Genomic DNA, 126469 nt, shown 5'->3' with positions numbered 1-126469 from the left:
GAGGCAGGGAAATCCAAAGCCAAAAATCTGGAGTGCCGCTATCAAAGAAGAGTGTCCATCTTCAAAATTAAACATTGAGGTAAATAAAACTATCTTAATATAGTAAGCAATGCGATCAAAATAAAAGCTTGTCTGTTGCTTAATGTGTAGGGTGGAGTATTTTCATTGGTGACATCGGGTGACAGCTATATAATGATATACTTTCCTTGGTTCCACCAGATTCACTGTGGAGTTTCCATGTAAAAAGTGAGTCTATAAGTACTGCTTTGTGCTGTCCTGTAATATTTTAGGTTGTATATCAGGAAAAACTTCCTTACAGAAAGGGTTGTTAAGCACTGGAATAGGCTCCCCAGGGAGGTGGTTGAGTCACCATCCCTGGATGTGTTTAAAAACCGTTTGGATGTGGTGCTCAGGGACATGATGTAGTTGTTAGAGTTAGGGTAGTATGGTTAAGTTGTGGCTGGACTTGATGATCTTGAAGGTCTTTTCCAACCTGAGCAATTCTATGATTCTAGTCATGTTTTCATGAGTGCTCGATCTCATTTGTTCATTCTGAAAGGAGCAGCTAGTTATTTTCTTTGTAATTGCTACCTCTGCAAATTCAGCCTTGACTGAGGATCAAGCTGACTTCTTCAACACTTCACTGAGAAAGAGGAAGTTGACATCCTGACCTTGCAATTTTTAACATATGTTTAATTTAACATACATGGGAAGTTCCACCTAGGTTACAACAATGACAACACTTATTTAAAATAACATTTGAATATTACCATCTTTCCTTTTCTATATGCATCCTTTATATTCTGGTGCAGTTTTAGGGATCATCATTCACACGTTGCTGTTGTGCTTGGGTGAGCACAAACCACTTTAAACTCCCCCAAAAGATTTTTGTGTAAAATACATACCCGGATAGAGACATTTCTTTCTTGTATGTCACAGACATTTGCATGCGAGGCCTATGTTTTCCATGTTTCTGTTCTCATTGTGGATGGGGTTTTCTTTGTTGTTGTTGTTTTTGTCCCGCGCTGATTTTATTAAGAAAAAGTGTTTTGTTTTATTTATTTATTTATTTATTTATTCCTATCCTTTGATGGCCTCTCTGGACTAGTTAAGAAGGAAAACATTAGTCTTATTATTTTTTTTTTCAGCTTGGTGGCTGCCCTGTTGTTTTTTTGTTTTGTTTTGTTTTGTTTCTGGGAAACAAAGCCTTTTGAGAGATACAAAAGTGTAAGTTTTGTGAAATTACTTGTTGGAATAGTTAATTACAAAAACATTGGTGAGGGGGTTTAATGAAGCCATACCTTTCTCATCAATATTCATTTCCTCACAGTCCAAGGATGGAACATCCAGAATTCCTTTCCATACCAGTAAGATTATTCAGAACTCATTAATGTTTCAGAGCGGTAACTGAGAGGAGCGATGCTTAATAGCTGATGAATTTTGCTGCTTCATTCCAATGCATGGCTGGCATTGGAACCTCCTTCAAGCAAAAAGCGTAGCCCTGTCTGCGGGGTGGAATTTTACTGCACAACAGCCAGACACAGAAGTGACCTTGTGCTCCCCACTCAGTTGATGATTGGGGCAGAGGGATGTCACAGAAGCGATGATTGTGCTCATTGAAAAGGGGGTCAGAAGGTTGCCACCTCTCCTTTCAAGCAGCATCTGGTAGAAAATTTTCTGCCTAATATTGTCAATCATTCCCTTGTTCTTGAAGGTGCCTGACTGTCCTCCCAGCTGGAGTGAGAACTTCAGTGATCACTATAAAGCAAAACAAATGCAAAGTTTAGAAAGGGGGTGTGGAGAAGGCAGGTTCCCAAAGAAAGAAGTTGGCAGGGTCTCAAATGCCTGGGATTATGAGAGAAGTGGAATGCACGTGATTAGTGCACGTGCTGGTCTGAATACTAAGGCTCAAACAAATAGATTTGTTGCACAGTAAAAAATGAGAAGTAAGTGACTACTTGAGCAGGTTGTGTTTTGAAAAATGTGATTTAAGTGAGCAGAAAATTGAGGGCTTCTTAGCACCAATTGGTGCTAGGCTTTTTTAAAGGCAAGGGAGTGAAGCATAGCATTGGTCTGGGGAGGAGGTGGGAGCAGAGGGGATCTTGCCCCTAGTGATAAGAAAAAGCTGGCATTCACAGACAAAACTATTCAGAGAGCAAAGAAAATAAACCAAGAAATGCATTCGTTCTTTACGGTTTGGGGGGAGGAGGAGTGGCAGAAAAAGAAGAAATCAGAATGCCAAGGTGAGGATTACAGGCGGTCCAGCAAAATACACTGTGGAATGTCTGCACACTGCTGCTGTCAGCCCTGCTCAAGCACACCCTTACCAGTGCCTGTGTGCAGCGAGTAGTGCTTGGTACTGCTGACAGCTTGCATTGCTGCCTGATGGCCCTGATGGAAACGAGTCTGGGACCAGCAGATGAGGTGGTCACAGAACAGTGCCTTCCTGAAGCCTTGAGGAAGAACTTGTGGTTTTCCAAGCAGAATAGACTCCCCAGCTTTGTGTCAGGCAAGCTTTGCTTGCAGTCACGATCAGGGTAAAAAGTAGCAAAAGCTGAATAAAGCAAAATATCAAATATTTTAGTAAATAATTACATAAGAAGAATACATAGGTAAAAGGTGGTCCCTATAAAATGTGTGTTAAAAGTATATATAATAAGAAAACTCCACCGGACTTTGATCAGTACAGACTACTTGTGTTGGTGCAAAGGAAAATCAGAATTTTCCTGTGACTAGTGCACAGGGCTGCCCATTGGATTTACTGGAAGAAATTAAATGACTATTATTCAATACAGCCTGAAAGCTGACGCTTGTAATTGACTTCTGCAGATAATTCTAGAATAACTTCTGGAGGGAGAGTACCTGTTGATGGAATTGTTTTTCATGGCTTTCTGTGGTGAGACACTCACTACTTCCTTTGGAAATGTGAACTGATTGCTAAGATTTTAGGCACAGAAGCATCTGAAACATTTCTTCTGTTTTGGAAAGCTGTATACATGAAGGGAGTGTCAATGTGCACATTGACTTTTAATAAGCTTGGAAATCATTGACATGTAAACAGTTACTGCTACAGCCAGAGCCTGTAGTTCTGTTAGAGGCATATTATGCTGTAGTCCAGTCAGCAGATTACTGTTTAGTTAAGTGTTGCCATATTATCCTGTGTAGCACAAGGATTTTACTAGGTGGCAGGATGTGGCTATGGGCCAGAATTGTTCAGCAGTTCATCTCAAGAGTGCTAAGACTGAAGTCTGAAGGGAAAAAAAACGTAATGGGCAATAGCGGATTATGGTTTGTGTTTGCCTCTTTGCTGTCTGTGAACGTAGCGGGGTAAAGATACCGCAGAGTCCCGTATCTAGGGCTCCCTAACTGTCCTTTGAAAAACTTTCTTCAGAAGTTAACTCCTGGGAAGTGCTGAAAGGGCAATTCAGGTTCAGGTTCAGTTCTATTCATGCTGCAAGTCAGACAGACTGGAAGAAATTGAACATTTCAGTCATTTCTATCCTTTGTATCAAGCACTATGAGAGAAGTTATTCTTACTACCGCTCCAACCTGGCATGCCTGGGAAGTGCTAGAAGTCTTTTAACCGATCTGTTACAGAGTTGTCAACACTGGCTTCTTGTCTCATGTGCTAACCCAGCAGGAGTAAAAAGCATTAGGAGCTCAGCTGACTGATCAAAAGTCAGTGTTCTTTGAGCTCCTTCTTGGGATTGCCCTGCCTGTCTGTCCAGTGAACTCTGGACTTCCTTTTCCCTCCTGACCCCTAAAGTATTTTGCCTCCTCTTCCCCCACAGGGATTTGGTGACACTCCTCTCCTTTACCCTGCCCAGTGTTTCCAGAGTTTGTTTGCACTCCTGCTGTGCCTTGAGAGAGCTGCAGGACCATTGCCTGTGGAATCCTGGGAGGAAGAGGTGGTGTGCTGGAGGATGGAGCAACCTCTGCACAAGGAGAAAAACCACCTCCGGCAGGCAGGCAGGCAGGCAGGCAGGCAGGCCTGGTCTTTCCTGAGTGTCCCTAAGGATTTTTCTTTTCTCCCTTCTGCCACTATGCTCCCAGAACAGAACCTGGGTAGTAACTGTAGAAACAACTGTTGCAGAACAGACAACTGAAAGGCTGATTGTTGGTTAACAATCCTTTGTGCTCATCCACTAAAACATCTCAGCGAGAGGCATCAGGTCAGCTGTGCCTTGGAGGTAAGCTGACCAGAGGTCTGAGTGCAGGGTGCACATACAGGCTGACCTGTGAGGTTTCACTGGAGTTAACAGAGATGTTTGTGCAAGCCTAGCTACATAACCACCGCTTTTTACTTGAGATTCTATGGGCTCTGTGCTATTACTTGGGGTGTTCCTGCTGGCACGTGTCATCCGATTTTGTGATAATGCATTTGGTTTATCTATCATCTCTTATTTTTATTCTGCTTTTGCTACAATTAAAAGATACAAACCTTGGAAAAACTCAGTGAAGTCTTTCAGGATCCACCCTAGTACTTGCCAGGTAGGAACAAAACCTTCAGTAACACAGTTACAGTTTAGATAACTGAACATAGGCCATTGCAGAAGATCACAATTAGATCGTGGTGCTATTCAAATGATTTGAGGATCTTTGAAATACTTTGAATACTGTGAGGTAATGGAATGATTCTGTCTCTAGAGACCTATGCCTTTGAAGTACAAGCATGAAGGCACTGAGAGTGCCATTTAAAATCGTGGTAGAATCTACGATTTTAAGGCAAACCTTAAGTGTAACTTTCATCATATCCTCAACATAGAAATAAAGCTCTAAAGTGTTGGCCCTGTTTTTTTTTTTTTCTCCACAATTCTGTCCTTCCATCATTATCCTCATAAAACCAGGACGGACCCTCTCAACAGGTGCCACGTCTGCTGTGACAGCTGCAGCCACACGTGAAGCTTCGGGAGGATGGATTGGGCTGCACACCACAGCTGTGTGCCGTTCTGCAGCAAGGTGGGCTGAGCCGGCACAGTGCAGCCAATAAAGTTGGAAAGCCCAGAAGTGCCACTTTGCGATGTGTGGGGAAATGCTATGGGAAAACCAGGTACAGTAAGATTTGCTAGTGAATCTGTTACAGATCTCGTCCAGAAATACGTGGTCTCTGGAAACCTAGGAAAGAGGCTGTTTTGTGAAGCCAGGTGGAGAAAACTGAAACATCTTCCTTTGTTAGATAGGAAAAGCATCTTCATTATTTCTGTAAGAATTGTAACTGTATTATCTATAATTTCCTGCCTGGAAACCACTGTGTGTTGTATTCCAAAGTGAATAAAAATCATTGTGTTAATTTGTCACTGTCAAAAGTAGTCGTGGAGGTTGGGTTCCATGCTGGTACGTTATTTGTGCATGTGGCACGTGAATGTTTCTATACAGCAAAATGCATGTGGGGACGGGTACTAAACACAGCAAATGGAATTACTGTAATTTGCTTGTAAATGGGAGAGAATATACATATGTAGATACAGGTGGCTCAGAAATAGCAACTAAATAAAGACTCAAAACTTAGTCCAAGAGGAAATGGTGAGGAAAAGGACGAAAGAATTCTAATTATAATTTAATAGGATACGTCAGTAAGTGGTAGAGAAGCCTATAGGAAATGTCAGTAGTTACTGCAATGTCACGAAACTCTCCGTTTTGAAACCTTTCTTTTTAAAGTGTCTTTCGTGTCCCAAGGTTCAGTTCCTGCATTTCAGACGCGCTCGGTGAGAGAGGTGCGCTCCCGTCACCACCGCCCAGGCCTGAGCCGCCGCAGCCCCGTCCCACACACCGAGGGCGGCCGCTCCCCCCGGCTGCGGGCAGTTCTGGGGCCGGGCCGGGCCGGGCCGCAGCAGGTGGGCGGCGGGCGGCTGCGGCGCCACGCACGGGAACCCGCTCGCGGCTCCGGGCAGCGCGGCCCCGCGGACGGCGGGAATCCAGTCCGGGTTTTGGTGCCGGGGACCGGCGGCGGCGAGGAAGGGCCGGCGGGAGCGGAGCCCGCACCGCGCCCGACAGCCGGGCCGGCCGGGCAGGGCAGGGCAGGGCAGGGCGGCGGGCGGGAGCAGGTGGGCGAGCTGCGGGGCGGCCGCGCCGGCTCCGGGCCCGCCTCGCCGCGCCCCGGGCCCCCATGGCCGCGGCGCGCCCGCCGCACACACCCACCGCCGCCCCCCGGTGAGCGCCGCCGCCGCCGCCGCCGCCCCTTCGGCTCTGCGCTGCCGCTGCGCGCCCGCGGCGGGGCCGCCGCCCGCAGCCTCCGCTGAGCGGGCCGGGCCGGGCGGGGCACGATGCAGGCGCGGCGTCTGGCCAAGCGCTCCAGCATGGGCAGCCGGCGGCTGAGCGCGGGGCCGGCGGCCGCGCAGGCGGACGGGGCTCGGCCCCCCAAGCCCGAGAGCGCCTGGAGGCCGCCCCGGCGGGAGGGCTCGGCCGCCGCGGTGGAGGAGGAGGACGAAGACGAGGACGTGGTGGTGGAGGTGGAGGAAGAAGAGGAGGAGGAGGAAGGCGGCTTGGGGAGCCTCCCACCGGCGCTGAGCGCCCACGGCAAGGGCCCCCTCCGGGCGAGCCTCAAGGTGCGTCCGGGAGGGCCGGGCCGAGCCGGAGTGCGCGCTCCCCGCTGCCGGCGGGCGGGAGGGCGGTGGGAGGCGGTGGCGGCCGCGGGGCGGGCAGGGCCCGTGCCCCAGGGCGGGATGCGGCGGGAGCGGCCCCTCCGCCCGCGCCCGGCGCTCAACAAGTCCCGCACAAAGCGGCGGCGGTGCGCGGGTTCCCGGAGCGGGGCCGGAAGGGCGACGGGGTGCGGGCGTCCCTGGGAGGGAACGCGGCGGGAAGGCGGCGGCGGCTGAGCCCGGCCGTGTGCCGTGCTGCTCCCGGCAGAGGGCTGCCGCCGCATGTGCGGGCTGCCCCGTGTGCGGCGCTGGGGATCGGGGCCGGCTGGGACTTCGGGAGGGGGGTAACGAAAAGTTGGGCGGGTCGGAGGGCAGCGCAGGCCCTGTTCGCAGCCGGTCCGGGTGTACGCGGTCTGGCTGTACGGGGAGCGCCCTGCTGAACACCCGCACGCTGGGATCCTGCGGGCTTGGGCTCCGGTATTTTGTTAGGAGTGCTTTGCTGTGGGGGGTTTTCTCTTGGGATAACGCAGGTAGGACAGTTAGGTTCGCGTGCCGGTCTGTAGAGGGTTCACGTGGTAGGCATGCAGGGAGGATCACAAATAATTGTGCTTGAGAGTTGAAGCTGTGTCCATCCGGATTTTTGGTTGTTTTTCAAATTCTCTATAGTGAGTCTTACTTACCAGGAGGGGAGGAGCGACCGTGTGGCTGTGCCGTATTACTCTTTGGTCTCCCCTATATCCCCAAAAGAAGCACACCTAAGGAGAGAAGCAGCGGCTACCACACGGTCCTAGCAGGATTGATACAGCCAGGCACAGTGGCTGCCCGGGTTCCATGAGCCAGTGCCACACAGTGATGGGTGTGATCCCGGCCCCTGGGCTGCTCAGTGCTGCAGAGCCCTCAGCGCTTTGCTTGGTAGCCGAGCATGACGGCTCGCAAGCGGCGTGCTGCTGCTTCCCAGGGCTCTTGGCTGCCATGGCACTGAGTGCTGGAGAGGGTTTTGGGAGGGCAGCTCCGGCTAGCTGCATGCATCATTGCCTTTGCCAGTCCACAGCACACTGTTAGTGTCTGTCTGTCAGTATACATTAAGGCAGCTGATATTTGTCTCGCTTACTTCAGTCTGTGTGTTCATACAAGAGCATTACACCTGTGTGTATTTACCTCCCTGGAAAGTTAATCCGCTTCATAGATGAGATCGCTGCTGTTGGTATACACAACAAACTCTGAGGTCCTTGTCAGTGCTGTGTGGCTCCCTAAGTAGGTATGCACCCACTTAGGGCTTTGGAAGAGTATTTCTTGCTCTCTTGACCCACTTCATTTCTTCTTTCAGCACTTGCACTTCTAAAGTACTATAAACTAAGAAAAATACAGTAACAGATAAAGAAATTAAGTTGTCTTTATTACCGTGCATTTCTTTAGGGGTTGTTAGGAGTGCATAAAACTCAGGGTCTTTCAAGTAAGTTTGGAGTGATAGATTAAAAGTGGAAGAAGCAGACCAGAAGTGAATGCAGGGAACTGATCATGGGACTGTGAGAGGGTAATGGTCTGGCACGGAACACCCACAGTCAGAGTTGGGTCCGTGGCAAATGGAGAGCTGGCATAGGGTGAGGGGTATCTGCCTCCTGAGTTGGCCTTTGAAGGTCAGCTTCTAAAGACTGATCTTGGATTTCTACAGTCCTGGAAAGAGATGATAAATGAGAGAGAAGGAATGAGGGGAGGGGAGAGATTGCTTCTTTGTGTCAATGTAGCCACATGGTTACTCAAGGGGAAGAGGCTGGGCACTGGAGAAGGCTCCTTTTTTCTACTCTCCTTTTTCCCTGCTGTTCCAGCCTGAGCTGTGAGAGGTGTGAGCATGCTTTACCAGGCCAGCGGTGGCTGGTAGGAGCCAAGATTGCTGATCCTGCCAGAACCAATTCATTCACGTGGGTCAGAAAACAAGCAAGACCAAGGTGCTGTTTGGACCAGCTCATCTTGTATGTGAAACTCTATGTAACCTGCATTTCGTGCCTTGGCTGCATCTAAATCCCCAGCCTTTTGAGATTAGATGAGAAAGAAAAGTCCAACTTTGGAAGAAGTTAGTTGCCTCTTATTTATGTGCTTTATTTCATTGAATTATCTCTCACCTTCTTTTCTCTACCATCTTTCTAAAGCCAGGTGTGAATTCATTGTCATCCTTTAAATCAAACGTCCATGTTTACTCTTCAAACGGATTATAGGCTCACCTCAGGCAGAACAAACCTACTTGTTGCTTGATTAGTCAAGTGCTATTTAATTTAGCTTTCCTGTGTGCATGCCAAAGTATTTGAACTGGCAATTTACAAAAAGCAATTTGTCATTAAATAGCGACTTCACTTTGTGGTGGAGAGGTCTCAAAAGCACTTTAGGAGCTTGCATGCTAACCTAAGAATGAACATTTTCTCTGGGACTAGTATTGGTAGTAACAGTTACTTCTGTAGAAATATCTGTGTAATACAGAACTCACATCCTGGCCTGGGAGCAGGCTCCTGCTATGCTGGGCTACTCAGGGCAAGCATAGTGCTGCTCTGCTTGCTGCTGTAGGGTTGAAGAGAGAAAAAAATGGGTACTGATAGGCTGTGGAGGACAAGCAAATTAAGACAATACAGATTTATTAACACCAGCAGCTCCATTGTGTTTTTCTAAGTATAGACCTTGACTGAAAGCCTGGCTGGTGACTGGGTGGAAACTGCCCAGGTAGACTTGGCTTTTTCCTCTTTATTACATATAGAAAAGCTTGTGTGTAGTATGGATTAGTGGAGGCAGGGATGAGAGTGGTGCAATTGTAAGGTGGTATTCTTTTTCCTCAATCTCCCATAATGAAGAATGAATGGGAGCAATTTGCTGGGAATTTTTGGTGCAGTTTATTTTTTTGTTGTTTCTTGGACACTGACCAAGGGTAATCACTTTGCCCTTAAAAGGAATTGTGTGAGCAAACTGTAGCTATGTGTGATGAATGAGGTGTGCTAGAGCCACTGGCAGCTCTAATCCATGTTTGTGGGACCGTTCTCAGCCCCCAGTGAGGTTGGTTGGAGTGATCACGAGTTGCTGTCAGGGACACAGCATTTACTGCTGGTAGATGTGTGCTGCTTGCTCTTTGTGTCTGCACACTCAGTACTGAAAAAGTGCTTTTCGTGATGTGATCCTCAGTATGTGAAATGCATCCCATGAGAAGTATGGCTGCATAGGCTTATGCCCTACCAGAGGGCCCTGGATGGACTGGATCAGTGGGCCAGGATAAACTGTATGAGTTTCAGTAGGGCCTAAAAGGTGGCCAAAAAGGCCAAGGTGGCCAAGAAGGCCAATGGCATCCTGGCTTGTATCAGGAATGGTGTGGTGAGCAGGACTAGGGAAGTAATCCTGCGCCTGTACTCACCACTAGTGAGGCCTTACCTATAGTACTGTGTTCAGTTTTGGGCACCTCAGTACAGAAAGGACATTGAGGTGCTGGAGCAGGTCCAAAGAAGGGCAACAAAGCTTCTGAAGGGCTTGGAGAATATGCCCTATGAGGAGAGACTGAAGGAACTGGGGCTGTTTAGTCTGGGAAGAAGGAAACTGATGGGAGACCTTATTGCTCTCTTTCAATATCTGAAAGGTGCTTACAGCGAGAGCAGGGTTGGTCTCTTCTCACTGGTGGCAGGACGAGGGGAAATGGCCTGAAGTTGCTCCAGGGTAAGTTTAGGTTGGATATCAGGAAACACTTCTTTACAGAAGGGGTTGTTAAGCACTGGAATAGACTCCCCTGGGAGGGGATTGAGTCACCATCCCTGGATGTGTTTAAAAACCGTTTGGATGTGGTGTTCAGGGACATGATTTAGCGGAGGGTTGTTGTTAGGGTAGTATGGTTAGGTTGCGGTTGGACTTGAACTTGAAGGTCTTTTCCAACCTGAGCAATTCTCTGATTCTACCAGTTTCTGCACTGCTCAGCCCTTTTTAAGCATTGTTGTGGGTCGAGCAAGGATGGCGTTTGTTACTTTTTTTCCGCAGTAAGAAAGTGCCCATTAGCTTTCTCTTCATTAACCTTGAGTATTCATAATACTTTCAAGTGATTTATTGAATGACTTAACTAAAAATAGCAAGCAGCTTGACTGTTCCTTGAGGTCACCCAGAAGGATACTGAGGACTAAGAGAGAAACTGTTATTAGTGTTTGTATTTATTTGTAAAGACTAAACAGGAAATACAAAGTGAATAAAAGGAGTGTGAATAAAGAGTGTGTTGCATTCTGTGGTACTCAGCTTAGAGTTCCTGGTCTGGTGGTGACATCTAACTGCAGCGCGTTGCAGAGCAGAGCATATAAGCATTGAGCGATGCAAGTGCTGATGAACAATCTGCAATTTGATCACTTTCACCTTTTGGGCACCTTGCCAGACTTTCTAGTCTGAAGTGATGGCTGTGGTGACGTTTTCCTCATTGTATGAGAAAGTACATGTGTGGGTGGTATTTGTTGTTTGACAACAAAACTAACGAAGACAGGAAACTGAACAACTTCTGTTGCTCGAACTTGGGATAAAAATACACATCTTTTCATTGCTGTTTTTGCCAAAGATCAGAGTCAAACTTCCCTAAAATCCTGACTCCGATGAAGCTGATGGAAAAATCCTGCTAGTTTAAATAGACTTGGAATTAGAGCCCAATTACATAAGCATGGGTGTGCATCCATTAGTCTCTCAAAACCTCTCTCCATCAGTCCTACTGATCTTTAAGTACAGCTTCAATCTACCAGAGGCACTTACCATCACCGGACACAGAATCGGAGCAGGTAAAACGCCTCAGTGATTGGATACCGAAGTGTGAAATTACACAGCTCATCGTTTTACCATCTTGAATGTATTTTTTAACAGAATGGATAAAAGCTTACTTGTACTTTAGATAGGCAATGCAATTATGACAAGCAGTCATGAGATGGGCTGGTTACTTAGGAAATTTTCTGCTTCAGCAGATCAAGTGGTAAACGCCTGCATCATACTGACAGAGAGAACGTTGTATGGAAACCTTCAGTGAACTGGGCTTTTTGAATTTTGTAAACATTTGAGCCAACTTGATCCTTTATTCATACATGCCTACACCTTTGAAATGGCCAGAACAGTCTTTGAATTGAAAATGTTTTTGAAACCGTATTTTATAACAAGTCTCTTCTTTACGTAATTGTGTCTAATGTAAGTGCTGCCTAAGGAAAAAAACAGAACCAACTTTTTTACAGCCCACTGTGGTGCAGTTGTTGCTCTGAGTATCCAGATGAACAGTGGTGCCTCACTAGCACATGGTTCATCTGCACAGGGCTCATCTGGCACAGAGCTGGATGGGAAAAGTTGGACAGTTAATAATGGTGAAACTGAGGCTGCTAGGGATTTGCTTCTGGATGTGTGGCCAGGTGTTGTAGACATCTGTCCTTCTTTCCTCAGGGCATGAGAGAAGTAGATTCTTCTGCCCATTTTCTTCTCACTGCTTCCTTTGGGATGGGGTTCTGGGCTTTACCAACAGTTTGCCATGTCAAGCTGACCTGCTTCATCAATATGAAAAAGGGTAAAGCATCTCTATCCCTTCTGGCCTTCCTTCTTCCAGCTCCCAATGATGCACTGGTCTCCACAGACTCATTTTAGAACTTGTTGCATGCTGCAGTGGGCTGCCTGAGCTTGCCTAAACAGCTGGCAGTCATAGCGTAAGGGAAGAGGTGATTACGTTCCAGCTAGTGCATGAAGGAGGAAAAAGAAAGGGAGGGAAGGAAGCAAGCCTTCCTCCTTTTGGGAACAGCATCTCTTTGGCTTGTTGATCTTTGCACAGAACTTCGGGATTCATTCTTCATGTTCTTAGTGAAGGCTCTTCTCCTATGAGGCATGTTCAGTTCATCCAGTTTGCCAGAGGATTTGTGTCTAGAGACACTGAGGAAGCAAAGGTCACTGCATGTTTTTGCTTGTGTTGTTCCTTTGCCTGCAGGGGTACTGAGATGAAACTCTGATACCACTTTGCTGTGCAGTCAGACCCAAAAATAAGCTTCTCTGCTGGCACCCCTCCTACTCTGAACAGGAAAACTGTTAATGTTTTTGTCTGGAGCCAAACATAGCTTTGGGAGAACATCTGAACTGGTGGCACACTCCTTATGTGCTCATCTCCTCTGGAGGGCCGTGCTCTCCACGTCCTGACTTGAAACAAGTTAGAGAAAACAAGAATGTGTGTATAATGTAAATGTGTCCTCCAGGCTGTAAGCTCTGGGGATCAGCTCTGACCCTTGAAGCTTTTATCCTCAGTGCCTGATTTCATTCAGAAATTGGATACATCTGTGAACAACCATTGTCTGATTTCACCAAAACATCATCATTCAAAAAAAAAAAAAAAAAAAAAAGGTAAAGGTCCTTATTTTCCACTGTGATGCTTAGGCAAATGGATTAAATTTTTGCACCCTTTTAAGAGATCTCTAATCTCAAGTCTCTTATTTCTGCTGGCTGCTTCCAAACTCAGGCAGTTGCTTCTGGCCTTAGAAACCTCACACCTCTCTGTATCTGATCTGCAAGAGGTCTTGAAAGTGAAGCTGATCTCTTTTTTCATTAGAGACACTGCTATACATCTTGGTCCACACAAAGAGCTTTCAGATGCAGACAGATCAGATGAGTGTTCTTACTTAGGAGCCACTGAGGCGGCATTTCCAACATCTTACTGTTGCATGTGGAAAGTTCTCTGCTGCCTCTCAGATGCCTGGATTTTGGGAGTTCTACTTCCTTAACCCTGAATGAGATTACAGGAGAACTGATAGTGTTTCTCCATCCTGCTTGCAACCACTGCCATTCTTACTGATATCAAACCAGGAGAAAATGGAAAGGAACAGAGCTTCCTGTACATTTTCAGTAGTGTTCTTCAAGTTATTGAAATCAAGGAGATAAAACATTAACATAGATTACTAATATGTCTTTCACTTGTACATAAAATTTGTTGAGTGAAGAGCAGGTGGATATTTCTGTCCGTAACAGAGTCCATACACAAGGCTGTATTAAAGTACTTAAACCTAGAGCTGTGGTGTGCAGCTTCTTAATGTAGACAGAATCAAAATGAGGGTCAGCAAAGATAGCAGATACTTTTTCATTAGTTTCTGTTACCTTCTTTACATCTCCTACAACAGAAAGAAATGGTCATTTCAGGGAAGATAGATGTTCACAGGAAGACTGTAGAAGATACCCTGATGTGAGATTTCAAAGCTTCAGCCACTGCAGTACGAACACCTGATGTGATGGCACTCAGTAATTGCAGCTTGTGACTACAGTTAGCAGTGTAACAGAAATAAGAGCCAAAATTGCCTGTAGTTTAATGAATTTACCTGCTGCCTTCTGTTATCACACTTGTTTTTAACTGTTTTTTCAGGCTTTCCCAGAGCTGGGCAGACAGACCCGGGTGTGCCCTGCTCTTCTCCTTTTCTGCTCAGCAGCCCTCCCCTGTCCTCTTCCTGAAGCTCGTAGTGTCTCACAGGGTCCTCCGACTCGTAGGGCCAGGCACGTATACCACCTCGAGAAACGTGATAATTGTCTTAGTTAATTTTAAACTCTCCGTTTGGGAAACCAATAATTGGAAAAGCAATTATGGCTTCCCATTTTGGGCCAACCTGCTCCTTCTTAATTCGTGTCTGGTGGAAACCTGTGCGGTCAATGGTGGGCGTGTTTTGCAAAGCGTAACGTAAAGTAGCAGGATTGCTGAATGAGAAGTGAACCTGTTTTGCAAATACAGTCCTCTGCTTTCCTTCTACTTAAGGCTTTCCCTTTGTTCCTATGATCAAGGAGGAAAAGGCTCCAATATCTCTGAATAATTTTTGTTTAAAACTGAATGTGGTGTATGGGAAGGGCCATGGTTGTTTTACGTAGTATCTCCTATAATCTTACTGACTTCATCTCTCCAAGTTAAATAACACACTTCCTGTGTCAGTTATTGCAGGATTTCAGATGTCACAAATTGATGCCTGTTCTGTATGGTGAACAGGTGCCTGGGTGAGTGGCAGATTTTAAATGTGGTATGTGCTTGTAAGTGTGTACAAGTACATGTCTAAGCCCACGTGCAAGTGAAAATTTCTGGCATTCATCTGGATGTGTGCTGATGGACGAACATCTCAGATTGGGTTCTACACTTCTTGCACATAATTTAGATTTAGCTAAATAATGTGTGTGTGTCTGCAGTAACAGTGAAGTGATGGAAACTTCTTGGTGACTCCAGTTCTTGCTGCCTAGCACCATACTGTGCATCTGTACAGCAAATATTCAGATTCGTTTTTTAATATTTAGAAAATAAGTACTCTGGACACTTTCTATATTCAGACAAATGATGAAGATATGGGCTTTGTCCTAGCTAGGTTGAAAACAAATACTACAGTCACACTGATATATTGGAGAGAACAGGTACAGTGACCTTAAGATGCTACATCTTAAATGTTAGAGAGCAGTGGTTTATAAATGCTTGGAGTGATTAGATTAACACGGTTTATGTATAATGAGCAACCTCTGGTGAAGCAAGTAATTAAATGCAAAGTGTGCTCCAAAATGTAATGATACATTGAAATTCAGGGCAGATTATTTCCAAGCATCATTACAAGAATGTCTTATCTCTTTGTATTCCTGTATGAATAGAGGTTTCTGGCTAAATGAAAATTCAGTCCGTGCAACGTGTTCTTTCCTTCTGGTGAGAACGCAATCTCAGAATGGCAAAAATGAGATCCTTTTTACATAAAGGATGCTGCTAAAATACCTCAAATTGCAAATACTGTATGAAGTAGTAAGAATAAACGAAAACCTTTGTCCTCACAGGGATTCAATTTAAATATTTTTTACTTGTATGATGTTATCTCAGTAATAAGTTCAGTGTTTCTCATTGCTGCTATTCTGTTTGCTGTCAACTCTGCTCCTGATTTCTTTCTTGTTCAGAAAAATGGATAGGCTTATTGTTGTCCCTAGAACATAGCCTGCTGCTCAGGCTGTGCTTGAAAATAGTCTTGCAGGTATTGATCTCTTATTTTGGATGAATGTGTATCATGTCAAACGTATTCATTTCATTGTTACTAATAGGCATGCATTAACACCTTCCATGAATAATGCTAGGCTGAAATATATTGATTCCTCCTTTTTCTCCTCTGTTGAGCTGCATATTTGTTCAGTTGTGAGTCAAAAATGGTAGAGCCTTGTTTTTAAAAAATCCTGTGACTTTTGTTTTCTCACCAGATGGCAGCTTTAGTAGCGGTCCATAACACATAGCATGCTTGCGTCTATTTCAGAATGTGGGAGAGGTGGCCACAAAGCCAGAATGGAAAAATAGCTTGTGAAATGCAACAGAGCTATGTGGCAGGTTGGTGGGCACTAAACCAACTTGTGGCTATCAGTGCTTTTCCTAGGAATCAGGAGAGGGCTTTCTGGTAGAATGACACCAACTGGTCTCATAGGCAATGAGATGGCATTCCAAAATCCCCATCTTGAACTGTGCCTTCTTTAGAAGCTATACAGTCTTACTATTGTATGTAAACCAAGGATCTCAACATTAACTTGAAATCGTTTATGTGTTGACAATACAAATTTATCCAGAATTGGAGCAGTGAGCATTGATGTGTGGGTGTGTGTTGATTTGGTTGGTGGCTTTTTTTAAAAGAACTTCTCACCCATCTTTTTGGAAAGCAGCCAGGGTGGCTTGTGAGGGATCTTTGTTTTGGAATGAAGTGGCACTGGGGCCAAGTCTGATTATGGTGGCCTGTAGTTCTGCAAGTATGACTTTATGAGTTGAGGGAGAAAAGGAAGTTTGTATGAAAATGATAATGGTGTCAAGAATATTAAGTTATAGTGTTGCTGATTTTGTTTATTTGAGCAGCTATTTTCCCAAAGCACATTTCCACTAGCATTTTTTTTTATCCAGAGGTTTGAATGAAGTCAGTTTTTGTACACTCTTCATCCTCATAAAGTACTTTTAAATGTCTTTTTAGAGGCACTTTTATTTTGTTGTAATGTGAACTACTTCAGCTGTACGGAAAAAAGTAAACAAACACAAAATGGCACAAATTGGCAATAATGCATGGCTATTTTATTTACCCCAGCCCTAGGATACAAACTATGTACAGAGGGATCTTGCTCAGGCGTCTTGGTCCTTGCAGAGTCCCAGAAGACCCAAGAGGACAAGTTGGAGTTAGCAGTTGTCTCCCAGAAGAGGAAAATGACAGAAGGTCAGGCAAATGCAGTCACCTTCCAGTGGCACAGATCAGTGCAGCTTCACTGTGGGTTGAATGCTGTGCCATTGGAATGAGCAATGCTGCGTGCTGGGCAGCTATTTTCTTTTTGTTCCATCTCACTCAGTGATGCCCACCTCCTTGTTGGTAAATTAGCCCCTGAGTTGTCTGTAGAATTGGTAGCAAAGTGTGCCTTACGTGACGTAGCTATTCTGATTGTTTTTCTGTTGCTGTCAGCCTGTGCAGACCCTTGAAAGGGTTTTAAAAATAAGATCCGTGCTCCTGGTATGCCCACCTAAATCAACAGGTACTGCACAAGAAAACAGGACCTGAAAGGACATATGTGAGGGTCAGTTTTAACCTTTACAGGGGCATTTCTGTACATTTGAGTCACGTGCAGGTAAACTGTGATATTCTTGGGATACTAATACTTGTCAGCTTATAGAAATCACAGACATCAAGGCCAGTCTGAATGGGGGCTTTAAGCAACCTGGTCAGAGGGAGGTGTCCCTGCCTATAGCAGGGAGTTGGAACTAGGTGATCTTAAAGGTCCCTTCCAACCCAGACCGTTCTATGATTCTATGGTCTTAATGCCTTTTAAATATTAGTGACTTATTTGAAAATAACTATCTTCAGTTTTTGATCAACAATACACCAGAAGCAAAGGAAGGTGCTAAAAAGCCCGGTGAGATTGTACTCAAGATATGAATTTATAGTCTGTCAAATTTAAGGCTTTCAGTTTGATTCTAAGTATACCTCTTCTTATTCCAGTGCTTGCTGATCCCTTGGTTAGGTGGTCCAATACTCGAGCTGTTTGATCAACACATTTATTGCTATTCAGGGCAAAATCCAAGAAATTGGAAGAGACTGAAGTTTGGCTGCAATGTGATCATCGTATCAGGGATATGCCTTTGGGCAGATTAATAATGGTCTGCAGATATGTTAAGGTATAAACTATCGAAAAAATTGTAGTCCGCACATCCTCTATAGTGAATAAAGAAAAATATATCTAAAACTTCTCAAAAACAGCATTGATATGGAGTGTGCTTGAATTTGGGCAGGACTTACATTGCAATGCATCAACTTGATCAGGGCACATGAAATTCAGGACTGGCAACACGGTGGTGGCAAGGTACTACCAAACGTAGGTTTCCATAGGCAGGCCAAGATGACTTTTGGAAAGAAAAAATGTAATGTGCTGATGGAGACACTAAAAATATTAACAGTGTGGTGACCATTTCAGCATAGGAAGTTTTGCACGAATGTGCATAAGAACTTCTTCACGGTGAGGGTGACGGAGCACTGGAACAGGCTGCCCAGGGAGGTTGTGGAGTCTCCTTCTCTGGAGATATTCAAGTCTCGCCTGGACGCCTACCTGTGCGACCTGGTGTAGGGAACCTGCTTTGGCAGGGGGGTTGGTCTCCATGATCTCTAGAGGTCCCTTCCAACCCCTACAATTCTGTGATTCTGTGATTCTGTGTCCATTTAAATGTAAGATTAAATTACTTGAGTTAAAAAATAATTTAGAACAAATTTAAGCTTAAAATAAGAACTTCAACCAAAATATGTGTCATGGTCTTGGCAACTTCAAAGCAGAAAGTAAAGCTTCTTCTGCTTTTGGTTTAGGAAAGCTTCTGGCTAGAAACCAAAGCAGAGAGAAAAGTTCCTTTCAGTTTTCATAAGAAGATTACCAAACTCTCTGGCCGAAGCAGCACCCGCCTCTGGTTTGCCTGAGTGTAGCTAGAGTACAGCACCATTGCACTGACCTTGGAGAGGGGGAATACTTCAGACTAATCAAGGGCAGAGGCTTTGTAACCCTATCCTTGTCTCTGAAGAAATTCCTGGAAATATTCCTGCTGTTAGATGTTGAAAACTTGAAGGAGTGTGAGTGGGAGGGCCAGCACTTCTTGAAAAGGAAAAGAAAGAGTAAAATTGGGTTAGGGCCCAAGTGGGTGCAAGTACCAGATCTGAGCTCCAGGAAGGTAACATTCAGCTGTCATTTCCAAGTGTATCAAAAGTCTCACATGCCCACAGTGATAGGAGGGAAATTGTCAAAGGGAGGTGACGGTAACTGCAGATAGAAACAACGACAGGTTAAAATTTGCAGATCTTTTATAACTTGTATTTCTGTAACTGAACTTCCAAGCAATGTCAGTTGCCTGAGGGCAGGTTGCAAAGCACTTGGCTCAAAGCAAGTTGAAGGTTACTGATGGCTTGAAGGGAAAAATATGCAAAGAGTTGCATAGAAAAGCAGTGACTGTAACATAAAGTGGCTTGAACGTGTGATAAATAATGGAAAAAATTATGGAGGCTTTTATCAGCCGTTGATACTGGAGGCAGTAAGGTGGCAAGTATTGAGGTATGTTGGAAAGTATCGAGTATGTAAGAAAAAACAAACCATTAGCTAGCACCATAATCATGTAGTTTAACTACTTCCCAGCTAATGAGAGAGAAATGCTAAGTATCAGAAGTCTTATCTGTGAGACTGCCTGCTTGTACTAGACATTCCACTAAGTTTTTGCTGCAATGTTTACAGAACTGCCAAAAGCCTTGAAATAGTCAAAAGGCTGTGGTGGATTCATGGGGAAAAAAAAATGTTTCTGGTAAGATAGAGCAGCTAACTTATCTAGAAAAATACATTAGAAATTGGTAATACTATCTCGCAGCTATGAATGATCATGAAGCAGAACATGAAAAGTGAGTAGCCCCAATGGTTTATCAATGGGTTTACCAAACAGTGAGACACTTGATCAGTCAAATTACTGTGGCACATGATGCTCTCACATTAACTTGCTCATATATATTGCTGGATTGCCACAAAAAGGTCATATACTCTTCCACAAAAGGCAGATGTTTCAGGTGGAACTGGCTCTGTAGACATGGATGAATTAAAGGAAAAAAAAGCTGTCTGCAGAGCAGGGGAGAGTTACCAGACAGTAGCCCCTGAATTAAAGTCCAGACTTTCTGTTATCATCACCTGTTTTTAAAGGAGAGAAGATACTTTATCTGAAATCAGGGGAAGTTTAGAAAGATGCTTTTTTTTTTTTTTCCAATTATCTGTTGAAAACAGAAAGAATAAGCACTAGATGTGGTCTTCTGCCATTTCTGGCTATTTAACCAATGGACCTGATCTGTCCATTTGTTAGTGGACCTTCTGCAACCTTCTGAATATTTAAATCTGTGGTCATTTTTCACTTTCACACACTTGGATGGATCTGGCTATTAATTATGACATATTGAAATATGAAAACCCAAACGTTACTTGACTGTATCTGAGCTGAATATGAATATTATATCATATCATAGAATGGCCTGGATTGAAAAGGACAATAATGATCATCTAGTTTCAACCCTCCTTCTGTGTGCATAACAGTTTGGTATATATCACAGTAAAAATGATTCTGTTCTTAATGTTTTTGATTTTATTTGTCTAACTATTAATTTAGTCGTCTGCAACCTTTTGTGATCAGTAGGACTGTAAATTTACTGATGTGTGACAGTGTATTTGTTGAAAATGAATAAAATGTCATAGTCCCACTGAGAACAAATTATTTTCTTCTTTGGTAAAATTATGAATATATTGGATAGAAAAACAAACAACAAAAACTGAAAACAAAGCAAAATCATCCTGATGAATAAAGCGAATAGAGAAACTGAATGCCTTCTTTGCTTCAGACTTCAATACCAAGGCCAGCCCAAAGGAATCCCTGACCCAGGAGAGCAGAGAGAAAGTCTGGAGAAAAGAAGGCTTTCCCTTGTTTGAGGGGGACAGGGTTAGATTGGTTTTGGCAAATGTGGCACCCACAAGTCAATGGACCCTTCTGGGATACACCCACAAGTGCTGAGGGAGCTGCTGAACATCGCTGCTTGGCCATTCTTGATAATCTTTGAAAAGTCATGGCGATGAGGAGAGATGACTGAGGAAGTAAGCAAATGTCACCTCAGTCTTCAAAAAGGGCAAGGAGGGCCTGGAAAACTGCAGGCCATTCAGCCTCATCTCCATCCCTTAAAAAGTAGTGGAGCAACTTATCCTGGAGGCCATCTCTAAGCATGTGGAAGACAAGAAGGTTGCTAGAAGTAGTCAGCATGGATTCACCAAAGGGAAATCATGCTTAACCAACTGGATTAGCTTCTATGATGGGACAACTGGCTGAATGGATGAGGAGAGAGCAGTGAATGTTGTCTGCCAGGACTTCAACAAGACTTTTGACACTGTCTCCCACGATATCCTCAAACTCACTAAGTGGGAGCTGGTAAATGGACTGTGAAGTGGATTGAGAACTGACAATGCCATGTCAGTTAAAGGTTTGTGATAAGGACACAGTCTGTTTGGAGGTGTGTAGCTAGCAGTGTCAGTACTGAGTCCAGTATTGTTTAACTTGTTTATCTCTGACTTGGACGAAGGGATACAGGGCCTTCTCAGCAAATTGGCTTATGATATAAAACCGGGAGGGGTAGCTGATATCCTGGAGTGCTCCACTGCCATTTGGGAGGGTCCTGTCAGGCTGGAGAGATGGGCAGAGAAGAACATCTTGAAATTCAACGAAGGTCCTGCACCTGTGGAAGAATAATCTTATGCAATGGTACAAACTGGGGGCTGACCTATGGGAAAGTAGCTTAGCAGAGAAGGACCAGGGGATCCTGGCGAAGAACAAGTTGAACGTGAGCCAGCATTATGCACTATTGGCCAAGAAGGCCAATGGTGTCCTGGGTTGCCTTAGGAAAAGCACTGCTAGCAGATAGAGGGAGGTGATTCTTCCCTTCTGGTCAGCCCTGGTGAGGCATCACCTGGAGTAATGTCCAGTTTGGGGCTTTTTAATGCAGAAGAGACCTGGAGCTCCTAGAGTGTGTCCAGTGAAGGGCTACTAAAATACTGAAGGGACATCTCACATGAGGAGAGGCTGAAGGAGCTGGACCTGTTCAGCCTGGAAGAGAGAAGACACGGGGGATCTCCTCAGTGTATATAAGTATCTGAAAGGAGGTGTCAGGATAGGACCATACTCTTCTCTATGGTGCCCAAGTGATATAGGACAAGAGGCAATGGGCACAAACTGAAACACAGGAAGTTCCATCTGAATTCAAGTAAATCCTTCATTTCTTTTGAGGGTGACAGAGCACTGCAATAGATTGACCAGATGAATTGAGGAGTCTCCTCCCCTGGAGATATTCAAAAGCTGCCTGGACACAGTCCTGGGTAATATGCTCTAGTGCCTTGCTTGAGCCAGGAGATTGATCCAAGTGACCTCCAGAGCTCTCTTCCAACTTCAGCCATTCTGTGGTTCAGACTGAATTGGAGAGTAGAGAAGGGGGGAGTCTGCCTTTGCCAAGGAATATGATAAAACAGTGGAATTCAAATTTTTATGCACACCTTCATTTGGCTTTGCATAATCTCTGGATATTGGCTGGATATTGGAACCTGGGCAATCTCAGACATTTTTTTGTCTTCAGTACATCACTTATTTCAGGTCTATATCCATGAAAACAGAAGGTCAGAAAAGACGTTTCTGTAAATCTTAAGTTTTCAAAAAATACTCATTAGTCATAATTAGATTTGTATTGTTTATATGTCTTCTTTTAATTCTGTGATCACATGCTGATTGTTTTGTCTTCCAGGCAAATTTTCTTGGTTATGTGTCATCTGTTTGTGTGTGAAGAAGTGTAAAATGACTAATTCTTTGTACTATTTACATTCATAAAATAACAATTTCAGCTTTGTTCTTGAAGCAAGTGCCAAAAGTCCTTCCATGGAAACACGAGAATGAGAGACATTAACTCACTGGTCCCAAATATGACATATACTTAGCATAACAAAACAAAATTACCTTGGCAAGACTCTTCCTTGTGAACTGTAAATAGGTTGCACCTTTTTATACCTGCCAAGATCTGAAAGCTATAATAGATTTGTGGGGAGGAGATACATATATATTTGTATACATATGTATTAATTACTTACACATTTATAAATTTTTTGAACAATGAAAAGGAGTGAGGTGGTAGAGTTTACATAGGAAAGGATTCCTGCTTATCTGTGCTGTTGGTATCTGATGGTAATGCATCCTGGATTTCTCCACTGTAATATCAGTAGTAATAGTAACAGGTGTCTAAAAATCCACTTTGCAATTCTTGAAGACTTCTAGACACCACACACGTGCTGTGGAAGCACATCTATTCCAGCCAGGTTGTTCTGTCTTCTGGTGGCCATTTGGCTTCAGTGGAGGGAACTGCCACCCAGGTCCAGCCTTGGAACTTCTGGCAAGTTAGTGGTTGAAGCTCCTGATGTTAAAAGCACATAAATGGCTGTCAGAAGCTCCTTTATTTCTTGGTTGCCTTTTAGAAAACCATCTGTGTAAATTCTGACATTTAACGGGATTTTAGGATGAGAACAGTTGGAATTTCTTTTGAATAGTTACACAGCACAAATGTGTGTGCATTAAATATAAGTTGTGCGTACTGTGGCTTACGGAATTTCAATTCCAATACCTTTTTTATTTAACATTAAGGCTTACTGGGTTGCTTTATCAAATGGCCAACAATTGCTTATTTTCCTGGTCTGTCTTTAACACTATGGGGAAATTAATTAGCAGTTCGAGAATTTATGAAGTGCAAAGAAATAGTATTCTCTGATTCAAAGAGCTAAGTAGAAGAAAATTTCCATGGATATGGGGTCACCACCACCACCACCACTTTTTAGAAGAATAAGAGAAAAATTTAATAATTGCTCTTAATTTTGCAGGCACCCAGCATCAAGCGTGAAATGACCTTCCCTGCATTTCAACAGGAGGATGTAAAAACTGACATCAGTCAAAAACTGCCAGACCAACAGTTTCTCCTGTTCACCACAAAGGAGGAAGATCTAAAAACAGCAGAGACCAAAAAAACAAGCAGAGTTCATGAGTATGAAAAGGAAAACACTCGTTCTGTTTGTCTTCTGGAACAGAAGCGCAAGGTTGTCTCTTCAAATATTGATGTGCCTCCAGCAAGGTAAGACAAGTTAGTTTTGGTTTGGTTTTGTTGTTGATTGTTGGGGTTTTTTATGCTTTTCATGTGTGCCTTTTTTTTTTTTCTTCCTGGTGGGATATTGAAGGCAACTTTGCCAAGTGTACTGTGAACTGTTAAAACTGGTACTCGTGTTTAAGCAGCCCAAAGTTGATGTCGACTCTTCTACTTGAGAGATCTGCTAGAAAGTAGCAAACAGTAGCAGGAGCTGAGGCTGCCAGAAATGTAGGACTTGCAATGGTTTTGCTATTATCATGTGCTGCAACTGAGATATGCCCAGAAGAGGATGTACCTTAACAGGGGGAGATTGTTGACCCATCTTTAGCTTTGCCTGATAAATAATCTTCTAAATGTGACATAGGATCATACCTACAGCTACCTATTACTCACAGGAATGTACAGTGACTTATTCTAGAAATTGAAGTTGTAGTATCATATTTTCCACCCTTTGCTTACGTGGGGCAAAAGCTGAGTCATTATGTGGTCTATGAAATGAATTAACAGAAAAAAAGTGGTGAGGAAAAGCCAGTGCAGGAAAATAAAATTTGTATGAAATGGGAATTTAGGGATTTTGTTGTTGCTTTTTTAATTCTTATTCCTTGGATTTCTTCTGGATACACATAAATTTTTGTGACACTTCTAATTATAAAATACTTACAGGGAAATATTTTGAGAAAAAAAATATTTGTTCTTTTATGTTTGTTATGCATTATCTATATAGCAGCAAGAAATTCCAGATTTATTTATATATTTTTATTTTTTTCTGACATTTAGGTGGAATAATAGTAAGAGAAAAAGAAACCAAGAATTTTGTACTGGATAACGATTAAAGAGAAGGGGATAGAAAAACAACATCTAAAACTTTGAACTTTTTGGGAAGGAATTCTTTACTTGGAGACAGAAAAGGAATGACTCCTCTAGGCAAGGACTAGTGTAAAAGAAAAATATCCAGTAACGCTAAACAGATTCTCTTGAAACAATGGTGAAAAACTGATACCAAGTTGGGTGCTCTGTCTTGCAAGATAACAAGTGCATGGGAGAGTTTTTCCTGTTTGTGATTATATGTTGACACCGGTTTATCTGCAAATATATATATTTTTTAATGTTCCTGGTAAATACACTTGCGTATGATATACAGTGAAGTTCCTAGCATGTTTATTTTCTAGAATGTCACTTATGAAGTAGTCAAACTGTACATTTTGCTGTTTTTTTGACTGCTTTCTAAAAACGAACGTAAAGCTGCATGTTTTGTCATGTCATCCAGAAGAGAATCATTTTTCTCTTCTGGCTCTCATGGATGACAATTGTGAAAACCACAAAGTTCACAAGCATTTTGACAGAACTGTCAAAGGCACATACTAGGCATTTACATGGCATTTACTAGGCACATACCTAGTAAACAGCTGTGCATTAAATAGGATGCTTACTTATTTTTTCCCCTCATAATCAGCCCTGTAATAATGACTGAGTGCTCAGAACAAATGTAATGATCAGAAGATCCACGTTGAAAGGCACCATAGGAAGTGACCTAGTGCAGTGTCCTGCTCAAAGCATATGTTAGCACATCCATTTTAAAATTTGCGAAATAAAGGTTCAGGCTTTAGGAGATTTTTATTTGACTTGATTGAGATAATCCATCTCAAAGAGTCAAGCTCCTCTTTGCTGTAACTTCGAGATCATCTTTCTTCTGAGGGATGAACATTTTTTCCCCAACAATATGGCAAAGAGAATGAATAAGCATCTTTAATACCCCTTTAAAACTAATTATGACACTAGTTGTGAGCACAGGATACTAAGATGGTAAGAAGCATATTTGTTTGCAAAAGTGTTTTGTAAAATTGTTCATTGTTGCTATATTTTGTTGTATGTAAGATCTTATGTACTGAAGAGAATTTTTTGCATGTTTTCAGATGTGCAAGTGAAGCTGCTGTATTAGGAGACTTAAGGAAGAAAGCAGGCAACAAATCTAGAATCTAAATTCAGTAGTGTGATAAGTATCATGGTCACTACTGCTACACGTTTGATTTTCCATTGGAATGGGAGATGGCTTTTTGTCCTGTTTGTCAACAACACACAAGAAGTGTGCAAAAACCTTTGCTTGGAGAGCTTATTAAATACTTGTTGTTGTAATGAGGGGAATGCCCAATCTTCGGTAGGGCCTGTTGAATCTGTAGAAGTCATGTTCTCTGGGGTACAAAGGAATGTAAGGCCAGGCATTTGACATTCTCCTGCCTCTTTACAATAATACGATGTTTACAAAAGTGTGGGAGAAGTCAGGAGGTGAATATGATCTTCAGTTTCACGTGGCTATATACACCATCTTGAGAACAAACTTAGGTAGTGTTTTGAAGTGCTATGAAAATGCAGTTTGCTCTGTATTCTGTTTTAAAACTTGATGGAGCTGAGGAGATTATCAGCTTTGCTGATAATGGCGAATTGAAGAGGAAGGTTGAACTTTACTAAACCCTGAACAATATCAAAGTGGTTTAGAGACAAGTTTATCCTACTGCAAAATCTTCATTAGCAGGAACGTATGAGTATCTTCATAAGAGCTATGGAACAGTGTCTGCAAGAGAGTTGGTAACATGGAAAGTTATCCTTCACTTTGACCACTTCATGAAACAAAGTCCATCCTATCTCATCTGTTTTTAAGGATACCAGAGAATGTGAATGAAAATCTTTGTGAGGCTCTGTATCCAAATATTCAACAACTCACAAAATATTGGTGTGATAAATGCTGCTTCTCAGACTTGGCTGCAGTAGTGCTGCAGTGCTCTGATTATTGCTCACAGACTACAAACTTAAAAGCATGTGAAAATATTTTATCGTGGTCTCTGGCATTTCAGGTGCTTCATATTAAGGTGTGCTGAAATTACTGTAGATGGAAATACAGAGGGGAGACAGTTGGGTTGCTGTGTATGGAAAATGGGAATCTAGTGAAGAATGTGGACAGTAGAATTTTGTTTTTTGAGGAGGGGTAGATCCATATTTAACAGCCCAGCAGTAGTGCAGTTTTCTGGAGGATGGAAGGTGTGGGTTCAGGCTCTTCTGTTGTGTTTGGAGCAGTGCCATGGACTCATCCAGGGAGGTGTCCTGAACATCGCATTCCTGGCATACTCAAGGTGCTGCATAGGGCAGATCTTTAAAGTAATAGTATCAGGCTAAATGTACCAATATTTTATTACATACTGGAGAATTTTGATACTGAAATGCTCATTAGCTTTTAAAGTTGATTGTTTACATTTTCTGTTTCTTCTTGCATTATACCTGCAGACCTTTCTGTCTCTTTCTTCTGCTCTATTGGAAGTTTCTGCTAGATTAAAGTAGGAGATCAGGGCTTTTTTTCTTTTAAAGCTAATTTTTAAAATTTTGGAATACAGAAATGAGATATGAATTTAAAAGCATGAAGTCTTTCCCTTTCCAGATCTCTTCATTCTGTCATTGTACACACAAATACTACACAAGGTGTATAGCACTCCAAATTTTCAAACTCAGATGAGTCCAGTAAAACCGTTAGCTTAGCAAATTAGCTGTTTAATATAAAGCAAGGGATTCAAATTTTCTTATCACTTTTCAAAGTTTTAAGTTATCATCAGTTTTGGTGCTTAGAGTACAGGTCTTGGGGAAAGCGGTCTGACAACTCCACTACAAACTGCAGTTATCTCTGAGAATTGAGATTTTATCTACAGAACAGAGGAAAATACATTTCTGTTGACCTGCAGTTCAACTACAAGCGATCAAACGTAGAACAGATCCCTGGGATCTGAGTAGTGAAAGGTCATTTTGTAATAAGAGTGGTGCCACACAGAGAATAATAGCGTTGCATTGTAGGCAGAAGGAAGCCCAGCTCTGCTGGTGTTCTGAGCAGCTACATCTGCAGAGGTCAGCTGCGATCAAAGATGATGTCCCCAGCAGGCAGCAGTGTAGAAGTTAGCAGAGCCTTTTCACTCATTTGTATTTTCATCAGTTATGCACCAAGATCCACTCTTAATCCCAAAGCAAGTCAGCGAGAAAGAGGAGAAGCAGCCTGGATCGGTGGCAGCAGAGCTGGGAGGAGTGGGGGCCTGGACAGTGATTGCAACACAGCTCTGGTACAGACTGCTTGTGCTGTGGGGACTGACTAGAAGGTGAGCAGCAGACAGCAAGGGATAAAAATTTCCTACTTTCAAGTGAAACATAAGGGTAAACATGTGGAAGTGGTGGTGGGATTAAAACTCCATTTAAACAGATGTGATTTGACCAGCTGCATCTGGAAGCCCTTCAAACTTCTCTGCATTTCTTGCAAAGGTAACGTCAAAGCCTTTGACACTGTCTCCAACGGTATTCTCCTGCAGAAGCTGGCAGCACTTGGCTTGGACAGGTACACTCTTGGCTCTTGGGTAAGGAACTGGCTGGAAGGCCGGGCCCAGAGAGTGGTGATGAATGGAGTTAAATCCAGCTGGCGACCTGTCACAAATGGTGTTCCCCAGGGGTCGGTGCTGGGGCCTGTCCTCTTCAATATCTTTATTGATGACCTGGATGAGGGCATCGAGTGCACCCTCAGTAAGTTTGCAGATGACACCAAGTTGGCTGGAAGTGTCAATCTGCTGAGGGGTAGCGAGGCCCTACAGAGGGATCTGGACAGGCTGGATAGCTGGGCTGAAAGCAGTGGGATGAGGTTCAACAAGGCCAAATGCCGGGTCCTGCACTTTGGCCACAACAACCCCAGGCAACGCTACAGGCGTGGGGGGGAGTGGCTGGAAGATTGCGTAGAGGAAATGGACGTGGGGGGAATGATTGATGCTCGGCTGAACATGAGGCAGCAGTGTGCCCAGGTGGCCAAGAAGGCCAGTGGCATCCTGGTTTGTATCTGAAATAGTGTTGCCAGCAGGAGCAGGGAAGTGATTGTCCCCTGTACTCAGCTCTGATGAGGCCGCATCTGGAGTACTGTGTCCAGTTTTGGGCCCATCACTGCAATAAAGACCTTTAAGCCCTGGAGCGGGTTCAAAGAAGGGCAACAAAGCTGGTGGGGGGTCTGGAGCACAGGCCTTATGAGGAGCGGCTGAGGGAGCTGGGATTGTTCAGTCCGGAGAAGAGGAGGCTCGGGGGAGACCTTATTGCTCACTATAACTGCCTGTAGTAAGCTGGAGGTCAGCCTCTTCTCTTGTGTAACCAATGATAGGACTAAAGAGAATGGCTTCAAGCTGCGCCAGGGGAGATTCGGGCTGGACATTAGGAAATACTACTTCTCTGAAAGAGTAAGGCACTGGAATGGGCTGCCCAGGGAGGTGGTGGAGTACTGACCCTGGAGGTGTTCAAGGAACGTTTGGATGTTGTGTTGAGGGACATGGTTCAGTGAGAACTATTGGTGATGGTTGGACTGGATGATCTTGTAGGTCTTTTCCAACCGTGGTGATTCTGTGATTCTATCTTTTCTGGTATGACGGAAGGGAGCAACTTGAAATGTCCAAAAGGGGTAGAGAATCAAGGAAGGAAATGAACAGGCATCACTCCTACCCTTCTGGAGGGTGGTAGTGTTTTAATAATTTTGTTAACTTCTTACTAAATGAACTCAAAATATTGTATATGTATTATCCACTTGCCACATGCTTCACCCGATCCCTCCAGTACTGTATCTCCTCTGAAAAAAAAAAAAAAGGAAGAAATCCAAATTTTCCAACTGCTGAATTTTCTCTACGTTGTTTGTGCTCTTAAATGAAAAGCCAGAGCTAAACCTCAGTTGCTTAAGTACTTACGATAGTGAGAAAATAGCTATTGTGCAATAAAAACCTCTAGTTCTTTGGCCTTGTTCAATGTTAAGCCATTTACAGTGACAGTCACATATGTTGGATCTTCCTGTCTTGTGTTTCTTTTTTTTTTTTTTTTTTAAGAAAGAGTTGCACTGTTGTTACAAAATAAATTTTTATTCACGTAACTATACATTATCCGCTAATTAGTTCATAATTTATTGGAAAAATATATGATAGAATTGAAATAAAGTAAATGAAATGTCTTTAGGAAATTCTTTCCCTCATTGCCATTTTACGCACTTCTAATAGAGGCACTGAAAACTACAGCAAAATAAATGGTAGCCATGTTTTCTGGCCATCATTGTAAGGAAACAGCTTAGGCAGTGCTGTGTTTTTGTCCTGGAATGATTTTCTTGCCTGGTATCTCCAGGAACGTAGCTCTGGGCAACCTTCTGGTCAGGGGGTTTGCTGCTGATCCCTGCGGCTTGCTGGGCATGGCTGGTGATGCAGCATGCATTTCAGTGGGAACATTTGCGTGTTTTCCTAGCCAAACCTCTCCAGGAGCCTGACTCAGAGATCAAAAGCAGTATATCTGCATAACTCTGATATCCTCAGGAGGAGGACTTTGTGATGTACTTGCAGGAAGAAGAACCCAATGATCACATTGTGCTGTTTTGTTTGCCCAGAGATGTTTATTCAGATGCAGTCTTCTCGCTCTGTTTTAGAAAAGCCCAGCTTCACTAAGGAAGAGCTCCTTTTTTATTTGCTACGTAATGTTGGCAGAACAGATCAATCAGGCAGTTTCAGAGGGAGTCAACTATTTGTTGGCTGATGGTGCTTTTCAGGCAAATAGAAGAAAACAGAAGGCCAAGAAACCAGGCTGTGCTGCAAATTTATTGCAAGCTTCTGCAAACTTCCTTCCAGCTCAAAATCACTTCATTTAGACATTTTTCAATTTTTTTCCAACTACCCTTTGGACTGAATGTTCTCATCTCTTTAAGTTTCTATTTTCTGTGCATTCATCATAGTTGGAAACTTTGAAACCCATTGTTTTTCATGCAATGAAAATTACACCCGGAGTAATTCCCATGTTTCAGAGCTTCTGTAATAATGTTGGTAGTTGGCAATACCATGTGTTTAAAATCAGCTTCTCCAAATATCCGCACCAGCTAATTATTGAAGTATTAAATTGTTGCTTTGTTTTGCTAGGCTTCTTTAGTTAAATTTGTGTGCAGCTTCATTGGATTTCACCCAAGCAGTCATTAGAGCTTGATTATGTTTAATATTGATGGTGTACTGCTTGTCATGGTCTGCTGCAAAAAAGACATGCCTTCTAGGATCCCATTGTTAAGGGGGAAAAGAGGTTTAGACAAAAAGCAGTCATGTTCTTCATGTGTTTCTTGATCCTGCTTTCTAGTACTAGATCTTCTTTACCTTACAGAAGGAATGCATGTGTATATTAAACTCTAAGGGCCTTTGAAAATGCACATGTAAGCAGTGTAGCAGAAGTTGAATTGAAAAATGTAGATTAAATTGCAAGTAAAAACTCTGCAGGTGCTTACTACAGTTACAACAGAGCCAAACCGTAACTCCCAAAGTCACCTTACTCATTTAAGTGAGATCTTCCAGATCCCTTGCCTCGGTGTTCATTGCCATGATAGATGAACCAGCTGCTTGTGGTGCTAAAACAGAGAAGGGGAAAATGTCCATAGATGCATTTGTGACTGCATTTGTGCTGTGAAAATCTGACCTATCATGTGATGAGGTGTGTCGGGTCTCAGTGATGCTGAGGAGCAGAGGACATGATCAGGGGGACTATCCCATTCAAAGGGTGGCTGAACCTGGGATGGCTGAGCTTGTTACCAGTACTACTGACACACTCACGTGTCAAAATTCGTAAGTCCTCACTGCCATATGTCAGGGAAGATAGTTTGCTGAAAAAATTACTTACATGTATTATCCATCACTGAAGAAGAGTTTTCTTTGTGTGCATAATGTATCTCTACTTTCTCTTCCATTGGGTATTTTTGTCAGTCCTGTTTTGTTGTGTTGTACTGCATGTATATCCATCCAACAGCTTCAAGATCTCCTATACATGGCTTTATGACTATAATGATTTCAGCTGGTTATGTGACTCATGCAATTGACCTTCATGACCAATGTTAGATATATACTAGCTAGCCTTTCTAGCAGAATTTATTCTTGCTAAAGTGTGAGTTTTGGATGAGACTAAATTATCTGAGATTTGTTTTTTTCAGTAATGTCTAAATCACAGTGAATATTAATCTCGTGAATAAATCAGACTGCTTTTTCTGTTCTTTACTAACAATCTTCTGCACTGGGTAGTGAATTTTACACATCTTGGTATAATGCCAGGTATGTACGTTTGTGGTATCTCAGCCTGTTTTACTGTACTTGATCCTGTGAGAGCAGAATGGTATTTGCTACTGATTGCACAAGCAAGAAAGTGAAGGAAAGCTACTTCTCAGAATTCCTTTCTGCTTGGTGGGTTTTTCTGTAGCAACAAGTCATCCCATAGATTTCTTCGTTGTTGCTCTGTCTCTGTCTCTAAAATGTAAGTGGAGCACCTTTTCTTCTGAAGGATACAACAGTATTCTCATTAGGAGAGGAATTTAGCCATTTGGGATTTTGGTCAGTGTTATTGTCCCTTTTCTTTTATTGTAGTAAAAACTAAACACAGATTGAATTGTTTGTGCAGTTAATGATGGTCATGTTAAGCTTTTCCCACTGCCTGTTACTGGGGCTGGTATTATTTTAGGTGATCACTGTTTTCAAAAGGAGGCCTAAAGGAAGATTTTGCTTGTGTCCTGATACATATATGCACACACATATATGTGTATGTATATGCACGTAAATAAGTTTTCAGTTTCTCTAGAAAATTCTATTTTCAAAGAAATGAATATTTGTCTCCATCCATAGAAATGTCTTTTAAACCTAATTTCACTGGTAGTCAAGACAAAGGGCTGAATTATTTCATGTGTGACCAAAGTTGCCAATGGACAGTGATCTCATTATCAAGCAGATTTCAATGAATTCTTCTAATGTGACACATAGGAAAAATGTGTCCTTAATCTACAACGAGCACTGGGCACTGGTTCTTGAGGAGCTGCATTCAGCAGTCATTGCTGCTCTATCTGCTAGCTACCACTGTGAATGGACATCTTGTTCTCAGCTCTTCAGTTCCCTGAAAAAATGGAGTGTAATTTCAAAACACTCTTAAACAGCAGGCAATATTCAGTAAGGGTAATTTCTCTGTGGTTTGTGTTAGCTGTGGAGCAAAAAAAAATTCCTGTTGAAATGCCATCTGTGCTGAGAAAAAGAAAAAAGTCAATGGATATGTGGTTTTTAACTTGTATATCTGTGAACGTGCAAGAATGGGTTCCCGTGTATGTGGTTGTGTAGAACCATTTTGTAGCTGCAATTTTATTTAAAAGCTATAAAGTTAAAATATTCTGGTTTACATATGATCTTCAGTACTGTATCATTCAGGTCAGGAAGGACATGGAGTTGCCTTTCTGAGAGAAGTTCTAACACTGATAATTATTTTTCAAATATTTTTATAAATTTCTGTTTAACTCCTCTAGCATCATCTCCATGATAACATTAATTTTATACATTAAAAAAATTAGGTAAAAAGTGTGACTTTTCTATATTTATAGTAATGTGCTTTCACTATGTACAAGGGCTTTTTGGTACTTTATTCATATTCCTGTGATTATTACTCTATTGTAAAGCTTATTTAACCCTACTGATTTTATTCTATACATAAAGTATATCTTTGGTTTGCATAGATGAAAGGCTATTTTTAAGGTGATTTTTATTAATTTCAGTAACAAATATTTTTCTGATCCTTTTTATATAGAGATTTTATATGCATTTGGTGCTTGTTTTACCTGCTACTACTAGACTTCTTGTGATAACAGGAGTGTGAAAGGATGGAGCACTTAACCTAAGTACTGATATTTCAACATGATTAGGATATGTATGTATGTATATATGTATATCCCCATTGGGGACATACATATCAGTTGGGGCTCTTAAGCCTGGAGAAGAGAGAAGGCTCCCAGGCACCTTACAGATTTTCCAGTACCTGAAGGGAGCCTACAGGAAAGCTGGGGAGGGACTTTTTATAAGGCGTGTAGCAACAGGATGAAGGGAAATGGTTTTAAAGTGGAGGAGGGTGGATTTAGACTAGATATTAGAATAAATTATTTACTGTCAGGGTGGTGAGACCCTGGAACAGGTTGCCCGGTGAGGATGGATGCTTCCTCCATGGAAGCATTCAAGGCCAGGCTGGATGGGGCTTTAAGCAACCTGGTCTGGAGGGAGGTGTCCCTGCCTATAGCAGCGGGTTGGAACTAAGTGATCTTAAAGGTCCCTTCCAACCCAAACCATTCTATAATTCTATGATTTTATTTGAAACAGAACCACATCTTTCTGTGGTTTCAGCAGTCTGCTGAATATAAGCTGAATACATCCAACTCATCCCTTTTACTCCTTGATAGTTTTGGAAAAATGTGAGAACAGAAGTGTTGTTAGATACACAAGATTCTGCATGAAGTAGTTATTATTTTGGTTAGTTGCTAGTCTTTCCAAGCAGTGTATTCTTTGCCTAGTGGTTGACCATGCACTGCACAGAAAATACATTGCAGGCATTCTGCACCATAGTGTTGCTTCCATATGGAAAGCACAGTGAATGCATGTGTCTTCTAAGCTTGCAAGTCAGTGTCTTCAGTGTATTTTTAGCACATACTAGATGACCATTCTACAGCTTTCCTGTGACAGTAAAAAGTAGTTGCTTTTCCTCAAGTGCTGTGATTTTGCATATGCCTTTATTTTAAGTTCTGTTGTAGAAACTCTTGCTGTTGATGCGATGCTAAGTCTGCCACATCTACCAAGATGTTTTAGACCTCTGAACAGGTGTTCAGTGAACAACACGGGTACTATCTTTGGTAAGACAGGAGGAAGCTTTGAGTGAGACACGAACTTATGTTTTGACTGATCCCGGTGAAAAGTACTTCCTGTAGTCCTTTGCTGTTCCACCATGCAGTGAAAGTGGGTGAAATGAGTTGAGACATCTTGCTCAAAACATTCCAAAGCAAATGTATGTTTACACTTTCCAAAGAACTGATGTTTAGAAAAATAACTCATTTTGGGATAAAACATTCACTGTTGGTGCCTGTGTCTGAAATTGTTTGTTTGATAACCACATCTTCAGAACAGCTCCCTAGGGAGCTGAAGTAAGAAGTATAGAATAACATTGCCAGAAAACAGTAGCAGCGTTTCTTTTTTTATTCATATATCATCATATGCTGGATGTCTGGCAGTTGCACTTGCTTCTACCAAGGAGCGTATCAGACATTCAGTTGTAGTTGGGCTCCTGACCTTTGTTATCCACCAACAGCAGAGGTAGCGTCATTGTGGTTAGCTGAGCTGTTTCCAATGTGATTTTATCTGGAACATTCAGAAAGAGCTATTTCCTTGAGCACTGGTAAACATCCAGCTGGTGGTGGTGGCCTGCTCGTAGTTCAAACCTCTGTCTCTTACCACACACCTCCTCTTCAGGGGCATTGGACTCGCTGTGTTTCTGCAGTGCTTTAGTGGGCCCAAGCAGCTGTCATTTACTGTTTGTAGTGAAATAAAACCTGTGTTCAGGCGATGCTTTCCCATTAAAAAGAAAACACCTTGAATGCTTTGTAGACATAATTTTGTATACAAAGGACATTCTTGTTGCCTGCTCAAAAATTTAAGCTCCTTGCTTTGTCTGCCTGTTTTTTCCTCTTAATTTCATAGAATCATAAAATCAGAGTATCCTCAGTTGAAGGGACCAGCGAGAGTTACTGAATCCAGCTCTGGGCTCTATACAGGACTACTCAAAATCCAAACCCCATGTCTGAGAGCACTGTCCAAACGCTCCCTGAACTCCGGCACTCAGGCCGAGCCCATTGCCCTGGGCAGCCCGTTCCATGCCCACCGCCCTCCGGTGCAGAACCTGTCCCTGACCCCCACCCACCCCTCCCCTGACGCAGCTCCGTGCCGTTCCCTCGGGCCCTGTCGCTGTCACACAGAGCAGAGCTCAGTGCTGCCCTCCGCTCCCTGTGAGGAGCTGCAGCCGCCATCAGGCCTCCCCTCGGCTCCTCTGCTCTGCGCTGAGCACACAGAGGGACCTCAGCTGCTCCTCATACACCTTTCCCTCTTGACTCATCACCATCTTTTTAGCCCTCCTTTGGACAGTCTCTAATACTTTTATATCCTTATATTGTGGTACCCAAACCAGTGCAGAGTAGTTTTGTTGTCTGGTGCTTTCAATAATAGCAACAACAGTAAAAATCTAACCAATCCAACCCTTTAAGACATGGTGTAAAAGGCTTGTGGTTACACTTATTTGTGTTTTGTGGTATGTGTTTTGTGCTGTTAACAGAAATTGTAAGTATAACAGAGGAAGATATATTACTATCTCTTGCCAGTCCCTGGTGCAAATATATGCAGTATTTTTTTTCATTTTATTGTGTTTTAATCTCAGTAAGAAGATTGGAGAGAAAATCGATGTTGTATATTTAATTCTGGTCTTACAAAAATAAACCAGTTATGTACTATACTTTTATCATTAACATTAAAGCAGTACAGAAACAAGCTTTCAATTATGTTTCAAATTAAGACATAATGTGTGGCATTAATAAACATGGCTTGTATTGATCTTACAGATAGATTTGAATTACATTATGCAGCAAATGTTGTTAGTAATCTGCGTTGGGTTTTTTTCCTTTTCCTTGTTTCATTTTTTTGGCAACCTGTTGTGCAGACATCCAAACTGTTCTCAGTATTAATTAAGTTAACTTGTCACTGTTATGGCAGAGGATCTGGAGAGGCAGCTTATGTACATTGCAGAGCTGCACTGACAAGCCAGTCAGTGCTTTGAAACATTCTGAAGAGGCAACGGTTGTCCTGTGTGGCACTGCCCTGCACTGCTGGGGCTTCTTGCTGTGTAAGAGGGAGTTGTGGTCATTTCTGGTCTCAGTATGTGTATGGCATTCCCCTGGGGTGGAAGAGGCTGCTCAGGTACAGCTGGGGAGGTACTGACTCTACTGGCTCCACTGATGTGATTTATTAGCATCCTTTGGTGCCACATGTGCCTTTTGAACCGCTGTTGGCTTTAGCGGTACTTGTATCTTCTGGTCCTAGGAGTATGCTTTTTTAATATATTTGATATCAAGTAAACAGGAAATACAGAGAACAAAATCTTTAGTCAGACATCAGAACTGAAACCAATTCTTTTTTCAGTCCATCCTTACGTCAAGTTGCAAATATTGAGCTATTATGTTTCTGCTTCTTAAATTAAAGCTTGTCCAAGCTAAATCTGTCTCTTGATATCATGCTGACTTACTAAGCGTCTGGCCTAGAACTGCCCTCCTACTTTCAAAACCTCGTGTTGACTCACTGCCTTACAGCTTCCCACGTACCCATCTATCGCTACATGCTATGTTCCTCCCACTTGTTCTCCCCTTCCTGCTCCTGTTGTGGTTTTGCCTCTGCTCCAACCATCCTGTAAAAAACAAGTGAAGCTCCAAACCTCACTCTCTTTCAAATTCTTTACATATTTAACAGTTGCGCTTCTAAAACCTTCCTTTCAGCTCCAGTGAGGAATACATTTTTCTTCCTCTCTGTCCCTAACATTATTGAAAAGATGCAGTTCCAAATATTCTGAAATTACTCTCTGTATGCTTTTATGATATGTTACATAAGCAGTGCTTAGGATAAATTATATTGTGCTGAAGTGAGAAGAATTGCATTGTTAAAAGCTCCTAGTCTTATGTGATGCACTGAGTATACGTGTGTGCATGGAAAGTATCCAGATAACCTTTCTTGCCCTAATGCACTGGAAAGGAAGGCTGCAAATAACTGAGTTCGTGGAGGGAAAGGGAGGGAAAGAAGTAGCTGGGAGAAAAAGCAAGCCTGGCTAACTAAATATCTGAAACTAGTAATTATTTTTCACTGCTATTTCTTTAAAATTGCCAATATTTGTTATATAAACTGATTATATCCAATCTTTGTTTTTGGAGGGAAAATTCACTTTTTTTAGGTAGTGAGCAACAGGACTAGTGAACTAGGTTTTCTTAGTTCTGTAACAGCATTTCATCATGTTGATGAAAATATGATGTTTTCATCAATGTACATGTATCAATGATCCACGTACATGCTACATATGTTTTTGTGAAACACTTACTCACCAACAGGGTAGTTAAAACTTGGTGAGTAATGCTTGTGGTGAGACCCAGAACAAAGTAAGCACTGAGAGACAGATTGTTACTGAGTTCTTTAAGTACTGCAGCATAAATAAAATACTTGTCTTCGAAGAAGTCTGTGTTTCTAGTTCAAACTAGTTAAATAAAGAGGAAAAGGTAAAGGAAAAAAAGAAGCTAACCACAAGCCAAAAGGCAAATGAGGGGTAGAAAACAAAAAGCTTGGGGAGCAACCATTAATAATAGCTGGCAAATTACCTCTGTTCCGAAGCCAGTTTTGTCAATATGTATTGCTAATTTTAACAGTTTTTTCCTGTTTTTACTATACCTGAGCCCAAAACATGCATGGTTATCTCTAGAACCATTATGGGAGTTCAAGTGCAGGAGTTCAGAGACCCTGTTATGCTGGTCAAATATAATAGAATAAGTGGATACCTGATATGGAAATTGTATTTCAGAGAAGAGTTAGAAGAATTGGGAGGCAGAATGTGTCTTGATGGGAAAACAGGATGTACTGTCTTTACCTTATAGCCTTGCCTTGTTTACAGAATTGCTGTAGTTTTAATTTAAAAATATTTGAACAGATTTTAACAATGTTAAACTCATACCATGTTCTGTTTAAAAAATATGTTCAATACTTTTCCAAACTCTATCTTTCGGGAGATGCATGACTGCATGTTTTCTTTCTGGTATGTTGCCAGATTTCCAGTATTATCATCTATGCCAAATAATTGCTCACTTATTATAGAAGAAGCTTAAATATTGTCCCAGAGATATGCTTAGGAGATACCAGTATGATAGATATTGACATACTCTGATGTATAGCTCTGGAACAACAAAATCAAAGCAGGAAATTCCTCCACAGGTCATGTATGTCTTCCCTGGCCCGCTAAGAAGAATTAATAAAGCTGAAAATAAATAGTGATGCCAGGAGTACGCCTTCTGACGTGGAGATCCCATCTCATGGAGACATGAATTCTGGCTTTTTGTCTGGGGTGGGTGGAGGTCCCCCAAGGAGCTGGCTGATGGGGTTCAGTGAGGAAAGGCCAAACTCCAGTTAGCAGATATTTGTGGTGGCACAGCCTGTGAGAATGTCACAAGCAGAAACTTGGGATGCCTGTGGCTTTGGTGCTATGTGTGGGGAATTTGAGGATCATGCCCTTTAAGCATCAAAAGAAATTGTGGCTTTATTTATTTGCTTTCCCTGTCTCCGCTCTTCAGTTTCAACATAGAAGGTAAAATAGTCCTGCCTGGTGAAGAAGATCACACAAACTCCATGGCTGGTCATGTTGAGTAACTCCATGTTATAAGAGTATCTGATAAATAGGTGACACTGCCGGCATTGCCAAATGGGAATAGAAGTAATAGGTTCTGAAAACTGAATCCAGCATTTGTTTTCTGGGAAAGAGAGCGTAATATTTTCCACATTAGCACATTGTATGGGCTCAGGGTTGGACCTAACCCAATCTGTTGTAGTTCATGTGTGGCTGGGAGCCCAGAAATGCCAGCTCTGTTCACGAAGGATGGCACTAAAGCTAGTTTAGATAGAGAAGGCACACCCGTTGTTCATTTGTAAAAGCCAAAGTCTCATCGGCACTGCCAGCTCCACAATTTAAACTGAGCTGTCTCTTTTTTATAATGTGTTTATGTTGAGTGGTTGTGTTGTGTTGAGTTTAGAGGGAGGCAAGCCTGTTTTAGTTTTCACTTTGCTAATTTCTGTCTGTAACCAGAGATTGCTATCAGTGCTTAATGCGCTTCAGCTGCTTCTCCTGCCTCTGCCTCCTTCCCTGCGTGCTCCCCAAACACACGCGGTCTCTGCGTGGCATGGTACTGTCAGAGCCCAGCAGGCACACTGAGGGTGCTCACTGCTCTGAACACTGTGTTACAGAAGGTAGAAGGGAGATGCACAGCTTCATGCTCAAAAGGAAGAGGAAGTGTGGGGCTGTTGGCAGCTGTCCAGCCAGCTTTGAAACCTTGGTGGCTGTTCGCTGTTGCACTGTGGGGAGGTTTCGACAAACTCCAGTGGTGATGAACCATTAATTTTTTATAAGTAAATGACACGTATACATATATGTATGTGTAAAGAATGTGAATTTGAAATGACTGAGGTTTGCATGCGTCTCAGAGGTTGTTTCTCTTCCCTTGTCCCAAATATACTTTGTTTCCTTTGGGAACAATGTTCAGGTTAATTCTCTGTAAAAATGGGACAGTGTTTCCTTCTGAGTATTTTGAGTATGTTGTTTAGCTGAAACTTCTGTCATCCAGAAGCTAGACACTTAAAGAATGGCCATTTTGCTGACTGTATATGATAAGAAATGTTTCCTGCATGCTTTCCCTTGTCCATGTGTATGTGCTGTTATGAACTTAGGCGCTGCAGTGCTTGTGGTTTTGTGCTTGGTGATTTAAAAGAGGACGTACCTTTTGCTTTACAACTGAACTTCTTTAGGCATTCCCAGGAAAAGAACAGGAAAAAAAAAAGTATTACTCAGGTATTGATAGCTTCAAAAGTTCTCATGTCCACTTCACTGTGTCCAAGATAGCAACTCTCCTTTTAATATAAAACAGTAATGCGTAATGCAGTGTTTTTATTCAGTGCTGCATAGGTACTAACACATTTTAAAATACGAGACAATAGTAAGCAAACTTGCTTTAAAGATGTGTAGAAAGTGGCTGCCCAGGGGGGTTGTGGAGTCTCCTTCTCTGGAGATATCAAGTCTCGCCTGGACGCCTACCTGTGCGACCTGGTGTAGGGAACCTGCTTTGGCAGGGGGGTTGGTCTCGATGATCTCTAGAGGTCCCTTCCAACCCCTACAATTCTGTGATTCTGTGTGATTCCGTGATATAACAGGAGGAAGTAGCTGCACAGTGCGGCAGGGACTCTCTGAGAATTAGAAGTAGACTTTATAGCCCTCTGTCCCAGCAGCCAGTCTCATTTATTTTATGCCCCTTTTATGCTTTCTTGTCTGTCAAAATCCCTCTTCAAAATTGATGTGAAAAATAGGGAAAAACCTCCAAAAAAAAACCAAAACAAAATATCTCCTATTCCATTTTGAAACATATTCCTTTCTTTTCAAAAATCTGTTTCATTGCTGCCTTGTATTTCTAATGGATAAAATAAGTTCTTGGCTTCTCTTACATGTTAAAATGTTTTTCATGTGCTCATACTTGGATTCTAATGATAGTAGAAGTAGGTGTTTTTAAAATGTCTTTTTTTTTCTGTTGTTCCCCAACAGTAGGTGGTTAAGTTAACTATCCAGGCTGTGTCTTTTAAAGGTTCTGAGCCCAGAGTTGCACTTGCTTGGGGCATTTCAAAACGAGGCCCATGCATAACATGAGCCTGACAAGCTGGGAATTGCCCACTTTCTGGAGTAAGTGAGGGCAAGTGAGCTGGCTAGATAGACACAAGGATGATGTTAGCATTGGAAGTGAATTGTGACAGTCAGTCCTGGTACAAATAACAGCTTTAGGTTATTGCTGTTTTCTGATCAGTCCTTGTGAAAATAATGATGCAGTGCTAAAAATGTTAAATTTTAATTGTAGTCTGAGGTTGAAAAACTGAGATTTGTATTTATATTTTTTCCCGTCTTGTTTAAGGGAGATTTTGCAGTCAGGTTGATCTTCAAAGAAACCGCTGTGTTTCACTGCAGTAAAGATATAATAGAAAAAAAATAAATATCAGTCATTCTTTGTTGTAGCTTACTTACAGAGAGCTCAGTGTCTCTGATACCAACCCTTACTTTATTTACCCAAGTATAACCTCACTTTCCCAGTATACAGAAGCAAACAAATGAAGGACTAATGGTTGGCAACCCTGTCCATGGCAGGTGGGTTGAAACTTGATGGTCTTTAAATCCAGATTGTTTTATGATTCTGTGATGTTCAGATAAGAAAGAACGTGTTCCAGAGCCTGTTGCTCCCTGTGGTGCAGACCATGGGGATATATACCAGGCAAGTCCTGCAGCAAGCCCTCTGTGAGCAGAGGTGCTCAGAGCACCCACACCACATCAGGCACTCGTCAGCCACAGCCTAATCTTTGTTTAGTGTGACTCTACAAGCTAGGCATCCCACTCATGGAAATGCTTTAAGGACTCAAACCTTGATTAAGTGACCACATACTTCAGCGAAGGAAAATTTTGCATTTAATAACTGATGCAGTGATCTGAGACACTGCATTTGTGACATTCTAGGCTGTTGTTTATATCTAGTAGCTAGAATTAATTGAAGTTCTGATTAAAGGAGCTCCCCAAAAGCAGTACTGCCTTATTTTATTGAAATAGGAAGAGCTGTATTTAACCAAAGTCAACCCCTCTTTCACAGCAGTCATTAGGGACAGGAGGAGCTCAGAAGAGCAGAGTTAGCATCTCTTCATTATGCTGGTGCATAATGCTGTAGAATAAGCATTTTTAGAGCAGTCTGTAACTTGGCTTTACATTAAGACCTTTTTTTTTTTTTTTTTTTTTTTTTAAATAATGACAAGAGCTTTGGTGAATTGGTATTTTTCCCTATTTTCCCTGTTTAACCAGACCAGTGCAAGTCTTGTATTGGCTTAATTTCTCGTTTTCTGCTAGCAAAATTTTATAATGCTTCACTAGCAAATAAAATAGAAAGTGCATGAGCAGAGAAACTAAGTAGTGGGCGTGGAAGCATAATTTTGTGTTCTTGTGTAACTTCTGAAGTCCCGGGTTAGCCTGAGGGCCCTTCTTTTCCACCCACCAGCACTTGGGATCTCTGCTGGCATTTCCATGTCTGTTCTCTCCCTGCTCTGCTAACTGCTGATTTTGCTCTTTGGGTGGCTGTTGCCTTCCCATCTCACCGCTGGAATTTTCCCTTTCACTGGATAGCCTTGCTTCTCCTTGAAACCCTTTGCTCCTTTCCTCTCTTGCTTTACTGCAGCACTCTCTCATTTTCCAGTTTTCAGTTCTGTCTAAAGAATTTTGGAAAGTCTAGAACATTACTTCTGACTATCTTAGCTCTCTAATTTATTGTGTATTCTCCACATACTTTCCTTGTGCCAAGCTCTTAGACTGTTTGGTATAGTTAACACAACCTGCTTTGTTTCACAGGTCTTCCGATCTTCCTCAAAGCTTCTGCCCAGTGTTAACACCACGTGTAGACAAGTTCTGTCCACTTTTCAGACATGGTCCTTCTTTTGCAACTGGTGCAGAAATGCTGCTTCTTCCCATTGTGTATTAAGGTCCCTATGTTGTGAGGTTGTTGGCTCTACTCCTGTGTTCTGTAGATAAGAGATGTAAATTAATACATACCATTAAGAAAAAGCCACTCAATCTTGCATGCAATTATAGTGTTTCTATGAGTTTTTCTAAACCAACCTTTAAAAAGTTGTAAAGAATTTAAGCTTACTTTCTGCATAAATTGTAGTAATATCATTACAGTAATGTCTTCCTTATATTCCATGCAGAATTAATTATTAAAAAAAACAAAACTATTAACAATAAATAATCAAAGTGAGCCTATCACTTTGCCTGGGAATCATTTTATGCATTTTTTTGAGAATGCAGAAATACAAGTCCCCTATGTAAGTGTTTTCATGCTGTAACTCTTCATTTACATATTTTCTGCTCAGAGAGGCTGACTGAGCACTGAAGGCTGAAACTGTATGCCATTAGTCACTGAATTGTGTTAAATCTTTTGCTGAAGCTGTATGCATATGGAAAGAAAGGTGGGGGAAAAGCTTAGCTAATAAGTTATTTTTCTAAACTACAAATCTAAAATTACTTTTTTAAGTGGATGTATTACAGAGGCATTTTGTTAGCATCTTGTGTGTCAAAGTAATAGCACAGGGAGATAGAGCAGTCTTTGCTTCGTCTGAGCTTTCTCTTTCTGCTTAGCCTTTTTCCAGATTAATCTGAAGCATCCAGTTTTGAGGAGAGAGGTTCTGGTGTGGTGGCACGATGAGAAGAATAAGGAATAAGGGCCAAGTGTGTGTTCTGTGCTGTGGTAGAGTGAAGCTACAGAATTGGGATTTGGGGGCTGATTGCCAAAGAGTGATATTAAAATGGGAGATTTCAAAACAGTTCTTTACAGTACGAACTCTATTTACATGATCCAAAATCTGCACTTGGAGCAGAAGAGATGTTTTGGCTTGTTTTCCTCTACTGCTTGTTTTCTGACATCTCAAGCGTAGCATCGTGCAAATGTTTACATAGTAGGAGACAGGATTCCTTGGAGGGGAAGGAGATTCAGGAGGGAGCTGATGTGTCTGCACACCCACTGCTTCACTGCCTTTCATTTTCTCTGATACCACCATCTCTGCCCCAGGCTACCAGCCGGTGATCAGTCAGGTGGAGCAGGAGCTGTGTGAAGGAGAGGTGTGTCTCTCACCAGAGTGCTTGCATTTTTCAATGGACTGAGAGGGAGTGAGAGAGGGCTGAAGTACTACTTCCGAATTACAATTCTCTTCAGTCTGCTGGGCTCCAAACAGAATGTTTCCTTGCCTCCTATCTGCTTTCCTGCTGTCAGTCCCAGGGTAAGGCGTCTCCTCAGGGAATGAGGTGCACCAGATTCTGCTTCACTTGTCTCCAGCCCCAAAGTCTGACTTTTTCCTCCAGCTTCTGCAGGAGTCTGGAGCTCTTTGCCACCTCCTTGTACCATCTGCAAACCTTCTTTCTCCTGCCAGGGTTTCTGCGTGTTCCTCAGAACCCCTCAGACATGCAGAACTGGCTGTCTGCACAGCAGGGCCTGATGTTGCAGGCCACCTGTGCCACCGTGTGGCATTGCACCTTGGCTGGAGTGTGTGATGCTTAGATCCTGAATGGATCTTCATGTCCATGTACTTAATGTGCCACTGCTGTCAAATTTACTGTGTCTTGTCTGTATTTGCTCTCATTTAGTGTTTTTTCTGTTCACCTAAAGAGCTATATAATCTCTCTCTCAGAGCCCTGTTTGAATTCGCCTGTCTGACATGAGCAGGAGCCCACTGTATGCTTCTTTCCTACACACTATCAGCAGTCCACATGAATCCCAGAAAATGAACTATGGCAAATCCGTAAGTCTCTGGGGGCTGGTTTCTGTCACTCTTGGCAGTGGACAGAAACCTGTTCCCTTGACTTTGGCCAGACTGCAAGGCAAGAGGTGATACCACACGTTCCAGCTACATTTCTTAGCTTTGGGTATGTTATGTCAGGTTGTTTTTACAAAGCTTTTTAAAATCCCTTTGTGTCACGTCCTGTTGGTTTCACAGTAAGAGCAGCTGGCCTTTGTAAGCAGGCAGGAAAGAATATGTCTCAAAAACGTAGAAATGGCAGAAAGTATAATTTTGCTGTCTGTTTTATCCAGAATAAATGGTGAGAAAGTTTAAAACTTCTCTTAGAATTTATCTCTTTTGTGAAACACCCATTCTCATATGGAGGCTTGTAAGATATGCCCTTATTACACAATACATGTCTATCTGTGTGTGTGTAAATATATATATATATACACACATAGAGACATATAGTGCTTATATATAGATAGATCTACTGCAGCTTTTACTCAGTAGAGACTTATTTGCAAGACCAGTAAGAGACAGGAGCCTGAGGGCTGGCTCCAGTTCTGTTCTGTGCAGCAGTACTGCCCACAGTGGACAGTACTTTCTACTGCCATCAGAAATGTTATAAACTTCTGCAGCAAATTAACTGTATGTCATTGAAGAGCATGAAATAGACCTAAATAGGTTTGTTAATAAAAATGCTTGCTTTGTTGCTGAAATGACTAAAGCTTGTTAGGGCCCTTACCTGGCTCTTTCTGTTCATGGATAACTAACAAGGCACCTTGAGTTTCTGCAGATTTGTATCAGAATTGTTCACTGAGCTCTTCATTCACATACATTACTTCCATCTGTGGTCTTCTTAATAATTAGTTTGTCTGTTGAGTTATCCCATATTGATACTTTCTGACAGCATCTGGTGGCTAACTGAAACTTAGGGAAATGACAAATTTCAGCAATGCGGCTGAATGAACATCTTTTTCAAGCAAGTCTGTGCTAAGCACTTGTGAGCCCTGGTTCTGAGAGTGTATTCCTGAGGAAAAGGTCATGAAGACAAATGCTGGATGAATATGAAGAAAAAGCGTTGAGCAGTCCTTTGAAAAATGCTTGTGGATTTTATTCAAAGGCACGTATCTTAATACTGTATTTTTCAGTATTTTTTGAACTAGTGATCCAAATGCAGTTTCATTCTGTCCTAGATAGAAACATATGGTGGTGTCTGCCAGGGATCTGTGCTGGGTCCGGTCTTGTTTAACATCTTCATCAATGACCTTGATGAGGAGATAGTGGCCACCCTCAGCAAGTTTTCTGATGATACGAAGTTGGGAGGATTGGCTGACACGCCTGAAGGCTGTGCTGCCATTCAGCGAGACCTGGACAGGCTGGAGAGCTGGGCAGTAAGAAACCGGATGAGGTTCAACAAAAGCAAGTGTAGGGTCTTACACCTAGGGAGGAATAATTGTATGCACCAATACAGGCTGGGGGATGAGCTGCTGGAGAGGAGCTCTGCAGAGAGGGACCTGGGCGTCCTGGTGGACGACAGGTTGGCCATGAGCCAGCAGTGTGCCCTCGTGGCCAAAAAAGGCCAATGGCATTCTGGGGTGCATTAAAAAGAGCGTGTCCAGCAGGTCGAGGGAGGTGATCCTCCCCCTCTACTCTGCCCTGGTAAGATCTCATCTGGAGTACTGTGTCCAGTTCTGGGCTCCCCAGTACAAAAAAGACAAGGATCTCTTGGAAAGAGTCCAGCGGAGGGCCACAAAGATGGTGAAGGGCCTGGAGCATCTCCCCTATGAAGAAAGGCTAAGTGAACTGGGTCTGTTTAGCCTTGAGAAAAGACGACTGAGAGGGGACCTGATCCAGGTTTATAAATATCTGAGGTGTGGCGGCCATAGTGGTGAGGCCAGTCTCTTTTCAGTGGTACATGGAGACAGGACGAGGGGAAACGGACATAAGCTGCAGCATAGGAAGTTTTGCACGAATGTGCGTAAGAACTTCTTCACGGTGAGGGTGACGGAGCACTGGAACAGGCTGCCCAGGGAGGTTGTGGAGTCTCCTTCTCTGGAGATATTCAAGTCTCGCCTGGACGCCTACCTGTGCGACCTGGTGTAGGGAACCTGCTTTGGCAGGGGGGTTGGTCTTGATGATCTCTAGAGGTCCCTTCCAACCCCTACAATTCTGTGTGATTCTGTGATATATTCTGTTGTGTCTGTGCTGGAGCTGTGACAACCTAACAGGACAAACACTGGATTTAGTGGCAGGTCCTTCCACTTCTTTCTTCTACCTAAAATAAGCTGTATATAATGATTTTCATTGGCAAAAGCTATGTGAAAAAGCAGCAGAAAACCTGTGTAGGGAGGAGGAAAGTGAGTGAGTGTGAGCACGTATGTGCGCACGCGGCTTTGCAAGCATGATGTCATCCTAATTTGCACTGCTAGGGGATGAGCTCATCGGGGAGGGGTCTTGCAGATTTACAGCTGTGCCAATTCATCTCTGTTTGGATTAATGTTCTCCAAGCTCCCTCCTTGAACTAAACAACAGGCATTGCGTTATGAATTATTTAAAGACCTATGAGAGCTTCTACTAAATAAAATGGAGTGGCGGTGAAAAACAAAAGAGTGAACTCTGTGATTTGCTTTCACTATGTTGTTAGAAAATGGCAAGACTGCCATTCCCAAGTGGATATGAGAATTGTAGTATACCCATTCCATATTTTTTTTCTTTCTCCAGTCCTGTTCCGTAGCATTTTTGAGCTACTAGTTTTCAGCAGCAGTTTGAGTTGTGTTTTTGTGGATGGTGGATGATGTTGACCCAGTAAACATAGAGAGATACCTTTTGCTTGTCTAGGTGCTACATAGCATTGGTAAGGCTGTATTATTCCACTGTATGCTAGAAAAGCACCATACTCTCCTATTTTTATAAGCCATGTTTAGGCTCTTTTGTTTTTCTTTTCAATTATCCATCAGAAAATATCTGAGAATGGTATAGCTTTGTTTTGCATTGTTTTTGGAATTTGACTGTGTTAAATGTTAGTTAGGATTTTCCATATACAAATTTAAAAAGGAATTTCTAAGTTGTGCCTCCGATTTGAAGGAAGAACCAGACTGGCCTCATGTGCAGGACTCACACCATTTTGCAGGCGGGTCAGAGCAGCTGCTCAAGTCAGGTAAGTGACCTCTGAGCTGCTGCTGCCACCATCCTTTGCTCCTGCTTAGCTGCAGTGTAGGGGAGTGGGCACAGTGGTACATTTACCTTCGGTGAAATCATCAGGAATGCCTGAGTGACTTTTTTTTTTTTTGAAGATTAAGATACTAGATTGAGATCTGCAATACAAATAGGGTAACAAAGCTGTGCCAGGCATCCATATAGTACTCTGGGACCTTGCTAAGAAGCAGAATGCAGTATAAATGTTATTCTGGCTTTTCAGAGGCACCTCTTGTGTTGTTCTCCAGGCCGTCACTGATGGAGATGAGGGGCTTTGTTTAAAAAGCCACAATGGCTGTTATCTGTAAAAGCTTCATGGCTTTGCTTGTTCCTGTTGTAAGACACTTTATCTACTTCCTTTTGATGAGCACATCAGCAAGTAATACAAACAAAGGGAAATTAAAAAAATTAAATAGAGATTGAGTTCCAGTTTCAGTGCCTGGTTACTCCTGTATTAGCTCCTCCTTTCCGATTTGAACACCTGGACAGGGTTTTTCGGTCAACAGCAGGTACCTGTATAAAGGTGGTTGATGAAATGCAGGGGACTTCTTGTTCTGAAGAACTTCGTGCACATCTGGGCACTGAAGTTAAAATTTAAGTTTTTGGTATGGAAACTTGGAGGGAGATTTAGTGCTCCTTTCATGCTAGTTCTGATAAGGATACAAACATAGGTTTCAGAACTGCAACCAGAAAACATCTTCAGTTACAGTGGCTAAGAAGCATATGGAATCTGCAAACAGAGTGTGATTGCAAATGCTTGCGGGAAAGTGAGGATATTCAGTGCTCTCAACTGCATCCTTTTTGTTCCCAGGAAACTGAATTAATTTAGCTGGAGGCAACATGTTAATATATCTAAAAAAAACAAATACAGGCATGAGTGTTGAGAATTTGTTTCCAAAGGCTTCTGAATATTGTTACTTTCTATTATTTGCTTTGTTTTTTTGAGATGGATCTCACTACAAGTGTGGTGAAGATGAGGCTGAACAGAGGGGACAAAGGCTGGGGCTGCAGGCATGAGGTGCAGCAGGTGCACGTGGATAAAGAACTGTCCATCCCGTATCTCTCCGATCTGTTTATGCTTTCACTGGGTACCTGGGGAGATTATGAGGGGAAGAAGCTTAGTTCCTGAATCCCAGATCAGCTTAAGTGTGAGTTTAGTACAGTACGTGAATAACAGGGCTTGCTCCCCTACTGCTGGCAATGCAGGCGCTGTAGCATGGATTTCTGGGCACAAAAAGTACAACTTTTTACTCTACAGGAGTATCCTACCTCTTGGGATCCTTGCTACTTGTTTTGGAGCTTACTTGGTTACAGCTAACTCTATATACTTTCATTGTGTTGTGCTGTATTTTCATTTGTGCTCCTGGTGAGTTAGTGAGTATTTCAGGAGCTTATATTTTGAAACCTGTTTGAGAAGTGTCCCATTGTATGCATTTTTATGCAGCCATTTTCAGCCCACAGACTCCAGAATGAGTTTAAAGGAAATGGGAACATTTTTCCTGGTTTGGAAATGTAGGACAATTTATCCAATTAGCTATTGTTTAATCCTGCACTCCATGTCCCCAGATAAATAAATAGATAAATGTATCAAAGTACCACACTTCCTTCAATAGGACTGAATCCACAATACATGTGCTTTCTAATCCTCTCATAAGTGCCAAATAGGCATTTTCTGGGTGGATCTAAGTTCTGTTCTAGAGGGGGGAAAAAAAAAAAAAAGTTTTGGTAAGATTGTAGGCAGGAATTTAATTTTGCAGGACAAAATCTTTCATATAGCAGAATAAAAAGTAAAATACCCGAAAAAAATACATTGTTTTCATTAACCCATTATTTGATTTTTCCAGTCTGAGGACTTCTCAAAGCATATCACAAGGTATAGTAGTGGTTGCCCTGCCTTTTGGTTGTACCCACAAGGCTGGGACTTAGCTAGTCGTGCACCCAACTACTGATTTTCTCACTTCTGGCTTAAAAAATACACAGGGAAAAAGGTCACTCTGGCTAAAGGAGCAAAGTATTTGGTGAAACTTCTTGTTGAGTCCTTTGTGTTCTCAGCTGGGAATTTCTCCAGTGGAAATTTAATGGAAATTAAAGCAAGTAGCAACTCACCGGAGCTGTCAGCTGATTTCTGAGTACAGCGGGTATTTATTTTCTCTTTTCACCAATAGTTATATTCTTGTCACCGCTATAAGTGAATTTTTAAAAGTGTTACATAATGAATTGCTATGGCACATTAGCAAGCTGTGTTCAGCTTCTTAAAGTTATCTTGTCAAATTACATCTTAACAAAGAGATAGAGGAGACAATACAACTTCATAAAATATTTCTGGAGTGTAATAGAGAGGAAAAAAACCCAACATTTTGTCATGTGGACTTCTTATTTAGTAATGCAAAGGATTGCGAGCTACTAAAAATTTCAGCTGGTGAATTGTCCCAACAATATAACATGGAAAAATACAAACTATAAGTATGATGAAATCCTTCAATTTGTACATACCACTTCGCTCTGTGCTATAGACCATAGCTTGAAGATGCACAGTTTCCATCTAATAAAAAAGCAGTGAAAATTACAACCTCCACAGGGCTGGGCTTGCCAGTTACTTAAGCATAATGAGTATTGTATTTCATTTGATTAATTTATGTAACTTCACAAATGAAATAGAAAATGGATACTCAATTTAATGGTTAATTTAGGACTACAGTTAAAGTTTGTGATTAAAAAAACAAAAAGCTCAAAGTGTTCATTTTTTACAGACTTCTGTTCACAGAAGTTGAAGTCCATCTACCTGGATGTGCAAAGCATCTGATGCTGTCTTGCATGACCTTCTGGTCGGTAAATTAGAGAAGAGTGGACTTGATGGATTAACCACTCACTTGATAAGGAACTGGCTGGATGGTTGCACTCAGAGAGTTGTGTTCAGTGGCTCGATGTCCGAATGGAGACCAGTGACAAGTGGTGTTCCTCAGGGATCGGTGTGGGGAGCAGTGTTATTTAACATCTTTGTAGGCAATATAGGCAGTGGGACACAAAGATGATCAGAGGGCTGGAGCACTTCCCTATGAGGAAAGGCTGAGAGAGCTCGGGCTCTTAAGCCTGGAGAAGTGAAGGCTCCATGGGGACTTTATAGCACTCTTTCAGTACCTGAAAGGGGCCTCCAGGAAAGCTGGGGAGGGACTTTTTATAAGAGAATATAGAGACAGCTCCAGGGGAACACATGACCTCAAACTGGCAAAGGGTAGATTTAGACTAGGTATAGGTATTAGGAAGAAATTCTTTACTGTGAAGATGATGAAACTCTGGAACATTCTGTGAATGCCCTCTCCCTGGAGGTGTTCAAGGCCAGGCTGGATGGGCTTTGAGCAAGCTGGTCTAGTGGGAGGTGTCCCTGCCTATAGCAGGGGGTTGGAACTAGGTGATCTTAAAGGTCCCTTCCAAGTCAAACCATTCTATAATTCTGTGAAGCTGAAGTGAGGCTCAAAATGTACTTCAGTTAGGAAAAGATAAATATGGACACATTTTGTCCCTGCAATTCAGTTTTGGTAACAGACTTCCACTTATGGATATTGTTAGATAAAATCTCTTTCATAGTTGTCTCTCTTGCAATTTTTGAAGGAAATGCTCCATTTTACAATTTACTTCTTCATAACTCCCAAACCTACCCATAGCTGCTGAGAAACATTGGCTATTACCTTTTGCAGAATTTTCTGTGGTGTTGGAGAACATGTTATGTATGCTGTTGAAAGTATTCCATGGTGTATCTGGTAGCATACTGAGCACAGCCCTCGCACACTGGGTGATGCTCTCAGCTGTAAGCTACTTGGGAAAGTTGTTGGGAAGGAAACTTTTAAAACATTGCGTGCTTCTCCAACCCTGGTGAATCCTCTGTGATTTATATTTTTGAAACAATGTTAGTTGAAGAAAAAAAAAATCAATAGAAAAAGCAGCTGCTTATTCTTGAGGAATAAAAATGAGATAAATATCTGTTTTTGCTTACTTTCTGGTTACTGCATTTTCTGTGTACAAAATCTCGTCTGTTCCACCACGGCAGTAATAGTTCCGTAAGATTGTGCCAGACATACTGGCTTCCTTGTATGGCTCAGATGCCCTCAAGGCTATAATGTGAAATCAGTTTTACTTCTGTGCATCTCTGATTCAGGAGCCATGTGAGAGGCTGCTGATTGCATTGTGTGATTGCAACAACTGTTTTCTGTGTTTGTTTGTTTATTGGTTATTTTTCCTACCATACTTGCAGCCTGAGTGTTTTCTGAAAAATTCATCCTTCCAAGTTGTTATGTTGCACGCCCCGAATTACTGCCTTTTTCTGGTTGTTTTTTGAGAAATGTGACTGTTTTTTAAACATGCAACAACAAAATTTTGTTTTGCTTTAGATTTTCACGAAATGTTTTGTAAAGACGCTGGTTTTGGCAAGTCTTCCACCACGAGTGACTCAAGGACTCCTATGTGCTCCTCTGAGGCTGGGTACCAGCTGAGCATCTTCTGCTGAAGCTGGCAGCGCATGGCCCGGCCCACCATACGTTGCATAGTGCTGCAGTTGTCTTCTCTCGTATTGACAGACAAACATTTAAATGTGTCTCAAATCTGTTGCTTGGGAGTGAAGTATACTGGAGGAGGTGTGAATCACAGAAGTTGGCAAAAGTTTTTTCTCATTTTTTGGATATGTTTTATTGTGTGTTTGTAGCTAGCACTATCCATTTGCAACCCAGTGTTGTTGGAACAGGCTGCCCAGAGAGGTTGTGGATACCCCATCTCCAGAAACATTCAGGGCCAGGTTGGATGGGATCTTGAGCAGCTTGAGCTAGTGGTTGGCAACCCTACCCGTGACAGGGGCATTGAAGCTAGATTATGTTTAGGGTCTCCTACAACCTAAGCCATTCAATGACTCTGTGATTCAAATTGTCTTCCTTTGGCTAAGGGATGTGTGTTGTTGAGATGTGTGTCATATAGATGTGATTAAACCGTGGACAAGCCTTGGCAGCTTATCCACAGGCAGCTCCATCACCAGACTCAGATACAGCGAGCAACCCAGCACCCTCCAGCAGCACCCATCCCAGCGATGGGCAGCCAGCGTGAAGGACCAGCGAACCTGGGACAGAAGAGCTTTCTTGTCCTCCACGCACAGGACCCTCAGAGTTACCTTAGGATTAGGGAAAGCCTTCAGATGCCAGGCCGTGCGATCAGTGCTCACACTGGGGACGTGCAGTTTCCAGCAGGTGGGCACCTTGTGTTATGGTGGTGCAGCCCCTGCCATGGTTTGTGGCTGTGACGGAGCACCCCTTGGCCTGTTATGCAGTGGGGAGAGCAGGCATATGACAAGAGTTGCTACTGGACGCCGCCCTTGGTTTATTTTCAGTTCTTCAAAATGTTACCCTTGCCACAAAGCAAGGGAAAAGAAAAATCAGCCCCAAAGCATGTGTTATTATTTTAATGGTTTGGCTTGTGAAATGTTTGTGGAGGTTGGGACATGCATGCTTGCTTCAAAGTGATTTATTGTGCTCTACGTGTTGCAGTTTGTAGCTGCAGCTGAATACTTTTTGTGAGCAAATCCTGTTTGTGGATTGTATAGAGACACAAATGAGTGACTTTCAGGCATTGTAAATTAATGATTCTCTATGATATTCCTTTAAGTTGAAGGACAAATACACGTTTGATTCATATTTAATATGAAATTAATGGATCAGAAATTCACCCATAAGGTTCCATGCAGGAGGCTGGCAGGCTGGGTATGGAAAAAACAGCAGTAGTTGTGAATGGCAGAATGATGTTTTTCTGATTCCCTGTGCACGTGCACTTCTCTCTCGCCTCCCAATTTACTCTAATGAAACATGCATTTTCAAAGCTCCAGTAGGACCTCCACCCAGTGGCAGATACTGCAGGCTCTGCTCTGGGTTGCTTCACTGTTAGCAGATCCCCCAAAGCACAGAAGGCCACTTTCTAAGCCACTTCTCATGAATGTTGTTTTAACCTCTTTTATTTGTCTGTATTATGAGTCCCAAAGTTCTTGAAGTCCCAAGTCTGAGGCTGTGTTTTCCTTTCTTACTTACTGAGTGATGCCTGAAGCACCCCGATTTTTTTCAGTTTCTTTGTCTGCTCTCTGTGGTCAGTGCTATTCAGATCATGCAAACTGGGAAGTGAGGTGTGGTCTACTCGTGAAGCTCCCAAGCCACAGTGACTGAGGCTATATAAGAGCAGCATCTTTTCCTGTAGAAAGAATTTGGGATAATTTACAAAATACTGGACAGCATCAGCACTGGGGTGGAAGAGTGCCGTGCTGTGTGGTCACAGTTTCCATCTGCAAGCTGTTCTCATCCTACCCTCGTGTCAGTCTTCTGCTCCCATAGTTGGCTCCCAGGGCTTGTTCCCACCAGAATGAGGACCCAGCTCCCAAGTTCCTGAGCCAACAGCTTTGGCACGAGCTGGAGGAAGAATTTCACAAGCCAGAGATGGCACAGCCTAAAGAGATCAACCTGCGCTTCCTCATTCACAGCAAGCTGTAAAGAATGATGCTGGCCTAGATTTGCTCATCTGCTCAGATCTGCTGTGTGAACAGCAAAGACCTGTTGTGTATGTGATGGAGAACAAGCCCACTGCACGAGGAGCTCTGTACTGGCACACCACTTCTTCCACGCCACCAGAGTCAGGCAGCTGAAGGAGAAGGGGCTTCTTGAGTGGGAATCAAGACAGATGCTGTTCTCAGGAAGAGTTCCCCTACATCCACCTCTTCTTTAACGGAAAGTTTTCTAAGGGCTCTGCACTTCAGTTAAGGCAAGGAGAAGAAGGGGGCTTCTCTTCCCTTGTGAGGGAAAAGAAGCAAGGTTCTCAGAGTATGAGAAGACGTTGTGGAGAGAGGGACAAAACACAGCTTAGTTGTATTGAAAAGCCAATGGGTGAGGGTAGAAAGCAGGCTGTGGTCAGGCTGTGCTGGTAGTCCTGCTGGGGACTTACAGCTGCATTGGAGTTTTTAATTCTGTACCGAGAACTTTTCTGAAAATTAAAAAAAAAAAAAAAAATCAAATTATGGAAATTCCAAAGATAGATTATTCCTTATATAATACTAAATTGCTGAAGCACACTTATGCTCTGCAGAGATATTGTGTAGCTGCGGAGCTGCAGGTCACACAAAAAGCAGATAACACAGCTACAGGATAGTGATGTAATCTGTCTCTGGAAATGATCAGGTTTGTGTCTTATTAAAACTTGCTGTCAGGTGAACATCATTTCCAGATAGTTATCCATGGAGAAGTGACTCATTCTCCATTAGGGTCATATCTCTTTGCCCTAAATAGCTCCCAGGACAGGCAGGAGGAGGAGGAGGTTGAGTTTTTGCAAGTGCTGCAGGGAGCGTGAGGCCGAAGTAGAGGATAACCTCGACTGAGAGCTTCTCACTCCTCTTCATCTATTTTATGACAAGATTTATTAATGGTTTTACTTATTTTAATCTTTTAGAATTTTTGTTAAATTGCAGCAGAATTTTTGGTGGGTGTATGAGTCAGGTGTTATAGGGGAAGTCCAACATCCAGATAAAAGGGGACCTTTGGAAGACTGGAGCAGAGCATCACAAATCAGAAGGACAGATGTCAGGAGAAGCTGAAGAGGAGATGATGTTTGAAATTATGGAAATTACGGAGCGTCTGCCTAGCAGCATGCAAAGCAGTATATTGCACATTCACAGATCCTTTCTGTTTTCCAAGCCTACATTTCAAGTGGATATGAAGTTTAATCTTAACTGTTAACATTTCTCCTCTCAGTCTTCTCTGTGTTCTGGAGAAGGAGGTAGCATTCACCATGTTGTGGATGAGAAGACTTACTTAAGTACTTCTAGGGAAAAGTTTAAATGTCAATGCCTATATGGTTTTAAATACTCCCATTCTTTATCATGGGGCTTTGTAGGCTCAGCCACTTGTAGGTTTGTGAAGATGAAGAAGTAATGCCAATGCTAACATTATGATAATAAAAAAAAAGAGATGAAAAATGATGAAAAATGTCTAACAGAGGCAAAGAACACATTCCTCTATATGGGTACAGGAAGACAAACAAATTATGTAATGGAATGTTTGGAATTTAAAAGTAGAAATAAGGATTAATAGTATCAACTGTAACTTGGACATTTCAAAGCTCCATATTAAATATGACATCGGTAAATGATGGCAACATGTGGCTGTAATTTTATGTAGAACACAGCTTCTGTAGAACCGTACAGAGGGATATATGAAGATGGTGTTAACATCATGTGTTAGCATCACAGTTAAATCTCTGTTATGATTTCCTTAGGTGAAGGTTATGTTGTTCATTTACCTCTCAGTATCAGGAGTAACTTTATGAACTTGTGAGACTGGATAGCATGAACATAATATCAGACCCACAGCAAATGGCTGGCAATTTTACATCATGGTTATTGTTACTTTTGCTATTTGTTACAGCAGTAATTTCTTAGACAAAAACAAACAAGCAAAAAACAACAACAAAAAACACAGCTTACTCTGCTATGTAATTTAAAAAGCTACAAGAACAAATTTGATATTGCTCACTTTGTAAAACAGTGTTATGACTTCATATATATGTTAACAAGGGAAACCTAGCAAAAAGAACTGGAGAACAAGGCAGACCTGGTACTAGGCAAGGGCTGGATGTTGTATTCTTAATTTGTTTTTAATATCTGTAGGTCACAGTTCAGTTAATTTCTCATAATTGGAAAAAAAAAAAGAATGAATTTAGGATGAGAATGCTAAAGGTGAATGTAGAGTTAAACCAAATTTGTTCTTCGGATAATATATATTATGTCAGTTCCATTGTTTTAAATGGAAGACATTCAAATAATTAAAAAATAAAGCACAGTGAAGGTTCAGTGTTAAAAGGACCCTGGAGAATCATTTTGATCAGGAGTACTTATAAATCTTGCTGATATTTCTCTTCAGTTTTGTGTGTTCATGATTGTTTATCAGGTAAAAAAATTAATTGTAGTTCCACATCCATTTTTGTTTTCATAACATCTCTACACTTCTTAAAGTTGTCTCTTCCTTCAAAATACACTTATTGGTTGTGGTCATCTTTTCTTGTAATGCATCTTTTCTTATAAACCTGCTTCACTGTACAACCTCTGATTTTTGATCATTTGATACAATGGTGTTGTGGTAGTCTCAGTTACAGGGGTAGATGCCAGCATCAGGTCCAATTTGCTCTTTTTGACATGTGTCCATAGGATGTTTTGAAAGCACAACCCTGAGTGTAGCTTTGTGATTTTTGACTGTGAGGGACATTTAACAAATAGCCCTAACAAGAACATCATTTCTAAAGGTAAGACGGAGGAAGGACAGATGTGGGGAAAATGCAGATGGAAAAAAAGAAGGGAAAAAATTAAAAAAGAAAAGAGAATCAGGCAGTGTGTAACAGAAACAGAATCACAGAACAGTTGGGGTTGGCAGGGACCCAGGACCACATCTAGGCTGCTTTTGAAGATCTTCAAGGCAGAGACTCCACACTAGGTAATTTGAACCAGTGCTCCATCACCCTCACAGTAAAGCAATGCTTCCTCATGTTCGTATGAGGCCTCCTTTGTTCCAGGTTGTACCCACTGGCTCTTGTCCTGGCATAAGGTACCACTGGAAAGAGTCTGGCTCCACCCTCTTTGTGCCCTCCCTTCAAGAATTTATACACACAGATGAAAACTCCCCTGAGCTTCCTCTTGTCCACAATGAACAGTTCTAGATTATAGCCAGCCTTTAATGAGTCAAAAAATAAGCCAACTTCAACAGATTGGAAAGGCAGTTGTAAACCAAGAAGAACAAGACATGTGTCTCCCATCTTCTTGAATGCTTGTCAGATTTCAATTGTTCTGTAATGTCTGTTTTCATATCCACAATTTAAAAAATATCTTTAGTTGTTATCAGTGCAGTGAAGAAAATATATTTTATATTATGGGATGAGAAGGCTGATCTCAAGTCCACTGATCTCTTCTCAGCTGTGGTGAGAAGATGACCACGTGTGAGTTTGTACTATAGAACAAAGTAAGTTGTTAAGTGAGATCTTTGAAAGGGTCAACCTACTGCTTTAAAGAGGAAAAATTGGCTAAATATGTGTCAGCTTCTAAAAGAAGAGATGTTTGCGTGCTGTTTGTTTCCTGAGAGACCAAAAACCACATGCCCTTGTTGAGACACATTGTGTTGGCCAGATTTGAAGATGTGATGTTAATACTTCATCAATTCACAATGTGAAGTTTGATTTGAAAGTGCATTTTAACCAAACAGTTGGAACCTCTCATCTGTAAATATGGGGCTTAATGGAGAAGTACATGTGACCTGGAATGAGATTATACACTGGGAAGAAATTATGGAGTGTGGAGTACCTGCAGCATGATTTTATTCACTGCAGAATGTATTTTTAATATGGGGAGGTTATTTTTTTTTTTTTTAATATCTATTTCAGTCTGTAATCTAGCATTCTAAATCATAAGGACCTAATTCTTCTTTAGCTTTTGTGCACATCATTAACTAGACAGAAAATTAGCTTCCTTCTCTCCTGACATATCATTGTATGGAATCAGTGATCTTGGTAGTAGAGCTTATCCTGATCTGTGGCTTGATGAACATTGGCACGAAGGAAAACTGAAGTTACTGTGTACGCTCACCTCAAAAAGAGAATGTGTGGGAGGAAATAAAGCAACAATGAGCAAAAGTTGGACTTGGAGCTTCTGCTCTCATTTTCTGGTTATGGGAAAACATAAATCAGAAAAGTAACCAAACCAAACCTGATAAAAGGTAATATTCATCTACTGAGTAATGTGACTAGATTGCAAGGCTCCTTGACATGGGATATGAATGAAGCCCAGGCAGGTGGGCAGCTTGCAGAGGAGGAAGATAATGCAGAAAAGAAGCATCCAGATCTATAGCTGATTGCAAATGCATTGGAAGATACAGAGTATTTTGTTTGTGGTTTTTTAATCTGTTAACAGATTGTAAAGAAAGTTGTAATTCCTGGAACGGTGTTTATCACGATAAGATCTCTCTGGCAGCTTCCTCTGAATCAGTCAGTGCTGGCTGCAGAGTACTGAACCAAATGGCCCCAGATATAAATGTAGGTTTATGTATGCCTGGTATTTGCAGCTTGTACCTTCCTGGCCTTCCTGAAAAATATGTGGAAGAGCTCTTATCTCAGTAATGGACTGTTCTGGATAAAGAAGCTTTTTGCTTTTAATTTTTATGGAAACGTTCCTGCCAGCCTCTCAAAAGGAAGAAAAAAAAGTTCAATATTACTTACTAATTCCAACTTCTTTTGCTATAAGTAACTGATGAACGAAATGGCAGTGGAGTTATAGTGCTTGTTACAAATGACTGATTTATCACTGTGAGTCCAACCGCAGACAGGGAAGTACTCCTGTCCTGGTAGAAGGTATGGGTAAGACCATACCAGGAATACTTGGAACAGCTCTGTTCATGGAGAATGCACTCATATCAGCAGGGAGCAAAATTGGTCCAAGGACATATCAGTGAAAGGAAGGCAGAAATGGAGAGGACAAGATGAGCTAGTTTTATGCTTGTCTTGTTCTATAACAGGTTGCTAATGGATTGAGAAGGACAAAACTCAACCAGTTCTGAGGTGTGTCTCTGGATTGCTTCAGGAGCAAGGATGGTCCTGGAAGCTTTATAGTGCTGTGGTTTGTTCTGTTTACTTTCAGATGAAAAAAAGAAAAAGAAAAAAGAATCACGTGGATAATAAAAATGACTAAATACGTAAATATTAACAGTAAAGAGTAACTAACCCTGACCCCATGAAACTGATTGGATTTGATGAGCAAAGTGCTCACCATCCTTTGTATTAGTCACTGGTGAGCAGAAATGAGGATAAGTGGACTGGAGACTTGCAGGCTTTGTAAAGTCTTTTGTAAACATATTTTATTTTAGAAAAGATGTATGTTGATGCGTGAAGGCAGTTAAATAATACTTTCAGGTTGACTAAGAGCAACTTCTTTTAGATAAATTGTGCTAAACAAGTAGCTGGTGTGTTTGCTCTGTATAGATGTGCTGGGGCTGTATATTGGCATTGATAGCACAAAACATTTTGGGAATATTACAATTAAATTCATTTTAAATGAGAATCATACTGCTGACTACTGATAGGGGGTAAAGAAAGATGAACAAGATGTTTCTAGTGTGGTATTTTGTATTTGCCTTTGGGAAAGGCAAAATTCCCATAGCAAGAGCCTCAGGGGTGCTGTAGCCAGTGGTCCAGCAGCTCTTCCCACAGAGTGCATCATTACTCAGAAGTGCAAAATTTACTGTCCAGTAAGCAGTACTATTGAAATGATCCCATTTATGAAAGTGGATATGCCTTTGAACAAGCTTGAACAGCAGCAATAAGCAAAGGCAGAGAAGGGGTGAACATGAATAGATTGGATAATATCTGGAATAACTGGTCTGTTGCTTCAGGGCGCTATTAAGGAGTGATGTGTAGAGGCTGATTTACTTACTGCACCAGCAAAAGTGGCCTTTTAACGTAGGGGTGATGGAACAGAAAATCTTCCCAGAAAATCTTCAAGGATTGTGGGTGACTGGAAGGGAAAACAGTTCTCTGCAGGATTCTATTATTCCTTTCTGAATTTAATTTTTGCTTTGCATTCATCGCCTAAGAAGTGATTGCTGTTTATTTGATTACTCTGTTTTGAAGTGGCCAATTTCTGCATCATATTCCTACTTCAGCTTCTGTTGTTGCCCTCAGGGCTCTTCGGCAAGATGAGTTTTTCTGTTAAATCAGGGTTGCTTGAAAAGTAAAAATTATCATTGGATCAACATTTTCAATATATAAAATTGTGCCAACTACAGTTTATCTTCCGTTGTTAAATTTGGCTTTCTTAATACTCTACATAAATAGAATTAAATTGTTAAAATTGTCAACCTTACCAACAGTCAGTAATTACAAGGAAACTCAAGGGAAATACTCAAAAGGAATGAAGACAACAAAGCTGGATGTGGAGTTGAAATGTGTCTACACCAGTGTACGCAGCTTGGGAAACAAACAGGAGGAGCTGGAAGCCACTGTGCTACTAGAAAGCCATGCCATTATTGCCATAACTGTAACCTGGTGGGATGATTCCCATTACTAGGGTATGGTTTTTGATGGCTACAAGCTGTTCAGAATGGACAGGAAAGGAAGGAGCAGGAGGGGAGGAAGCTTTGCCCTCTACAGCGGGAAAAAGTAGAATGTGAAGAGCTGTTGAAAGGATGGCCATGAGCAAGTCAAAAACCTATGGGTAAGAATTAGAGACAGAGGCAACAAGGGGAACTGCTGACCTGTCAGCCCCACTTCTGTGCTGGGATCGTGGAACAGATCCTCCTGGAAGCTGTGCTAAGGCACATGGAAGAGAAGGAGGTGACACGAGAGAGCCAGCGTGGCTTCACCAAGGGCAAGTCACGCCTGACCAACCTTGTTGCTATTTATGATGGCATAACTGTGTCAGTGGAAAACGGGAGAGCCACTGATGCCATCTGTCTGGACTTCAGTAAGGCCTTTCACATGGTCTCCCACATTGTCTTTCTCTCTAGGTTGGAAAGATGTGGATTTGTTGGTTGGACTGTTTGATGGATTCTTTGTTGAGTGATGTCCTTCACGGGTCAGTACTGAGACCGATGCTCTTTAATATGTTCATCAGTGATATCAACAGGGGGATTGAGTGTACCCTCGGCAAGTTTGTAGGTGACACCAAGTTATGTGGTACCGTCAACATGCTCAAGGGATGGAATGCCATTCAGAGAGACCTAGACGGATGCAAGCAGTGGGTCCAGGTGAACCTCTTTAGTGAAGTTTAGTGATACCAAGTGCAAGATCTTGCATCTTGGTCATGGCAACTCCCGCTACCGATACAAGCTGGGGAATAAAAGGATTGAGCGCAGCCCTGACGTGGGGCTACTGGTGGGTGGGAAACTGGACATGAGCCAGCAATTTGGCCTCACAGGCCAGAAAGCCAACTGTATCCTGGGCTGCATCAAAAGAAGTGTGGCCAACAGGGCAAGGGAGGTGATCCTACCCCTCTACTTTGCTCTGGTGGGGCTTCACCTGGAGTACTGCATCCAGGTGTGGAGTCCTCAGTACAGGAGAGATGTGGACCTGTTGGAATGCAACCAGAGGATGGCCACAAAAATGATCGAAAGGATGGAACACATCCTCTATGAGGACAAACTGAGAGAGCTGGGGCTATTCAACCTGGAGAGAAGGCTCTGGGGAGACCTGAGAGCTGCCTTTCAGTATCTAAAGGGGGGATATAAGAAAAAAGGGGAGACAGACTCTTTGCCAGAGTCTGTTGTGATAGGACAAGGGAAAATAGTTTCAAACTAAAGGAGAGGAGGTTCAGATTGGATATTAGGGAAAACTTTTCTACAGTGAGGTTGGTGAGGCACTGGAACAGGTTGCCCTGTGGTGTGAGAGGTGGTGGATGCCCCGTCCCTGGCGGCATTCAAGGTCAGGCTGAATGGAGCTCTGAGCAACGTGATTGACCTGTAGGTGTCTCCGTTCATTGCAGGAGAACTGGACCAGATGACCTTTAAAGACCTCTTCCAACTCAAACAACTTCTATGATTCTACAATTCTGTAATTACAACAGTGTTCCACTGCCTACTCCAGCACACTGATGCCCCCCACATGGTGCAGATCAGAGGAGGAGACCTAGAGTTCAATCCTGTTCCCATCTGAACACATTGCAAACTTCAGCTAACTTTAAGAACTCACAGGAGGCTCTTAGGAGGCAGTGATAAAAAGGACTTGTATTAGAGATATTTTCCCCCTGCTACAGGGAGGAGTATATCAGCCGCTCGTGGAATTGAGTGCTCATGGTTGCATGGTTATCTGCATCTCTGAAATGGTTGTTGAAATTGATAGCTTGTTTTCTGTTAAGTTTTAGCACTGTTAAGGATAGCTAGAAAGGATAGCTAGAAAAATATCTGAGTTTGGAGTCTTTTTTTTTTTATTTTTTTTTATTTTTGCAGAGCCAGGGGGAAAGTGATTGCATTGTCTGGTGTGAGGAAACATGAAAGACTTCAGGAAACACTCTGTTACCAATTGCTTTCCCTGCAGTTCTCCTGTTAAACAGATTTTCTGTTCCAAAATGCTGAAAATCACTTTGCGAAAAATGCCTCCCATATGGTACAACTGATTTGCAGGCACTTTATTGTCTTTAAACCATTATGGTCCAGATAGAAAATCAGTATCTGCTCTACTGATAACTCAATAAAATCTGCTCAGCCCCTAACAGACCAGCCTGGCTTCCAAGGATGCTTTGAATAATTGAATCTCAAGGTCTATCAGATCGGCCTGAGGGAGGAGAGCTTTGAGGTGGCCTTTGATGCCTTTTTCTTTTTTCCTTGAGAATTTCAAGTATATTTTTCAGAAGAAAATTTCCTGTATTTGTGTAATAAAGACTTGGATCATAATTAGTTTCTAGCAGCTGTTAGCATCCTAAAGAATTGCTTGTGTATAAGCAGAACAGCAGAGAAAGACACAGAAATAGGAAATAGTCTGCAAATATTGCACAGTTAGTGTGAAGAAGGTTAATTGTATGTGTGGCCAATATGACCTTAAGCAGAAGTCCCTAGCTTCTAATTAGTGTGTCATATTACTGTGTTTGTGCTTCAGATAACAAACAGCAGTTCTCTTTTCAGATGTGTAAATAGTAACTCTCCCTTATATTTTAAGAAGTATCACTGTAGTACTGTAGTTATTTAATACAATCTTTGAAAATATTTCGGTTTTGCTTCATTTTGAGAAGTCACAACTTCTACCACTGAGTGCTCAGGACCTCTGACTGTTTCTGTGAATCATTCTTTGGATAATAATCTCCCTTTTTTATAAAGCAGGTTAATTTTTAATTTTCATAATCAACAAAATCATCAGAAACGCAGCTAGCAAAAGCAGTTTCTTTATTTATCTGTACTGTCAGAAGTTTGAGTTGTTCAAAAGTAGCCAAGTATTATTGTAAATACAAGCTATTGCATGGATTAATAATAATTTCAGCACAGTGTGGTAGATCTCTAGCTGTTTCAGATACATGAAGCTGCAGCCACGTGCGTTGTTTCTTTTGCTGCTTCCTTCTTAGCATATTGCCTTTGTCATTAATGATGAAGAAACTTAATTTTTTTTGATTGTACTTGAACGTAATGTAGGGTTTTCCCTTCTTTCAGAACTTCTGCTGTTACTAGTTCACTGACTACAACAATTTGTTATATGATGAATTGCATTTTTGCACTGCAAAAGGTTTTTTAACAACTTGTTTATTTGTCAGTATTGATACAGCGCTCGGTGTGACCACCTCGATGTCATGTGCTTATAATCAGGTGGTGGAAGTAATAATTAAAGGTGGGTCTGTGTATGAACATTTAGAAGAGCAACTATGGGAGGGAGAGAGCAGTTCCAATAGACTGAACTATTTTTCTGGTTGTGATTTAGATTTCATTGTACCTAATAGTTGTTTAAGCAATGCCAGAGATTATAACTTCAGTCTGCAGAAATTCACATTAGCTATAGTGGAATAAATGGCTTGTGAACAATTGGTTTGTAATGGAGCAGTTCTCCTTCCAGCTGAGAACAAATACTGTTGAACAGCTGTGTGCAGGTTCAGCTTTCCAGCACAGAAAGCTGGAAAAGAGTGGGGCAGTCTCAAGATTTCAACTCAGCGTGATGCAGACTGAATGCAGATGGCTTAAGTGGTTCCTGTCTTCAGTTCTATGCATTGCCTGTGTCTTGAAGGCTGCTGCTATTCCTCCAGCAGTGCTGGCTGAATGACGCATGAAATGTGTGTTTACATTTATTAGCCAAACTGTAGAAGTGTGTTTGGGAGCAGATTCACATCAGGCACCACTTGTAGCTGCTGCAGTTCTTGTGGCTGGGAAGTAAGAGTGCATCATTGCTGGGCTGCTGAGTGCGTCTGAAGAGCAGGAAGTAGGTGAAAATGGCTGGAATTCATAGTGGGTTGTAGGTGGTGAGGTTGTTTTTACATGGGCTTTCCATATTGAAATGTTGTTACATTCATGAGATGAGAGAAAAGCATTCCTGTAACTGTAAGGCCATTCAGAAATGGAGGGAGGTCTCGTGGATATTCCTGGCCTTTGCTTACATGTGAAAATGTTCATCTTGTGCACTTGGTTACAATTTGGGGCATCACTGACACCAGGCTGGAGCAAAGGGTGGATTTTGAGAGCGACAGTGTGAGTCACCGAGAGAAGAAAAATGCATCAACACAGAAGAACCAGAAAAAGTTAAATGTATAGAATATGTGGAGTAACTTTGTGTTTGGGATTAGCTCTGGGTCTGTAGACTCCAAAATACTGACACCAGCATGGCAAACACTTGCAACAAGTGCTGTTGCATGATTTTGCAATTCTGCAGAGGCCCGGAGAGGAGCTCGTTAATCCTGTTGCCACAGGATTAACTCAGAGCAGTCTTGTTGGAAATCAGTGTCACTAGGGGCTGGCTTTCCCAGCATGTCAAGAACCTGTGGTAGTTTCTTCCTCATCTATTGCAGAAGTGCAAATATTGCTGGTTCAGCCACAGCAGGATAAATGCAGGGGGCAGTCAGTGAGGTGCTGCTTCAGAGCAGCTAAGTGCTTCTCACAGAGAGGATTTCATACTGGAACATTAGGTAATAGAAAGGTTACCTGTCAGGACTGGGCTCCAGAGTGTGCAGTATCTCCATGTCATCTCTGAAGAAAAGTCTGTTGGGTGCAGAGGAATTCAGCATTCCAAGTGACAGTGCAGGCAAGAGGAACTGAAGGGTGATGGGTTCAGGTGCTGGTTGGTCACAGAAGGCATCTAAAACCTTTTCTCATATTTGATGGCTGCTGTGGTCTTTGCAAAAACATTGGCTGAATGAAAGTGGGGATTTCTGTGGCTGTAACAAGAATGGAGCAGGATCAATCATCAGCATCCAGTTCCAGACACTGATGTGTCACAAAAGACAGTCATGAAGAGCCATGTTCTCTAGCATGGGAGGGTTCATCCACAGGGCTCCATGCATCATCCAGAAAGCAGCTGGGCACTGTTCTGTGGAGCAGGTTGAGATTTACTCACTGGAATATCAGAGGTTTGGACCATAGCATAATTTCCTGCAAACGAGCTTTTTGCTTGATTTGAGATTGCTGCACGCAGATTAGTGGATAAAGTCAGCATCTGAAGTGTCAGACAGCTCTGTGTGCCATCCCAGTGTACCCCAGCTGGGAACAACTGGAAACAATGGATGGGGTCCCTGAAAGGGGACTGCAGCCCACGTCCTGCACCTCTGGGTGACCAAGCTGCCTGGGTTCCCCTGTCCTAAGGCAGTGGGAAGCCAAAGTCCTCTGAACCTGCTGGTTTGGCAGTTTCGTTTGGAGTGTTGACATGGAGTGTCTGCATCAGTTTTCTGCCGATGTAATAAGCTGAATTATTTCAGGTGCTGGCCAGGCGAGGACCACACTTGGCAGCATCACTTCTGCAGTCACTGTTAGCTCATGGCTGGTGGGGTTTGAATAGATGCTGTAAAACCAAAGGCCAGTGCAGATGGAGAGGGCATGGGTTGTGTGTGTGGGTTTGAAATAATTAATAGTCTGATTAGGAAAAATTTAGGATTAGAGAGAGTATTGGAGGGTTAAAAGCATTAGGATGGAGCAACAAAGAAAAAACATCATCCTTCCATTCTGGTTCCTGCAGAGAGCAGTGCATGCTTTTAGCATGTGAATAGCTGCAGTTCTGAGAAAAGGGAGCAGAGTCAAACTAATGGAGGATCACAGTAATCCTGACAACTTTTTCTAAAGACGTATTCTCTTTTCCACTGCTTTTTCCATTAACAGTGAGCTGGTTTGCATAAAGTAGCTGCTTAATGTGTTCAGGTTGATGGAGGAGGAAATCTTGCAATATCTTGCTTGCTTTGGTCGCTGTGCTTTGCTGTCCTAGGGTTTAGTTTGCTGTTCAATGGCCAGAACGCTAACAATTGAAATAGTTGCTGATGTGCCTCCTGCCTCCCCTTTGCTGTCTTCTAGAAAATCTCCGGAAGAATTGGACATGGATAAAGTGACAGCAGCCATGGTACTGACCAGTTTATCCACCAGCCCTTTGGTTCGCAGCCCTCCCATCCGGCCCAACGGTAAGCCTTGTTGTGCTGAAAAACCCACACCTGGGAATGGAGGACAGCTGGTGCAGGGGGACAGGGAGCCGAAAGGAGAAGAGCGGCTCTGCTTGCCGGCACAACGGTCTGCTAGCAGCATTAGGAGCTGGTTGGCAGGAGTTGCAGCGCAGTGGAAGAGAAGGCACGAGAGGCTGGAAGGTAGTAATGCTGGGATAGCACCCAAGAGGCCATGGGTACGGGATGGGCAGAAAGAAGAAGGAAGTGTTTCTTTCCCAGTGAGCTGCTCCATGGGGTGGGAGGTGCCCTGTGACCCAGGAGGAGAGGAGGGGAACCGGCGCCACGGAGCCTTCTGTCCTCACTGAGGCCCTGCCTTTGTCAGCAGTGTGTTTGCAGTTGCTCATACCAGTAGTTGCTCCTGCCCATACGGCACTGAGATGGGCTGTTCCTCAGCTCTGTGATGAGCTGAAGAGTCTGTGGGCTGCAGCCCTTGGCTGACAGCTGTGTGGCACCGGTCTGCAACGGCAGGGCTCTGCCTAAGGCTGGGGTCTGCAGTTCCTGCCCCATTTATCTGTGCTCTCTGCAGCTCTGGGGCCTGCTGTCAGACCCATAACCCTTTACAAGGCTACTTAATTCATGGTGTGACACGAGACACCCAGATAAAAGCACACAAGAAGTACGTGATCATAATAGAAAGGCTAAGGAATTGTGATTAATCTATGGAAGCTTGGCTGGAGTTACAAGAGGTGGTTAAAACTGATATATTTTAAGGACTAATCTTAAATGAGGACCCCTGATTAGGATGTATCAGCATTGTATGACGCTGGCTTTTCTTATTCACTTGCAGCTTTTAAAATAGATGCTGATTGTACTCCTGCAGTAAATGAGTGCTAAGAGGAATACTTACAGATTGCAGTTAATAGGAATGTACTCTTTGCAGGTCTCACAGTTACCGGGGATGACCCTCTGAATGGCATTACACATAGCAGACTTTGTAAGGACAGGTAGTGACAGGACAAGGGGAAATGTCTTCAACTGGAAGAGGGGAGGTTTAGACTAGATATTCAGAGGGCATTCTTTACTGTGAGTGTGGTGAGATGCTGGAGCAGGTTGCCTAGTGATGTTGTGGGTGCCCCCAGCCTGGAAGCATTCAAGGCCAGGCTGATGGGGCTGTAAGCAACCTGGTCTGGAGGGAGGTGTCCCTGCCTATAGCAGGGGGTTGGAACTAGGTGATCTTAAGGGTCTCTTCCAACTCCAACCATTCCATGATTTTAAGATTCTGTGATTAAGTGTAATCTTTGAGGAATGCCCCAGTTTTAAAGGATTTTATATGAGCATTATGGGTTGTTTTTTTTTTTCCCCCATTTCTTTGCAGAAAATGTAAGCTTTGTCTATTTGGCTCAGTAGCTGGAAGTGTAGCTGTGAGAAGCCATGGTTGCCATCTGTCTGTGTGGCATGCACCTTCCAGGTGTTTAAAACCAGCATTGTTTATTGTTAGCACTGCTGTGATGAGCCCTGAGAAGGCTCTGGTGGTGGCAGCCCTGTGGGGTCAGAGCAGCTGGGGCGCACTGGGGTCCCGTTAGCAACCCTGTCATGGTCTGGTGCCTGCTTGTGGGGCAGGGCGGTGTCGGTCACCTCCGGCAGGCCGAGAAGGTGGCAGCTCCCAAAGTGCACGTTAGTTGGCATGGCTTGGTTGGGAAGATCTCCCAAAGAAGCCTCTTTGAATTGCTAAGAACTAAATGGTAGCTGGTAGATGCATTTGATACTTCTTGATGCAGGCAGAGTGTTCTTTGATATTCCTTCACATAGACTGTTTGCGTCTTGCCTAAAATCTGGGAAGACAAGCCTGAAAAAGCGATACAGATATTTTCAGTAGTCAGACAAGATTTTGAAGCTATTGTTGAGCACAGTCTCCCTGAATATCTTAATATTTCCCAAGTGGAAGCTTACTAAAGATTTCAATAAAAATGCAAAGATTGGATAATTTAAAACTCACTTGGTATGGCAAGGCTGGGCTCTACTCTTAGCAGTATGAGGTACAAACTTAGTAATGTACAATTACAATTCCTTGTACATCTTTTCCCCTCATAGAAGAGGCAGTAAGCAGCAATGTAATTACAGGAACATTTCTTTTAAAATAAATTCTTTAGAATTTTGCCTGGAAGTAAAACAAAATAATGATATTGGCATTAATGTGAAAGTCCAATCTTTGCTGGAATTACTGGGGGTGATTGCCCACATAAATTGGATCAGAGTTTGGCCCTTGTTTCTCTGCAGCTGAGTAATGCTTGGTCTGGTTCTCTTTCACGCAACTCCAGCAATGTGAAAAGAGCACCAAAGTAAGAGTAAGTTGCATTTATTTATATATTGATCTCCTTTACATTGGCAGATTTGTTAGTATTAATGAGAATCAGTGTTTGTTTTCTTTTTTCCTGTTGTCAGCCTCATTCACATTTTAAGACGTTCTCTTGATGTAAATCTCTTTCTCAGTAAGGTGAGGAGGAGCTAGAAACCCTGAGAATACAAAGTACCACTGTAAATGTGTCAGAAAGTAGTAGTTGAAAGAGTGCTGTTTCCTTTGTTTATTTGAATAAATGGAAATTTTAAACTATGCAAAGTTCACAAGTTGATACCAGATGTATTTCTTGGCTTTGGCCAGCAGCTCAAGTACAGATCCTTACAAGAAGCAAAGCCTACCTCGATTACAGTCATGTGAAAACTCAGAAGTCTGTAGCTGTGAGTCAAAACATTGCATTTTCATATGATAACTTATTAGCTACAAGAAATGTATATGTCCTTTTGCAAACAGGATTTATTTTTTCAGGAAAAGTGGGGTTTGTGCTCAGTGGCCTCTGTCAGTAAGTGCAGAGATTTGGCTACTGACTGTGCAAGGAGGTATTCTTACATGTGAGCTTACGTGATGAAGCACCAAATTCAGCTTTATGAGCAGCTGATGTTAATGATTAAAGGTTTCATCCAAAACCAACTGAACCAGGCAATAACAAAGTCATTTGTTTAAGTGAGATTGGGGTAAGGCTTTGGTGGCAGTTGGCAGACGTTATTTTTTCTTGCTGATGTCATTAGTTAAATTTAACTGTAAGAAATTGGAAAGGAATGAAGGAGTGACTTCTGCAGAACTCTTAAATGCAGGCAGAGACTTGAAAAGACTCACTCTTGCACTTAGAATGAATAATGTTTCTTCAACAGCTAAAATTTTACATCGTTGCCAGCTCTGAAGTTGGGTGTTGCACAATGCTCAGACGCCTGTGGTGCCACTGAGTAAACTCCTGGTGTCTGGGGAAAGCTCACCAAACCATCCATGCACACGTGCCCAAGCCCTCTTTGTCCCTGACACCTTCCTATGGTGTCTGGCATTGCACTGCTAGATGTGCTCAGTCCACACATTCGCTGGTGACCCCAGCGTTTCTCTCCTGCCAGAGGCCCTTTAGGGGCTGAGAGGAGTGACGTGCCTGCATTTAGCTCCTGAGGACCTCAGCACGTGAAATACAGCTCAAATCATGCCTCAGACTGCAAAGGCAGTGCTTTACTCCCACCTGCCAAGTCATGCAGTGGGCTTGGACCTGTGGGCTGCGGGTCTCTTTCAACCTAGTGCCAGGGTAGCTGCTGCAGTGAGGGAGGGGTTCCTGCAGTGGGTAGGTGGAAAAGCAATCCAGGGCCACAAAAGCCACGTCTGAAACCCCACACCTGTATTAAAAAAGGCATATCCTTCTGAGGATGCGTGCCACCTCCATTACATTGGAGTCAAAATAGATGGAGGTGTGCAAACTGGCAGATTATAAGAAGGCAGTGAGAGTGCAATGATGGTCTCCTGTGGTGTTTCAGTACTTGGATGATGATTCTGTTTTCACAGATGCAGTTGGTGTCCTGGGGCTCACAACGTGTGTCCTCCTCCTGGGGTCTCTCTCCTCTTTGTGGTGCAGTGGTTTGGAGCTTGCCCTCACGTCCCACTGCAGTCGTGTGTTCGTGGTTAAAGTTGGGAATGTATTTGAATGTTTTTCCTTGATTGTGCATGCAGTATCTGAGTGCTTATTGCCGTTTATGCTCTAAAGCAGGTTATTTGCCCAGAATTTGTTTTTTAAAAAAAAATACTTATTTTTTCTAAACTACAAAATCAAGTGTGGAATATGGCTGTTGACAAATGTAATCTGCGTGCTGTGGGATAGATGTAATTGTCCTCCCTGCATCCAACGCTTTCACTTTTCTTTATTTCTTTATGCAGTTAATTGCCAACATTGTATTTAAGCATTAGATAAAAGAACCCCTTAGCCCTAAGGTGATACTGTTGTAATGACAGCTTTTGTTGTTCTTGACAGAATCCCTAAACGGATCTTGGAAAGAAGGAGGATTTGTGCCTTCTAGTACCAGCAGCAGTGGATACTGGAGCTGGAATGCTCCCAGTGACCAGTCCAACCCATCCACCCCATCTCCACCTCTGTCAGCTGACAGCTTTAAAGCTTTTCGAACACCTTCCCAGCCAGATGATGGTATTGATGAAGCTGAAACAAGCAACCTTCTCTTTGATGAACCCATCCCTAGGAAAAGAAAGGTTAGCCTCCTGTTAAATTCAATGCCCATAGGCAAATACGGTGTCAGTAGACTTACTGTGCTGTGAGAAAGGAACACGTCACCTAGAGAGAGCTCTGTTTGCATGCATTCCCTCCTTGGCATTCAGTTAACATAGGTACTGAGCCTAGTCACTGTGCCTAGCTCAGCCTAGTCACCTACTGCACGTGCCATCAGCACCACATATTTGCTGGCAGATGGTGAGGTTCTGCTGATCCTCCTGCTCAGAAAACAGTGAGTGCCTCTGTCCAATCAAGGGATTCTTCCCCACTTTGGCAGATTCTTTGCGTGAAGGATACAACAGGTAGCCTTTACGTGTCATCAGAAAGGCTGCACGTGGCCTTGATACTGCTTGTTCCATGAAAGTGCTGTTTGTCTGACAGTGCGTCAAATACCTTAATACTGTGATGCTTTCACTGCACAAACATATGGGGTGAAAAAAGGAGAGAGAGATCAAACCTAATGGCTTTTGATACAGCGTTAGCAGTGGCCAAATTCATCCTTGGTAGGAGTCTGCAAAAGCATACTAAATAAAATACTGTGTAAAAAAGAGGGAAAAAAAAGTCCAAAACTAAAACCAAAAAGGCACTTTTATGCTAGCAAGCAGGCTGCTCTCCGAGAGAAAACGAAAACAAAGAGATGGCACTGGTCCAGGTTCTCTTCCCTCCCAACACAACAGGACAGGTTTTACATAGCAAGATGAGAAAGGACTTTATGTAAGGAGAAGAAAAAGAGAGAATTTATTCTTCCATAGTGACACTGATTCTGACTCAGTGTGGGGCAGTTAATTGCTTCACCACCAACAGGAAGAAGTTCTAATGATTGTTTAACCTGTTCAGATTTATCTTGTTGCTCCAGAAGTTGCTTATTTGCTGACCAACGCTGTTCTGCCCTTGTCTGTGGGACAGGGGTAGTTAAATGTTTTTGCTTTCTTCTGAAAGGGAAAGAAAATATTTTGGAGGACACATTTATTAAAATAAATCAGTAGTTAGAGCTGGTTGTTAAACTAAAGCAGACAGTTTTGGATTGTGTGAGACAGGAGGAGTAGGAATGCAGAAGTGCGCTGCTTTGCCTTTTACTTTTCAATTGAAGTGATGCTTATTATCATCACTGCTATTGTTCGGCCATGATTAGACAGATGGTTTTACAGCTGCCATCTTTATTGTTATGTAAGTTGCCTGTGAGTATTTCTATTTATGTACTCACCACAGATACATTCCACTGCCTCTTCCTGTTCTCATGGACTTTGCTCTGTATGGCAAATGTTTAACTTTGATAAATAATAACATTACCTGCCAAACTTTGTTACAGTTTAACTGCATTTCCTGCACTTTTTTTTTTATTCTGGCCCCAGCATGGTACTTTATCTGAGTACATCTTCACGCGTTTAGAAACTGAAATGAAAGTGTTCGGGTTAATTCTTATTTAGGGCTTCAAAATCAAAAGGAATAAGTGTGGAAATAGTGATTGGTAACCTTACTTTGACTCATTAAAGTTTCTTCCATTGCGTGTTTCAAAATATCACAATAGCAACCACATTCCATTAAGAATCATGAAATCATAGAATGGCTTAGGTTGGAAGGGACCATCCAGTCCCAATCCTGTGCCATGGGCAGGGCTGCCACCCACCAACTCAGGCTGCCCAGGGTCCCATCCAACTTGACCTCACACAGCTCCAGCAATGGAGCATCCACAGCTCTGGGCAGCTGTGCCAGTGCCTCACCACCTTCTGAGTAAAGAATTTCCTCCTAACATCTAACCTGAATTTTCCTTCTTTTTATTTAAAGCCTTTACTTGCTTAATAGTTCCCATTAAGTAGTAGTTCCCATAATTCCCCGCCACAACTTCTATCCATTATTTTCTTAAATAAAAGTTAAAAATCTGGTGAAGCAGTTTGACTAGTCAGAAATGGAAGCACGGTTTATGTTCTGTATTTCTGCTCTGCTATATTTCACTTGGTTATACTAAAATTTGCATATTCCCAGCATGGACAGTAAAGCTAAAAATGCAGTAGATAGATTGTTTTTACCATCTAATCAGAGAGAGGTATTGAACCACTCTGTGTTCATAAAGATGCACCTGATGTTGGGGATGCCATAGGGGAGCTCCTATGAGGTACATGGTAAGTGTAGTCTTCATGTTGTCACTGTGGCTGGTGGCGATTTGTTGTTTCTTAAGCTGATTACTGCAGTCAGCTTTTGCTTTGACAGGCCATCAGCTGAGATTTTTTTGAAGTCCTATTCTGTTATCTTTATAGCAAATGCTGAAATTTATCATGTACTCAAGTGCATTTCCAGATGATCCAAAGTGAATCAATCACGAGGCTGATTTCTGTTCAAGACACAAAGGAAGCATGTGCTCGTCTCTAAGGATATGCTTGTTTTTTTAATTGAATGTTATCTGGACATAATTATTTAATCCTACATATAACTTTTTAAATAATGCATTCTGTAATATTGGAGAAAATGATTTTGGGGAAGCCCAAATTATTTAGGCATTAACATTTTAAATTAGAAATGTATAAAATGGGTTCATTTGAGGGACTTGAAACTGGAATGTGCAAATTAACAACAAGTCGTGCCAGAGAGCAGGGAGAGGTAAAGCTTGGGCACAGGCTGCTCCTTTCTCTGCACTTTGTAGAGTCCAGTGGGATTGTGCTGTTAGCTGAGACAATGGCAGTATTAGAAATTGAGAGTTAGAGGCTGTAGGCGTTCAGTGATTGATTCAGCATACAGATAAGACTGTTTTATAAGTCCATGTTTGTTTTGGGTTGTTTTTTCCTTCTTCTGTCCTCCTTGTGACTAAGAATACATCTTGTTTCAGAACTCAATGAAGGTGATGTTCAAATGCCTGTGGAAAAACTGTGGGAAGGTACTGAGCACAGCTGCAGGGATTCAGAAACACATACGGACCATCCACCTTGGGTAAGAGACCGCTGCCTCCAGAAATCAAAGGGATTTGCTGTGCTTTGCCTGGGAGATGACTGAATTATCCCCATCTTTCCTAAGATCCAAAGGTTTCTGGAGTAGTTGAGGAGCAGTCTGTAGAGGTGAATAGGAACTTCTTCCAAAAGCAAGGCACTTTCTTTTCCAAGCTTTAGTGAACTTTGCTAGAAGGTCACAAGCAGCTGTAGATCACACTGTGCTTCCCCAACAGTAGCACGGCTCAGAAACATTTGATGGAGAATTGCTTCCACTTCATGCCTGCTCTCTGCTTGTCATGTCCAGTCTGCAGCTGGGTGAAAGATGGCAGGTTTCATGGTGCTGCATGAGTACTTTCCAGTTTTGTTTCACATTGAATTGCGTTCTGAGTCAAAGCAATTAAGAAAACTGAAAATGAAACCAAGCTGCTAATTCCATGTGTGTTTATTTGGACTAGAAGCAAAAGCTAATGCAGCTTGTATGACATGAGGTTTTTTGAGAGCTTTAGTTTTCAACTAGAATCTTCTGTGCAACTCACTGAGTGACCAAGCTGTTTAATATATTAATTACAGGGAGACCCAGTGCTACCTCACAGTGTTAGTGAGCAGGCAGTATGGGAGACAGTCTGGACATCAGGGCAATGGAAGGGGAAAAGGTGTCCAGGTGTCAGCTTACATGCATATGTAATTGAATCTTTTTTCTTATTTCCCTTCTTTGTGGTCCTCACCTGAGGGTTGTGTGGATATATCTGTTGTGTAAGTCTGTGTTACCCAGTGCTTATAAATTAAAAGTGACTGCGAGTTGTAGACTGGCATGGAGTTCTGGGGGGGGTTGTGCAACAGTGGTAGTAATTGGTGTTGGGTCTGAAGACTGAAGCTGTCAGAAAAAATCTCTTTCAAAATGCAGTTATATTCTTTTTTCTTCGTCCTGTGTACTGCTGGGACATCTTCTGCATGGCATGGGGCAGGGAGAAGTAACAGCAGAGCTTCCTATATGGAAGATTCAGGAGAAAAAAAATCCTGTATGAGCTGTGAGGTTGAATTTTAACAACATGAGTATTGGGAATGTGCTAAAATAGTGGTTTGTTTGGGATTTCCTGATAATGTGTAGACTGTCAGGAGTAATTGCTTGTGACTGGGCTGCTTTATGCCCAGCATTTGTTGTCTAGCACACAGAAGGTGGGGACAGGGGGTGCAGGGGCATGCAAGCCTCTTGCATCTCCTCCTTCGGTAAGTCTGCAACTGAAGGCTAGGACCAGACAGTCCAGCACGGGCAAGCCAGCCCTTAAATGTCCTTTCTGTGCCCATGTTGGAGTGAGTTGCATGGTGAGACTGTTATCGAGCAGCTTATTCTGTTAGGCCAAGGAAAGTTACAGTGAACCATGTCCAAAACTATATTTGACTTAAGAAACTAGTGATAAGATAATAAATTATTTCCTGTTAGGTTAGCAGGGTTTATCTTGCCCATGCTTGTTACCTTTAAATGCCCTTTTGTGGCTGCTTTGTCATTTATGAAGTTAAAGTGCTTTGAGATTCTTGTTAACTTCAATAGTCAGCAATGGGAAGCAAGTACTTCTTGATATTTATGCTGAGGCATAGAAGTTAAACATCAAGTCCAAGGTCAAAAAATTAGAGGAAATAAAGTTTAAATTTGTGCTTCTTTTCCCTTCAGACTGGATGATTTTCTTTTCCTCCCTAGAGTCAGATTTCTGATAAAGTAGGAAGAGTAAAAACTGGAAATATTAACTAATTGATAGTATGAATATATTTGCTTATGCAGCTAGAACTTAAAATACAGCATAAGGTTCTTGCTTTCATTTAATCAGTCCCTTTTTCTTGATGCAGACGCGTAGGAGAATCTGACTACAGTGACGGAGAGGAGGATTTTTACTATACAGAAATCAGGCTCAACACGGACTCAGTAGCTGATGGCTTAAGCAGCCTTTCACCAGTCTCTCCATCTTTAGCATCTCCTCCTTCCTTTCCCACCCAAGACGCAATCCGTCCTGAAACTTCCTGTGCCAAAACTGAGACTAAATTGATGACACCTCTGAGCCGCTCAGCTCCTACCAACCTCTACCTCGTACACACGGACCATGCTTACCAGGTAATGCTGCTGAGAGTGAGCTCCACTGACTGCACTGACTTCATTAATGTAGAAGAAAATGTCTAAATACCGTGTTTGGATTTTGAAAAGCCAAGCTTAGTTTTAGTGAGTCAGAAAGTTTCATAGAGCAAGAACAGTTAATGGGGCTTGTCTCATTTAAACCATATGTCGACTTCTGGGTTAGTTCTTTGTGCTGTCACCACAGCCCGTGGACTTTGGGGTACAATCTTCCAGCTGTATGTAGAATCATAGAATTGCTCAGGTTGGAAAAGATCATCAAGATATCAAGTCCAACCACAACCTAACCATACTACCCTAACTCTAACAACCCTCTGCTAAATCACGTCCCTGAGCGGACACCTGTATAGGCGCATGCTTCATGTTGAGAAGAGTTGCTCAGTGTATTCCACTGCCTACTCAGTTATTTCTCCAGTGACCATAAGAAACGCCCAAGGTGATGTGTTCTCATGTGATCTCCTGCATTGTAAACAATCTCAATCAGTCAGCTAAATCCCTCCCAGAGTGTTAGCTCTGCTAATACTGGATATGTCTGGAAAAAAGTACCCAACACATGCTGGGAACAATTCCTTTCCTCTGCTGTGTGCAGCATGAGATGTCAGTTTGTGTATGTGAAGTAGAGCGGGAAAAATGAAAAGAACGTATGTGATACCCTCCCAGTCTTAGAGATAATTCTTTACAAATGGGAAAACTCCAATCATATCCAAGGTGCTGTTCAAAAAGCTTCCAACTAAGTTAAAACAGAAGGCATTAATTGTGAAAGCGCACTAAAATTTGGTATGTTTTGGTCTGGATGCCATATGAGAAAATACGAATTGAGACTTTGAAGTGGTGTGATCCATGACCTGCGTATGCACTGGAGAACTGAACTCTTAAATTTGTCAGATACAGTAATTCTTGTATATGGCATTGTGCAGATAAAACCCTTCTGTTGTATATCTGGAACAGCATAGTTTGGTCTCCCACGTGCTTTGGAAAGCATGAGTGGAAGTCTGGGACCTCAGGTGGGAGCTGCATCAGGTAGTGCACCAGCCTGGGCATTGATGAAGCCAGCTAAGAGAAGGACTTTCTTCTCAGTCTTGCTTAAGCCCTGCCTCTCCCGTAATTAGGTACCAGATCCTGGCTGCTCGCATCATCTGGGATTTCTATTTGCCATGTTCTTTCCTGCTGTATGAAGACTCACTCAATCCTCCTTTATATAGGAGAGGAAGGATATGCCAGCCCTTTCCATTTTTTTTCCAGCCTTTGAATAACACACTTGATTAGAGAAATTGTGCTTGAAATGTTTCAACTGCTTGAATTGGATTTGGACTGATGTATTCCGTGGTATCATACTGCATGTGCCTGAACCCTACAAGTGCCTCCTTGTCAAGTTGCTCCATTTTGCGTACTTCATTTTATCAGTGAGGAATGACCCTGTCCATACTGTATAAGGCATTCTCTTAAACTGGGTCCCTGTTCCAGCTCACGTTCAGATTTTCTTTGCTAAGGAAGCAGCTTATGTGGAGCAGATCAGTGGGATGCAGTGTTTGAGTCCTCCAGCCCAGCCAGGGGAGACACCACACCACATGGAGTTACTGTATTTTTCCTGTTGCCTTTCAGTGAGGTTTTTATATTTCACTGAACTCAGCAGACATGTGCTTCCTCGAGGAGTTTATGTGTCTGTATTTAACCTCTTGGAACTGCAGCCTCAGCAGCATTGGGAGCATAGCTGCAATAGATGGAATCTTTCAGTGGCCTTGGTTTCTTTTGCTTGGAGAGATTCCAGAGAATTGCTTCAGCAATTTGCTCCAAAGAATATTTTTAATGGGAACAATCAGATAGCAGTTTGTCATCACTCCTTCTCTTCATAGTGGTTCAGGGAAGCAGTTAGGTGACTCCAGCAGCCTCAAACACAACCTCTACTTAGATAAATGCTTTGTGTTGCTGTGAGACTTAGGTGACTGAAAGACAAAAAGAAAACTCATTTTTTATGAGCAAATTCTTTATAAATTTGAATCATGAAGTCTTTTTTTTTTTGTGATGAAAGCTTGAATCTCAAGAGTCAAGGGAAGCCTGTGTTGATAATGGCTGCTCGCGCTCCTGCTAGACAGAGTAAATGTGAGGTAATATGAGGTTACAAATTTCCTGACTCTGTCAAGTGAATAGGGATGCAAAATGATGGAGGAAAGGAATTCCATGGGGCAGTGAGAAAAACTGAGGGAAAACATAAGATGAAAAATACCAAACAGTCCTAAGCTGAGCTCATTGAGCAACCCAGGGTATTACTGGGTGTTACAACCAGGTGGAAGGAAAGTAAGAATTCTTTGTACTCTAAGTGTCCTTCAGATATTTGCTTTAGCTTCAGCTGTCATTGAATCCCAAGCTTCTTGTTTTTAATAAGAGCAACTGTTCTAATTGGGATGAATCATAGGAATATTTGTTTGACAAATGAAAAATGGCCAGCCGTTACTGTTAATGCTGTTGTCCAAAAGTCCTCTATATCCAATCTTCAGTTACTTTAACCTGCTGCCACCAGTTTATATGCTTCCTTGTTTATCACTGTGGGTAGGTTAATCATTTGTACTATTTTTTTGCTGCCAACTGGCATTATTAAAACAGGGTTGTTTTTTTAATATGGTACTTGAGTTCATGTTTTTTCTACCAGACCCAGGTTTTAAAGGTTTTGCATGGCTTCTTGTGAGAGCTATCATCTTCCTCCAAACAGGGTTTTAACAACAGCAGTGTATAAACATGTTCCTCCCTTACTGGCTTATCTGTGATTATCCTTCTCAGCAACAGGGTAAAATGCTTGTCACTGTCAGCACTGTGAAGGTTTTTTCCACCTCTGAAGTTCTCTTGCAGATTTACAGTTTTAAGGAGTAAAAGATCCCTTGACATGCTTTGGAAAATGAATGGTTCTCTTACTGGAATAATATTTTCTTTTCAAACAGGCCACTCCTCCAGTGAACATTCCAGGGTCAACTAAATTCACTCCCAATGGCAGTAGCTTTAGCATCTCTTGGCAGTCGCCTCCAGTTACCTTCACCGGCATCCCAGTAAGTGAATGACAAGAAAAAAAAAAAAAGAAAGAAAGAGAGAGAGAAAGAAAGAGAGAAAGAAAGAAGGAGAGAAAGAAAGAAAGAAAGAGAGAGAGAGAGAGAAAGAAAGAGAGAAAGAAAAAAAGAAAAAAAAATTTAAGAACTTTTTGTGTGTTTTCACAGTATCTCATAACAGTAATTTTGACAGAAGAGGTACAGAAGAGAAATAAGTCAAGTTATGCCCCAGTTTGCTTGCATGACTGATTGTAGCCCTCTCACCAATCTCTTAAATGCAATACAGTGTTTTTTATCTTTTGTGTTTTTTTGTCTTGGTGACCACAAGCAGAGAACTGGATTGATAGTATGTTTTTTAAAATACCTGCTTAAAAAAGAATTTTCTGGGAGATGCAGAACCTGTCACTACATGCTGCTTTTTCTGCCACTAAGAGATTGCTTATGAGGCTGGAGAGAAAATTAACAAGGCAGTGGTTATGTTAACAGGATAATTGGAATCAAGCAGTAGAGCTGTTATCTAAATGAACTTTTAAGATGAAGTATAGTTGAAAGGCAGCAGAAAGAAAGAAATAAAGTATGAAGTCTGACCCCAGTAGGCTACAGGGATGTAGCCTCTACTGACAGCAGAAAGTTCTGTAATTTTGCACAAAAGATGTATGTAGTACATAAAATATTTTTAATATTAATACGTGTTGCAGTGTGACCACTTTTTAATGAAGTATTAGATGCAAAGTCAACTCTGGCCCTTTCTTCAGATAGATAATGTATGAGGCTGTATTTTCTTACAGAAGTTGGTTGTTTGCTGAAACATAGGTTTCCAGTAGTCCTAAATGTGAAGCACTATAGGTGTGGATACTGTAGGGGAAGGTAAAAACCTTAATGAAAGCTTCAGAGGGATTAGGTGTCTAGTGCCTAGCATGGTGAGTGCTAAGAATAAACATAATCGCTGCCTTCAAGTAATGGAAGATCTTTTATGTAACAAGGAGAAATAAATATATATATAATTTATTCTGATTTTATTGGAAAGCATTTTTTATTATAAATTAAGATTCCCTAATCGTAAACTCACTTCATATGATAGTGTTTGATTTAATATTGTGCCTTCTTGAATTTTTACAATGTATTGCATAACACACATTGCTCATTTAAAGATCCATATAGCTTTTTTTCCTACCGCCAATGAATATTAGACATGGTGATAACAGATGCTATTTCCCTCCCTTTTCTTCACCAAGTGAATCTCCAAAGCTTCTTAATGTCAACCTTTGGCAAATCTTGGAGATTTTCTCAGACTGTGGTATCCTGCAGGTCTGATAAAAAATGAAAGTGGCTGAATCAATTACGCTGTGCTCTGCCAATGAATATTTATTAAGTTCTATCAAGGAACAACTCACAGTGAAAGACATCATGCTGTCAGCAATTTGAACAAGAGCGCCTCGACAGAGCGTGCTATCTGTGCAGTTCCTCAAGTATTTGATTTCACAACAATGGGGTTGATACAGAGCAATTACAAAACTGGCTCCTTCTGTGGAGTAGCAGAAATTGGTGCCAGTAGGGTTGGGAATCTAAAAGTGTAATTATCCACACTGTAAATCAGACACATAAGACGACAAGATTATACGTGTGTGTTGAGTTTGCTTGCTCAAGCAACAACGTTGAACTCTAGCTTTAGAGCTGACACTTCTCAAAGGAATTTAAGAGATGCCAAATCACTTTCACAGAATTATGTGAAGATACCAATGATCTAGGTACAATTCAAAAATAATCCCAGTACAAAAACCTCAGGAAGTGTTGATGATAGCAGAATAATAAAGCACTCTGGGAACCATATGAGCTGATTTTTATGTATCTGCTACGTAGGTCGTAGTAATGCCTCCTTATTTATTTCCAGGAAAACTCCAACAAGTACAAAGAGCACAGTGACACTATTTGATAGAGCACATTCTCAGCTAGAACACACTGTTTTTCAACACAGTCACCACCATTAGCTGTACGTTTTTGCCAGCCATGAGCAAGAGCCTACGTGCTACACTTACAAAATCGGCACCAGTGGAGGTGATCCACTGTCACCACCGCTGAAACACAGCACTTGCTGCCTCTCTGTGCTCACGTCCACTGTTTGGTCTCCATGAACATTCAGCAAGAGTCAGTGAATGTCAGTGGATGCAGTTTTTTCCACGTGGAGGAATTCAGTCCCACATCTGTGCTTCGTACACACTTCCATGTCAGACGCCATTTTGTCAGAGTGCCCCCTGCTGCCACTGCAGACATTTGCCTCTGACACTGGGGACAAGCATAGCAAAATAAGAAGCATTTCTTTTGGAGCAGCCCTTGTAATATTTATAGAGCTGCTAGCCAAAAACAACCAACCAGTGCAACCTTTTAAGTTCATGCACACTTGAATATTCTGTCAGCAGTGAGATCATTTAAGAATGAAAGGCTTGCCTGTAGTGGGAAGTGATGTGTGTAAGTGCAGATGTAAATGCAAAGCGATGCTAAATAACTGCATATTAAATGAAAGTTGCATTTCGCTTGTGCTTTTTTAAGTAATTGAGATATTGCCTTACAAAAGTAGGGCTGTGTTAGTTCTCACCCTTGCAATGAGTGCAACTCCTTATGGAAAGCTGTAGTCATATAGTGGAGCTTCTCTACCTCACACAAGGCTTACATACAACCAGCCTGTGTGACAGAGCCAGTGTGGCACATGCTTTGCTCTGAGCACTGTGCATGCCTTTCTGTATGTATTTGGCCCCTGAGGTAAGATGCATGTCTGCAGCAAGCAAGAGAACTTAAGAGGGTAATTCCAAGCCATTACTTTCTGTCTTACCCATAACAATTACAGGCAATTTTCTAAAATAGCTTTGGGCTACCTTTTTGGCTGCTGACAAACCACTGAGAAATAAAACACGGATATGGATTTACAGAAATATGTAGGCTATAAATTCTTTCATGTTACCAGCAGTGTGGGGATAGGAAGAGTTTGTTGTGCGTGCCAAGAGGGCTGCTGAGCCAAGAACGTTTACAGTGCAGAGTAAAGGACTTAATTCAATGCAGCTTGTTAGCAGCCATGATCAGTAGGACAGTCTTGTCCTACTCCCATTGAAACCTGGGGGGCTGCATTGTAACTGCCCTGCAGCAAACTCCCTTCTCTCAAGCTGTCCCTCCACAAGAGTCACAGGTTGCAGCAACGTACAAAATCCCATCATCTCACAAGGGATTATTAGTATTCATCTGAACACAGGCTGAGGTCTGTTTTTGTAATTATTTTATCTGGTTAAACTGAAGAGAGTTTTAATAAGAGCCTTTCAGAGTTCTTGAAAAAAAGAATGCATGCATATGCTGTATTCCCCCAAACCTCAAGTGGTGCTGCTCTGTAGTCTAGTTTACCCGCATGGGTGACTAGACATACAGAAAAGCAACGTGGAGCTGATATCATGTACATATTTACACCTCCAGCTTCTTCAGACCTTTAAATTATTCGTGTCTGTATGCCGTTTACTGACCTCTCCTTGGTATGTCAGCCACTGTGTATCACAAATTACTTTTTCTGGAGGCAGTTCTATTTGTGACAAACAGCAGCAGTTTGATTTCCATAGATTTAAAGGTGCGTTTCTATTGCATTCATGTCTGCATGCAGTTCATAAGTGACCTTTTTGCCTGTATTGACAGGTCTCACCAACTCACAATCGTCCTGCCGGGAGTGGAGAGCAGAAGCAGTCCCACACAGTTCTTTCATCACCGCCCAGAGTAGCGTTTGGATTGAGGTATGGGATCATTGGCTCCTGCTGACAGACCAGCAGCTTCAGACCTTGGGGGGTGTTTAGTAAATAAGACATTGGTGGTCACAGAAACAGAAGAACTACAGCACCAGCTGTGGTTGCAGTTGTCAGGTAGCTTCTTACTAGGATATTTCAGGATAACCCATCTATGCTTTTCATTAGCACCAAAAGTAAAGTTCAGGGGAAAAATGAGTTGTCGAGGAATGAAAAGGGCACAGACTGTGAAGGAGAACTGCAGGCCTTATGCCAGGTAGATCTAGAGTTCAGATGCACATCTAAACACCCCTGTAAAGCAGTGGTATGCAGATCCACAGTTCCAGTTGGAGCATCTTGAACTTCATTGCTTTTTTCTCTGAAATGTTGGGCTGTCTTGTGAGTTCATCTCCATACATCAGTGTGATGTTTGACAAATGATCAAATGATTAAAAATGTATCTTATGGTAAATTAGATGGAGTGAAGCTTTGTGCCTTGTCTTCCTACATGGGAGCTACAGTCACTTCCATTAAAGATGGAACGGAGTCTGCTTTGAATTAAAAGTTCAAAAAGTTGCATTAAAAAAATCAAATTGCAATGCTGTATTTCTTCTAGTAAAGAAAATCTTCGTTTCTCACAGTCCTAAAAGGTGACTGAACCCTAAAAAGACAACAGAGAGCACAAGGAAGATTTTATGCTTTTCATTTTCAGTGTGACTCTTGGATCATTGCACGTGCTATAAAATGGAACTTGGGATGTTCCCAATTCATGGACTGTGCTTATTGTCAGTAATAAAAAATCTCATATATATGCAAGATAATAATCACAAGGCAGCTTCTGTGTGCCATGCAGTATCTCATGCAGGTATTAAACAGTTGTGTCTGTACACTCATTTGATTTAAGGACTCTAGGTCTGGTGGCACTGCTGTAATGAGCATTGTGTCACTACTTGTAGTGTTGCTCCTCAGGTTTGCTATGTGTTGAATAGAAAAGTTCCATTTTAACATTTATCTTAATCATTTTCTGCAATTCTCTTGTGAGCTTTAATTATGGTGGTAGGATGGAATACATGACGATCACGATGGCTTTAAAAACAGGTACTGCCTGCCTTGCTGGTTTCAGGGAGGAAAAGAGCACACGTGAACACAGAATCACAGAATGGCCCAATTTGGAAGGGACCTCAAGGATCATGAATCTCCAACCCCCCCTGCCACAGGCAGGGCCACCAACCTCCCCATTTAATACTAGACCAGGCTGTCCAGGGCCCCATCCAATCTGGCCTTGAGCACCTCCAGGGACAGGGCATCCACAGCCTCTCTGGGCAGCCTGTTCCAGCACCTCACCACTCTCATAGTAAAGAACACGTTGCAGCTGAGTGCTGAAACTTGTTTTTAATTGCCTGGATGTTGTTCAGTCTGTGAGCTCAGCAAACCACGCAGGAAGGATGTACAAACTTAGGAGCTGGCAGCTCTTCCCCTCTTTTGCATAGCTGCTGCATGCCTGCAGCCAAGGTCTGCTGCTCTGCACTGAGCAATGTGTTTGTAGTGCAACGCTACAGCAGAGAGCACTCGTGTGCGATGTGAGCCTGGCTGCGCTGTGGGATAGCTGTGGTTGTCCATTACACTGCGTGTGGCTAAAGTAACATGAATCTAGACCAAGCTGAGCCTGGCTAAAGTATGGGCCGTGCACCAGCCTTGGAAGAAAGGAGCGGGCTCAGCAGCTGCTGCAGAGACTTCAGCCTTGCCATGCATCTGCTTGCTTCATCGCTCTTGGTCAGCTCACAGACACACCGCAGTCTCTTAGAAACTGGGGCGTTCTCAGCCATCTGCACACGGCTGAACTCATTGTCCTGACCTGGAGAGGTAAGGCCAGACTGCAAAAACGTAGTGTTAACGAGCTTCCCTTTCTCTCTGACAGGAAGCCGAGAGGGGAGGGGAAGAAGTGTCGGAAGGTCTATGGGATGGAGAACAGAGATATGTGGTGCACTGCCTGCCGGTGGAAGAAGGCCTGCCAAAGGTTCATCGACTGAAGAGCGAAGTTATGCAGAGGATTTAGGGATGGGGAAGGACAACGACAGGAGCAGATTGCTACACCTGCACTGTATCACTTCCCGTTTCCCTCCAGTGATGTGGTGTTGGGGTTTTTGTTTTATTATTTGTTTTTCGATTTGTTGGGTTGTTTTTTTTTTTAACAAAGAGAGCTTTGTATTTCCAAGTGAAGCACTTGTAGCCAAGGAGAAGCACTAATTAAAACCTGTGTGGAGCAATAGAGCAAAAAAAGTAAAAATAAAAAGCAAAATAAGGAACACACAACAAAATTCTGTCTTATGAAGTATTGACACCGGAGCAGCTATCAGTGTTTTTCTGTGTGTTTTTTTTTGTTTTTTTTTTTTTAAAAAAAAAAGGAAAAGTGAATTCCTTGCTAACTCTTTGAGCTATTTGCTCCTTTGGGTCATTTTTAATCATTGCAGCCTCTTTGCTGCCAACGTCTGTATTTGCTAAACTGGACATTTTTTCTTTTCCTGAAACGAAGATCTCTTTTTGAAAGCTTTCTAATAAACACTTCAGAGTCATATAAGCTACAGTTTACTCAACAAAAGCTGTAACTAAGACTGGAGACTGCTAAATAATTCTCCTGATACGAATGATCACGATGATGTTATATTTTTGGAAAGGGGCTGTGGGAAGGAGTTGGGATTTTTGTTTGTTTCTTTCTAGGAGAAAAGAAAAGGCAGAATTTTCCAGACGGACAAACTGCTCCTGGAAGGCTTTTAAACCATACACAGACCAGCAGAGTGGAACGGAGTAACTCATGTACCAGACTGGATTTTGACCCTTTGGAGGAGGAGAAGCAGCAATGGACAGTCACCAGCAGATCCGTCACTGCCAAAGTGGAGGGAAGAAATGCAATGACGGTTGATGGAAACCCGTAAGAATATAATGGGGGTCCGGTAGCTTTTCTTACTACTCTTCCTGTTCACAGGGAGGAGCAACAGCTGGACCAGCACACGTGTTGCTGCAGGAGGCCTGTAAAGAGCTGGAAGATGCACTAGGATTCCATGTAATACCTGTTCAGGGACACGATCCAGCCCAGCAGTTCTGCTCTTGCTTCCTTCTCTCTTATTTCAGAGATGGTTAAGATAATGGTTTGCTCAGCTTTTTTTTTTTCCTACATATTAAAGTTGCTAAAATTTATTTTGCGGGGGGAAGAAAAAAAAAAAAAAAAAAAGTAAAGAAAATACCACAAAGTCATCTCAGAAAAAGAAGTACAACAGCAAAGGAGCAACATATGTATGGTAAAAGTTCATTTCTTAACTCATTTTGATAAAGTAATGGGTTTCTATACTTGGAGATGTTGGAAAGATTGGGTACTTCCGTGTCTCTGTCCATTAGGAAGTACACACCTGAATGTGGGAAGCTGTGTTCTGTCTCAACTTATATGGAATTGCCATTAACTGACCATTATTTCAATGCAGAAATAAAATAAGGATTTACTATGATATGAATGTATACCGTTAAATGACACTTGTCTGTTAAACAAAGCAAGACACCTTAAGGGGGAAAAAAGAAAAGCAAAACTTTGCTTCTTACTGGAGGCACAGAGGCCCAACATTTCTGGTTTTTTTTCTTCATACCGTTTGAAATTAGACCAGATTTTTTTTGTTGTTAATTATTTAATCTTTCTTGTCCTGTCTGAGGTAAGGGATTCTTAATTATCCTGATAGCTTTCTAAAATCTGGTCCAGAGTTCACTTTATTGAACTCTGCTTTATTGAGCCTGTGTGAAAGCACAGAACAACAGTGCAGGCGTTGAGAACGTGCACTAGGAATTCAGCAAAGCAGTACTGAGAGGTGAAGGATATAATAGAAGCTACTGGAGGATGTCATCTGGGTTCTTTTTGAACAAGTTAATTGGGCAATCAGATGCATAATTTGAGCATGCTATTTCTGCAGTTGTTTACAAATTGTGTAATTTACATGCACAAGCAGCAAGATATGCTTGCGTGCACGCAATTTCTTGCTTATTTGCCTATTGTGTTCTGTAAGTCATTTAAAAAAACAACAGGAGATAGGCTCATAAACATAGGTAGACTGAAATATATACACATATGTATGTGTATATGTGTATATATACACACATATGTGTATGTATATGTAAAATCTGGGATGAGAAGGGAGGAGAAAGATTGGGTATCCATAGCCACTGTTTTAACATTGTTTTTTTTCCAGCAAAATGTGGGTTTTCTCTGCATGTTGTGCTGTTTTGGTTTTCTTAGTAAAATGCCTCCATTTTCATCTTCTGACACTTTGTGCATTTCTGTAGTAAGACTTACTAGACCTGGGTCTTTCAGAGATGCTTCTGCTAATTTGCCCCTATTTTTACAAGCATTGCTAGACTGATTATAAAGCATTTCATAATTAATTTGGCTATCGTAAGACCTTCAGTATTTGCTTATATATTTGTTCTTCCCCTCCTTTTGTGTTTTGCCTGTTTGCTTTGGAGAATTTTGTAAAAATAATGTATTAGAATGTATGTTATTTTCTTAATGTCATGGCATCATGAGCACCTTTCCTGAGGGCACTTTACGAATTATTGTAATAAGATTATTCTTTATAGATTTCTGCACAGAAGATGGGTGTTGTTGTCAGCACAGATCGCCCTCTGGTAGACATTTCATACAGATTACATATAGGCACAGGAGCTGTAAGTCATCAGGTGTGATAGAGAAGTTTTGTTAAGCTGAGACCAGAAAATGCTTCATCCACCATAAATTCTGCCAGGACAGTGTTAAACAATCCGTATTTTCACACCATTGGCAATCAGCAGAGTTTATATTGAATGAGTTTGGTATCTTTAGGCTGTGGCATTTTGGTGCTGCATCTCGCTTGTGGCCTAGAGTGGTACAGCCCTGGTGCTGCCTGAGGCCTTCCCCCAGTGCTTCAGATCTCAAGCTCAGATTGATACCTGTCCTGGCATTACCAGGCACCATCTGGAGTAACTTCTTCCATTTTTTCATGTATCGCTTCAGTGCTGTTTCACACTCTGTTACTGTTCTGCTGATGCATGCTTTGTGTCCAAGTTCTGCACAGTCCTTCCAGAAAGATGAAGATCCTTTGTTTCCCAAGGAGGAACTGGTTTGAAGGACAGCTCGAACCTTGGCTCATTTCTCATCACTGGTACCCACCATTTCTTGTAATTTCTGTGTTTGTAGTTTTATAGGCCTTCGTCTGACCTTTCAAAAAAGTCGGGAGGAGTGGCCAGAGTTCATCATGCAGTGTCTGAGTGCTGCGGGTGCTTGGGTGTGTGTGTACTTATGGCAAGAGCTGGGACCTCTCCCTGAGGTGTAAGGATGGAAGGATCTGTGTTAGCATGTAACCAAATACTGCTGTTGGTGCTGCTTAGAGAAGCTGCCCGTGTCAGTGTCCCAGTGGCTATCAGCAGCATAGCTCCCAAATCTTTTCTTCAGTTCTCTTGCTTGCACAAAGCTACTTCCCGTGTCATAGAATCATAGAATGGCCTGGGTTGAAAAGGACCACAATGATCATTCAGTTTCAACCCTCCTGCTATGTACAGGCTCGCCAACCACCAGACCAGGCTGCCCAGAGCCACATCCAGCCTGGCCTTGAATGCCTCCAGGGATGGGCATCCACAGCCTCCTTGGGCAACCTGTTCCAGTGTGTCACCACCCTCTGTGTGAAAAACTTCCTTCTAATATCCAATGTAATCCTCCCTTGTCTCAGTTTAAAATCATTCTGCCTTGTCCTATTACTATCCACCCTCATAAAGAGTCATTCTCCTCCTGTTTATATGCTCCCTTTAAGTACTGGAAGGCCACAATGAGGTCTCCCCGGAGCCTTCTCTTCTCCAAGCTAAACAAGCCCAGTTCCCTCAATCTTTCTTCACAGGAGAGATAAATGTCCCCATTTATTCCACCCCTAAACAACAACAAAAAAATCTGGAAAAAGAGGTATTCTAAGAAATGCAGTTTGAAAACGTGATTGTGTTCCACCTTTCTCTATGAAATAGCAGCTACTGGACATTACAAACTCCAGTCGTCATATTCATAACATTTGTTTCCATCCTGATGTGCCTGATTCTCTAGTGCCTTGCACAAGTGTAAGGGGTTACACAAGATGCAAAGTGAGCAAAAACTCTTCCACAAAGCAGCATGCAGCTTTGCACTTGGTGTCATCAATACCCATCATGGCATGAGCTGGAGCTACAGGACCTGAGTGATACAGGAGGGCAGAAGGCCAGTCCCTCAAGTTGCTTTGCCCACGTCAGTAGCCCGCTGTGATCATTAGTGTCTGACAATGCGTGGATTCCTCGCATCGTTCTGTCATCTGCATCACTCTCTTCATTCCTTCTCCCCTTCACTAGGGTAACAGACAGGCAGACAGTGGAAGGCAAAGCTTTCCCAGAAAGTTCTTAGAGGTTGTGCATTTAAGAGTGGATTTCAGCTCTGTCTTGTCTCAGACATGGATTTCCTTGCCCCGGAACACTGTGGTTTTCATTTATCCCCACCCGCAGGACAGGCTGTGGTTTCCTGTCAATGCTATGGGCTGGAAGCAGCTGGAGCCGCCCAGCCCAGGATGCAGGGCAGTCAGTCATGGCTGTTAGCATGGCAATGCGACGTGATTTCTTTCATCCTTCCTCTGTAAATTTGTTGAAAAATCACCTCAGAACCCGGACATGAAATGTAAAGATTGCTGGCTGTATGTAGAGATCCAGCAGGTTGCTAGAGAGGCTTGTTCCTGCTCAAACTGAAGTCATCTGTAGGAGTATAGTCTCCTTTTCTTAAAAGCTTTGAGTCAGGATATGTTTGTGAAGTCTCACCTTTATCTTCTGTTTCCACATTATTGCATCTTCCCGTAGGTGATGGCACCGGAGCTGAGACCTGCACCAAGCAGGGGGTTCAGCCTGCGCCTGACAGGGGTTAGCAGGCAGGTGGCTGGGGGCTGCTGGAAAGCAGTACTGTGAGATTTTGGGCTACTATACGTACATGACAGCTTTATGACACGTCTAGCAAAATAATTGGTAACGCATTAGCAAAAACCCAAGAACAAGGTCTGCTTCTGATGGCACCAAGCAAAATAAAATCCTTGTTGGTCCTATTCTTGTTTGTATTAGCAGCAAGAATTCATTTGAAATGTAAGGGAATGATCAATTCATTGACAAGCCAGTGTTCTGCTTTTATAATACGTAACGCCGAGAATATTTTTCCTTCAGTGTTAATGGGAGAGATCTAAAATGCCCTTAGATAAGTTAATTAAGCAATGCCAATACTATTTCAGCTTCTAAGTTACTTTGGACAATACACAATGTTACACTGTCAGAGTACGGTTTCGAGATTAAATCCAGATTCTTGATGTGCGTCCTTGCTAGACATGGTCTCTGATGTGCTTACATGTTCATTTTTAACATCTTTGCCAATGGGAAAGGCCGCGTTTTCTAATTTGCATTTAAATCTAGTCCTGTTCAAAAATTTATGTTTGACCTCAGAGTCTTTATGTTACCATGTTACACCCTACGGCCATTCGCATACAGTGTGTAACGTGCAGATAAACAGAAGTTACTGAACTGTTTATACACAATGCCTTGGGAACGCTAACAAAAAAAGAGATATGGTTAACACAGATTTCCTCAGGGACCACAGAAAGGCTGCAAAGGCAGGATGTAGCTTTATTTGAATGGTAGATGGGTGAGAATTTGATTATTTCTTTTTTGTATTCTAGGCAGATTTAAAGAGCAATATGTCACTACTTGAATTATTAAACTTGGAAGAAAGCACTAATTGGTGAACGTGATCTCACTTAACACTATCACTTATGAAGTTCCAAATACAAAACAGACATTTTAGCTGTTAGAAAAATGTAGGAAATGAGCTCAAACCATAATCTAAATATAGTACAAACCTATACATTTGTATAAATATTTTCAGAACATGCTGTAAATATAAAGGGTTCTTGTTTATATGATTGCTTGATTGAAGCGTACTTTGTTTATAATTGAACTACTTCCTACCAATTTATTTCAACAAGCAAAAAAAAGAACATGCTAACATTGTACCCCACAGGGTTTTTTGCATTGCAATGGGAATGTGAGAAAAAAGAAACGTTGTAACTGTATGTTTTACCATGTGAAAGCATTTCTGAGATAGGTGAGAGGTGTCTATTATTTGCCTTCAAGTGGAAGGGAACTTACCTGAGCACATCAGAAAGTGTGTGAGCTGCATGGAAGTGTTGTGTACAGTGCCACCCACCTGTATTGTGGTGCACACAGCACTCCTGGAGGCAAGGGGCTCTGAGGACATCAGGAAATAAGGAAGTTCACCTAAAACACGAAGATATTGTGATTTTAAGACACAAATGATGTTGTCCCTGTGTAATTTTCTAGTGCTAAAGAACATCAGTACTTATATTGTAATGAAAATTGTAGCCTTATTAGTAAGGTGCAATACTTCTGAAGGGCTAAACTGTGGAAACAAGTGATGTGTGGATACATCACTGCCAAATGTGCACTCTTGTAAAACTAGTTTCTTTAGCACTGGGATGTAAGTACCTCTCCAAAATTATTGTGTTGGTATGATTTTATAACCATTTATTGTAAGTTATGAAACGGAATGTGGGATTTCAGAAGAACCAAAAGGAAGAGGAGAAGCTGTAAATTACGTAGAATAGTGGTACGTTGTCTTATGTGGCAGAAGTAGCTTAAACACCTTTACAAAGCTATACACATTTTGGATTACTGAAAAAAAAAAAAAATACCCTTGGTTACAAAAATAGTTTAATTTGAATTCAGTCTGGAATTTGCAGTAATGTCAAGAAAATGCTGCCTTCTGAGTAAATCTTGCTTCATTTCTTGCCCATTATTATCAGGCTTTATTTGTCACAATCAGAACTCTGATTGTGAAGATATTCCCCACCTAGCAATACATGGCTTGAAATCTTGTTCGTTTAAAAGTACCTTTGAAATGGGGAGATTTCTTCCTTTACTACCCTGCATGATAATGATTTGTGCTGTCTTGAGAAGAGAGTCCATCAAGCAAATAGATATGTACAAAAAGATTACTTTGTAGTTCTGTTATGGAAAGAATGTGAATGTGAATGGAAGGGCTGCTCACCTCGTTCCAGGAGAATATCTTCTCTCCTACTGCACTGTGAGGTCTGCAGAATACAGGGTGCCCAGTGTGGCGCGTCCTAGGCTTTTGCTGTACAGTAAAGACATACTACTGCTTTTCCATTGGTTACTGTTTTTGTCATCTTCTCAGAATCCATCTTTTAGTGAAAGATTGGAACAATTCCATCTGCTGAATAGGAGGGGTTTGTTCTTTTCTTCTGACTTCCTCCAGTAAGGGGCCAAAGAACAAGCAGAGATAGATATCAGCAACAGACTTGAGCCTTGAGGGAAGACATGAAGCAAAATTGCTCAGAGAAAGAAAGTAGAATGAATCTTGTGTCTTGGCTGTTTCTACATGTGACTGATGCCTGTGGCTCGAGAATAAGGTTGCACAGAGGAAACCTTGTAGCACAGTCCTCATTCAGGTGCTGAAGCACTTTTCCCTTCCTGGTCATGCAGATAGCAGGAATTACTTCTAATTAGTCTGAGGAGGAGAGGAAGAGCAGGTGTTGTTCTAAGTAGAGCACCTTGTGAAGCCTGCACGAACCCTGCCTGTAGATAAGGTCCTGCACGGCATCTCTCATCCTGCAGTTTGCATGAGTCCAAAGCAGTCAGTTACAGATGTCTCTTTTGATTTCATTTACAACTCTGATAAGATGTCACGTTGCACAATTAAGAGCAAAATGCACTGTAAAGAGCTGAGCTTGATGCATTCCATTTTTTTCTCAGGAGAGCTGCCATTAGCCCTGTGGATAACTTCAATGACTAGGACTGCTCCTGTGGGTGGCAGCTATAGAGAAGAGGCATTGGATTTTCCTCCATGTGATTGTTCCCACTGGCACTAGGACTTACAGACCTATGTGTCTCCCTTTCTGAGTGCTGTAAATGAGAAATGTGCAGTCAGGCTTCGTGAGAAGGGTAGATATGTACCTAGAGATGTACTTACTGCTGCTAGAAGGCCTTGGTGAGCTTCCAGTGATACCAGAGTGACTAGGTTGGATGTGTCATTTAGGGATGGATTTAAGAGCTGTTTAGCATGTGGTGTTCAGTGTGCCATGCATCTCGCTACTGTCAGGTGTGGGAAGGTGGTTTCTCAGAGCAGGATCCAAGATGGCTGCCAGCCCATCATGGCCTCACCGCCATCAGCAGCTGCATGCACCAGGCTGGTCGCATAACCTGGGCCACCCGATAGGAGGTCACCCAGTACTCTGTAGAGAAATTAATGTTCTTCTTTTCAGAGAGTGAAATGGGACTGCCCTGGTTTTGCCTAGTACTGCCATTTCAAAGCAGGTTGGATGGGCCCAAGCCTGGGCTCCTGCCCTTTGGGCTCCTGCCCCTCCCCTCAGACTCTTCTTTCTCCCGGGGCCTGGAGAGATCTATCCGAGGTTGTGCTGGCTTGGACCTCTCCTGAAAGCACAGCCCTGTATAAAATGCCTAAGGCTGTATCGGAGCATTGCTTCATGGGTTGGTAGCTTTGCGTTTCATGTGGCAGGCACGGTAATGGGGCCATAGCCCCTCCTGCCTCAGCTGTGGGCTCAGTAAGGGCCTGGACACCAAACCCCTACAGCTGCACTGGCACCTGTTCACTCAGAACTCCTGGAGTACTATTAACACAGCATCGATTTTGATATGAAAATGATTTTGTAGGGAAAGAAACAGGAGTTATATCAATAATCCTATATCCCGTGTAATAACCATAATGTTAAGTGTGGCATGGTTTTGCTAAGCAGATACTGGAGGACTGATGGGACATGAAGAGCAACCTCTGGGGACTTCAGTCCTGCCCTGACCGCAGGTACACCCTGGAGCCAAGCTGATGTTATTTGGGTTAATTTCAGCTAATGCACGAAGGGGAGGTGCTCTCTTTCTCTCTGTAGATTTTTGGGCCACAGAGAACAAGGATACATTTCTTGTCCCGGTAGTGGAACTTTCCTAAATAGAAAGATCCATCTCTTCTTGCAGATTTTTGGTCTCTGGAGTACAGTGTCAGTAGGACGGTGGTGGGGAATGCTGGGGCCTGGTGGGGAAGTGTTCATAATGTACTTGGAGAAGGAGAAAATCAATTGCACTATGATTATTTACACTATGTGAAAAAAAAAGCAATTATATTTCCTAGTCATCTGCTATTTATATTTTATATTTTAGAAGTATTTCTGATGAAGACAGGATTGAACTTAGCACACATTATGAGTATGTAGAAAAGCAAGAGCCCAGTTGCCTGATGTTAATGAATACAGAACTTCTCATAGATGCTGCTTGCATAAGACAACAGTATCCATGCATCCTTCTGTCTCTTAGTCATGAAGGGGAAGCCTGCATGGATTGGTTTTCCTTTGATTCCTATCAAATATTGTTTTAGAGAGTATAAAGTAAATTGAAGTTCTTTTTCTGCTTTATTTTTAGAATCAGAGCATTTTCTCTTACAGTGTAAATTTACTTTTGTGGAGCTTTAATGTGCTCTGCATTGCACTTTATATATTTGTCACTTGTTAGGCCATTTATTTTTGATATACAAAACAATAAATTTTTTGTTACTCTAGTTTTACCTAGAAAATAACCATGAAACTAAGATGTTTTTATAAAAATGCAAGTTCCATAAAATGTAGCAAATGAACTATTTAGATTGGAAACATTTTTAATGATAGCGCTGAGAAATATTATAGCCTCTGAAATGATTTACTATTTAGGAAATTCAATATATTTATGGATAACATGAGTATCCACTGGAGTATCAGTAAATGGAGTATGAATAAACAGGAGACAAAGCTCGAGCCATTGGATTTGCTTATATAAAAGACTTGTATTAGTTCAATTGATATGAGCCTGAGATGGCCTTTGGCTCTGCGGGGCTGCACTCATGCCAGTATGACTGACCTATCATGAGAAGCCAAGATGCTCTTTCTGTTTGTTTTTTTCTGGCTTTATCCCCTCCAGCTTGGGGAACCAGTGTCCTAAAGACAATCTTCTTGTTCCTAAGTGCACTAACGAAGAACTCGTCTTCCCCAGAATTTTGTTGTCAAGCATGGGACCCTAACAATGTCCACATGTAGGTTAGTATAAGTGCCAGTTTCCCTGCTTTAAATGGAAACCAATTTCTCTGCCCCTGCACAGAATCCCTTGAAATTTTGTGGCGTATGCTGAAAGAAAAAGACATTTGTACTTTGTCCAAACTGTGTTTGTTCCAAATCACAGCTGGTACTGTGTATGCCTGCGGCACCCATCCTGCAGAGCTGAGCAGTGAAGGGAACGAGGGACTGTGATGCCCCCTCCTTCACGTGGTGAAGCACTCTCCCTAGCTGTACACACAGGCTCTCAGTCTTTGGTGGGAGATGGAAATCCCCGTGGAAGCTCCTTGTCAGCCATGCAGCAGAGTCCCGGCCCTCTTCAGAGCCTTCAGAAGCTCTGTTTTCTCATTTCTGCATCCATGGGTGCCAGCAGAAATAGATGGGTCGACCTCACAGTGTGAAGACAGTCCCAGCTTGAGTTGCAAATGCATCATCTTGCCATGATGTTTCACCCAGCCTCAGCTTCACCTGATAAGCAGGGCCAAGGGATTCTGATGCATGGTGGTTCTTCAGGCAGCACACACAGCCCTGCTGCCCAGCTGCTTTCTGCATTCTTGCATGTGTTTGAAGGAAAGTTGAAAAGAAAGAGGAGACTTTTGCCAGTAGCTGATACTGGCAATCTCATTTGATTCTGCCAATCTGAGGCAGTGGCACAGATGTAGGTGACGTTCTTCCACTGCTGGTCACTTGTGCTTGGCTAAACATCAGCCAGCAGACACTGTTTCTTAAGCTGAAACCCCTCTCAGAACAGCAAAATGCCACCATGAAGACCTTTGTTATCTCCCTCTCTGTCTTCTTGTTGCACTGGCAGCAGGAGAAAAGTACAGAAATCATAGGAACCTGGCCACAACTCATCCAAATGCCTTTGCACTGCCACAGGTGTTAGGTGAAAAACTCAAGCCCTACAAAATTTCTCTAGGAATTTTGCTGTTACTTTCTAGGGGAAAAAAAGGATTTAAGGTCTTTGGGTCCACATCTGAGTTGATTTTGCATGCTGAATCAAGAGCACTTCCAACAAACTTCAGATACGTAGGCAGTCATCCTTAGTACAAGTGATGCTACTCTAATGTTTTGATTATTTTTCTTAAAACAGTTGTGAAATTAGCAACGTGCATATTAGTATCTTTAAATCTATGAAAATAAATATGCTTTCACTTGAAACGTGAAAGAAGACTACTGAAAGTATGTAGTTTGCTAAGCACTGGCTCCTGAGTTTGTTAATGCACTAAACTTGCATTTGACAGAGTAACTTCTTCTAAGTAAAGTAATAATTTCTTCTCAAATTATTTGAATAATTCAGGAAATGAACAGTTTGTTTCTGGTCACTGGGTTTTAGAAAGAAGAAATCTCATCCTGCTGCACTTTTAAAATTCAGTATTTATATGGAAAAAAAATCTTCTTGCTTTTCCATTTCGAACTGAATGATCAGTTCAAATAAGGATTTAAGTCATCTCATAACTTCTTCCTAAAGTAAAAACTAAGAACGTGAAAAACCGTGAACGTGAGGAATCATGAACAAAGTCACTACTATTTTCAGAACATTCTGATTAGTGAAAGTCTTTGTTACAATTATGTTGTGTTGCACATCACCCTGATATAGTGAGAAAACAATTTTTCTTCTGAAAGAAAGAAAAAAAGAGGGAAAAGGACAAATGGAAAACAAGATTAAACATCGTTTAAACCCAGGTTTCCTGCTTGTTTTTAGGTCCATCCCGCCCATTCTATCACTGCTGTGTGGTCAGGGACGCTCAGGACAACAGACATTCCTCATGGGAAGCAGCTCGGTTCCAAAGCGTGAAATCAAAGCTGTGAGCAAATTCGTAGAGTTTTCAAAATATTAGCTATTGCCAAAAAAAGCAGCAAAGCACTACTTGCTACTGAACGGGAATTTCAGTGTTTCAAAGGAATCACTTTTTAATCCAGTTCACTGCTGTATTTACAAACAGATTTCTGTTGGTCTGCTTGCTTGTCTCTTAGGGCTGTGCTTGTCCACACACCTCAGAGCAGGGCACACTGATACTCAGATGGCCACAACTGAACTGGAATCTCTCACAATCCCCACTTACGTTACACATTTTTTGAAGAAACAGCAATCTTTGAATGAAAAACGACTTAAAAGCATCTCAAAATAAGACAACGAGAAAAAGAAACAGCTTTATTTGGGAAACACCATTGAGTTCCCATCAATCCACAAGATGCGTGCTTAGTTGCCCTCCTGTAGCTTTGTCAGATCGCATTTCTGTTGAAGGCAGGTGGTGATTAAACTACATAGCAAAGAGACTTCCTTTGATCTATGTAAATGAATGTATACGTATAAACTATGCATTTTCATCCAGCTGCAAACTGTATCTCTAAGCAGTTAAATCTAGCCTTTTCCTCAGTGTTAGCAACTCCCAAACTCCAGGAGATGAAGTGCTCTTCATCTTTTTTAGCATATAATTCTCTCCTGTCTTGCTTCTGTGCTTTACAAAGGCAAGATGTGTGATGGGAGAGCTGTGGGGCCCAAGGAGCAGTGAGCAGGGCCATGGCTGAAGCTGGAACCCGCGACTGAGGTCAGGCTGGGCCCAGCATGGTTGAGCAGAGGGCTGTGGCTGCTGCTCCAGCTCCAGCACGTCTTCCACAATTGGGCAGCAGAGCGGGATCAGCAGCTGCTGCCTCACACGGGGTCAGTGGGAGTCTGCAGCAGTGCTGGAAGAAGCTATGCCAAGGAGGAGGTCACTGCAGATGGGGCTTACAGCCCTCACAGTCCCCTTGTGAGAGCTCTTCTGGCCACCACAGCCCCAGGTCTGTCCTTACCTCTCCATGGTACACAGCACCCAGGAGCCTCCTCTGACTGCAGGTGTATGGCAGCGCTTGCAGTATGCAGTTCTTCACTATGAGCACTGGTGTGGCTTCAGGAGAGGAAGGGTCAGGCCCTGGTCTGAAAGAATTAGAAGAGGTGAAAAATGGAGGTTTTGTTTGTAATAAAATGATGGAAAAAGGTGCTGCATGCAATGTTATTACTTCCATTTCAGGTTGTTGCTGTAATATTCATCAGCCCAGTCTGATCAGTGAATTAAGTGTGTTTCTTACGGCTTATCTTGCAGGAAGAAAGACCAAAAATAAAATAAAATAAAATAAAATAAAATAAAATAAAATAAAATAAAATAAAATAAAATCTTTCTCTGATATGCAACCTATTCAAATATTTGATACTAGTATGGCAGCAGTGGTATTTTTATCTATCCAGAGATGTGCGTTCATTTAGGTTATGCTTGACTGAGAAATATTTTTGCAGTATGTATTTGTATTTGATGGGCTGCGGCCCTTCATTTTATATTCTTTACAAGAATTAGCACAGAAATGATGTTTCCCCATTTATTGAGCTACCTGACCATCCCAGCTGTCTGCATACAAAATATTTCCAGAACTTTGGAGGATTTGGGATTTTGGTTTGGTTTAAACACTGTCCTTCTTTAAAAAATAAAAATAAAATTAAAAAAAAAAAAAAAAGAAAAAGAAAAAAAAGAAAAAAAAAAGCAGTGCTTAAAAGAAAAGCATATTCCTTACCAGGGCCCCTGCAATGTGATGCAGAGAACCCAGTGACATGATGCAAATGCTTGAGGCCAGGTCTCCACGGGTTCTCAGCAGCCACAGCTCCCATGGCTGTAGCACGTACACCAGCAGAGGAGCTGCCCCCAGGAGGGGCACGTGGAGCTGTGGGGTGCTCAGCGTGCTGCGGGGGGGCTCTCTGGAGCTGGCACATCCTCCTACCAGGACGTGGCCTGTAACAGCAACAGAAGGACACTGCTGCATCTCTCTGCAACCCGTGATGTCCTGCGGGTCTGCTGTGGCTCTGGCTGCAGTCCTTCAGCCCAGAACTCTGAGCGCAGTGCTCGGGCTTTGGCATCACTTACGATCACAAAGGTAACTTTTTAAATGAGAAAGAGCTTCCAACTCTGGCACTAATGGAAATACTGAATACTTTTAATATATATATATATATATTTGGAAAGTATTTGAAGAAAAAAAAAAAAAAAAGTGTGTTTTTTTATACAACTTTTAGCCAAATAGAAGCATTCTGATTATTACTTCTGTGGACAGCTGTCCACCTGTAAATAAATTCCTATGTTCAGGTACCTGAACCTGAAGAAAAAAATAATAAAGACTGTTCACTGGCTATGCGCTTTGCTAGCTCTTGCTTCCTTTGTACATAAGAGGTAACTGTTTAAATGTCGGGTGGGTTTTTTATTTAACTGCTGTTCCTCTAAAGAAAGAAGAAGAAAAAATCTTTTGACTTTGTTTTCTCTTTTCTGAGTCAATACAAAGATTTTGTAACTTTTTACTGCAGAAATGGATAAATCCGTGGTGCTATGTGAATCTGAGAGTCAAACTGGCCATAGCAGACACACAAGTTAGGATGCACTTTTCCTGTGGCACACAATGTATTTTCTCAGAATGGACTTTCAAAGGACCATCAGATGTTTACATTTCTTCTTGTTGCCCCAAATAGTTTTGGATATAGAAATAACTTCCAAAAATAGAGACAGACGCGATGCATTACCAATGTGATGAATCCTTACATCTAGGTATCTACAACAGGTTTGTACAAATACCATTTTAGAGATAGTTGAAATATTGGGCTTTCATACTTTGTAATGCTTTGATGTGACAATAAATATGCTGTTGCTATCTATCTAGTCTAACCTCATTGTAGACCTGTAATTTCCTGTTTATGGTTATGTCATGAATTGCACTGGCTTGACTTCAGCCAAATACTGACTGTTCAGCTGAAATATTCCGACTGTTATGATGTCCACAAAACATTAATTAAATGCACTTGTAACCAACTACTGAGGAGTATGTCAAGTTATTCATGTAATAAAACCCATATGTATAACTTTTGCAACTTGTTTATGTGACTTCAGTTCTTTTACAGCTACAAACACCAGCATATCAACCGAGGGCCAATTTAAGTCCATGACAGCCTTTACGTGGACTTCATTACAAACAGGACTGACTCCCCTCCCTTCGTCAGAAGGCAGATAATACACCAGAGCATGATCTGAGACGTACAAGATAGGAATGTGGACTTCAAATTTTACATTTGGGCCTGTTGATCGTTAAGTTCAGCCTTCAGCAGGTAATTACTCTTTGCCACTCCTGGGCTTGTGCTACAGAACTGGTCCTCCTGATGTACTACATTACAAGCACTTTTTCCTGCCCTGTCCTTGCCTAGCAGTGGGGGCACTTGCCCGTGTACACCAAGAAACATTCCTGACAGCCTAAGCTTCAGGATAAGCCTTCTTTCTCATGGCAAACCTAATGAAGCTAACAGCTTCCAACTTGCAAGTTGGAGACACATCCCCAAAAAAAGGTATAAATTAATACTGTTTCTGTCCAAACTCTCAACTTCCCTACTAGCTTTGTTAGGTCATATTTAAATTTTCCTAATGCATTCCTACCCTCTTCTGCAAAGCCAACTCCAATATAAATAGCAGAACTATTAAATTTAATGAGTGGTTTAATCACTCTTTGGTTCATATTTTTCTCCCTTCCAGCAACACCTCACCACACACACAGAGGAGCTGTCGTCCATCTCTAGTAAGGAAGATCTCTGAACTCACCCATTCTCCAAGGCAGTCAGAACAGCTCAGTGAAGTGCCTCCAACCTTGCTGCCCACCACTGCCAGTCAGGTTAGTCTGAACGGCTCCTCCTGAGCTGCTGAGAGAGCTGCTCCTTGGGGGCTTCTGCTGGAGCAGTCCATCAGCTTTGGAGATGCCTCCTGCCAAGCAGGTACCCAGAGCTGTCCAACCTGCACCATGGGAGACCTGTGACTTAGTGATTCCACAGCCAGCTCCTTCAGAAATAAAAAGGATTCTGAAGTCATAATTAGCAGGGACGCGTTTAGTGCTATCTCAGATTAAATCCCACTAATTAAATGCCACTCTAAGAGATAATAATCTCCGCTGCGATTGATGTTTCTGAAGACAGGCACACTGACCACCACAGCTAGCTTTACGCAAATGACATGCTTTGTAATTTTGTACAAAGCAGAAGCATTAAAGAAAAGCTATTTCAGTTTTGTGTAAGCTTGAATACCTTCACTCTCTCCACTCCCCATAGGCTGTGGCCCTTTTTAAGCTAATTCCAGACAGCTTTAATAAATAAGTGACTACCTCATATGCATTTGGTTTAGAAATATTTCATACCTTCACATACTTTAGAAAATGTTGAGCCAGAACAATCCTTTCTCTGCATGCATTAATAACTTTCTGTGAATTCATTTCTTTTATCTAAAATAATTCCCTAAATTCAAATTTGGGTTTCAAATACTCTTGGCTGCAAGAAAACAGGTTTTCTTGAAGTATTCTGTGCATTTTTTATTTCAAATATTATCATCATCTTTTTCTACACCAGTGCCTTTGAGACCTGTTCTCCAAATGTAGTGTTACAAAATCATTATGTTATGCTCTTGCTTCTTGTGTGAGATCCCAATAGGAACTTGTTGCACTGAAAGTGCTGCTTCAGGAACAGTAGTATTTGGTTCCCCTTAAATGAACGCATTATTTTCTATTTTATGTGCTTAAGCTGCCAGCTTTTCTCTTCCCCTCCCTCCCACTCCTTCTTATGGTGCCAAGAAAAATATTTCGGTTATAAATTTGGCCTTATTAGTTTGAAGTCTGAGCTGTGAGAGATTGTGTTTTTGCAGTAGAAAACTTCTAGCACTGAGCTATAGGCATTTACTAAATTCCCTTACCAAATGGCTGCAGGGGTTGTTTTTCACCAAGAGCTGTTGAGGCAGAGCCTAGTACAGGGTAGAGTGAGAATGCCAAGTATTTTGTTTTTCAGAACGTTCTGACCAGGTGGGTAGATATCAGTAGTAGCTGAGGAGGATAGGTTGGGTAGGGAGATCCTAGTATACCCTGTCCTCCTGTCCTCCTTGCTGAATGGGGAACCACAAGTGAGCTTAGAACACATTGTCCTCCTGTTCCCCTTTGAAAAATGAAAAACAGGTGGGTGATAGACCTTATATGGAAGAGTACCTTAGCAACTGCTTCGGGTAGGTTGTGAGCTTGAGATGCTCAGCCAAGGAGTGCAGAAGAGATGTGACACACGTTGGAGAGAGGATATGTAACAGAATGGATTTCGCTGACAAGGTGTGCAATTCCACCCTCGCCACAAGGGTGCGTGCACGCATGCATTATTGCAATAATGAATAAACTTTGCTGCTCCACAAAGATCGCTGCCTGACCGGAAATTAGTGATTTTTTAATGTTTCTCACATAAACTACACTTATTCTTTTAGCTAATAAAAGCAAACACTACATTCAGAGTTTTGTTTTGTTTAGCTTTGGAACGGAGAAAGAAAGAATCTGCACTTTCTTGTCTTACAACTTCCAGATGTTACCACTATAAATAGATAAAATCTATTTTTTTCCCCTCACAATCACTGGGGAAGGAGAAGTTTTCAAACACATCGGTTTTAAGGCAAGGCAAACGTCTTAGCTTTGCCCTGTAGCCACTACAGTACGGTGTCCCACTCTGAAGCAAGAACTTTATTTATTTATTTGCGAAGCTGTCAAACAAAAGGACACCAATCAATCAAACAAATCAAGAACAACAAGAAAGCCAACCTTATGGACGGGGCAGGGAAAAAGGATGAAGCACTACCAAGGTTTGGGTTAAACTACTAAGCTTGTTATTAACCAAGCTATAACATAGCTTGAGGTATCTAAATCTGACTGCAAGTCACTGATCCACCGAACTAAACTTGGTTTAGAAACTAATTTCCCCAAATTCCTTTCAAAAATGAAAACATGTAGAAAAAGGAAAAATAACTACAAACCAATCCTTTTTATCAGGGATGAGATTAAAGATAAGAGAGGCCAAGGCTGCCGCTGAATGCCGCCGAATGCCTGCCAGTCTCACCGCCGTACGTGGGAACTGCACGTTCCGTGCCCGTCACCGCAGCTGCAAACTTGTATAGTGCTGACCTCCTGTGGCCTGCAATGAAGCTGCAGTTGGCAAAAGGCAGCGGCACGGAGAGGCTGGTGGGACAGCGGCTGGTGGGGAGCCCTGAGAGTGCGGGGAGCACAACTCCGAGAGCCTCCCCCGGCCCTTTTCATTTTCGTGTTTAACTCCTCAGCATGCAAAATCCTACACAGAATTACAGAATGATGAAGTTTGGAAAAGGTCTCTAGGATCACCTAGTCCAACCGTCAACCCATCCCCAACATATCATTAAAATGTATCCCTCGGTGCCACATATCCACATTTCTTGTACCTCCAGGAATGATGACTCCACCACCACCACCACCCCTCACCCACCATTCCTTCCCCCAACCTCCTCCCCCTCTCCCCCCCCGGGTAGCCTGTTTCAGTGCATTACACTCTTCCTGTGAATAATTTTTTCTTAATATCCAACCCAACCTCCCATAGCGCAACTTAAAGCCACTACCCCTCATCCCACCTCTGTGACCTGGGAGAAGAGGACAACTCCCACCCCCTTTCAGGGAGCTGTAGAGAGCACTAGAGGCTTCCCTGAGCCTCCCGTTCTTTGGACTGAACAACCCCAGTTCCCTCAGCTGGCCCAATAAGCCTTGTACTCCAGACCCTTCACAGCTTCATTGCTCTTCTCTGGACATACTCCAGGGCCCCAGTGTCTTTTTTGTAGTGAAGGGCCCAAAACTGAACACAGTACTCGAGGTGCAGCCTCACCAGTGTGATCATCTCCCTTGTTCTGCTAGCTGTGCTACTGCTGATTGCCAGGATGCCAGGATGCCATTGGACTTTCGTGTCCATCTGGGCACACTAACTGGCTCAGCATCTTACACATTACTAAAACATGACTAGTCTACCAGGCAGTTCTTAAATTTGGGGAAGAATTTGGCAAAATTCCCCACAAAAACAGCAGCAACTGCAGCAGCAGCAGCAATCTCCTCCCAGATTATTGCAGTCAGAGACATACCTGTGTTCTTTTGTCACTAGTAGTGAGCTACCTTGTTCCGTGCAAGAAAAAAAGAGAGTCCCGCTCTCTGTGGTTAAGTGCACCTGACTGACTGATAGGTGAATGTTCACACCTCGTGCCTTGATGCTCCTCTCCTCATTGCCCCGTTTCCCCCACTTGCTGTAACACAACCATCACAGTGAGCTATGTACACACAGCATCTTCACTACTCTGCATCCAACCGCTCATCAGTATCACTCAAACTATTTCACCCACCCTACTTAGCCCCCAGAGGATCAGAAAGCTGGTCAACAAGTGAAATCCCAGCTATTGTTATTTAAGTCCCTCAATAGTGAGCCCATTTCAGGTCACAGTGCAGCTGCTACCAGCTTCACCGGGAGTGAGCTGTCAAAGCCCCAGAGCCACGAGGAGCAGAACAGGGTTCACTGCAGTCTTAACCCAGCCCTAACCTCTGTTGCAGCAGGCACAATGTCATGTTGTGACTGTTGTCCCTCTATCCCTGCCTCCTGCTCTATCAGTGCACCTGGTTCCGCCCCACAGCTGGTAGAGGACATCCCCAACCCATGAAGCAGCAAGACCGACATAACCCATACAAGCAGTGGTGTTTGGAATCCCACTACAGAAACCAAACAGTAGCCAAATTCCTTCCTGCAGCCTTGCTTTTAGCAGAGTCAGAAAGAGCGCTGCCTACACAGCCATCCTTCCAAGGCACCCTCAGAAATGGGAGCACACCAGAGATGTCTTCATCTGCCCACAGAGCTGGAACTGCAAACACAAACACGGGAGTCCTTCGAGCTAAAGCTAAAATCTCACCCCAGAAGGAGAAGAGAGCAAGCCACCCCCAGATATCGCTGCCAGACAAGCAGAATCTTTTTAGCCCTTTCCAGGACATCAACAAAGCTTCTAGCCATATTAGAGCACAAACAGGCTCTTCTTTTCACCTCTCCTTGTTTTTCTCCTCTGTTCTGCTCCTTGCAGGCTTCTTACTCTGCTGTGCATTGGTACCACTGCCATTATTTCCCTTCAAGCTGGAGGTATGCAGTCAGCAAAGTGGTGACTCACATAACCATGTCAAGCCTGAGCTTTTAGCTGGGGCAGAGTAGGCTTTTTGCAGTGCTCAAGTTCTGGCATTTCTGTTAGAAGACTCAAATGATGTCCTCTGCAGAAAAGGCAGGGTTCCTTCCTTCTGTTCACAGACCTCTTGACCTGGGAAAGCAAAGAGGATACAGAGTAAGGAATGGAGGGAGAAAGGGAAATGGTTTTTACTTCCTTGGCTTTGGTAAAAATCAGAAATTTCCAAAAATACTCCGAAAATCCCACTCCTGGGCTCTATTCCCAGGCTACTTCTTTCTTGGGTTTTCTTTCTTCTGGAAGTTTATGTTCTCACCCAGCACAGTGGACAGGAGTTCTGGTATTTCAGGCTGAACATACGCTGTGTGCCTTGCTATGAGAGGTTCATTTTCAGAGCTCCCCCCCACCCCCCAATAGGTCTGACGCTTTTCAAGACAAAAAGTGCAATTTCTGAGTTTCATATTTAGGGTCAGCCCTCAACAAAGATGCATCCTGCACAGCACTGCTACAAGTCATGTGCAGGGAGGTAAACCTGCTGTTGAATCAGGGCAGAGGAACTAGGAAGTTATCAGAGGAAAGCAAGATGAAAGTGGAAGAGAAATGAAGTAAGCAGGTGATAAAATAATTCTGTTATAGAGGGAGAAAGCCAGAAGGATCAAAGGATCTCTTTTATTTGCATTTTATCCTCATTTCTGTTCCTTGCAGTTTCCTACCTCTGCTGTATATTATTATCACCTCTACTATAAAACTTTCCGGTTGCTTGCAATTATCCCCCCTTTAATCTCACACTGGGCTCTTCCCCTTTGATCCAGTGCAGCACCATATGACTGATTGTGTGACTGGTGCATATATATGTAAAGACATTTATTTTTTCCTGCTATTTTCCCCCTTGTGTCTCCAGCTTAAGTCTGTGAAGTCTAGGCAAAGTTTTAAGTCTTTCTCAAACCCCTTTCAGATTATCACTTCTAGGGTAGGCACAGCTCCCAGTAAAAATGTTAGAGATGGAGAGTTCCATCTAACATCACCACTTGTTTTTTAAATAGAAGTTATAATTATAACTTCATACAATAAAAGAACATGAACTATAGGGAGAAAGAACTTACTAGGCCCCTCACTACAAACTGATGGAAAATGTCTTCTTTACCTTCTCTGCAGAAGCTGAGTTCCTGCGAAACAGCTACAATAAGCATCCCAACAGCTCAGGAACAAAAGAGCCATGAAAAGGAGTAAGGAGAGCACTCCAACTAAGACTCTCATCATGGCCTCCACAAATCTTCCACAGGGCAACAAATCTTCCAGAAGAAAGCAAGCTTTTGTTTTCTTTAAGCACTAAGAACAACTACCTTTGTGTCCTCCACAGCATCAGTTCCACTTCAGATTCCCTAAATACTCTATCTGCTGGCCCCTTGACAGCCTCCAGCTAAAAGTGTGGAGCTACTGCTTTTAAAAAGGAGCTGAACCCTGCTTCTTCATCCACTGTTACAGAATCACACTTGTCCCTAGTACTGTCCTGTCTTTTCTGTCACCCTTCTTGTAAAGATAAGAGCTGTTCAAGATTCATAAAGAGGAACAGGTGATTTCATTTTATCTTCCTTAGTGTCAGTTGTGTACCAGTAACCACTGAACAAAGGGCCTGCAGAGCCTGGAATGTCAAAATGTATTTACATTTCTTGCTTTGTGCTTTGGCATAGGATTCATTGTCTCCCTGGGGTTAAAAGGGACCACTGTTGCTTCTTGGTAACGTTGTTCTGCATCCAAGTAAGTCCACTCATAGTAACACAAGTTGCAGCACCTCATTTTCTGATATTCTTAGCTCACACTATGATCTGAACACGTCTTTCCACTGCTAACCCTCACAGACAGTGTTGCAGGAACAAGGGATTTACATATGTTATTGATTCAAAACAGTGACCCCAAGATCCTTCTGCCTGGCATCGGTCACAAGTCCTGTTCTCTGCACACAGGCATGCCTCTGATGAAGTAGCACAGCTTCTCTTCTTAAAACCTCAAACAATGGCAAGTTTACTGATGCCCTCACACTCTGCCCTGGTGATCAGTTTACCTTATCCCCTCAGAAATGTATCCCATCTATGTACTGCTGGAGGGTCTCACATCAGTAGCAAGAAATGAGCTTGCTCTGCAGAACTGAGGAGCTCTGTGCTACAACACCTTTTGCAGCTGTGAGTCTCACCACCCACTCATCAGACTGCCTTTTTCAACCATCTCTTTAGTAAGGCACATTACTCAGGTTCCTGAAATAATCACCCTCAGGCCTTATTTTCCATTTTTGTGGTCCTCCTTTGAACTTAAGCCAGCCCGTGCCTTCCCGAAACATTACAATCTTGGTAATAAATATATCTGATAAGAGTTCCTGGAGTATTACCATCAGTGGGCCGGCAAATGGCCACAAGTGTTGGAGAACATAACGTGAAGGAAATACATAACAGACTGTGGAGGTGCGTTAAGGGCAGCTGGCCCTGTGGGCAGCACAGCTGGGCACAGCTGACACAACCTGACTCATGGGGCTGGGCGCCCACCTCAGAGACCTCAAAGGGAGGGAAGGGGCAGGTTTTGGTGATTCAAGTCTCCTACAGTCTACTTGAGGGAACAAAGTAGTGGAGTTCCATTTTTGCTTAATTTGGGGTATTGGTGTTCCTTCTTCCTAAGCTTTAGGAGAGAAATATTCATTTTGTATAAGTTAGCATTAAATTTACAGTGGTACTGCCCATCTTAGTAGATGGTGAGAAGTATAACGCTAGCTCACAACATCACCAAGTCTTTGTGAATGGGTTGTGGATAGGTTTACAGGGCTGTAACTAGAATGCATAGAGCCCTGAGGTAACATCTACGCAAGTATATTTTTAAGTGCTGTGGTGATGTGTCTGACCCTCACAGAGGGAGACATGCAGTGGGTAATTTCTGATGCCACTCCCACGAGGTCTGGTGTGAGCAACACAAAGCAGAAGGGCTCTCACAGGCTGCCCCAGCAGCTCAGGCTGCCTGGGCTGTCACAGCCTCACAGCAGCCTCCTACTGCCAGGAGCCCAGAGCTGTGGTGTGCAAGGAAATCCCTCCAGCTTGATCTCTTAGGATAAAACGGACTCTGATTCCCTGACTGCGGCATACTCTATCCTAAAGGGAGAGAAGTGAGCCACGAGATAGACTGAGCTCTGTCTGGCGTTTTGATGTTTTCTCTTCTGATCTTAAGGTGTGATCTGGAGCCTGTTGGTGTGTGTTTCATCAGGAATCGAATTTCAGTAACAGATGCAGGGGCTTCTTCATAGCCTAGAGACTCAAGGCTGTGTTCAGTTTGTTCACGTTCTTTTTTTTTTTTCTCAGACACCCATTGCATATATGTAATCAAGAATTTCAGGCGCACAAAAATATTGTTTTTCCAGCATCTTGTTGGTGAAATGTACCTTAACCACTCAGAAAACTGCATGGCTCTGATGGGAAGTGAATGGCACACTGTGTGAAGGGGATATAAGCAAGCGGGGTGCAATTATCCAAAGTGCAAGCTGACAAGAGGATAAAGGTGTGCTACCTCTCAATTACTCCAGGTTACTTCTTAGGGAAGGTGAGAGAGTGCTGGCACCTACAATCCCCAAACTGTGGAAGGAGATTCTGCAGTTCACCCAAAGACTTCCAATGCTGTGACAGCATGCAGCTATGAAGAATGGGGAGAAGGATGCATGTGTACTTCAGAGAAAATGCTTGGTTACCACAGCTCTTCATCCAGACAGATGGGAAGAGTTACTAGATACTCATTGTAGAGGTCAGAACTGCAGGCGTCACTGGGAAATTCAATGCAGCTGTCCGAAGGCATAGACAAAGACAGTAATATTAAAGAAGAGGTACCTCTCACTGCGGTGTAGTCAGCAGTTAGATAAAAATACGGAGTTCGTACATTGTGAAAGCAGCAGTATTGAAGATTTTTGTTTCAATTCCACACTAACACTTCCCTGCCATATGGTCTATTTCAAACCAAACTGGCTTCTTGGAACTTCTGAATATGGTCCATCAACTTCGTCTCCTCTTCTGAGACTTCAGTTTTATTCTGAGTGCAGAACTTGTGGCTCTGCTGATTTCCTTCTTGCACAACAGAACAGTTCTTCTGCTTGTAAGGCAGATAGCAAGAACTTGCTTGGTGGAGGTGAACGCCAAGTTGGAAGTGACACTTCTGTCAAGGAAAATTATGGTAAGGATTTGTCCAGTCTAGTATACTCCTGTTTAGTAAACATTTGATTACTTTCTTTCCTGATCAAAACTTGGAAGAGTTGGGTCTGAGTAGCCATAATCTACATTAAGGTCCTTAAGTGATAGGCTGATTGTCAAATATATTGAGCTTTACAGTTGCTCCAAAATTTAGAGCAAAACTCTTTTTATAGGAAAACAGAACTATTAAGAAGTTCATTTCTCTAGGAAAAAAAAAGAAAGCACATAAGATTTAATTAGTGAACGAATCATCTTAATTTAAACATGGTTTGCTGGAATACATTGGAAGAAACTAGGATGGGCTTGGTAGTAACCTGTGTATGCCTAAGCCTCCCTCCTGGCTGGGAGCTCTGCCTTTGTAGGAAGACCTCCTGGATGCAGAGGCTGCACCTTGCACTGGATGAGAAATGTGGCACTGACATTTTATATCAACTTGTTTCTGATTTGAAAACAGACATCTTCTTTGATATGCTCCTGTTAAAACACAACTCAATTTGGTGAATAAAATCTACATGAAAAGCAAAGCATGCTGTTAGGGGGAATAACTAACCCTAAGTGATCATCCAGGCTAACAGGAGTTGGATTATACGCCCAAGGCACCTATCTTGCTTGTTGAGCTAACTGAGTTATCACTGAGAATGCTTTCATTCAATTATTTGTACCATCTGTATGAGTGTAATTCACATCTTTGTGCAACTCCCTGCTTGCTTTAAGCTTGCTTTAGGAAGGAACAACAGGAACACCCTCTTGCAGATCCTGCTTTTTGAAAGGCTGGTGCTTCTTGGTCTGCTGTAAAGATAAACTTCAGAGTCATTTTAGTGCCTTTCAATATCTGGAGCTTTTAACAAAAAATGAGATAGGAAACTGAAGAATGGGTTAGTAGGGACAGCAGTCACAGGATAAGAATAGACAAAATATGAGACAGTCTGTGCTTATATACAGCGAGCTGTTCTTAGATGCAATGGAGATATTTTATCTCAAGCTGGCAATGATTTCTGCCTCTTTGATCTGCCAATGTACAGCTGAAGGAAATGTAACAAGAGAGGCTTCAAAACTGGAAGCATTTGAATGCAGTATTTTCTGAAGTAGCTTAAAGTTATCTGAGACGTACAATCAGATGGTCTGTAGCAGGAAAGAAAAAAGGGCTAGATAGCAGTGGACACCTAATGAGCATTTTTGTTGAGTAAAAGGAAGGAGTAGAGGAACTGAAATCAATGAGAATATTGGTAAATATCAGTAAGGATGAATGTGGGCAAAGCCTTGAAAGTTAAGATCCCAGTGGAAAAAAAAATAATGGGAAAATGAAATGATTGGTTTCAACTGCAACATAGACTAGCAAGTGAGAAACCAGAAGTTCTTCAAGATTTGGCTGAGAAACTATATAAAGAAATGCCACAGAATGTAGCACCACAAAACAAACACAAAAATGTAGCCATCCTCTACAGCCATCGGCCGTACTCAATAGTTTGTCTCAACTGTGTTTATGTCCCGTCCGCTTCCGCTCCCCTTGCATGTCCCAAGAGTTCACAAAAGCAGCTGGACACGTTCAGCCCACCAGTCTTCATAGTGGCACAGGAGAGGTTTCTAGTTTCTAAAATGTGCGTTCTCCACTGGGCTGGCAGTTTGAGTACGTAAAGATAAAGGAGTGCTTTGTCTAGGACAAAAGATACCAAATCAGGCCCAAAAGGCAAGGAGCATGCAAATATAAAAGACAAACGAAGGACAAGTTCTATCACTTCGTTTCTTTCCAGTGACTAATATACCAATTTCAGCACATAAAATACAAGTTGCAGCAAGTACCTCAGGAACTGAGAAAAAAAGGGGAAACAAGGGTGTTTTCTTTCAGAAGTGGTTTTCATGTGAAATTCCAAAGTTGAAGTGCATTTTTAGCTACTTACTAGTTTTCAATTTGCTATATAAAAATCCACTTGAATGTTCTGTAATATTTCATTTAAGTTCAAATACAGATTTTATGCAGATTTCATAAATGGAACTGTGTGGGGAAATTTCACCACTTTTCTGTATTCCACAGTTCATAGAATCATAGAATCATAGAAAGGCCACAAAGATCATCTAGTTTCACCTCCCCTGCTATGTGCAGGGTCGCCAACCACCAGACCAGGCTGCCCAGAGCCACATCCAGCCTGGCCTTGAATGCCTCCAGGGATGGGGCATCCACAACCTCCTTGGGCAGCCTGTTCCAGTGTGTCACCACCCTCTGTGTGAAAAACTTCATCTAATATCTAATCTAAACCTCCCCCATCTCAGTTTAAAACCATTCCCCCTTGAGGAATGGTTCTGAGGAAATACTGAAGTAAAAAGGGCATATACAATTTTGTGGCTATAGACTTGTATAGGTCAGAAAGTTTTGACATTTACAACACAGTCTTTCACTCAAGAAAAACGCAAAAGCAGTGACAGCTGATTGCAGAAGCACTGGGATTTAGTTGGGTCAAGCCAGGATGCACTTCCTGTAAGATAAAGAATAGGATCATCAAACATTTCAAAAGCGTTTGTGCTTCTCCAAACCGATAAAGAAAATAGAGAGCAATTTACAAACACTGAAGTAATTTCAAACCGCTCGCTGAAGGACACAGTTCTCACTGCAGTGCTGTGCAGCTATGGGGGCTGGGAGCACACACTGGGAACGCTGCTGGTTGAAGGTGTGCTTTCTCAAAGTCACTTAGCTCTTCTCTTCCTTGTGACCCCACAATGTCTGTACTTCTAATTACTGCATTTAAACACTACTGAAAACTGAATACTTAAATCCCAGAGGCACTACTGGAAATTTCAAACTCAAAGAACAAATCGAGTACATGAATTCAGTGCACCACCAGAACAAGCATGGGTGAGCACATCCTGATTCCACACACATCCCACCTCATGCTGGAAATAGCTCTCTTTGTATATCACATGCAGACAGTCTTCTCTTTAACCTGCTCTTCTACGGTGTTTTAGAGCACAAAACTACTGATAAAGCTTCAGGCCAGCAAGTTACTCCATTGAAAGTCTTCGTGACTTAGGCTCCCCAACAGGAGAGGAGCAACCTGAGGGACTTCAAAGCAGAGCTGCTTTAGAAGTGAGGACTTGTGTTTGATGTCTCGTTTTTGAGGAAGGCAGTTTTAAGGTACACATAGGTCCCCTTGTTCTGTTTCCAAGATAATTGGACTTCACTTTCCTCAGGTGTGGCAACCTGTGAATCAGAATGAAAAGTGTCTGTAATTAACTGCACAGGCAGCTTTCTTGCCAGAACAAACATCATCCAAACTTAACCACAATCTTTACCCTGTGAATCTCTCAGTAATTACTTTTAGTCTTAACTGATGTGCTAACTCAGGATGAAGTACTGCCTGTCATCTCCTTGATGCTCCTCTCAGGTTGCTTAATACAAGGGCAGCAGTAGGTGAGGCCTCTATTTTCTTCTAGTCATTTTTCCATCCCAATTTCTACTCTTATTATCACAAATCCTTAGCCTTTGGCACTGCAGGAACACATTTTGCTCCTATTAAATGCCTGTGATAAGTGGAAACTTTGCAAATAACCTAAAAAGATGACCACAGACATTATTTAAGGAGAACTCAGAATGTCAGGGATTTGAGGAGGGAGGGGAAGGAAAGCTGGAATATGCTTTGTTTTTTACAGCTGCTATAACCCCAAATTTAGTGTTCACATAGCTGAAGTGGCATGCTGATGGAGACAGGTTCCTGACATCTTCATGCTCCTTCAAACTGATTTTGGCCCTCACAGAGAAACCCTAGCAGGCTTAGCAGTAGTGTCTGTGGTGTTAACACATTCAGCTGACAAGATATTCACTGTCAAAGGTTACAGGCTTCTTGCAGGAGAAGAAAATACAAATTGTATCCCCCTACTTTCTCCCTTCCACCCTTTCCTTTGTCGTTCAAATGTCAGATCTTAGGTGTACATTTTTCTGACTAAAGGAAGACTGTTCAGATATATAATGAAACATAAGTCAGGTCTGCGCTATGTTACTTAAATCACTACTCATTCTATAAGGAAGCCAGGCATGCAGGCCCATGTACCCTACATGTTCCATTGATAAGAGATTCTCCAAATAGAGTCTGTGCAGGACCAGGGCCATTACAAAGGAAGCTGCAGGAGAGATAACTACTTTATGAAGCTGAGATTTGTGGCACTGCTTCATACTAGTTATCTGATTAGCAAAATAGGTCTACCTTAAACATCAACATGGTAAACTTACGGTCCTTAAACTTCATAAAGAGGTCTACAGTGTAATCCAAGATCTATTACTGATCCCGCTTCATCTTACCATTTGCTCCCCCACCTTCCATTTGAAAATGAGGAAATATCTTCTTTTCAATTTCAGTTATGTTTGTTTTACTAACACGAACAGGTTCAGTGCCTGTCCAGTGCACACCCTCTGATCCTGCTGTCAGCTTGTGTTCAGGTGGCAGCATTCTCCTTGTTTCCTAAAACTGCTGCCTGATGGAAAGGATTTCTAACTTGTGCCTGGGCACTGCGTGGGTAATGCTGGCTTCATGGACCAAGGCCATCCCAGAAAGCGTGCTAACAACATGACAGTCATGTATCAGTGAAAACTTGGGCCCTAACACTTGTGTGTTCAGCTTTTTTCATCTTTTTTCATTTGTTTCAGATTTTTGCATCATAGTGTAGGGACAGGAAGGGATGTACTCTTCATATTTTCTTATTAAATGAAACAAATTTCTATTTGATTTCCTAGAGTACTGATTTAACAGAAAAAAAGGTGCAGAAAGAAAGCAGAGCATGGAGTGCTGAGGGATGTGATGAACAAATCCTTCCAAAAATACAGAATACCACAATCTGTATTTTAAGAGTTTTTATAACATGATTTTAGCAACAACTAAAAAAACCCCAACGCCACCACGCCTGGCAGTCTAACTCTTATTTACTGGGAAATGTAAAATAAATTCTGGAGGCAATGCTACATCCTTAAAGACTCGCTGTCAAATTAAAACGATCTAAAACACACGTGCATTTCAAACCTATTTGTTTGTCTGTGTTATATGTCACAGAGATTGCAAAACAGATGCTATTAGCAATGTTTTTTCCCTTTGCCTGGTGTACTGGCAATCTTCATGGCTATTTTAGTGGATCTTCCACACAGCAACAGGAAGGAGAAAACATTTTTGAAAGTGTGATTGTAAAACCACAAAATACAGCTTGGGAACATGGCCACTTGTCCCTGAAACTGCCCTCATTTCAAACCAAAAGTTTTGAAATTCCAAACACAACAAACATGCACTACACTCTCTAGATACCCCATCCTTATCAGTCACCATTTCCTCAGTTACAGACATCATTAAAGTTCTTTAAAAAAAATGGGTGCAGGTTTTTTAAATCAGTCACCAAACAAAGAGGCTATCTCATTCTCTATAATCAGGGCCAGAATCCTTAAACCTCTATTTTTTATTTTTATTTTTCTCTAAAACAAAAGAGACAAAGGAAACTTGTGCCCTTCTAACTTCTGGCAGATTGATCTCTCATAGGGTAAGCCATCCTATCGCAGGACCCAGATGCTCTGTTCTTTCTTTGCATCTCAACAAATCAATAACATACCCCTAAGCCCGCCTTTCCCTGGGGAACACCGGCTGCCTCTCTGCTCCCACGCAGCTGACTGAGGCTGCACAACCATCAGCTCACGTGCTGCTCCCAGGGGAGGAAATGACTGCAACAGCTCCTGTCCAGCTCAGGAGGGGGAAGGTGTATGCTGGACTGGACTGTCCCCGCTGCAGGCAGGACGCAGTAGGCCCCTACCAGCTCATCCTGGCTCCTTGGGCACTGGGACAACTGGCAGGACCCTCCTAGGACTTACAGGCAGGGAGAGATGGAGGTGCAGCTGTCCTGACCAGATCTGACCATGCTGAGGCTGAAAGAGGTATTTTGGGATGAACAGAATATCTAAAAGGAAATTAGTATTTTAGTCAAATGCTAGGTTAAGAGTTGTGTCCTTCACTTAGCAAAGACACAGTCTTTAATTACGTGTGATTTTTTTTTCTTTGCTTTGTTTTCCTGTAGAATTTTTGCATCATACGGTGAGCAGAACGGCAAACACTTGGTTCATTCCTCGTCAGTAACTTGATTTCTCCTGCATTCTGCCTATGTTTCTGTGTTCTTACATGCTGAACATTACCCTAACCCTGCTCTGCACAGAGAATTATTCATGGCTGTTGCTTGGGGGCTCAGATGGCAAAGTAACTCACCAACATTAATGAAGACGTTGTTACAGGCGAGGGACAACCTCTTATGCTCCCATTACTACTCTAGCAATGAGGGACCTGGAGTGTTGTCAGTGGAAATTTTCCTCCCATGACAAAAGCAGTTGATGAAGTTCCTCCTCTCAGCCCATGCCTCAGCTACCCGGTCCCACTCATTGCACAGCTCACTACTTCCATAGTAGCACTGAAGCAATCACTTATTAGATTGGCTTGTAAATCATCCACGCTGAGGTGCCACAGTCAGTTGCATTACTGCGTTCAGGGACCTGACAACCTCGAAGAGGCAAGGAACAACTTATGGGCAGCTATGGCACAGTGAAACTGAATCAAGCTTTGGTGTCACAGAAATGTTCCACTAATTAAACTGTAAGGCTTTCTTTCTACTGAGACCTCCCCCATATCAGTCACTATAAGTGTTCCAGTATCTACAAAAGTAAAACAGGAGCTGGCTGGGTAACTCCCTCCTTCACTGCCCAGCTGTGATTCCTCCCCTGAGCACCATCCACCTTCCACACTGAGGAAGAAAGGCATCCTGCAGAAAACCACAATCATGCCATTGAAACCTACAGCATGACAGATATGCAGATGGAAGGTAAATTAAGGACAAGTCCTGCAGCATAATTTTGCAGGTGATATTGAAAGGAGAGAGAGGACATGCATTCCATCATCTGAAATCCTATATATGTTACCTCACGACCATTAGCAAGGTTGCTGGACACTTTCACTTCACGTAACACCATTTGAGTTGGGGGGTTAGCCTCTGTCAGTGGCAAACTGTCACTTTTTACATAGATGAATGGAGAAACAGCAAGTCAAGGGTGCACCTCCATGTTTCCAGCCCAGCTGATCTATCAATAAGGGCCATCCCTTTCTCCCCTCCCGGTAGCTATGCATTTCTCCTTCTGTGTTAGTGCAGACACTGGCACTCCTCTCAAAATCCCCCCTTTCAACTTGCTGTGTTTCCACCTCTTTGCCTTGCTCAGGAACCCAGTTTTATGCTCCTGCTTTACCGTCTGTCTCCCCACCTCCTTCCTCACAGTCTTTCCTGTTACTGAAGGAAAAGACTCGCAGCACCATCTGCCTACATCAGATCCTGTCTGATCTCTCTTTCCCAACTGCCAGGAGCCACAGCTGCCCCTCTAGTCTCGGTTCTCAGCCATCTCACCACCTCCTCCAGTTTCGCCAGCTCCCCATTGCCTTTGTCAGCCCCATTCTCCAAGCTCAGCACTTTACCCAGCTGCATGTAAAATTCCACCCCTTTGAGCCAGGAAAACTCCCCGCTGCTGCTCTCCTGGGTTATTAGAAATAAATAAATATATGCCATCGGTGACCTAAATTCGGATTATTACTTTCTTCCCCAAAACAGGACTGCATGGCGTGAAGGAAATCCCATGCAACGGCATTTTAAGATGACTTCTCTCGGGTTTCTCTCAAGCCCGTCAGCGGGAAGGGCGGTGGGGGAGGAACTGAAGGGGATCGCTTTTCCACAGCGGCAGAGACCATTATGTCGGCTCCGCGCCCTCCTTCCCGCTACTGGGCGGGAACGTCAGCCAGGGCAGTCCCTGTCTGCAGGGCCTCTTCGAGGAGACTCAGGAGGAAGTGTGGGGGCAATGGGGAGCTTTTCTCCCTCAAAGGATCCTTTGTCACCCCAAGGGGAAGATCTGTGGGTGGTTTGTGCACACAGCAGGCTCCTGATGGCAGCAGGGCCTGAAGGATACTCATCTCTGCTCAGACTCCCAGTATTTACCCGGCTGTGATGCTACTTGCCCATGCCTTAGCCACGTTTGGGCATGCAAGTTTGCAGGATAGCACTTTTTTTCTTTTTTTTTCTTTTACTTTTTTTTTTTTTTTAAAGTATTCCTCTCCGAACTATTCAAAGTTTTATTAAAATATGTGATTTTCATGGAAAACAACAACTAATATCTCTTAGAAAGTCCTGCTGCTGAGCAGCTGTAAAAGGGAGGATGACCTTGTAGTTCAATAGTTCTGAAGCAAACATTGTTATTCAACCATGTCTATATATTTTTAGACATAAACAACGTTTTGAATCAGTCACAAGACCACAGGCTGTTAGCAAAACTGTGCTCATTTCGCTTGCAATTGTAGTGCTGAAACCCTCCGTAAAAATGGGGAACAAAATGTACTTACGCTGAAACACCAGGGGTGCTGAGGTTGTATGATATCATTTAACTTAGAAAACGGAGACAGTTAAGTATAGGCATCGACAGCGTCTTGCTAGCATGTGCGTAACTGCACATACGTCATTTCTAATTTCAGGAAACTTTCAGAAATCTTTTGCTTCCAAAATAATTCACTCCTCCAACCTGGCACCCAGTTTCAGCTGAGTAGCGCAGAAGAGTAACACATCCTACATGCTCTATGTAAACTGTTCAAAAATCAACTTCAGGAATCCTGGGATGGGCAACAGTCTGCCACAGCCAAACTGTGTACACACATATTGCCTGGACTCCACTCGGCTGTGTGATCATATGAACTGGTTTGATATTTTGTGTATTGTAGTGATGCTAAAAACTCTCACCTAAATTAAGTAGTTTCTGAAAGTTGCTTTGCAAGTACATGTGAAGATTGGCAGCCCTGTAATGTTCAGTGTATGGGCTATGAGTTATATTATTTTGCAGCTCGAGTATTGTTTTCAGTTTGGTCTCCTCACTACAAGAAAGACACTGGGGCCATGGAGCATGTCCAGAGAAGGGCAGTGAAGCTGTGAGAGGTCTGGAGCACAGGCCTTATGAGGAGCAGCTGAGGGATTTGGGATTGTTCCATCTAGAGAAGAGGAGGCTCAGGGGAGTCTTTACTGCTCTCTGTAACTGCCTGAAGGAAGGTTGCAATGAGCTATGTGTTGATCTCTTCTCTCGTGTAACTAGTGATAGGACTAGAGGGAATGGCCTCAAGTTGTGCTAGGGGAAATTCAGGTTGGATGTTAGGAAATACTGCTTCTCTAAAAGAGTGGGCAGGCACTGGAATGGGCTGCCTGGGGAAGTGGTGGAGTCAGTCACTGACCCTGGAGGTGTTCAAGGAACATTTAGATGTTGTGTTGAGGAACATGGTTTAGTGAGAACTGTTGGTGGTTGGTGGATGGTTGGACTAGATGATCTTGTAGGTCTTTTCCAACCTTGGTGATTCTGTGATGGTTTTGTTATTTGTATCAAACCCTTCTATGTTAAGCACCTGGGACTCCATGTGCTTAAGGAACTTACTGATGCATTCCAATGCTAGGATTTTGCAAAGCAGCAGAGGAAAGAAAAAGGCATACTGCCTTCTTAGAGGAAGGCAGCATGATTGGGCTCATGGAAGAAGTGTTTTTATTTAGGCACATAAAGGGTGGAAGACATAACAGGAAGGGACAGTAGGTGGGTTTCAGATGGTGGAAGTTTAAAAGTTGCTAGTGGTAGCTTCAAAACAGCTCAGCTCTTAATTGTTCTGATACCTTATGGCATCCACAGATCTCTGTTCCCTTTTGAAGTGCCTGGCAGCAGAAAACTGAACAAAAATTTCTCTGAAATAGCTATAGCAAATGCTAAGGAGAGAGCCACAATTTAACCCCAAGGGACTTGGGCTCAGATTTTAAAGGCAGTTTGGTACCTTTAAATACAAGTTACACATATAAATATTTGAGACTTTGAGGAGGAAGTCTCCTTAAATGATTCACAGCCATGAATCCTTTCCTGGATTTGGAGCTTGTTTTCTCTTTCAGAAACTGAACGGGATATAATTTTATATTATGACAATTAGGCTGGTGTGGTGGGAACTCTTAATAGCCTCCAGGAAACAAGGGACAGAAATGTAGGTTGGATAGGAAATATTATAATTGTTGATCTCCTGGGGGAAAGAAAACACTACTTTTGGTCAGCAGTGAGGTTTCCCTATATAAGAAAAACAAGAAAGGAGAGAAAGGCATAAATTATCATGCAGCAGAGCAAAATCTCAAAATTCTCACATCTTTTGTTTTGATGGATATCACTTGTGTCACTGCTTAAGCTTCTTATATTCTATACTACCTCATTCATAAAGAGCCTTGAAACTTCAGTCAGAGTAATTTACATTACATGCAGGAATCCTGTAGTATTTTAAATTAATTCCTTGAAACATTTGTACACATTCTTTGTTTTGGGCCTCCGGCGTTTACTGCATTCCACACATGAATCTTAAGGGCTTGAAAAGGATTCATAGTATACATCTTCTGAGTAATACATTATTAGAAATGTTCATATTTCTGCTTCTGTATAATGATCAGCTTTTAATAAATGATCTCCCTTTGTCTATGTCTGTCTCTCTCTTCTGTCCCCACTGCCTACGTTATAAAACTAAAGCTTTTCTCTTTAGGAATCTTGAAATTCATTGTTTTTGCTTTATGTAGAAGGTACGTAAATAAGAGATAAATTCAAAGGCATCAAAGTTCATTTTTAGTACAGTGTGAAAAATTCATATTAGTAGAAATGTTTCTCTGATTTAACATTCAGTAGAAACTGTTTTCTTTCAGTCTCCCTGAAGCATATACAACCTGAGCATTACAATTCTGCAACGGTACATGAAATACCAGATAGAAATAAAATGTAGAAATGTTTGTTTCTTTTTAATCTGCAGTGGAGTGAAGTTCTGGAAAACAGATTTCATTTTCGGTATTTCAATTTTTAATAACTTGGAGCAAACAAACAAGCCACTTTCTAAACGATATTTTGGAATAATTCACTACTTTTCTTTTTTCCAGATTTAAAAAAAAATGTTGTTAGGACGGAATCTGAGACACACTGCTCATTCTTGCTGAGCTTCCTGTGGAACATCTCCTCCCAACGAACTGAGGCACTCACCTCCCCACCCCTTCTCTTAACTTCTGTCTGACTTGAAATCTGTTGCACCCTTACACATCCATCTAACCCAGATCTTCACGTTGTTTTCATATCATGCACAAGTGAATGGCATAGTGGGCCCAAACAATTACTAAGAATCACATCAAGGCCAGGTTACTGCAGCTGAGGGATCATGGAGGATTACCATAGAACTGTCATCCTGAGAGCTGTATAGGACAGTCATAAACATTCCCACACAGTAGCTGCTGTGATTGTTATTTGCTATAGGATCTGCAGGAATGAATTCTTTAGAAGAATTAAAGTGCTGCTAAATCAGATTCAGCTCCTGATGTGTGCTTATTCCTTAGAATCCAAACAGAAAAAGAGGTGCCAAGGTGTATTAAGTCACTTCTACATCCCTTCCCCCATTTTGCCTTTGGAAGGTGATACAGCTCCGGATTTCGTGTTTCACTATCCAAGTTTGCAAATGTGGTATAAATCTAAAGGGTTTTCATGGCAGGAAGTGGTAGGTGGAGACATCCTAAGAGCTGGAGCAAGGCTAAGACACAGCTGCCAGGGAAACTGTGGTGGGTGGGAGAAGGAGGAGACAGCCATATGCCTGGCAAGAGAGAGTCTTCCTGGGGATGAGTGCAGCTGAGAGGGAGAGTGACAGAGTGCAACTGAGCATTTTTTGAGGCTGGAATGCAGTGCTTTCCACTGTGTCATAAAAAAGTGAAACAGGAGAATGATGAGCACTCTAATTTACTCCTCCACACCTTTCCCCTATCTCCAAGTAGAAGAGGAATCTTTATAGAATGAATTATTTCCTTACAACCAAAACAACCTGAAAAGAAGTGAAAACTTCTCCCAGTCTTGACTGTGCTGTTGTTACAGCAGAAGTCCAAAAGTCCAAGGAACTCCAGTGTCTGCTGGAGTAGAAAACTGTTGTTCTGAGCTGAAATCTAGCCCTCAGATTAGAATCGAAAAGTGGGCATAGATGATGTACATGGGAATTCCAGCTTTGTTTCTCTCCTTAGGGTTTAACACTATTATTTTTTTAGGCCAGCTCTGGGGACTATCACTGAGAGGCCTGCTGGCACCATCTAAGGACATTCCAGCTAGTAGCCACTGCAGTCTGCAAAGGTATAAGGTATGCGATGGTCAGAAAACATGCCTCTGCTAAATATGATACTCACCAGCTTCTTGGGTTAGAGAGGGAAAATCACTAATAATTAGGTCCTGATTTTATTAGGAGATCTTGCAGCATTAATTGAGAGATCTGCCTGTGGGCTAAAACAGCTCTTAGAATGTTGAAAGCAAGAACTTGATATGAAGCAGTAGTATAGGGGGAAAATTAGAATTCCAGACAGGAACTGTAGGCTTACACATAAATACCATTGTCAGTTCTGTCCAGGAGATCACAAGCTTGTTCCGCAAGTAACGTGGAGGTGGCTTTGCTGGCACAGCAAGGCAAGGGCTTGTCAGCTACTGGCTCACAGGCTTTTATTTTAATCCATGCAAGTGTAGCAATCTTTGACCTTGATTGTACCAGGTTCCTGAAGCCTGTTACTCAGTAGAGGGCCAGCAGAACAAAAGCAGACTAGACAGTTGGCAATACCCTTTTCCATTCCTCAATGAGTTATGGACTTCTGTGTTTAGTCCCTTTTTTGGGGGAGTAGTAAACAAAATATTTGTCATATGAATTCATTTTCTATGGACTTCAGAGAGATAGTTTGTATTTTAAAAATGCTTTCCATTTTGTCTTGATAGACAGGCTCTTCCAAATCAATTGGAGCAGAGTATATTGAAAAGCTAGACAAACAAGTCTGCCTACTTTAACTTAAGACACAATCTCTATGTCCCTTTGCAAAATCAAAACTGAAAGCATAAGAACTTCAGAATATTGAAGCACATACATTCATGTAGGAAAGTATACTTCATTCTTTTCTAGGGGAAAAATTATTCACTTGACTTACAGTAGGAAAAGGGGATAATTTCCTCTGTTTAAGACCCAGTGTAGAATTCCTTATTTGGAAACCGTGTTCTCTGTATTGGGGGAATCTGTATGTTGTTTCCTGAGGGTGTGTTCCTAACTGTGAGAACAGGCTGACTTTTAAGGACTTTCTTCTCACTAGGAAAGCATTCTGACAAACTGCCTCAGCTGCTTCTTTATCCATATGAACATTTATCTTTTGTTTGGATATTGAAGTTAGTAATCTTTTTGGTGACTATAGATTGAATGGTCATCTTGTTACTATGCCATCTCTGAATCCTAACCTCAAAACAAGCTAATATAAGTTTTAGTCTTTTAACTGAAAAAAAACAGGTGTCTTGCTTAGGAATATAAAGGACATTAATTGATGAGAAAATATGCAGCTGGAATAAATTAAAAGTCTCCTTGTGGAAGTTTATATTTACGATAGCTCCAAGAGTGTTTTGCATTTGTTCACAAAAGTGACAGCGTAGGTATTTGTAGAAAGGAGGTTTAATGCATGGCAAAAAACTGGAAAATGTCCAAATGACTGGAAAAAGTCCTTGGGATTTATGTTTTGAGTTGATACTTAATCAAACTTCGCAGGGTAGATCAAGGGGAAATGGTTTCAAATGGTTGGTAGGACAAGGAGAAATGGTTTCAAACTAAAAGAGGGAGATTTAGGCTGGATATAAGAAAAAAGTCTTTTAGGTCCAGGCTCTGAGCAACCTGATTTAGCTATTGATGTCCCCATTCGTTGCAGGGGAGGTGGACTAGATGAACTCTAAAGGCCCCTTCCAGTTCTAAAGATTCTATAATTCTGAAGTACAACTGATCTGATAGAGTGTTGAAATACACAGGTCAGATACTTAATCTGCGTTATTACGGTGGTAGTAACATTACAGCACCATCCCTTGGTAGCCTTGTTTTCAACATTTGGCTGTAAAATGTGCTCTGGAAAACACCTCTTCATTGTTTATATTTGTTGTTTAGCTTGAATTGCATTGAATGTTTGTTATTGGTTTGAGCATCAGAATTTCTCCTTATGTACTGTGAGATTCCTCGGAAGAGAACTACATGCCCAGTGGCCAAATGGAAACTGGGCAGATCAGTGTAAATGCAGAAGGAAGATATGCAGATCATGGTTGAAAGTCCCCTCCGAGACAGAAAGAGCTGGTGAAACAGAGGAAGAAAAGTTACATGTCTTCATTCCATTCTGGAACCACTTTATCTGGAGAAAAAAAAAAAAAGAAAAAAAAAAAAAAAAGGCTTCATGCTTCATTTCCATATTCTAGATATGGTCAGTAGCTGCATCATTGAAGGACATTATATGGAAGCCACACACTGGCTGCGCTATTCTGCATCTGGGCAAGATTCTCCTAGCAAAATAAAGATTCATTCTTGGAACAGCCAGGGACCATGCTGTACTGTCTGTTCCCAGGAGGACTGAAGAGGAAATTAGTCATCTGCCAAGGAGCCATAGGAAGGAAGATGATAAACTCAAGGAAAAAGAGTCACATGCCTTTTTTTTGTCTTTACTTCTAAACTCGAGCATACTCTTGACAAAATAATGCAGCAACCAGGAGTTTTGAATGCAGGAGGGACATAACGTACCTATTGTATGTGACCATTGATCTTACTTCCCTCCTTTCTAATAGGGTATTACGTCTTTGTTTTTATGTCTGAAGATCAGATCAGGTGAACTAGAGAGCGGTATCTGTACAGTGCTGCAGAGAAACGTGAAAAATTAGCTACACCTAGCTTTATCTGGAGCCCTTGCTACAGACCCACCCCATAATTTGGCAGCCAGGCAGAGTAGGGCTGTACCCACCCTTGCTAGGGGCACAGTTTCACCATTATAGCTCTGTAGATAAGATATATATTTATTTCCTAGATTATTCCTAATGATAGCAAGAAAATCTCTGAAACTTCACAGGATCTAAGAGATGCTTAGAGTGCTGCTTACACCAGGACAAGCCCCTTCATTACTGACTCTCCCATTGTTTCGTGCCTTCCCCCACATTTGGCCCTTTCAATCACTTTTGTATTGTTTGCTGGTTTTTGAATGACAGTTTAGTTGGTTTAATTTTCCTTCTGAAGAAATTGTGTTTATGAATTAAGTGCAAAAATCTTGGTGTAAGTCAGTCTCATGATTCCCACGAGATCGTAGTTTTGGCAGTATTGGTGACTTTGGAAGAGATCAGAGACTTCTCGAGTCTTTAACTGCTAATTAGATACTGCTGCAATTAAATCTAAATGAAGATCTGCTGTCTAAGCTATTTAGCTCCGTCAAGACAGTTTTGCCACCAAATAAACCTGCTTTGGTGTTAGACCCAAACAACCACATCACAAAGATTCAAGAATGCTTCTAGGATCATCGCTTTAGCTTTACATCTGAAAAATAAATCTAAATGTGTGCTATTCATCCTGTTCTGATGAAATCAGCATGAGCCTGAGCAGGCAGCACTTCTCACAGACCAAGAGCTGAATATTTGCTTTCCAGATTTAACAGCACTTCAGACAAAAGTCATTTTTTAAGCAGATAGTTATAATCTGAAGCCAGAAACATGAGATGACGATTAAGGCTGGCTGGAGCACAAGAACAAACATTCTGTCATAATGCTGCTGAAGCACTCCAGAAATAGCCTCCACTCAGATATTTTCGGAGCACATATTTGTGTGTGCACTCTATTAGGTCTGCTACTAATTTGGCCAAAGTTAGTAGTGTTAATTATCTGTCAATTTAGGATGGCAATTTTGACAACTGCTGAACAGTTTCTTCTTCAGTGTCCTTGTGATCATCTTCAATGATCTAATCTAATGTATTGTCTTGAAACTGAAATGCTTCAAGCCAGCACTAACTCCATAAATAAATTCAAAGCAGTAATGTGACGTTTCCTGACAAGTGGTGGCAAAGTTTGCTTTTACAGTTGCTGTGAGAATTAAAGCTTAAGGAAATAAGCACATATACTGTTTTGAGCTGTCAAACTTCTCTCTTTAGTCTCGCACCACATTTTCTTTTCCCCCCCCATAAAGACTTGTTGTTGAAGTTAAGATTATGCAAGAATTCCACCTTTTATTTTCTTTGCTGTTATTAGTTCTCATCTTTATGAGATAATTCTCAGAGCTTATCTCATGATAGTTCTCAAAAAAAAAGCGATTGTAACCCATAAAGCATTGGAATTTAGAAATAAAAATCAGTGCTTGAAGTTTTCTTAGCTTCTGATGCAGAGAACCTGACTTTTATAACTGTTTAGCTGGGACTGCACATGACTGCGCAGGCACGAAGATGGCAGAGAAGCCAAGGTGGGAAGGAAGATTTCTAGCAAATTTCACAGTTTTCAGTGTTTATATTCCTCTGTGTGCATTTTTAATAACAGATATCACTAATTCTTAGTTTAAAATAAAGTGGTTAAAGTTGGAAAAACACGTTCCCAAGAATTCCACAGAAGGTCTGTTTGGCATTTCAAGTCACTTATCTCACAAGCACTCACCTGTGACAGACCACTGTGACTACTAATTTATGTCCCCAGCCTGTTTTACATTAGCTTGTCCTTTTCTGACTCCAATAACAATTGTTTATTTA

At 42.2% G+C, this 126469-nt stretch overlaps 1 protein-coding gene across 1 annotated transcript; it reads left to right on the top strand.

Annotated features, from left to right (window-relative positions):
* The first annotated feature begins 6263 nt into the window (after nucleotides 1-6263).
* Nucleotides 6264-100519, top strand: ZNF704 (zinc finger protein 704). The gene is made up of 9 exons (XM_085221334.1): nucleotides 6264-6545; nucleotides 23502-23749; nucleotides 66948-67051; nucleotides 71365-71597; nucleotides 74438-74538; nucleotides 76380-76641; nucleotides 79593-79697; nucleotides 83364-83458; nucleotides 85365-100519. Exons 1-9 carry the CDS (start codon nucleotides 6264-6266, stop codon nucleotides 85474-85476), a joined length of 1542 nt encoding a protein of 513 aa, XP_085077460.1. The 3' UTR covers nucleotides 85477-100519.
* The last annotated feature ends 25950 nt before the right edge of the window (nucleotides 100520-126469 follow it).

This window comes from Meleagris gallopavo, chromosome 3, assembly GCF_905368555.1.
Source record: "Meleagris gallopavo chromosome 3, MGAL_WU_HG_1.1, whole genome shotgun sequence".
NCBI classification, from domain to species: domain Eukaryota; kingdom Metazoa; phylum Chordata; class Aves; order Galliformes; family Phasianidae; genus Meleagris; species Meleagris gallopavo.
Note: the sequence above shows the minus strand (reverse complement) of the source record. Positions and strands in the feature narration are given on the sequence as shown.

Bases quoted from the DNA above. Each gene is read 5' to 3' on its own strand.
- ZNF704 (XM_085221334.1), top strand. From the start codon at position 6,264: ATGCAGGCGCGGCGTCTGGCCAAGCGCTCCAGCATGGGCAGCCGGCGG. The intron at 76,642-79,592 runs GTAATGCTGCTG...CTTTTCAAACAG, and splicing joins ACACGGACCATGCTTACCAG to GCCACTCCTCCAGTGAACAT. The intron at 83,459-85,364 runs GTATGGGATCAT...TCTCTCTGACAG, and splicing joins AGAGTAGCGTTTGGATTGAG to GAAGCCGAGAGGGGAGGGGA.